Raw genomic sequence first — 142,634 nt, 5'->3', positions numbered from 1 at the left:
TTAAAATAAGACATGGGACTGGGGTTTGGCTTTCGACTGAGGGAAGGGGGGTGTAATGCTGTACATAGTTTAATTTCTTGTTTGTTGTTTAAGGATGTTTACTTGTTTTGTATGAGAGAGGGGAATAGTTGGGAGTTTGGTTTTTGGGTTGGTTGATGGGGAATGGTAGTGTACCCTCTGGTATGGGATACAGCGGGTAGGAGGTTAGTGAATTTTGGGGTTATGGCGGTTTTCTGGGGTGCAGTTTTTTTGCACTGGTTAAGGTTGTTTGTCTTTTGGTTTTAGAGACTGGGCATGATGGAGGGGATTGTGAGGAGGGGGGGGCCTGGGCAAGGGCCTCCACACTAGCAAGTTTAGGTTGGCTAGTGAATGGGAGTGTGGTGGGGGGGAGGGGCCGCGGTCATTGGAACCTGGTTGAACAAGTTTCGATTGGCCTGGGAGGTGTGAAAGGTGGGGGGATGGGATCGATACTGGGAGAGGTGTTTTCAAGCGGAGGTGTGTGGGGGATTTTGGGAGGGGGGAGGGTTCGGTGGCAACAAAGAGCTAGGGCAGGTCAGGCCCAGTGGGCAGGGCCCGAGGTTATGATGGTGGTGGACAGGAGTGGGGGGAAGGTGAGTGACCCCCGGTCAGAAGAGTAATGTGGAACATGAAGGGATTGGGGGACCGGTGAAGAGATTGAGGGTGCTTGCGCATTTAAGGAGCCTAAAGGCCAATGTGGTGATGCTGCAGGAGACCCACCTGATGGTGAAGGATCAAGTGAGTCTCAGGATTGGATTGGATTGGATTTGTTTATTGTCACGTGTACCGAGGTACAGTGAGAAGTATTTTTCTGCGAGCAGCTCAACAGATCATTAAGTACATGAGAAGAAAAGGGAATAAAAGAAAATACATAATCGGGCAACACAACATATACAATGTAATTACATAAGCACTGGCATCGGATGAAGCATACAGGGTGTAGTGTTAATGAAATCAGTCCATAAGAGGGTCATTTAGGAGTCTGGTTGGGGAAGAAGCTGTTTTTGAGTCTGTTCGTGCATATTCTCAGACTTCTGTATCTCCTGCCCGATGGAAGAAGTTGGAAGAGTGAGTAAGCCGGGTGGGAGGGATCTTTGATTATACTGCCCGCTTTCCCCAGGCAGCGGGAGGTGTAGATGGAGTCAATGGATGGGAGGCAGGTTCGTGTGATGGACTGGGCGGTGTTCACGACTCTCTGAAGTTTCTTGCAGTCCTGGGCCGAGCAGTTGCCATACCAGGCTGTGATGCAGCCTGATAGGATGCTTTCTATGGTGCATCTGTAAAAGTTGGTAAGAGTCAATGTGGACATGCCGAATTTCCTTAGTTTCCTGAGGAAGTATAGGCGCTGTTGTGCATTCTTGGTGGTAGCGTCGACGTGGGTGGACCAGGACAGATTTTTGGAGATGTGCACCCCAAGGAATTTGAAACTGCTAACCATCTCCACCTCGGCCCCGTTGATGCTGACAGGGGTGTGTACAGTACTTTGCTTCCTGAAGTCAATTACCAGCTCTTTAGTTTTGCTGGCATTGAGGGAGAGATTGTTGTCGCTACACCACTCCACTAAGTTCTCTATCTCCCTCCTGTATTCGGACTCATCGTTATTCGAGATCCGGCCCACTATGGTCGTATCGTCAGCAAACTTGTAGATGGAGTTGGAACCAAGTTTTGCCACGCAGTCGTGTGTGTACAGGGAGTAGAGTAGGGGGCTAAGTACGCAGCCTTGCGGGGCGCTGGTGTTGAGGACGATTGTGGAGGAGGTGTTGATTTCATTCTTACTGATTGTGGTCTGTTGGTCAGAAAATCGAGGATCGACTTCCGGGTGCGGCGATGACCAGCTGAGTCGCACGTTTCGGCAGCTCCCTGTGAAACGGACTTTTGGGCTCTTGATAGGAGCCCCAACGGCAATTTTAACGGCTGAAAACACCGTGCGGGAAACCAGAAGGGTGTTCCCCCTGGACACGGATGGAAAAAGGAGAGGAAAGTGGCCGGATTGCAGCGGATCCTTTGGAACAACGGCAAGGAAGGCAAGCAGAAACCAAGATGGCGTCGGAAGGTGGCAGTTTCATATGGGGCCCTGAACAACAAGAGTTTTTGAAACGCTGCGTGGAGGAGATAAAAAAGGAAATGAAGAAAGAGTTGTTGGCCCCGATATTACAGGCGATTGAAGGGCTGAAAGAGGAACAAAAGACCCAGGAGCAGGAGCTTCGGGTCGTGAAGGCGAAAGCAGCAGAGAATGAAAACGATATACAGGGCCTGGTGGTGAAGTCGGAGATACAGGAGGCACACCAGAAACGATCTGTGGAGAGGTTGGAGACACTGGAAAATAACGCAAGGAGGAACAACTTGAGGATTCTTGGCCTTCCTGAAGGTGTGGAGGGGGTGGACGTCGGGGCATATGTGAGCACGATGTTGCACTCGTTAATGGGAGTGGAGGCCCCGACCGGTCCGTTGGAGGTGGAGGGAGCATACCGAGTTATGGTGCGAGGATCGAGAGCAGGAGAAGCTCCCAGAGCCATAGTGGTGAGATTTCTCCGTTTTAAGGATAGAGAAATGGTCCTTAGATGGGCGAAGAAAACTCGGTGTAGTAAATGGGAGAACGCGGTGATCCGCGTCTATCAAGATTGGAGTGCGGAGGTGGCGAGAAGGAGGGCGAGCTTTAATCGGGCCAAAGCGGTACTTCACAAAAAAAAGATAAAGTTTGGAATGCTGCAACCGGCAAGACTGTGGGTCACATATCAAGGGAGGCACCACTACTTTGAGACGGCGGATGAAGCGTGGACTTTTATTGTAGAAGAAAAATTGGAATGATTGGACTACGAAAATGAACGTTTGGACAAAGTGGTGGGACGAGTGGGGGGGGGGCGAAGAGGGATTGTATGATTAATCCTGCGGTATGGTAACTTTTCTTTCTCCCACAGGTGGTGATGGGGGGAGGTGGGGAGGGAGAGGAGATGGGGCGTTGGCCATGGGAGGCGGGGCCGAGGGAGAGGCGCGGGCTTGGTTCCCGCGCTATGATAATTATGGCGGGAATAGAGAAGCAGGAAGGAGGGGGCACCGCACGGGGCGAGCCGTGATCACGGGGGGAAGCCGAGGTCAGCCAGAGTTTGCTGACTTCTGGGAGCAACATGGGGGGAGTAATTACGCTAGCGGGGGGTCTAGCGGGGGGGGGGGGGAGGGGGGAATTACTCGGTTGCTGCTGCTGGGGAAAGGGGGGAGTGGGTACGGGAAAGGATGGGCGGGGGGGCACCGTCTGGGAGAAATACAGCTGCGTGGGAACTGGGCGAGAAGCTGGAAAAAGATGATGGCTAACCGGCAAGGGGGGGGGGTGGGAAGCCCCCCAACTCGGCTGATCACGTGGAACGTGAGGGGGCTTAACGGGCCAATAAAGAGGGCACGAGTACTCGCACACCTTAAGAAACTTAAAGCAGATGTGGTCATGTTACAGGAAACGCACCTGAAACTGATAGATCAGGTTAGGTTGCGCAAAGGATGGGTAGGGCAGGTGTTCCATTCGGGGCTGGATGCGAAAAACAGGGGGGTGGCTATATTAGTGGGGAAGCGGGTAATGTTCGAGGCAAAGACTATAGTGGCGGATAACGGGGGCAGATACGTGATGGTGAGTGGCAAATTACAGGGAGAGATGGTGGTGTTGGTAAACGTGTATGCCCCGAATTGGGACGATGCCAATTTTATGAGGCGAATGCTAGGACGCATCCCAGACCTAGAGACCGGAAAGCTGATAATGGGGGGAGACTTTAACACGGTGTTGGAACCAAGGCTGGATAGGTCGAAGTCCAGGACTGGTAGGAGGCCGGCAGCAGCCAAGGTGCTTAAGGATTTTATGGAGCAGATGGGAGGGGTGGACCCGTGGAGATTCAGTAGACCTAGGAGTAAGGAGTTCTCGTTTTTCTCCTATGTCCATAAAGTCTATTCACGCATAGACTTTTTTGTGTTGGGTAGGGCATTGATCCCGAGGGTGAGGGGAACGGAATATACGGCTATAGCCATTTTGGATCATGCCCCACACTGGGTAGACTTGGAGATAGGGGAGGAAACAAGAGGGCGTCAACCCTGGAGAATGGACATGGGACTAATGGCGGATGAGGGGGTGTGCTTAAGGGTGAGGGGATGCATTGAAAAGTACTTGGAACTCAATGACAATGGGGAGGTTCAGGTGGGAGTGGTCTGGGAGGCGTTGAAGGCGGTGGTTAGGGGGGAGCTGATATCAATAAGGACACATAAAGGGAAGCAGGAGAGTAAGGAACGGGAGCGGTTGTTGCAAGAACTTTTGAGGGTGGACAGACAGTATGCGGAAGCACCGGAGGAGGGACTGTATAGGGAAAGGCAAAGGCTGCATGTGGAATTTGACTTGCTGACCACAGGCACTGCAGAGGCACAATGGAGGAAGGCGCAGGGTGTACAGTATGAATATGGAGAGAAGGCGAGCAGATTGTTGGCACACCAATTGAGGAAAAGGGGAGCAGCGAGGGAAATAGGGGGGGTGAGAGACGAAGATGGAGAGACGGAGCGGGGAGCGGAGAGAGTGAATGAAGTGTTTAAGACATTTTATAAAAAATTGTATGAAGCTCAACCCCCGGATGGGAGGGAGAGAATGATGGAGTTTTTGGATCGGCTGGAAATTCCCAAGGTGGAAGAGCAGGAAAGGATGGGATTGGGAGCACAGATCACGGTAGAAGAAGTGGTGAAAGGAATTAGGAACATGCAGACGGGAAAGGCCCCGGGACCGGACGGGTTCCCAGTTGAATTTTACAGAAAATATTTGGACTTGCTCGCCCCGCTACTGACGAGGACCTTTAACGAGGCAAAGGAAAGGGGACAACTGCCCCCGACTATGTCAGAAGCAACGATATCGCTTCTTTTAAAGAAGGAAAAGGATCCGCTACAATGCGGGTCCTACAGACCAATCTCCCTCCTCAATGTAGATGCCAAGGTCTTGGCCAAGGTAATGGCAATGAGAATAGAGGAATGTGTCCCGGGGGTGGTTCATGAGGACCAAACTGGGTTTGTGAAGGGGAGACAGCTGAACACGAACATACGGAGGTTGTTAGGGGTAATGATGATGGCCCCACCAGAGGGTGAAACGGAGATAGTAGTGGCAATGGATGCCGAGAAAGCATTTGATAGAGTGGAGTGGGATTATCTGTGGGAGGTGTTGAGGAGATTTGGGTTCGGAGAGGGGTATGTTAGATGGGTGCAGCTGTTGTATAGGGCCCCAGTGGCGAGTGTGGTCACGAATGGACGGGGATCGGCATATTTTCGGCTCCATAGAGGGACAAGGCAGGGATGTCCTCTGTCCCCATTACTGTTTGCACTGGCGATTGAGCCCCTGGCGATAGCGCTGAGAGGTTCCAAGGGATGGAGGGGAATACTTAGGGGAGGAGAAGAACACCGGGTATCTTTATATGCGGATGATCTGCTACTATATGTGGCGGATCCAGCGGAGGGGATGCCAGAAATAATGCGGATACTTGGGGAGTTTGGGGATTTTTCAGGGTATAAATTGAACATGGGGAAGAGTGAGCTGTTTGTGGTGCATCCAGGGGAGCAGAGTAGAGAAATAGAAGACCTACCGTTGAGGAAGGTAACAAGAGACTTTCGTTACCTGGGGATCCAGATAGCTAAGAATTGGGGCACATTGCACAGGCTAAATTTGACGCGGTTGGTGGAACAGATGGAGGAAGATTTCAAGAGATGGGATATGGTAGCATTGTCAATGGCAGGGAGGGTACAGGCGGTTAAGATGGTGGTCCTCCCGAGATTCCTCTTTGTGTTTCAGTGTCTCCCGGTGGTGATCACGAAGGCTTTTTTCAAAAGGATAGAAAAGAGTATCATGGGTTTTGTTTGGGCCGGGAAGACTCCGAGAGTGAGGAAGGGATTCTTACAGCGTAGTAGAGATAGGGGGGGGCTGGCACTACCGAGCCTAAGTGAGTATTATTGGGCCGCTAATATTTCAATGGTGAGTAAGTGGATGGGAGAGGAGGAAGGAGCGGCGTGGAAGAGATTAGAGAGGGCGTCCTGTAGGGGGACCAGCCTGCAGGCTATGGTGACAGCCCCATTGCCGTTCTCACCAAGGAACTATACCACGAGTCCGGTGGTGGTAGCTACACTGAAGATTTGGGGACAGTGGAGACGACATAGGGGAAAGACCGGAGCACTGGGGGGGTCCCCGATAAGAAACAACCATAGGTTTGCCCCGGGGGGAATGGATGGGGGATATGGAATGTGGCAAAGAGCAGGAATAACGCAACTGAAAGATCTATTTGTGGATGGGAAGTTCGCGAGTCTGGGAGCGCTGACCGAGAAATATGGGTTGCCCCAAGGGAATGCATTCAGGTACATGCAATTGAGGGCTTTTGCGAGGCAACAGGTGAGGGAGTTCCCGCAGCTCCCGACACAAGAGGTGCAGGACAGAGTCATCTCAAAGAAATGGGTGGGGGACGGTAAGGTGTCGGATATATATAGGGAAATGAGAGACGAAGGGGAGACTATGATGGACGAACTAAAAGGGAAATGGGAAGAGGAGCTAGGGGAGGAGATTGAGGAGGGGATGTGGGCAGATGCCCTAAACAGGGTAAACTCGTCGTCCTCGTGCGCCAGGCTAAGCCTGATTCAGTTTAAGGTATTACACAGGGCACATATGACTGGAACACGGCTCAGTAAATTTTTTGGGGTGGAGGATAGGTGTGCGAGGTGCTCGAGAAGCCCAGCGAATCATACCCATATGTTTTGGTCATGCCCGGCACTACAGGGGTTTTGGATGGGGGTGACAAAGGTGCTTTCGAAAGTAGTAGGAGTCCGGGTCGAACCAAGCTGGGGGTTGGCTATATTTGGGGTTGCACAAGAGCCGGGAGTGCAGGAGGCGAAAGAGGCCGATGTTTTGGCCTTTGCGTCCCTAGTAGCCCGGCGCAGAATATTGCTAATGTGGAAAGAAGCCAAGCCCCCGGGGGTGGAGACCTGGATAAATGATATGGCGGGGTTCATAAAGTTAGAGTGGATTAAGTTCGTCCTAAGGGGGTCGGCTCAAGGGTTCACTAGGCGGTGGCAACCGTTCGTCGAATATCTTGCGGAAAGATAGATAGGGGAGAAAAAAGAAGGCAGCAGCAGCGGCCCAGGACTTGGGGGGGGGGGGGGGGGGATGGGGGGGTGTGTGGCCTGAGACAAGGCAGTTGCCAATTAGGGCTAGTTTTTATTTTTTGTTATTTAATATTTATTTATTTGTTGTTGTTTTTGTTTAAATTTAAAAAGGTCATTATTATCTGTATTGTTACAATGTTGTGTAAAGGATGCACAATGTACTGTGTTGGTTGACCAAAAATTTTCAATAAAATATTATTTAAAAAAAAAGAAAATCGAGGATCCAGTTGCAGAGTGGGGAGCCAAGTCCTAGGTTTTGGAGCTTTGATATGAGCTTGGCTTGGATTATGGTGTTGAAGGCGGAGCTGTAGTCAATAAATAGGAGTCCTTGTTTTCGAGATGCTCTAGGGATGAGTGTAGGGCCAGGGAAATGGTGTCTGATGTGGACCGGTTGCAGCGGTATGCGAATTGCAGTGGATCAAGGCGTTCTGGGAGTATGGAGGTGATGCGCTTCATGATCAACCTCTCGAAGCACTTCATTACGACTGGACGGTAGTCGTTGAGGCACGTTGCCTGGTTCTTCTTTGGTACCGGTATGATGGTGGTCTTCTTGAAGCAGGTGGGGACCTCGGAGTGGAGTAGGGACAGGTTAAAGATGTCCGTGAATACCTCTGCCAGCTGGTCCGCGCAGGCTCTGAGTGCACGACCAGGGATCCCGTCTGGGCCCGTCGCCTTCCGAGGGTTCACTTTCAGGAAGGCCAATCTGACTTCGGAAGCTGTGATGGTGGGTATGGGTGAGTTATGGGCTGCTGGGGCACTCGCCAGTGGATTGTTGGTTACCTGCTCGAACCGAGCATAGAATGCATTGAGTTCATCGGGGAGGGGTGCGCTGCTGCCAGAGATACTGTTCGACTTCGCTTTGTAGCCCGTTATGTTGTTTCGTCCTTGCCACAACCGCCGAGAATCTGACTGTGACTCTAGCTTGGTTTGATATTCTCTCTTGGCATTCCGGATGGCTTTGCGGAGGTAGTACCTGGATTTCTTGTATAGGTCAGGGTCGTCTGCCTTGAACGCCTCAGATCTGTCCTTCAGTAGGGAGTCAATCTCGCGATTGAGCCATGGTTTCCGGTTGGGGAACGCACATACTGCTTTCTTTGGCACGCAGTCGTCCTCACATTTGCTGATGAAGCCTGTGACGGTGGTGGCATACTCATTTAAGTTGGTCGCTGAGTTCTTAAATATGGACCAGTCCACTGTCTCTAAGCAGTCACGTAAGAGCTCTTCTGTCTCCTCGGACCAGCACTGCACAACCTTCTTAGCTGGATTCTCCCGCTTGAGTTTCTGCTTGTATGCCGGGAGAAGGAGCCTTATGGTCTGATTTCCCAAAGTGCGGTCGGGGAATGGAACGGTAGGCACCCTTGATTTTTGAGTAGCAGTGATCAAGAGTGTTGTCGCCCCTGGTGGGACAGGAGATGTGCTGGTGGAATTTTGGCAGTACACTCTTGAGGTTGGCCTTGTTGAAGTCTCTGGCCACGATGAACAAGGCCTCCGGGTGTTTTGTTTCGTAGTTGTACTGGTTAGAAGGACTGGTTCCATTCTTGGTTCAATAGTAGGGCTTGAAGGGTAGCGGTGTTGGTGGGCAAGAGGGTGGAGAAGATGGTGGTGGACCACGGGGGCAGGTATGTGATTGTGACGGGGGCGTTGGAGGTGAGGTCGGTGGCACTTGGGAGTGTATATGCCCCAAATGGGAGAATGTAGGGTTTACAATTAGGGTGTTGGATGCCATCCCACACCTGGACACTCATGAGTTAACAGTAGGGGGCGACTGGAATATGGTGCAAGAGCTGAGGATAGACAGGTTGCAGCTGCGCTCGCTGGCCCAGATGGGAGGGAGGGGGGTTGGGGGGGAGGGGGCGAAGGCGCTGACTGGGCTCATGAGAGAAATGGGAGGAGTGCACTCATGGAGGTTCCTGCACCCGAGGGAGCGGGGGAGTACTCGTTTTTCTCCCTGGTACATAAAGTGTACTCAAAGGTAAACTTTTTTGTGTTGGGGAAGGGGTTATTGGCTGGAGTCAAGAGGTCGGAGTATTCGGCAATAGTGATTTTGGACCATGCTCCGCATTGGTTGGCTGTGGTTTTGGAGAAGTGATGGACCAGAGGCCGGGGTGGAGAATGGATGTGGGGTTGTTGGGGGACCGGAGTTTTAGTGATAAGATTGGGAAAGTGTTTGAGGAATATGTGGGATTTATTTGTACAGGGAAAGCTTTGCAGGTGGTGGTTTGGGAGGCTCTGAAGGCAGTAGTGAGGGGGGTGGTGATTACATTTAAGGCTAAGGTGGAGAAAGATGAGCACCAAAGTTGATAGAGGAGATGCTGGAGGTGGACAGGAGGTAAGCGGGGGTCCCGGGTCCGGCCCTCTTAGACAGGAGGAAGGAGCCTCAGGTAAAGTTTGATTGGTTGTCCACAGGGAAAGCGGTGCGCCAGTTGAGGGGGGTGAGGGGGGCAGTCTACGAACACGGGGAGAAGGCAGGGCAGAGGTGCTGGCGGCAGGGTTGGAGGGGTGCCTCCTGAAGGTGACAGGAGAGGATCAGACAGGATTTGTGAAGAAGGCAGCTGTTCTCAAAAACTAGAAGGTTGTTAAATATGATCATGTCACCAACGGATGGGAAGTAGATGGAGGCGATGGTGGCACTGGATGTGGAGAAAGCATTTGATCGGGTAGAGTGGGGTTATTTGATGGTGGTCTTGGAAAGATTTGGTATCGGGCCGAGGTGTATGGTGTGGTTATGGCTGCTGTACCGATGGCGAGTGTTCACGCGAATAATATGAGTTTGGGGTATTTTGTTCTGCACCGGGGTACTAGGCAGGGGTGTCCTTTGTCCCCCCGGCTGTTTGCATTGACTATAGAACCGCTGGCCATCGCTCTAAAGAGCTCAGGGTTGTGGAGGGTGATAGTGAGGGGGGGGGGGGGGGTGGTGGAACAGAGGGTATCCTTGTATGCTGACAATTTGTTACTGTACATCTTGGAGCTGAGTACGTTGGTGGGGAATATAATGGGGCTGTTCCAAAGATTCGGGTCATTCTTGGGGTATAAGTTGAACCTAGGTAAGAGCGAGCATTTTACGGTGTCTCAACCGGGGGTGGGCTGCCATTTTGTAGGGCGGCAACCCCACTTCAAGTATTTAGGGGTGCAGGTGGCACGAGATTGGGATGGGCCTGAAGGTATAATGGCGATGGAAAAGGGTTTGTGATGTGAGGTGCTCCAAAGGGTGAATGCCTCAACCTCATGCGCGAGGCTGGGGCTGATACAATTGAAGGTTGTGTATAGGGAGCATCTCACAAAAGCAAGGATGGGCACTGAGGATTTGGGGGCAGTGGAGGAGGCATAGGCAGGAGGAGGGGGCCTCAGTGTGGACCCCAATACGGAATAAGCACAGATTTGCTCCGGGTAGGATAGATGGGGGGTTCCAAGGCTGGTATAGGGCAGGCATTCGGAGAATGGGGGACCTGTTTATAGATGGGACTTTCCCCAGCGTGCAGGCACTGGCGGAGAAGTTTGGCCTGCCCCCGGGGAATGCGTTTAGGTACCTCCAGATTCGGGACTTTCTTAAAAAGCAGGTGGGGACATTTCCGCTGCTGCCTCCACGTAGGATACAGGACAGGGTTGTGTCTGGCATCTGGGTAGGGGAGGGGAAGGTGTCAGACATTTATCAGGAGCTGCAGGAGGCGGAGGAAGCCTCAGTGGAGGAGTTGAAGGGTAAGTGGGAGAAGGAGCTGGGCGAGGAGCTGGATGAGGGCCTGTGGGCGGATGCCCTGGGCAGGGTAAATTCCTCCTCATCATGTGCCAGGCTCGGCTTAATTCAGTTTAAGGCAGTGCATCGGGCTTACATGATGAAGGCGAGAATGAATAAGTTCTTTGGGGTGGAGGACAGGTGCGCGAGATGTTCAGGGAGTCCGGAGAACCATGCCCATATGTTTTGGGCATGCCCGGCGCTTAAAGAATTCTGGCATGGCTTTGCGAGGGTGATGTCTAGGATTTTGGACACTCGGGTGAAGGCGAGTCCACCAATAGCGATATTTGGGGTGTCGGAGCATCCAGGGGTGCAGGAAGCGAAAGAGGCTGAGGTATTGGCCTTTGCCTCCCTGGTAGCCCGGAGACGGATCTTGTTAATGTGGAGAGACTCGAAACCCCCGAGGTCTCAGGTGGGGGGGGAATTGTGGATATAATGTGAATTTTGTTTTGTATAAAGACAGCACCCACCTTGTTTTGTTCAATAATTCTTGTTTATTTTTGTTATGTAAAAACGTTGGTTGGAAAAAGCTTTAATAAAAACATTTTTAAACAAAACAAAAGCAATGATGAGCTGGCTCTTTGAGGGGGTGGAGGATGTCTGTGAGTGATGTGGGAGGGGCCTCGCAACTATGCGCATATGTTTTGGTCCTGCCCGAAGCTGGAAACGTATTGGAGGGAGGTATTTAACATCATCATGGGGGAGCTGCATATGGATTTGGAGCCGGGACCCTAGGGGCCATTTTTGGTGTGTCGCACCGGCCTGAGTTGCAGACCGGTGCGGGGGCAGGCGTTTTAGCCTTCGCCTCGCTGATTGCTCATAGGCGGGTCCTGTTGGGGTGGAAGTCAGCTTCTCCGCCCTGTGCCTCAATGTGGTGGGGGCCGGGGGGGGGGACCTGCTGGAGTTTTTGTCTCTGGCGAAGGTGAGATTTGAGTTAAGGGAGGCAAGGAAGGGTTCTACAATTCATGGGGTTTGTTTATCATGCACTTTCTGGAGTTAGTTGCCGTTGAACATTATAGGGAGTTTGTTTGTTGTTTGCTTTTTGGTTTTCACTTGCGAATCAATGTTTTAGTTGCATATTTGTGGAGTTGTATTGCTTTTTTTCTGTTTGTATGGTGAAAATGATGAAAATATGGTGAATAAAAAGATTTTTAAAAAAGTGTATATTAGTCTTTTGTCGTGTATTTTTTCTTTTACTTGAATAAATATTTTTATTAATTGTTTGCACATTAACTGGACTGGTTCCTCACTGGGTTGTGCATGCTTCCTCACAGTATTCCAAACAAAAATACGCCACTAAGAACCGGTGTTTCAAGTTATCCTTTGGGGTTTTGAGACATTCTCGAAGGTAACATCAACAGGGTTCTTAACTGAAACTATATTTGCATTCATTTCCATCTCATGGATGCTCATTAAAAAGCCAACTCACCTGACATGCATCTGGTGAGCTTCACCTCATCATTGCCTTTGAGGCATGTAGTCGCTTCTTTACCTCTACCGTTAACAGCATTGCTGCGAGATTCGGGGTGCTTGTTTCCCAAGCTGTGCCATGACTGGGCTCGGATGGAAAGACCAATTGGGAAGGGAGGATTGGATTGGATTTGTTTATTGTCACGTGTAACGAGGTACAGTGAAAAGTATTTTTCTGCGAGCAGCTCAAACAGATCATTTAGTACATGAAAAGAAAACAAAAAGAAAATACATAATAGGGCAACACAAGGTACACCGTGTAAATACATAGACACCAGTGTTGAGTGTAGTATTAATCAGGTCAGTCCACAAGCGGGTCCTTTAGGACAGTGTTTTTCAAACTTTTTTTCTGGCGATCAATTTTTGCAAAATAACAGCCTCTCACGGCCCATGCCACGTTGTGGATTCAATAGGCAATAGATTCTCCACAGTTACTTTTTAAAACATCACTTTCGTTGTTGGCACTTCTGCATTATTAAATGTAAAAAATTGTAAACAAAAATATATTTTCTATTTTTGTTGTAATAAAAATCTCTGCACAGATCAGTGAGCAAGACTTTTGATCGCAGACTCCTGAGGTGTTTGAAGGGGGAATGAGGACATTGTTGGAAACACACCTGGATTTGGGCTGATGGTGAAGGAAGGAAACTCACCATTGATTGCATAGTCAGTCTCACTGAGAGAGTGACTAATCTCGGAAAGTGAGCGGAGAGTGACTCTCCATTTTAAATATACATCACAATGCACACACAGCACAACTTGAAACGTAGATCTGATTGACAAGGTTAAGAGTAATAGAAACTCAACAGATATCAACAAGGTTCCCTGTCGCAGAAATTGAACCAACACTGACAACATTAATGGTAACAGAAATTTAAGATTAATTGACAATGGTAACAGTGGCAGACATTAATCATGCATCTGATTCAGAACGTTAACCCTGAAGTCGGCCTCTTTGTGTGATCATTGACTCTGTGCTTCCTATGATCTGCACATGACCAGATGTATTTCCACCCTGATGAGATGGTTGGAGTTCCCAAACCCACACCCATCGCCCCAGAGCGGGTTCAGAATAGGATAAATATAAATCAGCTTTCTGAAAATGGACCAATTGAAAGGTGGGGAGAACCCCACAGGAGACACAGGAATTTTCTGCTAAAGCTAGATCCTGTATAAGAGAGTACTCTGGCTATGAGTTACTGACTGGTGTACTTGTGCATAGATATTCCAGTCGGCAATCAGTTGTTTTTGGGTGGGGCTGCAGGCCTGGAAGAAAAAGTGCGAAGCACTGCTGGAAACTAACGTTGTGCAGAAGGAGTATCTGCAGGAAAACAAATTAAAGATAATTGATATTTTTCTTTTAAACTCTTCAGTTGTATGTGCAGGTGCTGACTAACCCGGCTGATCAGCTGCTGCAGAAACGGGAATGGCTACTGGAGGCTGTATCGGTGGCAGTGGCTATAAGAGTGACCCAGGGAGGCAGAAAGTCAACGTCACCGGCCTCTAACTCAGCCTAATGTGGCCACACACTTCACCCAGGGAGAATATGGGAAAAAAGGTCCGGCGATCCCCGGAGATCATTTTTGGAGACCTTTTGGTGACCCATTTTACATCATCCCTCGACCCACCCGCGGGTCGTGAACCCCACTTTGAAAAACACTGCTTTAGGAACCTGGTAACAGCGGGGAAGAAGCTGTTTTTCAATCTGTTCATGCATGTTCTCAGATTTTTGTATCTCCTGCCTGATGGAAGAAGTTGGAAGAGTGAGTAAGCTGGGTGGGAGTTTTTTAAAATTATGCTGCCTGCTTTCCCCAGACAGTGGAGGTGTAGATAGAGTCAGTGGATGGGAGGCAGGTTTGTGTGATGGACTGAGCTGTGTTCACGACTCTGAAGTTTCTTGTGGTCTTGGGCTGAGCAGTTGCCATACCAGGCAGCCAGATAGGATGCTTTCTATTGTTATGGGCCAGGGTTTAGAGAACCTCAAAGTGTATCATGGAGTTCACCTGACCCACAACTTTTAATAGATTGTGGTCTGGGGAGCACACGGCCGACTCTACAGGTATGCACAGCAGAAATGGAAAAATAGTTTTAAAAACAAAACAATGTTTATTCTATGAACTCAAGTTAACCTTTTTAAAACATACAGTGAACATCTTAGCAACCATTAATTCAAATACAACCCCCAACGAATACAACACTAAGTAATGCTTAAAAACTTCCCAAACAACATCCAGAAGACAGAAGAAACACCTTTCAACAGAAGCACATTAGGTTAAAGTCACTACTCAGAACATTTATAATTCTGAATTCACCAAATGATCAAGAGACAGTCTTTAGATTACAGAGAGAAACTCATACACCTTCTGGCTGTGATAGCAGCTATCCAGCTCTGAGAACGAAACTAAAACACACCCTGCAGCCTGCTCAAAAACGAAAGTAAAAAGCTGATAGGACAGCCCAGCTCCACCCACTCTCTGGCATCACTGCAGTAACATGGGGCGGAATTCTCCCCCCCCATGCCGGGTGGGAGAATCGCCGGGACACCGCGCGAGTCCTGCCACGCGGCCCCGGCACCCGCACGTGATTCTCCCACCCCCCCCCAATCCGGCGCAGCGAGAATCCCGACTGGCCGCTCGCTGTTTGTAACGGGCGAGCGGCGATTCTCCGGCCCGGATGGGCCGAGCAGCCTGCCTAACACAACAGGTTCCCACCGGTGCCGTCCACACCTGGTCGCTGCCGGCGGGAACAGCGCGGGAACGCTGGGGGGGGGGTTCCTGCACCGAGGGGGGGGGGGGGACTCAAAAGTGGTCTGGCCCGCGATTGGTGCCCACCGATCGGCAGGCCGGCCTCTCTGAAGGAGGATCTCCTTTCAACCGCCGCCCCACAAGATCCATCCGACATCTTCTTGCGGGGCGGCCGCGGGGAGGATGGCAACTGCGCATGCGCGGGTTGGCGCCGGTCAACCTGCGCATGCGCGGATGACATTATTTACGCGGCGGCGGCCGTGTCATTTACGCGGCGGCGCTTTTACGTGGCGCCAAGGCCCGGCGCGTGTAAATGACGCGGTGCCGCTCCTAGCCCCCCTGGGGCGGGAGAATAGGGGGCTGGGAATGGCCTCCAACGCCGGAGTGAAACACTCCGGTTTTCACTCCGATGGGAGAATTGCGCCCATCAGCAGCCAAACATTTCTTAAAGCGACATTCTCATGACACATAGGCTCAGAACATAAAAGCAGATAGTAAAAGCTTCTACAAATATATAAGACAAAAAAGAGTGGCTAAGGTAAATATTGGTCCTTTGGAAGATGAGAAGGGAGATTTGATAATAGGAGACGGTGAAATGGCTGAGGAGCTGAACAGGTTTTTTGGGTCAGTCTTCACAGTGGAAGACACAAATAACATGCCAGTGACTGATGGAAATAAAGATATGATAGGTGAGGACCTTGAGATGATTGTAATCACTAAGGAGGCAGTATTGGGCAAGCTAATGGGGCTAAAGGTAGACAAGTCTCCTGGCCCTGATGTGATGCACCCCAGAGTGTTAAAAGAGATGGCTAGGGAAATTGTAAATGCACTAGTGATAATTTATCAAAATTCACGAGACTCTTGGGTGGTCCCAGAGGATTGGAAAGTAGCAAACGTGACACCACTGTTTAAAAAAGGAGGTTGGCAGAAAGCGGGTAATAATAGGCCGGTAAGCTTAACTTCGGTTGTAGGGAAAATGCTGGAATCTATCATTAAGGAGGAAATAGCAGGGCACCTGGAGGGAAATTGTCCCATTGGGCAGACGCAGCATGGGTTCACAAAGGGTAGGTCGTGTCTGACTAATTTGGTAGAATTTTTTGAGGACGTTACCAGTGCAGTAGATAACGGGGAGCCAATGGATGTGGATTACCAGAAAGCTTTTGACAAGGTGCCACACAAAAGGTTGCTGCATAAACTAAAGATGCATGGCATTGAGGGTAAAGTGGTAGCATGGGTAGAGGATTGGTTAACTAACAGAAAGCAGAGAGTGGGGATAAATGGGTGTTTCTCTGGTTGGCAACCTGTAACTAGTGGGGTCCCTCAAGGATCAGTGTTGGGCCCGCAGTTGTTCACAATTTACGTAGATGATTTGGAGTTGGGGACCAAGTGCAATGTGTCAAAGTTTGCAGAAAATGAGTGGTAAAGCAAAAAGTGCAGAGGATACCGGAAGTCTGCAGAAGGATTTGGATAGGTTAGGTGAATGGGCTAGGGTCTGGCAGATGAAATTCAATGTTGCCAAGTGTGAGGCTGTCCATTTTGGGAGGAATAACAGCAGAATGGATTATTATTTAAACGGTAAGATGTTAAAACATGCTGCTGTGCAGAGGGACCTGGGTGTGCTGGTGTATGAGTCACAAAAAGTTGGTGTGCAGGTGCAACAGGTGATTAAGAATGCTAATCGAGTTTTGTCTTTCATTGCTAGAGGGATGGAGTTCAAGACTAGTGAGGTTATGCTGCAATTGTATAGGGTGTTGGTGAGGCCACATCTGGAGTATTGTGTTCAGTTTTGGTCTCCTTACCTGAGAAAGGACATATTGACACTGGAGGGAGTGCAGAGGAGATTCACTAAATTGGTTCCAGAGTTGAGGGGATTAGATTATGACGAGAGGTTGAGTAGACTGGGACTGTACTCATTGGAGTTTAGAAGGATGCGGGGGGATCTTATTGAAACATATAAAATTATGAAGGGAATAGATAGGATAGATGTGGGCAGGTTGTTTCCACTGGTCGGGGAAAGCAGAACTAGGGGGCATAGCCTCAAAATAAGGGGAAGTAGATTTAAGACCGAGTTTAGGAGGAACTTCTTCACCCAAAGGGTTGTGAATCTCTGGAATTCCTTGCCCAGTGAAGCATTTGAGGCTCCTTCTTTAAACGTTTTTAAGAAAAAGATAGATACCTTTCTAAAGATTAAAGGGATTCGGGGATATGGTGTACGGGCCGGAGAGTGGAGCTGAGTCCACAAAGATCAGCCATGATCTCATTAAATGGCGGAGCAGGCTCGAGGGGCCAGATGTTCCTAGTTCCTAGTTCTTATGTTCTTATGTTCTTATCTGTAAAAGTTGATAAGAGGCAGAGTTGGTAAGAAGATGAAGGCAGGAAGGGGATGGGTCAAGGAGCACAGTGGAGTAGTGAAAGACTGTCCTGGGGCAAGAGTTATAATACTGGGTGGTATAATGGCACAGCGGTTAGCACTGCTGTCTCACAGCGCCAGGGACCAGGTTCAGTTCTGGCCTTGGGTGGCTTTGTGGATTTTGCACGTTCTCTCCGTGTCTGCATGGGTTTCCTACCAGTGCTCCGGTTTCATCCACAGTCCAAAGATGTCCAGGTTATGTGGATTGGCTGAGCTAAATGCACCTTAGTGTCCAAGGATGTGCAGGTTAGGGGGTGGGGTGGACTGGAGCCTGGACCTAGGTAGAGTGCTCTTCCAGAGGGTTGGTGCAGACTCGATGGGCTGAATGGTTTCCTTATGCCTGCAGGGATTCTACAATCTTATGATACTTCTTTGATCTACTGTCCAAGGCAGAGTCAGAAATTGTACTGCAGCTGAGGCCACACTGAGGCATATTGGAGAAACTGTTCTGGGGTTGAGTTCACGCTATCGGGGGGCATATTGAACAGTCTGTCCTGGGGCTTTGTGAGCCATGTTAGAGAATTCTGATTGGCCAGAATGACTTGGTACTGGTCTTGGGCAGGGAACCATTTCTCTGGGCAATGACGCTTCTACACAATATGTGTGCTATGCAGGCCATGGTCAGTCATCTGAGGAATTTAGAAGTTAGAGGCATTGCAAAGTCATGGTTAGGGGAGGGACCTGCATCCTGTCAGTCGGGAGTGGCAAAGTCTTGGGGATTATTGGATGGTCTCATAGGGGACCGGGGGGAGGTCTTGGAACGTCAGGGTGCACCTGCCTTTAAGAAGGGGAGGGTGTGGTGGTATGTATTAGGGGTAATACGGTACACCATGAATGCCGAGGAGCTATTGGAGGACAGATGCTGGGTCCTGATTGGATCTGCTGCCTACTGGGCTCCACCCAGATAGGCGGGGTATAAGAACCCGGTTTGCTCCCAGCAGCTGCATTCTGTGACTGAGCTGCTGGGGAACAAGTCTGCTCAATAAAGCCTCGATTGAAGTTCTCTACGTCTCGCCTCGTGTGTGATCGATGGTGCTACAATTTATTGAGCAGACTTAAAAAGGAATATGGAGCTCCGGATCGCCCCGGAGTGCCTGCGAATTGGCCCCCAAGCAGCTAACGCAACATCGGCGTTTAAGCACTGGCTGGCGTGCTTTGAGGGATACCTCCGAACGGCCTCTGGCAGACCAACAGAAGACCAGAAGATGCAGGTCCTGCATTTCAGGGTGAGTCCCGAAATCTACTCACTCATCGAGGACACGGAAGAATTCCCAGCGGAAATTCCCAGCCCGGCCCACTAATCCAGTCCACTACTTTTCCCCTGTCGACAGAGGCCCGCCAGGCCTTCAGCCGCATCAAAGCGGATATCGCAAAGGCCCGATGCGCGTCATCGACGAGTCCCTCCCCTTCCAAGTCGAGCATCCGACGTAGCTCTGGCGGCTACTCTCAACCAAGCGGGCAGATCCGTGGTCTTTTTTTCCCAGACGGGATCCTCCACGCTTCAGAAATCCGCCAGTCCTCAGTAGAAAAGGAGGCCGAAGCCATAGTGGAAGCTGTGCGACATTGGAGGCATTACCTGGCCGGTAGGAGATTCACTCTCCTCACTGACCAACGGTCAGTAGCCTTCATGTTCGATAATGCACAGCGGGGCAAGATAAATAAGGACAAGATCCTGCGGTGGAGGATCAAACTCTCCACCTACAACTATGAGATCTTGTACCGTCCCGGAAAGCTGAACGAGCCGTCCGATGCCCTATCTCGCGGCACATGTGCCAACGCACAAGTGGACCGTCACCAAGCCATCCACGAGGACCTCTGCCTCTGCCACCCGGGGGTCAGTCGTTTCTACCACTTCCTTAAGGCCCGCAACCTCCCGTACTCCTTGGAGGAGGTCCGAACAGTCACCAGGAACTGCCAGATCTGCGCAGAATGCAAACCGCATTTTTTCAGGCCAGATAGAGCGCACCTGATAAAGGCTTCCCGTCCCTTTGAACGCCTCAGTTTGGATTTCAAAGGCCGCCTCCCATCCACCGATCGCAACACGTACTTTCTTAGCGTCGTTGACGAATACTCCCGTTTCCCCTTCGCCATCCCCTGCCCCGACATGACCGCGGCCACGGTCATTAAAGCCCTCTGCACCATCTTTACCCTGTTTGGTTTCCCCGCCTATATCCATAGCGATAGGGGGTCCTCCTTCATGAGTGACGAGCTGCGTCAATTCCTGCTCAGCAAGGGCATAGCCTCGAGCAGGACGACCAGCTACAACCCCCGGGGGAACGGGCAGGTAGAGAGGGAGAACGGAACGGTCTGAAAGACCGTCCTACTGGCCCTACGGTCTAGGAGTCTCCTAACTTCCCGCTGGCAGGAAGTCCTTCCGGATGCCCTTCATTCTATTCGGTCCCTGCTGTGTACCACCACGAACCAAATGCCCCACGAGCGCCTCCTTGTCTTCCCTAGGAAGTCCGCTTCTGGAACGTCACTTCTGACCTGGCTGGCAGCCCCAGGACCCATCCTGCTCCGGAAACATGTGCGGGCGCACAAATCAGACCCACTGGTGGAAAAGGTACATCTACTCCACGCAAACCCGCAGTACGCCTACGTGGCGTACCCAGACGGCCGACAGGACACGTTCTCTCTGCGGGACCTGCCGCCCGCCGGAGCTCCCCACACCCCCCGAACACCAATCACCACCCCCTCACTCCCGCCGGTGCACCCCACAGCCACCCCCTTCCCGGGGGGATCGATTCTCCTCCCAGGCCCGCCCAGGAGTAAGGAAACAGAGAGGGACAGCGCGATGCTCCCAGAGTCGACTGGACCCGAGCCAGCACCACCACCACCACCACCCGGGCTGAGACGATCGGAAAGGGCGACCAGAGCACCATCTCGACTCATCGAATCGACTTAAGATGCATATAATTCAGTAGCCCAGTAAAGCGGCATTGTTGTAAATAGTTAACGCTGCTAATCGGGTAAAATGTGAATAATTCAGTGGCCCAGTAAAAGCGGCATGATTGTATATAGTTCAATGGTTAAGGTACCGACCCTGTAAACCCCGACCACCATACCATCCACCACCCCGCCGGGTTCTTTTTTAACAAGGGGAGAATGTGGTGGTATGTATTAGGGGTAATACGGTACACCATGAATGCCGAGGAGCTATTGGAGGACAGATGCTGGGTCCTGATTGGATCTGCCGCCTACTGGGCTCCACCCAGATAGGCGGGGTATAAGAACCCGGTTTGCTCCCAGCAGCTGCATTCTGTGACTGAGCTGCTGGGGAACAAGTCTGCTCAATAAAGCCTCGATTGAAGTTCTCTACGTCTCGCCTCATGTGTGATCGATGGTGCTACAGAGGGTTCAGGTCATCAAAGGACATGGAGACGTCAACATTAGAGGGGTCAAGGCGAGGTGAGATAGGAATATCCACATGGATAGTGATGGGTTCAAGGGTAATGGTGAGCCTGAATAGTGATGGGAGAATTTGGAGGCAGTGAATATGGAGGAAGTGGGGTAATTTGGTGGGTGATGGGGGAGGTTTGAAGTTGGTCTCCCACATAAATGTGATCAGCACAATTTTCTATTTTACCTTCCATTGACACAGTTTGCAAATGAAGCGAGAAGAAGATCGGTTAGGGAGGGGTTTCTGGGGGCTTGGGAGGGGTTCAGCACAGAAATCTTGGTCGATTAAAGAGGCAGTCTATAATTTCTACTCAAACCATGGACAGCACAGCTCAGCTGAGTGCTGGACTTGAGAGTCTAATGGACTGATAATGAGCTTGGTTACTTTTCTAATGGTGCATATTCAGGTGAGAATCCATTAGGTTTAGGTGCTGCTGGGCGAGCCTGGGAGGAGAATGATCTTAATTAGCATCTGACCCTCACAGAGGAATGCCAGAATAGATAGAAACTCCAAGAATCAATGGCCATGTCTGCTGCGCAGAAGCAACATGAGCCCGACAAGCCTCCACCTTCCCACTGCTGGTATTCAAGTCAATACACCAGCAGTCAGGACTGATGTGCAAGGACTGGGCATCCAGAAGGCTGACTGTGGCTCCTAGGACATGGGTCTTTTGTCCCTAATGAACACCTTTGTTGTGAATGCACATTCTGGGGCAGCACGGTGGCGCAGTGGTTAGCACTGCTGCCTCACGGCGGCAAGGTCCCAGGTTCGATCCCGGCTCTGGGTCACTGTCTGTGCGGAGTTTGCACATCCTCCCTGTGTCTGCATGGGTTTCGCCCCCATAACCCAAAGATGTGCAGGCTAGGTGGATCGGCCATGCTAAATTGCCTTTTAATTGGAAAAAATGAATTGGGTACTCTAAATTTTTTTAAAAAGTGAATGCACATTCATGTCTGAGGGGAAAGGTAAGTCAGCTTTCATCCTCCAGGATGAAAAGATTGTCCTTGGCATGCGCAGTGCAAGCTAAGGGAAAGTAAAGGGCGAGAGAATGCATGGCTGCCTTCTATGTACAGGAACACAAATCAATGGGAACTATCATTAATTGCTCAATTGTATCAGGTCACAGATACAAGGAATTGAGAATGCGGGTTAGAGGAACACCATCTTCTTGATAGCTTTGATATGAATGAGGAGAAGAGGGGCCCGCCGCCAGTTGGCACAACTCTGGGAAGATCATCACCCTGAGGATCAAGAACGAGAGAGCCCCAGGAAGACCCAGATGCTAACAAGGAAGGACCAAATCCTCAAAGATGTTTGGCACAACTAAGGGTCTACAGAAGACACTGGTCATTCAGGGAAATGAGTGAAAAATGAGTCACAAACACCTCCACTTGTCTGGGATTGGTAGCTCACATTTGTCACATTCTCCATGAGGAACTCATTCCATGCGGACTGGGAGGGCATCCAATGCCGGATGCACATAAGGTTACCGCAGCACTCAACATTTTTGCTTGCAGATCCATTGAGAGGTCCACTGGGGATCATTGTGGAATCTCACAATTGGTCTCACATAAATCTGTAACTGAGGTGACAGATGCCCTTTTCACCATTACATGCAGTTCAGCTTGGTTGAAGTAAAACATGCTGCCAGAGCTATGGGATTCACTGCAATCTCAGGCATCTTGCAAGTTCAGGGTACCATCGACAGCACATATGTGGCCTTAATGCAGCAGACTGTCGGATTCATTAATAGGAAAGGATTTCACACTCACAATGTCCAGCTTATCTGTGACCACAAAAAGCCAATCATGCATGTTTGTGATTGGTACCCATGGAGCTCTCACGACTCATACACCTTCAGTCACTCACAGGTGCTACAGATCCTTGAGGGCTCTCGGTGCAAAGAGACTTGGCTCCTACACGGTATAAGGGATACTTCCTAAAGATGTGGCTAATGACACCTGTTCGTTGTCCACAAAGTGCATCTGAGGAGAGGTACAATGCTCCACATTCAACCACAAGGTCTTTAATAGTGAAGACTATTTGCCTCTTAAAAACGTGTTTCCAGCGTTTGGACTTTTCAGCTAGGGACCTCCAATACTCACCATGGAGAGTGCTCCACATCATCATTGTTTGCTGTGTCCTGCACAATCTAGTGCTACAAAGGTGGAATGCGTTGCCACAGGGAGACATGGAGGAGAAGGTGATGCATTTCCAAAAGATGAGGATGAGCCACATGAAGATGCCATTGCCTGTGCACAATGTGGGGGACATGCCCGTGAAAACCTAATCATGATAAAATTCAGGAGCAATAAGGTGAAGACAAATCGATGTGAGTGCAGTTCTCCTCATGCTTTGATGAAGGGGAGACAATAAGACCTTCATTTTCATCTTCAACATCTTAAGGAAGGACATCAGTCTGAAAATTATAACAGGAAGTATAAGCCACTTGGAACACTAATAGCGGGAACATCCTTGGAAGACACAGTAGCCTAGGAACCTAGGGAGCATGTGGCCACTGGGTAATGGGATAAGCACTCCACTAACACACATTGTTAAGCAAATACACAGTGCAAGGGTGGCACGGTGACACAGTGGTTAGCCCTGCTGCCTCACGGCGTTGAGGACCCATATTTGAACCCTGGCCCCGGGTCACTGTCCGTGCGGAGTTTGCACATTCTCCCCGTGTCTGCGTGGGTGTCACCCCCCACAAGCCAAAAAAATGTTCAGGGTAGATGAACTGCCCATGGCTAAATTGCCCCTTAATTGGAAAAAAAGAATTGGATACTCTAAATTTATAATTTAAAAAAATAAAAAATGTTAAAAACCTACACAATGCAATGCTTTCAATCATGATGTGCAAAAGCCAATGGCCATGGCAATCTTCAAGAGGCAAAAACACTATTTCACACATCGATGCACTCAAGCAAGTGTAACAGGAGCTTAACAAAGCAGCTCTAATAGGAAAAGCATCATTACTAGTTATTGCCTGACCATCTGAAGTTAAGAGATACATCCGGACAGTACCATCTTTCCAAATTCCAGATTTCATGCATGAATAATGCAGAGATCTCACCCTGATACTGAGCACCAATGTGGCATCCGACATCAGGATGCAATGATCTGTAACACAACAGCATAGATGCAAACCTGCAATTTATGTTAGCATTATACTTACAGAGTGGTTCAGCGTGACTATCATGTGATTATTGTCAATCACTTATGGACTTGCATTCATCGGAAGCCTGGCAAATTTACGTCCTGCTTTGACTTAGCATCTGGGAGAGATGTGTGCCCCAGTCAGGTTTGGCACATCAATCAATGATAACTTCCTCCATTCATAGATACTGCTGAGGATGCAGATGTGCCAGAGCATCACTTTCAATTCATTTATGGGATGTGAGCGTCGCTGGTTAGGCCAGCATTTATTGCCCATCCCTAGTTGCCCTTCAGAAGGTAGTGGTGAGTTGCCTTCTTGAACTACCGCAGTCTTTCAGGTGTAGGTATACCCATGATGCTGTTAGGGAGAGAGTTCCAGGATTTTGTCCCAGTGACAGCAAAGGAGCGGTGATATATTTCCAAATCAGGGCAGTGAATGACTTGGAGGGGAACCTCCTGGTCGTGGGGTTCCCAGGTATCTGCTGCTTTTGTCCTTCCAGATGGTAGTGGTCATGGGTTTGGAAGGTGCTGTCTAAGGAACCTTGGTGTGTTACTGCAGTGCATCTTATAGATGGTACACAAGGCTGCCACTGTTCGTCGGTGGTGGAGCATTTGAATGTTTGTGGAAGGAGGAACAATCAAGCGGGCTGCTTTGTCCTGGATGGTGTCGAGCTCCTTCAATGTTGTTGGAGCTGCAATCATCCAGGCAAGTGGAGAGTATTTCATTATACTCCTGAGTTGTGCCTTGTAGATGGTTGACAGGCTCTGGGGGGTCAGGAGGTGAGTTACTCGCCATCGGATTCCTAACCTTTGACCTACCCTGGTAGCCACAGTATTAATGTGGCTAGTCCAGTTCAGTTTCTGATCAATGGTAACCTCCAGGACGTTGATTGTGAGGGATTCAGCAATGGTAGTGCCATTGAATGTCAAGGGGCGATGGTTAGATCCTCTCTTGTAGGAGATGGTCATTGTCTGACACTTATGTAGCGCAAATGTAACTTGTCACTTGTCAGCCAAAGCCTGGATATTGTCCAGGTCTTGCTGCATTTGGACATGGACTGCTTCATTATCTGCGGCATCACAAATAGTGCTGAACATTGTGCAGTCATCAGCAAACATCCCCACTTCTGACATTATGATGTAAAGCAGCTGAACATGGTTGGGCCTAGGACACTACAATGAGGAACCCTTGCAGTGATGTCCTAGAATTGAGATGATTGACCTCCAACCACCACAACCATCTTCCTTTCTGTCAGGTATGACTCCAACCAGCGGAGAGTTTCCCCCTGATTCCCATTGACTCCAGTTTGGCTAATAATAACAATCTTCATATTGTCACAAGTAGGCTTACATTAACACTGCAATGAAGTTACTGTGAAAATCCCCTAGTTGCCACACTCCGGCGCCTGTTCGGGTATACTGAAGGAGAATTCAGAATGTCCAATTCACCTCACAAGCACGTCCTTCGGGACTTGTGGGAGGAAACCGGAGCACCTGGAGGAAACCCACGCAGACACGGGGAGAACGTGCAAACGCCACAGACAGTGACCCAAGTGGGAATCAAACCCGGGACCCTGGTGCTGTGAAGCAACAGTGCTAACCACTGTGCCACCATGTCGCTTCCTTGATGCCATACTCGGGTAAATGCTGCTTTGATGTCAAGGGGAGTCACTCTCACCTCACCTATGGCATTCACGCTTTTATCCATGTTTGAACCAAGGCTGTAATGAGGTCAGGAGCTGAGTGACCCTGGATCCTGCATCGACCCTGCCTAGTTCAGAGTTTTATAGGTTTCTATGAGATCCCCCCTAATTCTTCTGAACTCCAGCAAATACAATCCTAACCGACTCAATCTCTCCTCTTACGTCAGCCCCACCATCCCAGGAATCAGTCTGCTAAACTTTCTCTGCACTCTCTCGAGAGCAAGAATCCATTCTCAAATAAGGAGACCAAAACTTTATACAATATTCCAGGTATGGCCTCACCAAGGCCCTACATAATTGCAGCAAGACATCCCTGCTTCTGTACTCGAATTATCTCGTTTTGAGGGCCAACATACCATTTTCCTTCTTTACCACCTGCTGCACCTGCATGGTTATCTTCAGTGACCGGTGTTCGAGGACACCCAGGTTGCGTTGCACATTCCTCTCTCTTAATTTATAGCCATTCAGATAATTATCTACCTTCCTGTTTTTGCTACCGAAGTTGATAACCTCACATTTAACCATATTGTACTGCATATGCCATGCATTTGCCCAATCACTCAGCTTGTTCTAATCACATTGAAGCACCTCCGCATCCTCCTCACAGATCACACCCCCATCCAGCTTTGTGCCATCTGCAAATTTGAAGATATTACGTTTAGTTCCCTCATATCAATCATTAATATATATTGTGAACAGGGTCCTCGCACCAATCCCTTCGGTACCCCACTTGTCACTGCTTGCCATTCGGAAAAAGACCCGTTTATTCCTGTTCTTTGTTTCCTGTCTGCCAACCAGTTTTCTATCCATCTCAATACAATACACCCAATCCTATGCGCTTTAACTTTACATGCTAATCTCTTATGTGGGACTTCTGAAATTCCAAATAAATCAAATCCCCTTGCTTCTCTCCATCAACTCTACTACGTACATTTTCTTTTTTTTTTGGTATAAATTTAGAGTAACCAATTCATTTTTTCCCCCATTAAGGGGCAATTTAGCATGGCCAATCCACCTAGCCTGCACATCTATGGGTTGTGAGGGCGAAACCCACGCAAACACTGAGAGAATGTGCAAACTTCACACGCACAGTGACCCAGAGCAGGGATTGAACCTGGGACCTCGGCGCCATGAGGTAGCAGGGCTAACCCACTGTGCCACCGTGCTGCCCTACTAGGTACATTTTCAAAGAATTCCAGTAGATTGCCGAGCATGATTTTCTTTTGTGAATCCATGTTGACTGTCCGATTCTACTGCTGTTTTTCAAGTGCTCGGCTATAAAATCTTTGATCATGGACTCCAGAATTTTCCCCACTACTGATTTCAGGCTTATTGGTCTATAATTCCCTGTGTTCTCTTTACCTCCCTTTTTAAAGAATGGGGTTACATTAACAACCCCCCAATCTGCAGCAACTGTTCCAGAGTCCATAGAAAGTTGGAAGATGACCACCATTTGCATCTTATGAATGCTCTTTAAAACAGCTGCTCGCTGAAATCTCATCAGGCCTTCCAATCTTGCATCCATCAGTGGAAAATCACATTGATGTCAAAACCATCTCAAAAAGATTAACGTACACAAGTCGGAGCTCAGTTCGATCATGACTTTGAGGTGAGTGCAACATACATAGCCTACCTGTCACTCCTGTTGCACTGAACGGCACTCTGCTGGGACAGACCAGTTTGTGCCCTCCAGCTCCGTGCCGTGCTGCAGGACTTATGGACCCTCCACTCCAATGGACGGAAGATCAACTGGGTGCGAGATGAGGGGGAGGGAGGGCGGGAATGGTGCTGACAAAAACAAGGGAGGAAATGTGGAAGGAGAGCTGTGAAAGGGTGGGATGGGGGGGATTAAGGAAGGGGGTGCATGTTCACAGGAACAGGTGCAAGAAGGTGGATAAGCATGTTGACTAATTCTCCAGCCCTCCATTATTCGCCATGATTCTGGGCCAGGAATCACATGGGCGGGAATCTCAAAAGGTCTCAGCAAACGTGAGCCTGACATGATGGCCCTCGCATGAGTCAAGGGGGTAATTCCATAGGGGAGTTGCCTCAAATTCCATCCGAAGGCCACCCTTCCCCCGCCCCCACATAATACACGACCTGCCCATCCCTCCTCTAAGAGAACCCCCCTCCCACAGGTCCCTATTGGGAGACTCTCTAGTTAGGGGGGGTCCCTGTAGGGGGTCTCCCTATTAAGAGGGTCCCTGTGGGGGTCTCACTATTGAGGGATCCCTGTAGGGGTCTCCCTATTAAGGGGGTCCATGTAGGGGATCTCCCTAGTTTGGGAATCCTGGGAGGGGGGGGGGGGAGGGTCACCCCCATACTTCGGGGAAAGTACAATCCAAAAATCCGGGTTTGGGGGCTGATTTGTGGTGGGGTGGGGTGGGGTGGGGGTCACTGGCTGGCCATGGGGCTTCGCTATCGGGCCGCCCGCTCAAAATGGCAGCCGGATAACAGCATTCCCGCACGAACCCCACCTACACGTTGCCATGCATTAATTTGCATGGTGAGGAATAGTGAATTGCTTCCTGATTTGCACTCAGAAGTAAATCGGTAGCAATTCTCCTCCAACGGGAGAACATAGCGCTGGATTCTCCATTTAAGCAGCTAGGTGCCGGCTCGAGCGGAGAATTCGCGGTATGTTTACGACCAAAAAATCGGCGGCAATCCCTCATCAAATCCGGGACCAGTGAGGGGCTAGCAGCGGTGCTGGGTGAAACCCCTGGCTTCTGCGCTGAAAACGGGCGGAAAACAATGACCTGCAGCGGCCCTGCCGTACAACGTTGCGCCGGCCATGCGTGGACCCGACCCACCATCCGCGACACCACATGCCACTCCCCACCATGCCCGCGGCCCTCGCAAAAGCCCCCCCCCCCCCCCCCCCCCGGCCAGCAGCACACATCCCGGCTGAGTGTGGCGGCGCTGGACGTAATCCACAGCCTCCATGCCAAGTTCCCGACTGCTGAGACCACATGTGTCCCGCGCCATTGAGACCTCAGCCCATTGGGGGTGGAGCATCGCGGGAGGGCCTGCTGATGCAACAATGTGTTGCAACGATCCGAGGGGGCAAAGCATGGCTGACTGGCATCAAACTGGCGCCGGCCCCGATTTGGGCGTCACAGTCGATTCTCCCCCCGATCGCCAATTACGTTGGCGTAATATGGGCAGCACGGAAGCACAAGTGGATAGCACTGTGGCGTCACAGCGCCAGGGTCCCAGGTTCGATTCCCCGCTGGGTCACTGTCTGTGCAAATTCTGCACGTTCTCCCCGTGTCTGCGTGGGTTTCCTCCAGGTGTTCCGGTTTCCTGCCACAGTCCAAAGACATGCAGGTTAGGTGGATTGGCCATGATAAATTGTCCTCGGTGAGCAAAAAAAAATGTTAGGAGGGGATATTGGGTTACGGGGATAGGGTGGAAGTGAGGGCTTAAGTGGGTCGATGCAGACTCGATGGGCCGAATGGCCTCCTTCTGCACTGTAAGTTCTATGTACGTTATCGGCGTCGGGCAACGGAGAATCTCGCCCTAGTCTCCCAAATGGAAAATCTTGCCCAATGTTTGAGTTTGAGATGACCTGTAAAATAAGCTGGTGAGAAGTCATCACAACCAGAAGCAATAACTCCACAGTTTCACTCCACAGATGCTGCCTGACCTGCTGAGCATTTCCAACATTTTATGTTTTCATGTCAATTGGCTGGGCAAGTCAGGGGGTTTCATGCTTACCTGCTGCCCACTCACCCAGAGTTAAAATCGGGGACTTTGTTTATTAAATTGTGTAGCAGTGGTAAAGGTTTATCAAAGAGTTAATAGTTATCCAAGGATTTGTGTGGGTGGTTTATTTGCACAGCAGCCTGTTCTACCAGTTCTGTACAAATAGTAGGAGTGCATGGACACTTTTTAACTACACTGTCAATCTTCAAGGGAAATCAGTGACCAATGTTTGCGGGAAAAGAAGTGCTGGGAAAAGCTCGGAATCACTCAATCCCAATGATATTATGCACCAATAAAATTAGGATGATTTCATAACATCAAAGATGTCATCATATTGTGCATTTGGTAAACAGAAAGAAGAAATGGAATTGCCTGCCACCCCACCACTGAAACTCTGCAATTTTTGATACTTAGAAATCCTCAATGTCATTTCTAGATAAAACAATCTGCTATATGTCTAAAATTTTATTGATTCACAGAAACTTAAAGCACAAATGGAGGCCCTTCAGTCCACTACATCTGTGCCACCAGTCTCCAACCTAACCCTACTTCACAACTCTTGATCCGTTGCCATGTAGGCGACTTGAGTGGCACGTGCAAGTAGTTTTTCAATACAATAAGAGCATCTACCCCTGCTACCCTTCCGGGCAGTACCCTACCGTCCTCTGCCATGACCTTCGCTTGACAAATCCAAGATGAATCTCCTTGATGAATCTGTGCTTTTCTCATAATGATTAACACTGTCCCGCACAATATCTTCCAATAATATGCCCACCAGAGAGGTTAAGCCATCCGTCCTGCAACAACTTAGTCCACGGGTGGGATTTTCAGGGATGTTCTGGTCCCGCCGAAAGTGACCCCACACGGCAGGTTCCCTGGCGGCGGGATGGACGAGCCATGGAAAATGGTGCAGAAATTTGCAGGATCGGAAAGATCCCTCCGGCGTCCAAAGCAAGCCGCCTGTGCTGCAGACAACACACTGTGATGGGTGAAATACCGCCTCCTCTCCTTCTCTCTTAAAGAAAGATACATTAGCAGTTCTCCAGTCCTCTAGCACAACACTTGTAGCCAGAGGGGATGAGAAAATGATAGTCAGAGCTTCTGTATTTCCTCCTCTTCACAACCTGCAATATATGTCTTCAGGGCCGAGCAATTTATCTACTTTCAAGGCTGCTAAATCCTTTAATGTTTCCCTTCTCACTATGATTATCCCATTCAATATTTCAAACTCCTTGTCATTTACAACAATGGGTGGAATTTAATGATCTTGCACATCCTCAGCAGCCCCCCCCCCCACCCCCGACTTCCCCATGGATGTGTGTTCAGATCCTGCTGCCTCCCTGCTGATTAAGTCTGTGGTGGGAAGTCCTTCCCCTCTGGACACTATTTGAGGGATAATTGCCCATTTAAGGGCCTCATTCTCCCCAGCAGTGAAAGGGGGGTTCACCATATGGGGAGACCTACAAGCAAACCTTGGGTTTGCTTTGGCCAATGAGGAACGGTTCTTCATTCAAAGATGGTCAATGCTGAGAGTCACCTCCTGGCCCTTTCCTCCGACCATCACACCTCCACCATATCAGCGACACCACCATCCTAGTCTCATTTACCTTTTTTCAGGATCCAACGGTGATCCCTGGTGAAGGCTCAAGACCCATTCCCAGTGGCTGCAAGGGGTAATGGAGAGCTGCTGACCTCTGATTCGCTGACATCTCTTGGGCATATATGCCCCACTGAGGGAATTCCTGGAATTAAATCTCTCCCGTGGAATTGGAATCCCTGGCAGTTGTTTTCCTGCTGCAAATGGGACTTAATTCCCAAGGGGCTCCCAGATGTTGTCACCAGTTTTGGTGCTGAATGTCGCACCCCCAGCCACCACCTCCCTCAACAGATTCTGCCCAATGTCTGCACCTTTGTGAAGAAATATGCAAAGTATTCATTACGAACCATGCCCATATCTTCCACCTCATAGGAACATAGGAATTAGCAGCAGAAGTTGGCAATTCAGCCCTTAGGGCCTGTTCCGCCATTCAATCAGATCATGGTTGATCTCTTCCGAGTCTCAAATCCACCTCCCTGCCTGTTCTCCATATCCCTTTAACCCGTTTTTTAATGATTCAGATTCCAACCCACTATGGGACAGAGAGTTCCACAAATTCACTCCCCTCTGTGAGAAGTAGTTCCTCCTCATCTCAGTTTTAAATCTACCGCCTCTCAACCTATATCTTGTTCTAGATTGGCCCACAAGGGGGACATTTGGTCCACGTTTACTTTATCAATCCCTCTTAGTACTTTATATACCTCGATCAGATCTCCTCTCATTCTTCTAAACCCCAGTGAGTAGAAGCCAAAAGTGTTCAATCTTTCCTCTAAGTCAATCCATTCATCCCCGGAATCAATCTGGCGAACCTCCTCTGAACTCTCAGATAGATTACATTTTTGGTCTTTAATTTATGCCTTGGCATTGCAAGTGGGCATCTAAATACTTCTTAAATGTAATGAAGGTTTCTGCCTCCACCACCCCTTCAGGCAGTGAGTTCCAAATTCCCACCACCTTACACAAGGGGTTAATGTAAATACGCTACAACTAAGTAAACACTAGAGGGAGCACCAGAGACGTCATGACATGCAGACATACAGCTAATGAACACATAGAATAGGACACGACCAATGGGCAGTCAAGACACCCAGAGGTGATACTACCACAAGGGGGCATTACACAACCCATATATAAAGACAGGGCACACATGTTCTGTCTCTTTCCACAGGCGACACTTAGAGAGTAGGATGGGGCAGATCAGAAGCATCACACCCACCACGTGGCTTAGAGCAGACTGGTTAGTTAGACTGAGTTACTATAGCAAGATTAGCAGGAGAGTTAAACTCATAGAGAACTGTGCTAATGGTTCAATAAATCACATTGAACTTACTTCCAAGTCTAGAGTATCTTTTGGTCAAAGCTGCATCGAGTTGCAGCCTGTGTTATCTCAGAGTACATAACACAACATGGTACCAGTAGTGCCTGTTGAATCTATATAGTTCAACTCAGCAAGAGTGACTACCAGCAACAGCACCCAGGCAAGATGATCGAGATTCCGGTTCCTCAGCAGCTCAGGTACCACGGCAATCTCAGTGCCAACTGGTGTGCATTCAAGCAGAGATTTGAGATTTACATGGTAGCATCCAACCTAGATGGTGTGGCCGATGCAGAGAAGATAGATCTTCTACTCACCATTGCGGGTGAAAGTGCAACAGAAATCATCAACTCCTTCAAATACTCCAAAGGGCAAGACAAGGGAGACTTCCAGACAGTCCTGGACAAGTTTGAAAACTACTGCGAGGTGAACACAACAGAAATCGGTAAAACTGGCGCCTATACTCACCATGAGGCAAAGGTAGGCTTGCAACAGAAGCAAACGACAATTTTGATTGGCAGCCATCTTGTGCAAGAAGCCGCACATGCCCAGTTCCCGAGAAGACGCGAACTGGCAAAATGGTGTTTTGCGCATGCACGAGAAGCCACGCATGCGCAGTTGCGAAAAGAGTGCACCATAAAGGAAAAGTGTTTTGCGCATGCGCAATCCATTCCTACGCTTTACGTCACAAGTGTCCACATCAGAGGCCCCCAGACCATGCCCACTTAAAGGGGAAATGTCCGAAAATAGTGAAAAAAAATCTTAAAGCCAGAAAACACAATTCTTTGACCTGGAACGACAGCACAATGCCTGAACTTCGACCAGTAGCTGAAAGTAACCCCCGTAGAACCCTGCAACAAGCAGTTAGTACCGCCCTAAGAGATTATTTAGTCCTTGAAGACTACGCGTCAGACGATGATTTCATCATTGGACATGGCGACCTCAGTACCAAATCCGAACCGCAACGAGATGTATTGTACATTGAAGCATCCGACACAGTCATGGACAAGTTCTTCGGATTTGAGGACCCTCAGCCCAGCATAGATGACATCCCGACCCATGAGTACAGGATTCTGCTGCGTCCTGATGCAAAGAAACAGAGAGCGGTACAAGCCCACAGAGAGCGGCCTGACGCCAAGAGAGTGGTCCATGCACCACGAAGAGTCCCCGACTCCACACAGAGAGTGGTCCACGCACTACGAAGAGTCCCCGATTCCGCACAGACAGCGATGACAACTCCACAGCGAGACCACTGCACGACTCTGTTGAGAGCGCACAGATCGACTCCACAGCGAGACCACTGCACGACTCTGTTGAGAGCGCACAGATCGACTCCACAGCGAGACCACTGCACGACTCCACACAGGGAACGATGCCAGACTCCAGAGAGAGAGTGACACAAGCCTCCACAGCGAGCTCGTTGACAGACTCCATGATGGAAGCAACGCAAGACTCCAGAGCGCAGTCCTTTCTTGAACAAGACCATGAAGGTCTAGCAACCTTATCTGAGCAACCAGCAGAAGACGACTATGGCAGTCTACCACGCTCACGTGAACAACAAAAAGACTATGACAGTCTATCCAGATTATTTGAGCCACCAGAAGAAGACTTTGACAGTCTACCCAGCTCATCTAACCGACAAGAAGACACTGACGGTCTACCCACTGTATGTGAGACAAGTGACGAAGGCATCACAATTCCCATACAAGATGTGCAACATCACAGCAACACTGACAGATCTCAGCTCGTATGCACAGAGGCACTCAACAATCCAAGCGAAACTACTCGTGAGTCCAGTGCGACCACGTTAATTCAAACCTCATCTACTCGAGCCTCTCCACCAGAACCTGAAATGACTCCAGGCGGAGAGCATCAAGAAACCAAAGATGATTCAGGTGAACCAGAAATGATCCCAGACGGGGAGCATCAACAAACCGAAGATGATTCCAGTGAACCAGACATGACTCCAGACGGGGAGCACCGAGGAATCGAAGAGGAAACGCTCAATGAAACAGCAGATGCCACAAGGGACACTGACACAAGTAACTTTGTGAAGGACTCAAATTCTCCACTCGGAATGGTCATTGAGTGCAACAAACACAACAACAAAACCTACAAAAACAACAACAAAGACAACAACAAGAAGCGTACCAAAGTCACCAACGTCAACAACAAGCACGACAAAACCAACAACACTGGAACAACGACTGGTACGACAAAGAACAAAGAACAAAGAAAAGTACAGCACAAGAACAGGCCCTTCGGTCCTCCAAGCCTGTGCCGACCATGCTGCCCGTCTAAACTAAAATCTTCTGCACTTCCGGGGTCCAACTCTGTAAATGCAGGAGACTGTGGCAGCGCAGCTAAGGACAATGGCAAGTGTGCAAACATACCATGGCATGATAACGCATCTTACAAATTCACATTTGCTACACTACAAGCAAGCAGACCAGTTTTCAAGGCAGCTGACATACGGCATCAATACTGCAAACACAGACACCAGTCCAGGGCAGACAGGAAAGGTGACATTGAGAATCGCTACCACAAGCATCGAAAAAAAAAAAGAGTCCAAATCAGACAATGAAGTGATTTGACCATTTGAACGCCTCCTGATGACTTCTTGGTTACGTAAATACCAGGACACTGACGGCGTTCACAAGCCCACCACCCCCCCCCCCCCACCCCCACTCAGCCTCCTTTCCTCCAAGGAAAACAATCTTAGTACATTCCAATCTCTCATCATAGCTAAAACTCTCCAGCCCAGGCAACATCCTGGTAAATCTCCTCTGCGCCCTTTCCAGTGCTATGACATTCCTCTTATAATGTGGATTCCAGAACTGCACACAATCTCTGAGCTGTGGCCTAACCAATGTTTTATACAGTTCCAGCATAACCTCCCTGCCTTTAACTCTCTGCCCCAGCTAATAAAGGCAAGGAGTCCATGTGCCTTCTTAACCACTCTATCCACCTGCTCTGCTATCTTAAGGGACGGATGTATAGGCATACCAAGGTCCTCTGCTCCCCCTGCTTCCCGGGGTCCTGCCGTTTATCATGTATTCCCTTGTCTTTTTTGTCCTGCCCACTTATCCGGAGTGATTCCCAATTTCCACTGATCAGCCCATCTGACTGGCCTGTCAATATCCTCCTGTAATCTAATGCTATTCTCCTCACTATTTACCATCCCACCAATTTTCGCATCATCTGCGAACTTCCTGGTTAACCTGCCTACATTCATACCTAAATCATTTATCTAAACCACAAACAGCAAGAGTGCCAACACTGCTCCCTGCGGGACCCCACTGGACACAGGCTTCCAGTTGGAAAAATACACCTCGACGATCACCTGCTTCCTGCCGCTCAGCCAATTTGCAAATTTCCTTCGATCCCATGGGCTCTTAGCTCCATTATCAGTCTCCCATGTGGGACCTTATCAAAAGCCTTGCTGAAGTCCAAGTTGACTACATCAAATGTGGGGCAGCACGGTAGCCTTGTGGATAGCACAATTGATTCACAGCGCCAGGGTCCCAGGTTCGATTCTGGCTTGGGTCACTGTCTGTGCGGAGTCTGCACATCCTCCCCGTGTGTGCGTGGGTTTCCTCTGGGTGCTCCGGTTTCCTCCCACAGTCCAAAGATGTGCAGGTTAGGTGGATTGGCCATGATAAATTGCCCTTAGTGTCCAAAATTGCCCTTAGTGTTGGGTGGGGTTACTGGGTTATGGGGATAGGGTGGCGGTGTTGACCTTGGGTAGGGTGCTCTTTCCAAGAGCCGGTGCAGACTCGATGGGCCGAATGGCCTCCTTCTGCACTGTAAATTCTATGTTCTATGTTCTAAATGTATTTCCCTCATCTACACACCTGGTCACCTTTTCAGAAAATTCAATCAAATTGGTCAAACATGGGCAGCACGGTGACATAGTGGTTAGCACTGCTGCCTCACGGCGCTGAGGCCCCAGGTTCGATCCCGGCTCTGGGTCACTGTCTGTGGGGAGTTTTCACATTCTCCCCGTGTTTGTGTGGGTTTCGCCCCCACAATCCAAATATATGCAGGGTAGGTGGATTGGCCTCGCTAAATTGCCCCTTAATTGGCATTCTAAATTTATAACCCAAAAAATTGATCAGACATGACCAACCCTTAACAAAACCATGGGCTGGATTCTTTGTTTCTGAGACTAAGTGCTGACGCCGCCATGGGAACAGTGGTGTTTTTACGACAGGACAAATGGCGCAACAGCTGCACCGATTCAGCAACTCTAAATGGGCTAGCACCATCGCCACGTGGAACGCAACCGGTTCCATGGAAAATGGAGCTGGATTTGACGGGTCTGTGATTAGCGCACATAAGGCTCACACGCCGCAGCCGCACTTAAACGATCCTTCCCCCTACACACACCGTCCCAGTCAACAAGATGGCTGGATGGAGAGTAGCGCCACGGTTCAGGGATGCTGAGCTGGAGATCCTCCTGGACGCCAAGGAGGAGAGGCGGATGACCCTGTACCCCGGCCCGGAAGGAAGGCCACCAGGCGCCACCTTTCACAGTGCCTGGGCGCACGTGGCATACGCGGTCAACACCGTTCACAACGTCATCCAGACTGGCATCCAGTGCAGGAAGAAACTGCATGATCTCCTCAGGGTGGCCAAGGTGCGTAGGCAGCGCTGTGCCCCTGGAACTAGCCTCGCCCCCCCACCTACCCGTACCTGCCCCCCCCAGGGCACGGCCGAATCCCCACCCTGCCCCACATGCATGCCGGCCGCAATGGTCGGGTGCCCTGGCCACTGATGCCATCATCTACCCAACCCCTGGACTGCATGCATCGGAATGTCTAACAGTGTCGTTGTTTGTGCTTGCCCCCCCCCCCCCAGGAGAAGGCCGCGCACAACCGCTGGAAGCGGGAGGAGACTGGAGGGGGCCCACACCATGCCCGAGCAGAGGGCACTGGACATGATTGGCAGCCCGGAGGAAAGGGAGGTCGCCGAAGTGGAGGTCGGCGGAAGGTGAGCAAGTGAGACCCCACTTAGTTGCGGATCCCCATGACACATGTGTGGACAACCCCCCCTCATTTCCCCCCCCCAAACCCCTCACCCCCCCTCACCCCACTCATCCCCCCTCAGCACATCATCCCCCTCAACCCCCTCACACCACTCAGCCCCTCATGCCCCTCACCCCTGCTCAATCCCTCACCCCCACTCAGATCCCTCACCCCACCCTCACCCCCTTCACCCTTATCCCCATCACGGATCCCGGGCTTCTGCAACATCCAGTCCCAGCCACAGTGCAGCTGCAGGCAGAGACCCAGGGACTACAAGAGGGGATGATGGCGGGCTCAAGTGGAGGAGTCCATTGCGTGCAGGAGCAAGGGGTGGTGCCGGTCATACGTGCCACCCAGGCCGACACCGCGCGGGTGGCATCCACGGTGGAGGCAATGGAGGCGATGGTGTCGGATATGGGTAAGAGTGTCCAGGGCCTGAGGCATTCTGTGCAGGTGGTGGCCGAGGCCCAGGACAGGTTTGCCCTCTCACAGGCAGCCAGAGCCACCTGGACATTGCAACGGCGCTCCTCAGTGTGGCCCAGTCACAGGAGGCCATGGCTGAGAACGTCGGTGGCATTGCCCAGGCGCTGGCGTGGCGCAGACACTGGGCGGGGTGTCCAAGTCCCAGAGGGAGATGTCCCAGTCACTGGCTGATGTGGCACAGACCCTCAGGATGGTGGCACAGTCGCAGTGTATTGTGGCGCAGTCCCAGATGGAGATGGCCCACTCCCTGTTCTCCATGGCCGCGAACGTGCAGACCCTGGTCGAGACCAGAGCGGGCCTCTAGGACTGGCAGTGCCAGGTGGTGGGGGGTCCTCAGGGGATGGCTCCACTCGCACCCCCATCCCATGATGTAGCCCGGGAGCTTTCGGGCATCCCGAGGGAGGAGGAGGTGCTGGGGCCCGTGCCAGTGACCCCCACACGGGAGGTGCTGGAACAGCGCAGCACCTCGGACTCCCCCCTTCCTGTCTCTGGTGGGCAGCGGGCAGAACAGGGCGGCACCACGCCACCCGGGCCACCCCAGGAGACATGCGCCAACAGCAGGCCGCCTCCACTCCTGCTGTACCGTCTGGGGAACAATCTAGGTGTACTGTTAGGGCCCGTAAGGCCAGAAAATTATACACCAGCTAATTTGGCACGGCTGCAGGGCACAATTGAGTTATAGGGGCTAGGGCACCGACTGTGTATATTTCTGCACAGTAAACACCTGTCAACACCATTGAAACCCACATGGGTGCTCTGTCTGATTGTTGCGGGGGTGTGCCGGTCAGTGCTGGCCGGAGGGAGTGGGGGACCAGGTTGGTCCCGTGGGTAAACTACCGTCCCCACCCTCCCTCCTGCCCCCTCCCTTTTCTCCATAAATCTTTCCTCTTGATTCCTATCCTGAAGGTATTGAATACTTTTGACACAGGGGCTTTATCACATCCAAATGGTCTAATTTGTGACATCTCGCAGTGACTTTCCCATGACCCTGTCCAGTTGGAGAGAATATCTTTGCTGAGCTTGCTCATCCTAGCCCATAACCATTATTTGTACTTTCAGCAGGAATTGTTGAATAGCAATTGGGAGCAGGAGCCCTGACTGATTTTCCCCAGGAACACTGCAGTCAGTTATAGTCCTGTGACTGCCACCCCAGCTGAAGTCAGCAAACTCTGCACAAAGCAGGGACTCTCCTGGTTTGCATACCTCAGGGGCAGCGAGACCACCTCATCAGGAGGGAGGGCTCTGATTAATTGTGTGTTATTGATTGTGACTAGTATGGAAATGCTTTTACACCAATCGTTCTTGTTGATGCATTAGTGCTGTTAATAGAGATTTCCGTACATCCTAAACTGACGGCATAATCACCGCTTCCAACTTTTAATGGGTCCCGAGAGCTGCTGTCACTCAAAATAAGGGCCTCTCTTTTTCAGCTCTCCGATGGGCAAGCAGTAATACATGCACAAGAAAATATGGTTATGATAGTTACTTCCGGTTGCGGCGATGCGGAGCTAAGCCGCACGATTCGGCAGCTCCCGCTATTACGGACTTTCGGGCTCTTTAGAGGAGCCCCAACGGGAATTTTTTGAAGAGAGAGGTCCCCCTTCACCTTTTATGGACCGGACCAGAAGCGAAACGGCCAAAAAAGCGGCATTGGAGCAGCAGGAGAAGCGAGGGAAGAGAAACAAAATGGTGGCGGCCAGGAATAAAGTGGAATGCGGGCCGGAGCTGCAAGAGTTCATCAAGCGCTGCTTCGAGGAGCTGCGGAAGGAGATGCTGGCGCCTATGCGGTCGGCGATTGAAGGACTAGGGATGACCCAGAAGGCCCACGAGGTAAAGATCCAGGAGGTGCAGAAAAAAGTCAATGAGAACGAGGACGAGATCTTGGGCCTGGCGATGAGAGTGGAGGAGCACGAGGCGCTGCACAAGAGGTGGGCGGGAAGATTCGAAGACCTGGAGAACAGGTCGAGGAGAAAGAATCTGCGGATCCTGGGTCTCCCTGAAGGAGTGGAGGGGGCCGATGCCGGGGCATATGCGAGCACGATGCTCGAGTCGATGATGGGCGCGGAGGCCTCTTCGAGGCCTTTGGTGTTGGATGGGGCACACCGGGTGCTGGCGAGGAGGCCCAAGGTGTCAGCTGACTTACGGGAGTGTTATTGGGGGAGCAAAAAAGCTAGACACAGGTCTAGTGGAGGGGGGGGGGGTTGCTGCTGCACTGGCTGAAGGGGTATGGGACACAGAAGAGGTGGTCAGGGCGGGGGTCTCCCGTCTGTGGGGGACTGGAGGGTGAGGGCGGTGCGGACACGGGACTGGCCTAGAAAAGGAGATGGCTAGTCGGCCGGGGGGTGGGGGGGCAATCCGGCTGATAACGTGGAATGTGAGGGGCCTGAATGGGCCGGTAAAGAGGGCCCGAGTGTTCGCGCACTTAAAGGGACTGAAGGCAGACGTGGTCATGCTCCAAGAGACACATTTGAGGTGGCGGATCAGGTCAGGTTAAGAAAGGGGTGGGTAGGACAGGTATTCCATTCGGGACTGGACGCGAAGAACAGAGGGTTGGCAATATTGGTGGGGAAGCGGGTGTCGTTTGAGGCCAAGAATATCGTAGTGGACAACGGAGGGCGATATGTGATGGTGAGCGGTAAGTTGCAGGGGACGTGGGTGGTATTGGTAAATGTATACGCCCCGAACTGGGATGATGCCGGATTCATGAAGCGCATGTTGGGGCGCATTCCGGACCTGGAGGTAGGAAGCCTGATAATGGGTGGGGATTTTAAAACGGTGTTGGACACAGCACTGGATCGCTCCAGATCGAGGACTGGAAAGAGGCCGGCGGCGGCCAAGGTGCTTCGGGGGTTTATGGATCAGATGGGGGGAGTGGACCCGTGGAGATTTGCCAGGCCGCAGGCCAGGGAATTTTCTTTTTTCTCCCACATGCACAAAGCCTACTCCCGGATAGATTTTTTTGTTCTGGGCAGGGCGCTGATCCCGAAAGTGGAGGGAACGGAGTATTCGGCCATAGCCATTTCAGATCACGCCCCGCACTGGGTGGAACTGGAGTTGGGAGAGGAGAGGGACCCGCTGTGGCGGTTGGATGTGGGACTGCTGGCAGATGAGGTGGTGTGTGGGAGGGTGAGGGGGTGCATCGAAAGGTACTTGGAGGTCAACGACAACGGGGAGGTGCGGTTGGGGGTGGTATGGGAGGCGCTGAAGGCGGTGATTAGGGGAGAGCTAATCTCCATCAGGGCTCATAGGGAGACGATAGAGGGCATGGAAAGGGAGAGGTTCGTGGGGGAGATTTTAAGAGTGGACAGGAGATACGCAGAGGCCCCTGAGGAGGGATTACTTGGGGAAAGGCGACGTCTCCAGACGGAGTTTGATCTGTTGACCACAGGGAAGGCAGAGGCACAGTGGAGGAAGGTGCAGGGGGCGACCTACGAGTATGGGGAGAAGGCGAGTTGGATGCTGGCACACCAGCTCCGTAAGAGGATGGCAGCGAGGGAAATAGGTGGAGTCAAGGATGGAAGGGGAGCTACGGTGCGGAGTGCGACGAAAATAAATGAGGCATTCAAGGCCTTCTATGAGGAGCTGTACAGATCCCAGCCCCCAGCGGGGGAAGAGGGGATGAGACGATTCCTAGACCAATTGAGATTCCCGAGGGTGGAGGAGCAAGAGGTGGCTGGTTTGGGGGCACCATTTGGGTTGGAGGAGCTGAGCAAGGGTTTGGGGAGTATGCAGGCAGGGAAGGCCCTGGGACCGGATGGGTTCCCGCTGGAGGTCTACAGGAAGTACGTAGACCTGTTGGCCCCGCTGCTAGTGAGGACCTTTAATGAGGCAAGGGTGGTAGGGACCCTGCCCCTGACAATGTCGGAGGCGACGATTTCTTTGATCCTAAAGCGGGACAAGGACCCACTGCAACGTGGATCTTACAGGCCGATCTCGCTCCTCAACGTGGATGCTAAGTTGCTGGCTACGAGGATCGAGGACTGTGTCCCAGGGGTGATTCACGAGGACCAGACAGGATTTGTAAAGGGCAGGCAGCTAAACATCAATGTGGGGTGGCTCCTAAACGTAATAATGATCACATCGTTGCAGGGAGAGGCGGAGATAGTGGCAGCTATGGACGCGGAGAAGGCCTTTGACCCAGTAGAGTGGGAGTACCTCTGGGAAGTGCTGCGTAGGTTTGGGTTCGGGGGAGGGTTTATTAGCTGGGTTAAGCTCCTTTACAGAGCCCCGGTGGCGAGTGTGGTTACGAATCGGCGGAGGCCAGAGTACTTTCGACTGTACCGAGGGATGAGGCAGGGGTGTCCCCTGTCCCCCCTGTTGTTCGCATTGGCGATCGAACCATTGGCCATGTCATTGAGGGAGTCTAATAAATGGAGGGGGGTGGTCCGAGGGGGAGAAGAGCATCGGGTGTCGCTTTATGCGGACGACCTGTTGCTGTATGTGGCGGATCCAGTGGAGGGGATGGTTGAGGTCATGCAGACTCTAAGGGAGTTTGGGGATTTTTCGGGCTATAAGCTCAATGTAGGGAAGAGTGAGCTTTTTGTATTACAGGCGGGGGACCAAGAAAGAGGGATAAGCGATCTACCGCTGAGGAGGGCGGAGGGGAGCTTTCGGTACCTGGGGATCCAGATAGCCAGGAGTTGGGGGGCCCTACATAAACTGAATCTGACGAGACTGGTGGAGCAGATGGAGGAGGCCTTCAAAAGATGGGACATGTTACCGCTCTCGCTAGCGGGTAGAGTGCAGTCGGTCAAAATGGTTGTCCTTCCGAGGTTTCTCTTTGTGTTTCAGTGCCTTCCCATCGTGATCACCAAGGCCTTTTTTAAGAGAGTAGGCAGGAGCATTATGGGGTTTGTGTGGGCGAATAAGACCCCGAGGGTAAGGAGAGGGTTTTTGGAGCGCAGTAGGGACCGAGGAGGGTTGGTGCCGAATCTAGGGATCTACTACTGGGCAGCAAATGTGGCGATGATCCGCAAGTGGGTTATGGAGGGAGAAGGGATGGCATGGAAGAGGATGGAGATGGCGTCCTGTAAAGGAACGAGCCTGGGGGCGTTGGTGACGGCACCGCTGCCGCTCTCACCGTCAAGGTACACCACGAGTTCGGTGGTGGCGGCAACGCTAAAGATCTGGGGTCAGTGGAGACGGCACCGGGGTGCAATGGGAGCATCGGTGTGGTCCCCGATCAGGGGTAACCACCGGTTTGTCCCGGGGAAGATGGATGGGGGGTTCCAGAGTTGACATCGGGCGGGGATTGGAAGAATGGGGGACCTGTTCATCGACGGGACGTTTGCGAGCCTAGGGGCACTGGAAGAGAAGTTCGAGTTACCCCCGGGAAATGCCTTTAGATATATGCAGGTGAGGGCTTTTGTGAGGCGACAGGTGAGGGAATTCCCGTTGCTCCCGGCACAAGAAGTCCAAGATAGGGTGATCTCGGGTGTATGGGTCGGGGAGGGCAAGGTGTCGGAAATACACCAGGAGTTGAAAGAAGAGGGGGAAGCGCTGGTAGAAGAGTTGAAGGGTAAATAGGAGGAGGAGCTGGGGGAGGAGATCGAGGAAGGTCTGTGAGCTGATGCCCTAGGTAGGGTTAATTCCTCCTCCTCGTGTGCCAGGCTCAGCCTGATACAATTTAAGGTGGTCCACAGAGCGCACTTGACGGGGGTGAGGTTGAGTAGGTTCTTTGGGGTGGAGGACAGATGTGGAAGGTGCTCAGGGAGCCCGGCGAACCATGTCCATATGTTTTGGTCATGCCCGGCACTGGAGGGGTTCTGGAGAGGAGTGGCGGGAGCAATATCTCAGGTGGTGAAAGTCCGGGTCAAGCCAAGCTGGGGGCTAGCAATATTTGGAGTAGTGGACGAACCGGGAGTGCAGGAGGCGAAAGAGGCCGGCATTCTGGCCTTTGCGTCCCTAGTAGCCCGGCGAAGGATCTTGCTAATGTGGAAGGAGGCGAAGCCCCCCAGCCTGGAGGCCTGGATAAATGATATGGCTGGGTTCATAAAGTTGGAGAGGATTAAGTTCGCCTTGAGAGGGTCTGTGCAGGGGTTCTACAGGCGGTGGCAACCGTTCCTAGACTATCTCGCGGAGCGTTAGAGGAAGGTCGGTCAGCAGCAGCAGCAACCTGGGGGGGGGGGGGGGGGGGGGGCGGTATACAAAGCTGTGTAAATATATCATTTTGCCATGTATATATCTTGCTCTGCACGATTTCTCGTTTTTTTGTTACGAGGTGGGGGGGGTTATTGTTTGTAAGGGACAAAAATTGTGTTAAAAAACTTTAATAAATATATATATTTTTTAAAACTGCCCTACCTGTCAGAGGTTTCAACCAGCTCAACCCAAGGAAACGCTGCAACAGCACGAGATTGTGACCTCTCCGTGGTCCAAAGTAGGTGTAGACCTTTTCCATGCCAAGGGATGTGGCTACGTACTCTTGGTCGACTACTTCTCCAGTTACCCAGAAGTGGTGACACTGTCCGACCTCACGTCGAAGGCGGTAATCAAAGCCTGCAAAGAAACGTTCACCAGGCATGGGATTCTGCTCACGGTAATGAGCGACAACGGTCCTTGCTTTTACAGCCAGGAATGGTCTGATTTGGCACAGTCCTACAACTTCCGGCAAGTAACCTCCAGTCCCCACTACCCGCAGTCAGCGGGAAGGCCGAGAAAGGGGTCCATATTGTAAAGCGGTTGCTGTGCAAAGCTGCAGACTCAGGCTCTGACTTCAACCTGGCGATGCTGGCATACAGGGCAACCCCACTGTCCACTGGGTTGTCTCCAGTGCAGATGCTCATGAATCGCACTCTGAGGACCACAGTTCCAGCCATCCATGTTCCAGACCTTGACCATCTCACGGTCTTACAGAAAATGCAGCTGTCACGGGCCCAAAAGAAGGACACATACGATGCTCATGCCACAGAACTACCCGAGCTGGCCCCAACTGATCATGTTCGTGTCCAGTTGCCTGAGGGCGGCTGGTCAGCCACAGCTGGGGGCCACTTGTTTGCTCACAACAGCCCACTACCTGACCGAAGTGCCCCGCCGCCTACGATGCTTCCTCCGGACGTACCCTTTCACGAGGCCACCGATCTACCAGCAATCCTGCCGGCCCATGTGACCACCGCGATGGCAGCGATCCCGCCTATGCACGTGCAGGCGGCTCCTGATCCACCTCTGCGGCGATCGACAAGAATTTGTCGCCCACCACAAAGACTGAATCTGTAGACTGAGCGTTTGTACATTTTGTGACTTCATCGATTTAACCTCTGTAAGTATTGTTTCGTTTGCCATGTATCTGCACTATCGACACCTTCCTATGTATATATGTTCATTTGGACACTTTTTGTATATAGTCAGGCACATATATATATATATATATGCACGCACGCCTTAGTATTTATTTATCTATAAAAAAAGGGGGGGAGATGTCATAATGTCCACTCATGTATATAATGAGATGCAATCCACATTGAACCTACCTGCTTAACACATCAGACGGTAGATGGGAATGGAGGAATAAGACCCCGCTAAGGCTGATAATATGGAACATGCGAGGGCTCAATGGACCCGTCAAAAGATCTCGGGTCTTTGCGCACCTTTGGAGCTTGAAAGCGGAGTTGTTTGTTCTGCAGGAAACTCACCTCCGTGTGAAGGACCAAGTTCAGCTAAGGAAGGGGTGGGTGGGTCAGGTTTTCCACTCAGAGTTTGATTCAAATGCGCAGGGAGTGGCAATTTTGATGAGTAAGAAACCGGGATTTGTGAATGCGAAGGAAGTGAGGGACCGGGTGGGAGATATGTGATCGTAAGTGGGGTATTAGAAGGGACGCCGGAGGTGTTGGTGAATGTATATGCATCGAATTGGGATGATGTGGGTTTTATGAGGGGGTTACTGGCAGCGATCCTGGACATGGCCACGCACCAGTTAATTACGTGAGGAGATTTTAATTGTGCCCTAGAGCCAAGGATAGATAGATCGAGCCCGAGGTCATTAGGTAGGATACGAATAGCAAAGGAGCTGTGTGGGTTTATGGAAAAGACGGGTATGGTGGACCCGTGGCAATTCAAGATCCCAGGGGATAGGGAGAATTCCTTTTTTTCTCATGTGTACAGGGTATATTCCAGAATTGACTTTTTTGTGGTGAGCCGGGAGATTTTGGTCGGGTTGGAGGGGGCAGATTATGTGAGGATAGTAATCTCGGTGTATGTGAGGATAGTAATCCATGCGCCCCATTGGCTGGAGATTCGACTTAGATCGGGACAGGAGACTCGCCTACGGGAGCGGGACGGTTGCACCACAAACTGTTTGCCGCCTGCTGCAGTTCTCATTTCTGGCCTCGCCCGCTATTTCGCTCGAGCAAGGGCGCAACGAGTTCGGGGAATCGCTCCCTTAGTCTCCCAAACAGAGAATTTTGCCCAATGTTCACTGTATGAGCTAGAAGCCTTTTCACAGAACCACCTAGTTCTGTCCTAACGTAAATTGTAAGCATGACCCCTGGTTCTCCAGCACCTTTTCAGTTGAAATAATTGGTCCACATAAACACAGTCTGGTCCCTTATTATTTTGTAAACCTTGATCAAATGAAAAAAAAATGAAATTAAATAAAAATCACTTATTGTCACAAGTAGGCTTCAAATGAAGTTACTGTGAAAAGCCCCTAGTCGCCACATTCCAGCGCCTGTTCGGGGAGGCTGGTACGGGAATTGAACCGTGCTGCTGGTCTGCATGGTCTGCTTTCAAAGCCAGCGATTTAGCCCTGTGCAAAACCAGCCCCTAAGTCTGTGTTTCTCCAAAGTCCAAAAATCCAGCTCATTGAGTCCACATGGGTAAAAGAAAAAGGTTCTAAATTGGGAATTGATCTTTTCACCTGCCTCTGCCCCTTTTCCAAAACCTCAATATCATACCTTTCGAGGAGATCAAAACTGGGCACTGTACTCAAGCTGAGGTCTTATAGAAGGAAAATATAGTATGTTTGGATTTATAGTGAATTGCCCTGTGAATGCACCATAGAATTCTTTTCGCTTTAACTACATAGCGGAAATATATATTTAAAATAACAAAACACAACTGTTAAGTCCAGCTGTGTTTATTGACAGGTGCACTAACTGTTCTAATTTTGAGTACATTTGAAATTGTTTCCTCATAGATCCAAGACAGGAACAATTAACTGACATAAATCAAATACATTTATCTTCAATTTTCTTAGTATCAAGAACTCATAAATTGAGTAATTATAATATGTGGGATTATACACCAGTTTTCATTAGATGATAGACCATAAGGCACTTTTGTGAACTTTGATCGGGGAATCAGCATTCAATACAAAGCGATAGTGATCAAAGGAGTACCTTCCGGGGATCACGTAGTGTGAGTGCAGGAACGGCTGCGTTTTACCAAGCTCCGGCTCTGCTCATCCTTCAATCTTTGGGCTGGATTCTCCGTTTCAGGAAGCGCAATTCGCAATCGGGGGAGAACCGTACGTAATATGAAAATCAAGGTTGGTGCCTGGTGCCAATTCCGACGCCATGCTCCAATCCCTCTCCGCTGGTGAAATTGACGTTTGTGCCCTGCGCAGGCGGGCCCATGCAAAACTGTCATTCACAAGGATTTAAATCTCATTAGCGGGTTGGACACAGTATGCACCGCCCTTCCATGATGCCATGCCCCACTCAGGCGGACATTCCACGGACGCGAATTGGTGCAAGTATTTACAAACGGGGCCTGGGCACCATGGTTGCTGAGGGGGAGTGAGAAGATAATAAAACTTTTACAAACTCTCCAAAATTGTTGTGATTTCAGGTGGGTGGTTGCCTAGGTTGTGGGGAGTAGCGAGGAGAGACTTGCTGACAGGTCTGTGGATTCAAGGTGTCCCCCTCAGCCGCCATTGTGGCAATATGTGTTTTCAATGCACCTCTTTGATGTTATTTACTGGCCCCTGGCTGCTCACTCTGCTTACTGCTCACTGTATCCTATAAATGTTCACAGAGCCTCTGGTCATTTGGGAGCCCACCCAGGCCGCCCCTCTGGAAACCCTCAGACACCAGATGACCCATCAACGGGTTGAGCGTGGCCAAGCTCAATCATTAACACACCAGGTGTTGGCACTCCTCTGCGCACTCATCAGAAGCACAGCCCCACTTCAGGGGAAGCAGGGGAATAGCAGAGCTCTCCCCAAACAAAGGACACATGCACACATGAGAATGAATCTCGAGTACAGCCAGCAATGCTGTTTCAGTACAGCTAGAACACTGGCATCTACCCGGCAATGTAGAAAATTGCCCAGTTATATCCTGTCCATAAAAAGCAGGCCAGCTGGGCCCATTTGCATCCAATTACCAGGCCGGGCACCATATTCTCCGGGCCCGCGTGATCAGTCCTTTGGGCCGGGAATCACATGAGCGAGAATTGGTGCTGGTCCTGACAAGCATGTATTTGAAGCGGTGAACCTCGTGTTGGACCAAGGGGGTAACTCTTTAAGGGTTGCCCCTAAAGCCCATTGGAGGGCTCCCTCACCCCACACAATGCAACACCTGCCTTCCCCACCCCCACCAGACCACCTCGCCCCCCACCGCACCCTCACCAGAGAATCATTAAATAAAGGGACTATCCACAGAGAACCACTAAATAAAGGCACCTCCCCACAAAGACCCCATAAATAAAGAGACCAACCCCCCACAGATCCCTCACAGAAAACTGACCCCTGTCAGGAAGCCCCCCAGAAAAGAGACCCCTGTCTGGAAGCTAGAGAGCAGTCCAGACAGAGGCAGTGAAAAAACATTGTTGCTTGCTCACCAGGGCAATACAGCTTATGGCTCAGGCAGAGGAAGAACCACCTGTCAATTCCTGGAAAGAGAAAAACAGTCAGTTGGGTTTAAATCCCCTCAGACCTTTGATGAACAAGCCATTCGTTCATTTCTCTTTGGTACTGATGTTACTAGGCTGTGATTGGCAGCTACCATACACCCCACCTGTCAGTATTGTTCCATTCATCTCTCTTCATGGTTGAGTACCTTTGAAGTGATCAACTGTGAAACATCAAGCTTTGATTGACAGCTCCTGGACCACTTCAAATAGAGTTATGTGCTTTTAATTTCACAGCTGACCACTTCAATGTCACTCAACCGTGAAGAGAGATGACTGGAAAGCACATTGGGCAGCCTGCCATGCCAGCCCAGACTCCATGTCCAGTTCTTCCTGGCCATCCTCCTCGCCTGATGATGCCTGCCGTTCTTCCTCCTCTTCCAACATGTCCACTCTCTGCTGCGCAATGTTATACAGCACACAGAAGGCCGGCATGATGTTAGAGACCCTCCTGGGGCTATATTGGAGTGCCCTTCCAGAGCGATCCAGGCTTTGGAAGCGCAATTTGAGGATGCCTTGCACTGCTCAATGATGCTCCTGGTTGCTGCGTGGGCATCATTATAGCGGTTCTCCATGTCCATCTGCTGCCTCTAGACAGGCATCATTCATCAAGACCTCAGCGGATAACCCTTGTCACCCAAGAGCCCTCACCCGAGGGAACACCTTGAAGGTGCCCAAGGATGTATGCGCCCTGCACGCTGCCTGGGTATAGGGTGCAGATGTCCATGATGTACAGCTGGTAGTCACACACCAACTGCACATTTAGGGAGTGGAAGCCCTTCCAATTGATGAAGGGCATCCCCAGATGAGCGCTGCTTGCAAGGGTGTGCCATCGACCAGCTCCTTGACCTGGGGCTTGCCAGTGATGGTGACAAATCCTGCTGCCTGGGCATCCTGTTGTGCCTGGTCCAGAAGGACGTTTATGTAGTCTGCTGTCCGGGCTCATAGGGCATTCATCACAGATCAGATGCACCAGTGTACTGATGTCTGAGAGGTCCCAAACAGGTCCCTGCTCGGCCCCTGGAAAGATTCAGAGGCTTAAAGGTTCAGGGTGACCATCACCTTGACAACCACCGGAGGGTTCTCCTCCAAACCCCTGTGGTGCCAGGTGCGCCAACATCTAGCACAGGTGGTGCACGATCTCCCTGGTTAGCCATAGTCTTTGGCAGCACAGGCAGTCCAGCATCTCCTCAAAGGACAGGTACTGACGGTATACGCGTGCCCTGATGTGGCGTCTCCTTCGCACCTCCTCCTCAGCCTGTTGGACGGCCGGCACTCAAGCCTCACCAACTGGTCCCTGCTTTCTGGATCCTGCACAAGAGGGGCTGGCCCTTTGCCTTCGGCCTCTGTACATCCATAACGGCTGCGACAGCCAGGTAGATAGCAAGCATTCCTGGCTGTACTCCGACGGCATGTTAGCAAGATGAGTATTCCCTTGCCCATCCAGATCTAGCAGGCTACATGGTGACCCTGAGTTGCATTTCAGCTTCACCCGCCACCTGATCCCCCCTCAAACCCACCCCACCCCTCAGCCGTTCCCCCCAATATGTTGTCTGCCACACTGCACCCCTGTCCCCAATAATGAGTGGCATCGAGGAGCCACTATCCTCACCACCCGTCCCAGTCAACGGGAGTACTGGTGGCTGCTGTATAGCGATAGGCTCTGCGACCCCTGTCCCATCTCCCCAGTAATTTCTACTGTGGGAGTCCTCATTGGGTGGGCCATGTGTTACCCCGCCAGCAGGGTGCCATCTGGTTTTGTGGTGGAGATGGTCACGGTGTGCCACCAATCGCTTCCATGCTTAGAGGCTTATGTGTTGGCACGTCCTACATATATGGGTGAGGCAGGAAAGTATGCATCTTCTGGTAGCTTAGCTGCCGAATGATTTGGATCCTGAGTGTGACACATAAGATGTGACAACCTGACCAGGGGCAGGATGGATGGGAGAATGAGGTGTGGTGGACAAGCAGGACTTGGAGACAGCTGGTGGCCCTGCAGAGTAGGATAGCTGACCGTGTCACTGGTGAAGCCTCTGCCCTGAGAGGGGCAGTGTGCCAGCGAGGGTCCATGTGTCCTTTGTTTGGATTGAGCTCTGCTATTGTTTGGGGTGAACTCCCAAATGACCAGAGGCTCTGTGAACATTTACAGGACACAGTGAGCAGACAGCAGAGTGAACAGCCAGGGGGCTTAGAATTGTACCAAATGGGTGTATTTAAAACAAATACTTTAACAATGATGGCCTGAGCCAGGCCACCCGGATCCCGAAGGGGCACCCCAAATCCATGGAACTGTCAGCAAGACGCTCCCCCTGGCATTGCAGTGATCTCCCAGCAAGAGACACAATTTTGAATACTTTTGAAACTTTGCTTACCTTCTCTCTCCCCCTCAGCAGCCATGGTGCCCAGTTCCCGCTTGTAAATACCTGTAGTAATTCATGTTGACTCCACCTGAGAGGGGCGGAGCATCGCGGAGACCCGAAGCATAATGGGTCAAATGCGCTAATGACATTTAAGTTAATGCAAATGCCGGTTTTGCATGCCGCTGCCGGTGTGGGTTGCAAACTTCGTTATCGCTGCCAGCGAGGGACCGGAGCCTGGCGCGCGATTCGGCGTTAGGCGCGGCCCTCGATTTCGATCGGACGTCCAATTTTCCGCCACAGCGCGGTTCACGTTTGCGACGTGGAGAATTTCACCCATTGTCTTTGGTTCCTGCCATAAGCTCTGTTCCTCATCAATCTACTCATCCCTCTTTCAAGCAACTAGCTTGCGGTTGAAATAGACTGTTTGCCTCGTGCCATATTTGGCTTGAATATTCCACACACTCCTGGCCGATCTCCCACATTCTACCCTTAGTAAACTGAGGTCATCCAAAACACTGCTGCCCAGCCCCTTCCAGCACTAAGTCCTGTTCACCCATAACTCTTGTATTCCAGTGCCAAGGAGAGACATCATGGGCTCTGGCGCTTCCCTTTTCCAGGCCCCTTATTCCCGCTGCCCTCTAGTTCCTCTCTCTCACACACACACACACATACACACCATTCATGCATGATGTTTTCTCCCTTTCAAGATTCACCAATCACCGAAAGGTCCAAGTAAAATGATAACGCCCACTGTTGGCACCAGGTTACAAATATCATCTGATATACATGCAGCAATATGTCATTTAATATTAAGAGCCGCAACAATATAACATAGTTTTAGTTTGTGTACCCTATTAAATAAACCACTTTAACAGCATCATGCAATATTGTTAATTTGACAGGAAAATATTCCATTAGTTATTTCTAACACCGTGTAATAATAAGAATCTTTATTATTGTCACAAGAAGGCTTAGATAAACACTGCAATGAAGTTACTGTGAAAAGTCCCTAGTCGCCTGTTTGGGTACACTGAGGAAGAATTCAGAATGTCCAAATTGCCTAACAGCTCATCATTCAGGACTTGTGGGAGGAAACCGGAGCACCCGGAGGAAACCAACATAGACATGGGGAGAAGGTACAGACTCCACACAGTCACACAAGCCAGGAATTGAACCCGGGCCCCTGGCATGTGAAACAACAGGGCTAACCACTGTGCTTCTGATTTCAGTGACTGTCTCAGATCTCATTAACATGTTCTGCAAGTTGTATCTTATGAATACGGTGACAATAAAGTCATATTTCGGGAGAAATTCGGTACATAGTGGAATGAATGAACAACTTAAGTCTTCACTGTTATTGAGAATCTTTTGTGTTGTCAGCTGCCTCGGTGTGACACAACTTTTAAGAAAACGGAGACAAAGACTGAATGGTGCTCAATTTTATCTGTATTTCGTAGTCAGCAAATCTGAAGACTACCGATTGCTGCTTCTCACTATGTAGGGCGGGATTCTCCAATCCCGCGGCAGAATGTCCACGTCGCGTTTTACGACGGCGTGAACGGGCCGTTCCCACGACTAATTCTGGCCCCTCCAGGGGGCCAGCACGGCGCTGGAGCGGTTCGCGCCGCTCCAGCTGCAGATCCCAGCGCGAACTGTGCGCCACGGGATCCGCGCATGTGCAATTGTGCCGGCGCCAATGAAGACATGCGCAGTGGCACCGGCGCCAACGCGTGCATGCGCAGTGGCCTCCTTCAACACGCCGGCCCCGACACAACATGGCGCAGGACTACAGGGGCCTGCGCGTAGGAAAGGAGGCCCCCAGCCATAGAGGCTGGCCCACCGATTGGTGGGCCCCGATCGCGGGCCAGCCCACATTGGAGGCCCCCCGGGTCGAACCCCCTCCCCCCCCCCCACAGGCCGCCACCCGACTCTTACACACCGAGGTGCCGCCGGCCCAGAGCAGTTTAGAATGGCGCCGGCGGGACTCGGCTCTTTTCTTACGGCCACTGCGGAGAATCGCGTGCCGGCGGCGTGGCACGATTCGCGCTGCCCGCCGGCGATTCTCCTACCCGCCGCGGGGTAGGAGAATCCCACCCAATATATTTTCAATATCTATTCTGCAACACAATATTTCAATTCCTCATCAAAAACACCAAAATAGAATGGGAGAATAGTAAATAGACAAAAGAACGCGATTGAAGTCAATAGAAAAGATTCTTGAGATTCATGTGCAGTGTAAAACAGGTTACTGTTTCACTATGAGCCCATTATACACCCTGTCCTGGCAATATTACCCCATCACAAGGTAGCACTGTTGATTCACAGTGCCAGGGTCCCAGGTTCAATTCACACTTGGGTCACTATTTGTGCGGAGTCTGCATGTTCTCCCCATGTCTGCATGGGTTTCCCCTTGGTGCTCCGGTTTCCTCCCATGTCCTGAAAGACGTGCTTGTTAGGTGAATTGGACATTCTGAATTTTCCCTCAGGCGCCGTAGTGAGGTGACTAGGGGATTTTCACAGTAACTTCATTGCCATGTTAATGTAAGCCTACTTTTGACAGTAATAGTAAAGATTATTATAAAGCCTGTTTTTGTGAGGGCCACAAAGAATCCAGCACAAGTTTTAAGGATACAAAGAAATAAAATGTATTTACAATAATTTGTAACTCTGTAGCTAATACAACATTACCATTCTAACTTCTCTGGCACCAACCCACTGCATACAATTGTGTTGTACCCTGTGACCCACAGGTTCCATATGATGGTGCATTTCATTTGCACTATATAAACATGCAAATACATTATTTTTTAAATTCTAATTCTTGTTTGATATGTGAGAGAAGAAGGTAAATTAAATGTTATTAATAAATAAGAAACTCCAACAGCAAAAAGAAAGGTGGCAGCAAAGTCCTGGGAAAACAATCACTTCCAGAAGTATTTAAGTCAGAGGATGGGGTTTCTACAAAGATCCTTTATGATCAAAGCCCTTTATGCTGTTTCTCTGAGATTTCAATGGATTTTTTTTCCAGTGTTCCAATGGATGATCAGGAACCTCATCCCCAGAAAACATTAGTCCCAGAATGTGACCAATTTCAGCTATGTTTTAAACAGGAATATACAGGGGGGGGGGGGGGGGGGGGGGGTGATCTGAGGATAGAGTAGAGATTTGTAAAACTTTCCTTTAAACAATCTCTTATTGATAAATAAGAATTCAATTCCCAGGCTATGCCAGAGTAATTCCCAGAGTAATAAAATGGGCAATAGATGGTTTTTAGTTTGTTACATTTATATCGATGAGTTCCAAGATTCTCAAACTTCAACACAGCATGTCATCAGAATTGTGCCTATTTACTTCAGGGCATGATGAAAACTTAGACTGCTATTTATATGCTGGTTTAAATTCAAAACAGAATTAAAAAAATATATATTTTTATTCTCCTAATTTTTTCACATTTTCTCCCACAAAACAAAATTTTAAGAAGTGTACAGTATTTAATTTTTTGATACTGAACCTTAAAAGTGAGCCCCCACCCCCATCCTCAGCACCCCCCAACCTCCCCTGCAACACGCCTCCTCAACCCCCTACCAACTACCCCCACCCAGCTCCCCTTCAAACATCCAATCCCATTCCAACTTACCGCCTCCAACCTTACTCCCTCCAGCTAGCCCCCTTCTAACCTACCTACCCAACTCCCCCTCCAACCAATCCCTTAATCGCCCCTCCAACCTCCTCCGCAATCCCACTCCAACTCACCCCCCGAGCTCATTTCAACCCTAGCCCCAAACACCCAAATGTACCCCCCCCCCAACCAAACTGCAACCTAACCACAAAACCCCAACCTCCCTTCCAACCTCCCTGACAACACTCCTGAACCCTGCCCCAACAATACCAAATTCCTCCAAACCTCTGTATCAACACCTCCCTGTCCTCAACACCCCCCCCCCCCCCCACCCCGCTTCTCCTAACACACATCATCTAATTGGTTCTAAAATTGCAGGCCAAGGTGTTGCCCCTCACTATCTCTGAAATTTAATCTAATCCCATCCATCTGACGTATCTGCGCTCCTCTAATTCTGTCCTCTTGGGTTCCCAAATTTAATTGCTCCACCATTGGCGATCATGCTTTCAGCTGCCTAGGCTTTCAGCTTTGAAATTCCCCCCTCAATCTCGCTACCTCTGTTTTTTTCCTGGAAGACGTTCCTTAAAACCTATCTCTTTGACCAAGTTTTCATCACCTGTGATATTATTTCCTTGAGTGGCACAGGTCAACATTTACTTTATAGCACTCCTCTGAAGTCTTTTGGGATGTTTTATGTTAAAGGGACAAAATAGATACATGTTGCAGGGTAGGTGAATTGGCCACACTAAATTGCCCCTTAATTGGAAAAAAAGAGTTGGGTTCGCTAAATTTATTTAAAAATAATAAATACATGTTGTTGTCCACCAGCTCAGATACACACACCTCAGTTGGACCAAAGGTTAGGTAGTTGGGTTGTTACATGGTACCTGACACATCAGTTGCGATGCAGATCAGGACAGATAGTGGAGAGAACCCCTCAGAGGGCACAAGATTCTCCAAGCTCTACACAGCTGGACACAAATGCTGAGTTTGCAGTTGTTGACAAACAGGATAATTCTGCAGCAGAAGCAGAGAACATGTGAAGTCTGGTCAGCCTTTCCAACTGCACTGCGCACAATCAGAGAGAGATTGGAGGCACCTGCCTCTAATACGAGTGTCATGGTGCCTCAGGCCTTCATGCCAATGTCTTTATCCATGAAAAAAGCGGCCACTTGCTGGGAGCATGAGATGCAACAGTTACCGAGTGCGTGCTAGCCCTCGTCAATGACCTGCTCACTCAGAATGTCACTATAATCAGGATGGAAGAAAGCCTCACCGTGGCTATTCAGTGCCTCACTAAAGTGCAGCAAAATCTCTCCAACTCTTGGCGGTCAGGGAAATGTGGGTGGGCCAAAAGAGAGAAAATGGAACAAAAGAGGATATGGAAGTGAGGATGCTCTCAAAATGCTGCTACTTCTAACTCCTTGCCATTACTGAAACCCCACATGCTGCTTCAAACGTGGCAAGTTTTGATGGTCAAGTTTGCCTCTGCACAGATGCAGGTGGAGCAGTCTTCAGCAGGGCTCTCCTGTCCGCCAAAACCCAGAGAATGTCAGCCCATGGATACCTGAGCAAACAGGGCAGGGGAATATAAAGGCCACCTCTAGCTCTGTTGAAGCCACGTGAGTTGCACCAGGAATTGCAAAAGGTGTTACATTTAGGTGTTTAACACAGTTGCAACAGTGTTATATTCCTGTTTAATTTTTCTCAGATTCATAGTCATTTATCCCAAAGACGAAGGCCATTCCTCCCATCAGGTCTATGCTGGCTCTCCATGGAGCAGCCCAGTAGTCCCATTCCCCTGCCCTATTCCTGTAGCTCTGCCCCATTTCCTTATTCACCAACAATCCTACACTCTTTACTCTCTGTCCGATACTGAGTGTCACATTGTGGATATGTGTCTAGTCTATACCCAAGTAATCATCTTTTTGAAGGCTTCCCATGGTTCGTGTGTGTGGAAGGTGCTGAGATTATCATGTCGGTCATTATCTTCAGGAGAAATGAATTAAACTCCTGTGTCACCTTTTAAGAAATTGGTGAAGGTAGAAAACTGACCAAGTGCCATGTTTATAGTGAAATAATAACCGTGCCTGCACCCAGCACAGGTGCTGCAATTGACAAATGCGAAAAAGTCCCTCCTCTAGGTGGTTTGCCTACTTGCACTTGTTTAACTGCCACCTCTCATTTTTCATTGCACATTGTAAGTGTTGCTTATATACCTAGGCCTTCAAAGTGAGGAAGTGGAAGTGAGGACAAGTAGATAGGATTGGATAGCTTCCTTCTTGCCAAACGCCCTAGATCAGTCCATGACAGCAACTCTCTAAATTTCAACATCTTTTGGTGTTTCTGACCAGTTGCCCCTTCTTCTATCCTGGCAAGTGCTTCAAAATTCATATCAGAAGGTTTTTGGGCTTATCCCTATTCCCATAGTAATTTAGTTGCCAAGTATTTCAACTGCCTTTCAGAATGTACCAGAGAAGTCCACAGTTCACTTCTACAAACACTTCATTCTTGCAGTGTCAGAGTTGATTTGCATATGTTAAGCTGTTTTGTACCTCATTCACATTTCCTTCTAATTGCCTTCAATTAGCTGGACTGCCATCACACAAGAAATTAAGCTACTCCGTTGAATTACTTTGGTACTTAACCATAGAAACACCAGTGAGATGTCTACTGTGCCATTGTACTGTCAGAAGCTGATTAGTTGAGACTGAATGCAAGAGGAAGTCTGGACATCCCAGCGAAGATATTAAGGAGAATTTTAACTGGGAGTAAGATTTGACTTGCAGGAGGCATATGGCTGGCACCTGACGAATTAACCCTTTAAGTCCTGGTATTGACCTGGTATCGAATTTGCACTGTTACTGCCACCCTCCACACACACACACACACACACACTCACGTTGATATTTCTTTACTGAAGGTCGATGCCCAAAACTGAATGTGGTTCTCTGTAGGTGGGGCCTAATCAAGGTTCTATGAAGTGTTATTGTCATCTGAGGAGAATACTAATGGAGTTACATGAGTGATTTTGTAGAAGGGGGCTTGTGCTGACTATGAATACCATAATGGACTTGTTGAATGGAATGGTCCATTTCTTTTTTTAAATACATTTAGAGTAGCCAATTCAATTTTTTCCCAATTAAGGGGCAATTTAGCATGGCCAATCCATCTACCCTGCACATCTTTGGGTTGTGGGGGTGAACCCACGCAAACACGGGGAGAATGTGCAAACTCCACACGGACAGTGACCCGGAGCCCAGATCGAACCAGGGACCCCGGCGCCGTGAGGCAGCAATGCTAACCACTGCCACCGTGCTGCCTGGAATGGTCCATTTCTGTGCTGGTTATTCTACATAACTCTATGAATTTCAATCCTCTTGAGATAACAGTCAACATTTATTAGTCTTGTAAATTTTCTTTGTAACTTTGCACTAGCCGTTGGTGGTCGATGCACATGGACCTTTTACATCCAAAGCCCATGGACCCTCATCATCAAGAATATTTTCTTATTGTCTTTCTTTAACACACACTTCATCGTGGTGAACTCCAGCTGACGAGGTTTTGTATACTCATATATTCTGTCTACTTCCTTTCTAACTTCCTGCTCTCTATGCTCTTTTCAACCTTGGCTGTATAACTCTTTATTCTTATTACCATGTTATTTACATATGTGGTGAAAACCTGAAGTTACAGATCCAGGACAGAAGCTACCACAGCCAACCAATCAGAGAAAGCTCCCTTTATTGTACTCTGCCTCTTTCCTCCCAATCAATTACTAACCAATTCAATGTGCTCTGAGTTTTGATAATAATCTTTTTAGCAAGCAGACAACACCCACAGCTATTCCTCTATTCACCAAACTTGTGACCTCCTCAACATATTCAATTATATTAGTCAGATTTGACCTACCCTTCACAAATCCATACCAACTCTTATTGCTCAGCTGACTTATACAAGTGTCCAGTCATTATATCCATCACTGACATTTGATAACTTCCCTGTAGCTGATTTTAAACTGGCAGGCCAATATTAGCTGTTTTCTCCCTTCCTTGCTAAGTATTAAGAGTCACGTTTGTATTTCTTCAGTAATGATAGCTGGAAGTTAAAATGCTGCTAGCTTCATGCTAGAGACCCCTGGCTGCTTTCAGCCCTCACACAAGAGTTAAGATTGGAGCCTTGGCCCATTTAGTTCATCACACTACTCAAATGACAAGCTATATATTCTCTTTGTCATTAATGTCAAGAGGCAGTAAGCAGAAATTTAAAGAGGCAGTAAGCAGAAATTTAACAAAGGGCATGACAATATCTCTATTTTCTCTTGACTTCTCAATATTCCTGAATTGTTTTTTATGGATAAATTGGATCATTGACAATTTTGGCTTATCAATTGCTGGCGCTGTTGTTGCAGAGTTTTCACTTACCATGGTAGACCTCAATGGATTGGAGCCAGCTTTTCAGTGCACACAAATCAGCACAGAAAGTTGCCCCATTTCCAAACTTTGTACTGTGACCTTTCATTTCACACAGTTTGTGCATGCTGCATGTGTGTGCATGTACATTAATGGTTCTAAAGTCCTGCATCATCCCAGAATGGAAAGGAGCTGAGGTGCGAAGAGTTGGGGTGCTAACTGCTGCATCTTTGTGGATGGTATCTTCAGCGTCGCCTGCTGTCAGCATAAAATTAAAAGCTGACTCTGACCGACCTGTTTCTTGATGTGGAGGTTAGTTATTTTTAGGTCATTATTTGCTTGCAGCTGCAGCAATTCTCAATCTTCTGGCAGTAGGACTCATTGGCAGAAGCTTCTGAAAATTCAGCTTTCCAACCACCTTGGCCCAGGTGGTGTACTTGGCCTGGGTTAACTGAGGAGGAGAATATTTGCAAAAAAAAAAAAGGAGGGCTTGCTTACTTTAGATCTGAATGAACTTAGCGGTTTCAGTTTTGCCAAAGCAAGAAAGAAGTCTTACCCTGGCAAGATTGTAAGAGAGATTTGCGAGGGGTTGGGAGGGTAAATTGGTAAAGATGTGAAACCTGACTTTACCCTGCCATGAATGCATCTACTTCCGGTTTAAATGGAGTACGTTTAGCGTGATCCAGCTAGGCCTCTTGGGACAAGCTGGTCTGTAATTATAATATTTAAATGAAGCTCAAATTTTGGGAACCTTTTAAGTTTATGGGTCAGATTTCCCAGGGCTGAGGAAACCTGGTAATTAACCGGAGGTGGGAACTGCCAGTTCCAGTAGTTTAGAACATTTCCAATTCTCCCTGTGGGCCAAGAGGAGCACAGTTTTCCCATCCCCCCAAACAAATATTCTGCCATGATCGGCCGACCATCCCCGGATCTTCAGACCCATCCCTGCCATCTCTCCCTCACTGTGATCTCTCCCACACTTCTTGCTGCCGTGCTCTGACTCACCCCACCATTTCCTGCCATTGTCAGGAACGGTACCCTCTGATCTGCAGCTCTGGCCTACCATTGACCTCCACGCTCAGCAGTGGGTCAGCCTCCGGAAGTCTGTCGAAATTAATTGCAGTATCTGAGCATTGTTTTACTCTGTTTTCTGTACGCTGGCGATCAGGCCGGAGATGCCCCACCCGCGTGTTGGGGGGTTGCTGGGGGAGGGCCGGGGAAGGACCCTCCCATAGTGTGTTAGGCTTGGGAGGGATGAGGTCACGTCAAGGGCCTCAGAGATTGGGATGCCATTTAAATGTAGCATTCTGATCTCTTGCCGCACTGAGGAGTTCTGGCGAGCCACCTATTGGGTGGGAACAGGACTTCCATGTTCCCAGCTGCAAACGCATGCCCCTGTTCCCTCCCCATAAATAGCACGGTCCAAATTCTGGTGCATAGAACTCTACGCTTATACAATCTATGTTAGCTGTGACACAATCAGAGGTCACTTTTTGCTTACTTTTATTGTTATAAAAAATGTTTAATCGGCGAAGGTCAAATAACTTTGCAAACTTTCAATAATATGATTGAATCTTACATGAGCTTTTGAAATAAAAGCTTCCAAGAAGCATTGTATGAAATTGAGATTGATAAGACTGAGGTTCACATCTATTAATGTGGACAGAATGAAACCTAAAATTTACAGAGGGCACTTCTCAGCATTGTCATTCTTTTCATCTTCTGGACTGGAGTAGTCTTTGAACAATTACCACAAAGAAAACTAGCTCACTGTAAGCCTTCCTGATTAATAATGTACATTCAAATGTCACTCCCACACATCTGCACCATCACATTCAAGACAACAATTTCATTCAATGGAACAGCTAAAGCTGTGCCACAACCTGTGCTAGTCAGTGCAACTGAAAAGTGGTCTCATATTTAAAATATATGTTTAATGTAGATCCATTGAAAAGTAGTAGGAACATAGGAACAGAAATAGACCATTCAACTCTTTTTGTTAGACTATAGCTTCGAACTTTTTAACATATTGACATTGATTTTTCATCATCCTTTGAATCATAGAATAGAATAGAATCCCTACAGTGCAGAATGTGGCCATTCAACATTTTCTGTGCGCTGGCGATCAAGCCGGAGGTGCCCTGCTCGGGTGTTGGGAGGGTGCCGGGGGAGGGGCAGGGATCCTCCCATAGTGTGTTGGGCTTGGGAGGGACGGAATCACATCAAGGGCCTCGGAGATTGGGATGCCATTTAAATGTAGCATTCTGATCTCTTGCCGCACTGAGGAGTTCCAGCGAGCGGAGCTGCTCGATGCACAAAACGGGGTTATGTGCAGCCTCGTCCACACGTTTCCCGCTTAGGCCCCTTATGTAACACGGGTGACGTTTTATAGCCATGTGTTTCTCAGTGCTGTGAGCGCTGGGAAATATGCGGCTAAACGCGCTTGCTATGGGTCTTTGTTTCCTTTTAGTTGAATCGCGTCTTAGTTCAATTTTACGTGCCCAGTGACTGTCTATTAGTTTGAGTCAGCCACCCACCTGCGTTTGGAATAGTTAGCCCAAGCTCACCCACAGTCCACTAAGGCCTGTATGCCCAATTTTACAGTATTGGCTTATTTGAATGAATAGCACAAAGCAGCAGCATTATTTAACCTAGCACCAGCAGCAAGCCTAATGGGGATGCAGAACATCAAGTATTGTCAACTTAAGTAGTGCACCATGTGGCCATGAAAGCTGAGCTCACTGAAGTAAAGCTGAGCTCACTGGGAAAGTAGGTTAGAGGATAGATCGATAGAAAAGAAGCATCAGGTATTTAAGGGGATAGTTCAGAATACTCAGAATAAGTATATTCCTATGAAAAGAAAAATTCTAAGGGGAGGACCCTCCATCTGTTGTTAACTAGAGAAGCTAAGGATATACACTAGATCCTGAATGGTCTTGACAAGAAAAATGTGGAAAGGATGTTTAGTCTCTTTTTTTGAAAAGGTGCTTTATTCCAAACATGTGTAAAAACAGCAAAATATAAAATACACACTCCATAAAATCAGTCTGCAGTTTGTACAGTTTTTCCCCCATTATCCCCACCCCTCCCCCCTAATCCCCCGCGATGAACAATTCCTCAAAAAGCATCATGAGCAACCCCCACCGCACCCCAAAGCCCTCCGCTGATCCACTCGACTTGAACTTAAACTTCTCCAAATTGAGAAAGTTGTACAAGTCCCTCAGCCAAGCCGCCACTCCCGGCAGCGTATCCGATCTCCAATTTAGCAGGATCCTTCCCCAGGAAATTAGAGGGGCGAAGGCCACAACATTGGACCCCTTCCCCTCCAGAAGCTGGATGTTTCCTCTCTTGAGCGGCTCCAGAACTAGGGGCCACCGTTGTAAAATTAGGGGTTGCCTTTTTAGGACAGAGATGAGGAGAATTTTATTCTCTCACAGGGCTGTGCAAACTTGGAACACTCTGGGCGGGATTCTCCGACCCCCGCTGGGTCGGAGAATCGCCGGGGGTCGGCGTGAATCCTGCCCCCGCCGGCCTCCGGAATTCTCCCACCCCCCAAAATCCAGCATGGCGTGAGTCGCGCCGCTCGCCTAGGAGTATGGCGGGCTCCGGCACGATTCAATGGGCCCCGGGCCGCCCGAATTCTCCGGCACGCGATGGGCCGAAGTCCCGCCCGCCTGTAGCCGGTCCCGCCGGCGTAAATTGGAGTTGGTCCCTTGCCGGCGGGACCTGGCGGCGCGGGCGGCCTCCGGGGTTATAGGGAGGTCGCGGCGGGATCTGGACCCGGGATGTGCTCCCACGGTGGCCTGGCCCGCGGTCGGGGCCCACTGATCCGAGGGCGGGCCTGTGCCATGGGGGCACTCTATCCTTCCGCACCGGAGGCCGTGGTCATCCGCCATTCCCGGTGCGGAAGTGACTCCATGTGCGCATGCGCGGGGATGACGTCAGCAGGTGCTGACGCTCCCGCGCATGCGCGGACCTGCGCCGGCTGGCGGAGTCCCTTCGGCCCCGGCTGGCGCGGCGCCAAAGGCCTTCCACGCCGGCTGGCTGGAGGATTCCGCACCTTTGGGGCGGCCCGGCGCTGGAGTAGTTCCCGCCACCCCACTGCGCCGTTTCTGCCCACCCCGCTGATTCCCAGAGAATCCCGCCCTCCGCCTCAGAAGGCAGTGGATGCAGGATAATTGAATATTTTTAAGGCACTGTTGAATAGTGATATGGGGTGAAATTCTCCGTTATCGGCGGAAAGTCCGCCGAATGGCGCAAAAAACGGCGCAAATTCGACTTACGTCACGTCGGAAAAATGGGTCGATAGTCTCCGGCCCGAAATGGGCTAGCAGCGACGTAACGGGATCCGCGCTTGCACAGTGGTTCACACCGTGCAGCGTCATACGCGCTGCACGGCGTGACGGCTCATAAGGCCGCGCTGCTCCCCCCCACCTGACCGGAACACCCGACTGGATGGCTGGCCGTCGCTCAGCCCCGAGGTTCGAGTCACGCGATGTGGAGGCGCTCCTGGACGCGGTGGAGCAGAGGAGGGACGCCCTGTATCCCGGGCACGGCCGCAGAGTTGCCCCACGCCACAGCCGGCGTCTGTGGAGGGAAGTGGCAGAGCCCGCCACCGCTGTGGCCCTGACACCACGGACAGGCACCCAGTGCCACAAGAAGGTGAACGACCTCGTCAGAGCAGGCAGGGTGAGCCCCCCCCATATTCCCCCTCCCCATATCCCCCCTCCCCCATATCCCCCCCTCCCCATATCCCCCCTCATATCCCCCCTCCCCATATCCCCCCTCCCCCATATCACCCCCACCCCCATATCCCCCCACCCCATATCCCCCCTCCCCCCTATCCCCCCTTCCCCATATCCCCCCTCCCCCATATCGCCCCTCCCCCATATCCCCCCTTCCCTATATCCCCCCTCCCCCATCCCCCATATCCCCCTCCCCCATATCCTCCCTCCCCAATTCCCCCTCCCCCATATCCCCCCTCCCCCATATCCCCTCCTCCCCCATATCCCCCCTCCCCCATATCCCCCCCTCCCCCATAGCCCCCCTCCCCCATAGCCCCCCTCCCCCATATCCCCCCTCCCCCATATCCCCCCTCCCCATAGACCCCCTCCCACATATCCCCCCTCCCCCATATCCCCCCCTCCCCCATATCCCCCCTCCCCCATATCCCCCCTCCCTCCCCCATACCCCCCTCCCCCATACCCCCTTCCCCCATATCCCCCCTCCCCCATATCCCCCATATCCCCCCTCCCCATATCCCCCTCCCCCATATCCCCCCTCCCCCATATCCCCCCCTCCCCATATCCCCAAGTGAATCCAGCCCTAACCTTAACCTCTGCAATGCACGCGCAACCGATGGCGTGCATTCATATACGTGCCTAACACTGTTGCCTTTTACCCCTGCCACCACCCCCGCCCCCCCCCCCCCCCCACAGGAGAAGCGCGCACACAACAATAGGGAGCATGTGAGGACTGGAGGAGGGCCCGCTGATGAGAGGCCATTGACCGGACACGAGGAAAGGACCCTGGAACTGGCTGGCGGACCTGAGGACCGGGAGGTTGCTGATGCAGAGGTCGGGGGCCCACCAGCAAGTGAGTCACCGACAGCCCGTCCCCATATCCCCCCTCCCCTATATCCCCCTCCCCCGTATCACCTGATCACTGCCTGATGTCTAACCATGCATGCTTCATTGTGTATCGCAGGACCAAACGTCCAGGCACCCATCCCCGCAGATGCACACCGCCCGCAGGATGCCCCTCGGAGACCACAGGAGATGGAGAGACCCGCACGCTCCAGCATGCGACGCCCGCAGGATGCCCCTCGGAGACCACGGGAGACGGAGAGACCCGGACCCTCCAGCATGCGACGCCCGCAGGATGCCCCTCGGAGACCACAGGAGACGGAGAGATCCGGACCCTCCAGCATGCGACGCCCGCAGGATGCCCCTCGGAGACCACGAGAGACGGAGAGACCCGGACCCTCCAGCATGCGACGCCCACAGGATGCCCCTCGCACACCACGGGAGACGGAGGGACCTGGAGCAACAGGGAGACGACACCCCCGTCACGTGCGGGAGCGACCACCCAGCGATGAGGGGGGCAGCCACAGGTCCCCGTCACATCCGAGCCAGGACACCACTACCCAGGACACCACTACCCAGGACACCACTACCCAGGACACCCCTACCCGGGACAGCACTACCCGGGACAGCACTACCCAGGAAGACGAAATACCGGACAGTGACTCAGAGTGGATGGGTGGAGACGAACCCCCACCCCAAAGTGCCATGGACTCAGAGTGGGACGAAGAGCACGACACAACGCAACTGCTGTCACCAACACCCTCCACCATCGCAGAAACACTCACCACGGTTGGGCACTTTAGTGATGAGGCGTCTGGTACACTCACTGGTGCGCACAACACAGCCGTCCCGGTACAGCAGGTGGAGGTAGGAGCAGCAGAGGGACCGGGCGGTCGGAGGGCAGCCCAAGCCAAGCGAACATCTGCCGCCCAGATGGATCCCGGGTTCCTGCAGTTACCACACCCACACATAGATCCGATGCAACCACCGACCCGGAGACGAGCGAAGAGGGTGACGGGCGGCTTGCGGCGGCTGCGGTCGCAGGTGGAGGAGTCCACCCGCGTCCAGGAGCTGGGAGTGGTCCCGGTCATGCGTGCCACCCAGGCTGACACCGCACGGGTGGCGTCCGCGGTGGAGGCAATGGTTGCGACGGTGTCAGACATGGGGAACGGTTTGCGAGGCCTGGGGCCTTCCGTGCAGGCGGCGTCTGTGGCCCAGGAAATGGCTGCCCTCTCACAGGAGGCCATGAGCCAGTGCCAGCGCCAGATGGCAGAGGCGCTCAACGCCATAGCCCAGTCTCTGCAGGCCATGGCCCAGTCTCTGCAGGCCATGGCCCAGTCTCAGCAGGCCATCGCTGAGGGCATCGGCGCCAGTGGCCATGTGCGAGCCGGCGTCGCACTGTCACAGACAGGGTTTGCCAACACCCTGGGCTCCATGGCTGCAAACCTGCAGACCCCTGTCGATACCAGCACGGGCCTCCAGGACTGGCAGCGCCAGATGACGGGGGGGCGTCGGATGGCCAGTCCGTTCGCATCCCCCACCCATGTAGAGGCCTGGGGGCCATCGGGCACCCCGAGGGAGGAGGAGGTGGTGTGGTCCGTCCCGGCTCCCTCTGTAGGGGAGGTCCCGGTACACCGCGACACCTCGGACTCCCCCCCTTCCGTCCCAGGTGCATCGGGTGGGCAACGGGCAGGACAGGCTGGCAGCTCGCCATCCCAGTCGCCCGGGCCGCAGCCTGGCCCATCTAGGCCAGGACGCCCCAGGAAACGGCCGCCAAAGGGATCCAGTGTCAGAGGGCAGGAATCACAGGAGTCCACCTCCAGTTCTGCTGTACCGTCTGGGGAACCACGTAGACGTAGTCAAAGGGCCCGTAAGGCCAAACAATTAGACACTGAGTAAGTTGGCACGGGTGCAGGGCACAGATGTGTTTTAGGGGCTAGGGCACGTGCATGAACTCCTTTGGTTATTAAAGTCAATGTTACACCTACCGAAGCTGCCTTTGTGCTCTGTCCAAAGTGTGCGGGCGTGTCATGTACGTTGAGCGCAAGTGTGTGTGTGAGGGGTGGTCTTACCTCAGCCCCAGGTGAGTCTGCCCCCTTCCCCCTGGGCCGCCATCAACATCCCCCGGGCAGAGGACGGGACCGTGCGCTGCAGTGTCACAGCCGCATGCAGGGATGGTCCGGGTGGATGGTGGTACTGTGGCCATGGGTCAGACATAGTCCAACGATGTAGAGCCAGGAGCTCATCGCAGGGCGGGTTGTCATCATCCTCCATGGCCTGCGATAGACACGCGTCCACCCGCAACTGTGTGAGCCCGGCCCGTTGTGCCGCCGGTGGATCGGCAATGGGGGGGGTGGTGGCGTGCATGCGGGTGGGGTGGGTGGGGTTGGGGAGGGGGGTGTGGGTGCTGGGTGGGTGGATGGGTGGGGGGTGTGGTCGGTCGGCTGTTGCCATGGTGTGCGGTCTGTGGCCATACTACCCGATTCCCACGCCCATCTAGTCAGTGAAGCGGGCGTCTATCAGTCTGTCCCGTGCCCGCTGGGCCAGCCGGTAACGGTGGACAGCCAACCGCCTGTGTCTACCCCGTCTGCCCTGACCATTGCCCCCATCCCCCTCATCTGGGGAGGACTGTGCCTCTTCCTGCTGCTCCTCCACTCCGCCCTCCTCTGCCTGCGGCACATCGCCCCTCTGCTGGGCTATGTTGTGCAGGACGCAGCACACCACAATGATGCGGCCGACCCTATCTGACCGATACTGGAGGGCGCCCCCAGAGAGGTCCAGGCACCTGAAACGCATCTTCAGCACGCCAAAGCACCTCTCGATCACTCCCCTTGTCGCTACATGGGCATCATTGTAGCGGTTCTCCGCCTCATTGCGTGGCCTCCGTATAGGCGTCATCAGCCACGATCGCAATGGGTAGCCCCTGTCACCCAGCAACCAGCCCCTCAGCCGGGGATGTCGTCCCTCGTACATGCCGGGGATGGATGACCGCGACAACACGAATGAGTCGTGTACACTGCCTGGGTGACGGGCGCAGACGTGCAGGATCATCATGCGGTGGTCGCAGACCACCTGTACGTTCATCGAATAGGTCCCCTTCCTATGAGTGAACACGGCCCTGTTATCTGCAGGTGGCCGCACGGCGACGTGCATCCCATCGATCGCGCCCTGGACCATGGGGAACCCGGCCACGGCAGAGAAGTCCACGGCCTGGGCATCTTGGCTGGCCCGGTCCACGGGGAAGCGGATGTAGCGGTGCGCCATGGCATAAAGGGCATCTGTCACTGCCCAGATGCACCGGTGCACCGATGTCTGCGATCTGCATCCCCCTCCCCGGCACGGACCCCCCCCCCCCCCAACCTCCACCCCAGCACGGACCCCCTCCCCAACCTCCACCCCAGCACGGACCCCCCCAACCCCCAACCTCCACCCCGGCACGGACCCCCCCCCACCCCCAACCCCCAACCTCCACCCCGGCACGGACCCCCCCAACCCCCAACCCCCAACCTCCACCCCGGCACGGACCCCCCCCAACCCCCAACCTCCACCCCGGCACGGACCCCCTCCCCAACCTCCACCCCAGCACGGACCCCCTCCAACCCCCAACCTCCACCCCGGCACGGACCCCCCCCCCAACCCAACCCCCAACCTCCATCCCGGCACGGACCCCCCCCCCCAACCTCCACCCCGGCACGGACCCCCCCCCCCCAACCTCCACCCCGGCACGGACCCCCCCCCCCCCAACCTCCACCCCGGCACGGACCCCCTCCCCAACCTCCACCCCAGCACGGACCCCCTCCCCAACCTCCACCCCGGCACGGACCCCCTCCCCAACCTCCACCCCAGCACGGACCCCCTCCCCAACCCCCACCCCAGCACGGACCCCCCCAACACCAACCCCCAACCTCCACCCCGGCACGGACCCCCCCCAACCCCCAACCCCCAACCTCCACCCCGGCACGGACCCCCCCCCCAACCTCCACCCCGGACCACCCCACCCCACCCCCAACCTCCACCCCGGCACGGACCCCCCTCACCCCACCCCACCCCCAACCTCCACCCCGGCACGGACCCCCTCCCCAACCTCCACCCCAGCACGGACCCCCCCCAACCCCCAACCTCCACCCCGGCACGGACCCCCTCCCCAACCTCCACCCCAGCACGGACCCCCTCCAACCCCCAACCCCCAACCTCCACCCCGGCACGGACCCCCCCCCCCAACCCAACCCCCAACCTCCATCCCGGCACGGACCCCCCCCCCAACCTCCACCCCGGCACGGACCCCCCCCCCAACCTCCACCCCAGCACGGACCCCCTCCAACCCCCAACCCCCAACCTCCACCCCGGCACGGACCCCCCCCCAACCCAACCCCCAACCTCCATCCCGGCACGGACCCCCCCCCAACCTCCACCCCGGCACGGACCCCCCCCCCCAACCTCCACCCCGGCACAGACCCCCTCCCCAACCTCCACCCCAGCACGGACCCCCTCCCCAACCTCCACCCCGGCACGGACCCCCTCCCCAACCTCCACCCCAGCACGGACCCCCTCCCCAACCCCCACCCCAGCACGGACCCCCCCAACCCCAACCCCCAACCTCCACCCCGGCACGGACCCCCCCCCAACCCCCAACCTCCACCCCGGCACGGACCCCCCCCCCAACCTCCACCCCGGACCCCCCCACCCCACCCCACCCCCAACCTCCACCCCGGCACGGACCCCCCCCACCCCACCCCCAACCTCCACCCCGGCACGGACCCCCTCCCCAACCTCCACCCCAGCACGGACCCCCCCCAACCCCCAACCTCCACCCCGGCACGGATCCCCTCCCGGCACTCCCCCGGAGCCCAGCCTACTCTAACCACCACCCCCCCCGACGCACACACACACACACACAAGCCTAGACACACCTCTCCTCACGCAATCAGTCTGCGGCCACGCCATTTCCTGCCCAGAGCCAACCCCCCAGGCCGTCACTCACCTCCACGCTGGTCGGCGTGAGCCTGGAGCACCGGGTCACGCCGATGAAAATGAGGTTTGATTCACGTCGACGTGAACGGTCATCACGTCGACGGGACTTCGGCCCATCCGGAAGGGAGAATATCGGCAGGCCGAAAATCGGCTGCCTTGCGCAGGCCTGTGACATTCTCCGCGGCAGCGGCGCCATTAACGCCCCGCCGACTTTTCTCCCTTCGGAGACTTCGGCGGGGGCGGGATTCACGGCGGCCAACGGCCATTCTTGGGGTCGGAGAATGACGCCCATGATTCCAGTTGATGTTATAACTAGACGGGAAGATCCCAGAATGGAACACTGACTCAAAAGAAGTAATTTAAACTTTTTTTTACAAACATGGAGGAACAGGATCACAGGGCCGCTCATTAGTTCTAACAAGAGAAAAAAAATATTTATTAAATAAGAAAATATTGGATTAGGATACAAAACTCCTTTACGTCCTCCTTAGTTTAACAATTACTCACAGACTTTAAGATTAATATGGATTGCAAAGGGGCGGCATGGTGGCACAATGGTTAGCACTACGGCACTGAGGATCCGGGTTCGATCCCGGGTCACTGTCTATCTGGAGTTTGCACATTCTCCCCGTGTCTGCGTGGATCTCACCCTCACAACCCAAAGATGTGCAGGGTAGGTGGATTGGCCACACTAAATTGCCCCTTAATTGGAAAAAAAGAATTGCGCACCCTAAATTATTAAATAAAATATGGATTACAAACTACATCTTAAGCTACAGTGACCTCATTAATACACAAAGTCCCTTTTTAGCACACGAGGTCACTGTGGTAAGCCACACTCTTCGCTGAATCCAAATGAATGCCTGTGGATTTCACCTCAAAATCCCCTGCCCACCAGATGATTCTTATACCATGAGCCACCTTGTCTCACTGAACTCGTTTCCACACGCGTGATTTCAAATTCCGCTTACAATAGTCACACTTTCAAATCTTCTTTTAAATTCTGCACCTCTCTCTTCAAGTCTCATTTGTCTTAAAGTCTTTTACACAAACTTTTTTGAGGTCCAGCCACCAATTTTCACAATTATTTCAAATAACGCATCCCAAACTTGATTAATTTCTCAAAAACCTTATGACTACTGCAGATATTTTCCTGATGGGTTGGAGAGCAACCTCTCCACCCTGTGCCCTGGCGTGGCAGGGGGTCCTGTTGGAATTCTTGACTCTTGAGAAGGTTAAGTTTGAACTGAGGGGAAGGATGGAGGGGTTCTACAATTCATGGGCATTATTCATCATGCACTTTCAAGAACTGGATAACATTGAACATTAGTTGGGGGGGAGGGGTTGGGGGGAGGGGGGCGGTGTGTGTTAATGGTGGCTGAAGGTGATTCCTGGTTCCTTTTTGTGATTTGTTTATGTGAATATGTGGGCGAATGTTTGGGGTTTGGTGGGAGGATGGGATCGTTGTTATTGATATGGGGACTGACATATTTGTTACTGATTATTGTTTATTGTTGGTGGGTGTAAATTTGGGAGAAAATGTGAAAAAGGAGTAGAATAAAAAATATTTAAAAAAAAAACTTCTCCAGATATCTTTCTGTCCTCTCACATTCCAATGCCTTTTCAACTCTCTGTAACTTTACTGAACAGTAACCTGGGGCGAAATTCTCCGGAAACGGCGCGATGTCCGCCGACTGGCGCCCAAAACGGCACAAATCAGACGGGCATCGCGCCGCCCCAAAGGTGCGGAATGCTCCGCATCTTTGGGGGCCGAGCCCCAACATTGAGGGGCTAGGTCAGCGCCGGACGAATTTCCGCCCCGCCAACTGGCGGAAAAGGCCTTTGGTGCCCCGCCAGCTGGCGCGGAAATGACATCTCCGGGCGGCGCATGCGCAAGAGCGTCAGCGGCCGCTGATGGCATTCCCGCACATGCACAGTGGAGGGAGTCTCTTCCGACCCCGCCATGGTAGAGACCGTGGCGGAGGCGGAAGGGAAAGAGTGCCCCCACGGCACAGGCCCGCCCGCGGATCGGTGGGCCCCGATCGCGGGCCAAGCCACCGTGGGGGCACCCCCCTGGCCCAGGTCGCCCCGCGCCCCCCCCCCCAGGACCCCGGAGCCCGCCCGCGCCGCCTTGTCCCGCCGGTAAGGTAGGTGGTTTAATTTACGCCGGCGGACAGGCATTTTAGCGGAGGGACTTCGGCCCATCCGGGCCGGAGAATCGAGCGGGGGGGGGGCCCGCCAACCGGCGCGGCGCGATTCCCGCCCCCACCGAATATCCGGTGCTGGAGACTTCGGCAACCGGCGGGGGCGGAATTCACGCCAGCCCCCGGCGATTCTCCGACCCGGCGGGGGGTCGGAGAATCTCGCCCCTGTTCTGGTTCCCAGTTTCCTCTGTTCTCTTAATTCCTTAAATCCCTTAAAACCACCTTTGATCTCCGAACAATAGATTCTTGTTAGGGAAGAGAATCAAAGGTTATTGGGGTTAGATGGGGATGTGGAATTTGAAACACAAACAGATCAACCATGATCTTATTGAATGGTGGAGCAGGCCCGAAAAGCAGAATGGCCTACTTCTGCTTCTATTTTGTATGTTCGTATCTGGCCAGCAGTTCAAATTTAAAGGGGTGTGTGCATATGTCCTTATATGTGTGCATATGTCCAATTTGTCCTTCATCTATCACACTTAGTACAGTGCGGTGCCAAATGACATGGAGGTTGTCCTTGGTGTAGAGAGGACTTTGCCTCCACAAGCACTGTGTAGTGGTAAATGCTCCCATTGCTGTCATGGACAAATGTACCTGTGAGAGATAGATTAGTGAGGTCAAGGTCACGTACACTATTGCTTCATATTGGTTCTCTCACCATCGGCTGCATGTCTGTCCTGACTCCCCAAAGACTATTGGTGATCTACAAGGCACAATTTAGAGATAAGGTGGAATATTTTCCACTTACCTGGATGAGCATGTAGTGTAAAGTCACCACAGTCCCAGATGACCGTAGGCTGCTTTCCCCTGACTGGTGGTGATTGAACCTGACCCCATCCAGGACAAAGCAGCCCGCTTGACTGGCACCCGATCCAACATCTGAAACATTCACTTCCTCCATCACCAACGCATGGTGTCAGCAGCGATTATCATCTACAAGATACACTGCAGGAACTCACCAAAGTTCCTTCAAACATGCCTTGCAAACCTATGACCACTATCACTTAGAGTGACAAGGGGCATGAGAACATTACCACCTGTATTTTCTCCTGATCACACACCATCCTTACTTGGAATTATGAACGCGAATCAGCAGAATTAAAAACAAAGTCCATGTCGGGTGCGTTTAGCGAGGTGTTTCTCGGCGGTTGCCACGCTGAGAATCATCCTGCTATTCACCGGCACTTTGCCATTTATTTTGGCTTTGGGAGTTTCTCTCCACCGAGGCCAAACTTATAGTGATTTCCCACTGGCAAGTTGATCTTGCCAGCCCTGATCTGCCCCCACTTCAAGCCCCCTCAACCTTCTCCATATCCCTGGAACAGCCATCACCCCCCTATAAGTGGCAAGGTGCCCCCGCCCCCTCCCCTGGGCCGATCACTGCCAGTGCCATTCTGGCAGCTGAGCAACTTGACACTGCCAGCCTGGCAGTGCCATGTAGGTACTTCGTGTGCCAGGCAGGCAGTGCCAAGGTGTTCTGGTGTCATGGTACCAGCCTGCCCTGTCCCAACCAACTAGTGGTCTCCACTAGCCTGAGAGACCCCAAGGTGCCGTTACGCCTGGCCCATGTTTGTGTGGACCAGTACTAAATGGGGCCCTGGCAAGGTGCTACCGTTGATTACCGGGCACTGGATGAATTGAAATGAGACATTTGGCTCATTTAAATATGCAAATCTGGGCCAGCTTGGGCGAGAGCCAGATCGTGCCGGGCGGAGTATATCAGCTGATTTGAGGCTCTTGCGCAATTCACCCATTGCACGTAGCTCCATGCCGGGTGCAACTGGGTGGCTGAATCGTGGCTATTTAGTTTTTCTTTCACTGCCTTTGTTGAGTCAAAGTCCTGGAATTCCTCCCCGAACAGCACTGTGGGTGTACCTACACCGCATGGACTGCAGTGATTCAAGAAGGCATCTGGCACCATCTAATCTAAACATCCTCAGGACTAGAATATAAGAGGTAGAAGTCATGCCACAGCTATATGAAGCCCTGGGTAGACCACAGCTGTTGCAAATAGTGCAGATCCAGGAACCATACCCTAGGAAGAATATATTGGCATTAGAAGCAGTGCAACATAGGGCACGTGCCCCAAGCGGGAATTGCCGTGAGTTTTCTGGCACTCGGCCCAGCAACGTTGGACATGTCCCGCTATTCAGCTTTAATTAGTCCACTCAATGAGGCCTCATGGGCTTCTCGCCGCAAATGAAGGCTTGCCAGTTGATTCACTGGGACTGCTAGCAAGGCTCAGCCAACACGGGCCAGCTCACAACAATGGTGCTGAGACCAGCCTCAAGATTCAGGGAAGCTGACCTGGGGAGGCGCTAGATGTAATGGAGGCCAGTAGGGACGTCCTGTTCCCCGAGGGTCCCGGATAGCTAGCCATAGGGCAGCCAGTGCTGCCTGGGTTGAGGTGGCGGTGAGCGCCGAGAGTGTGACCAGGAGGACTGGTCTCAGTTAAGAAAGGTCAATGACCTAAACCGGGCTGCAGGAGTGACACCATAGCCCCCCACCTTGTCCCCCCTCCCATCGAGACATCACACCGCAACCCCCATGGGAACGTCTACACCCCCTTCAACTGTCCCAACCCTTTCTCCCCCCCCCTCCTCCCACCACTGTGAATCACGTGTGTGGCTAATGATGCCGTGTGTCTCTTCAGGAGAAGCTCTCCCACAAAGGTCAGGAGAGGGCTCAGGCTTGCATTGGCGTGCCGGGCATAAGAATCCTCAGCACCTTCGAGGACATGCCCTGGAGGCGTGGCCGAGGCGCTGCTGAGCTTGTCCCAGTCATAAGTGGGCACTGCTGAGCATGTGCCACGCACTGAGGAGCATAGCCAAGGGCGATAACACAATGGTGCGGACCATGGGGAGACGCCAGGGCTGGCAGAGCCAGATAATGCAGGGGCAGCCAGGGCTCGAATCAGCTGCACCACCGTCCGAAAGTGAACCCCAGGGTTGAATGGGCACCGAGCGGGAGGAGGGGATGCTAGGTGCCAACCCGGACCCAGCTCCTCAGTGAATGGGACATGCTCAGCAATGCCCTTATGACTGGGACAAGCTCTGCAGCACCTCGGCCACGCCCATCTGAGAGCAGGACATATCCTGCTGAACCTCATCAATGTCAGACCCATCCCATGGAGTGGCAACAGTGGCCACCAGTTGCTCCAAGTTCCACCTGTCTGATGAGTCCGCATCCCCCAGCCAGCACACGGGACAGGGTGGCATGGCTGTGCATGTGCCCTAACCAAGACTAGGTGCCCTGCCGCAGATCCCCCAGAGGACGCCCGCCAGGGGCATCGAAGGCCATGGGACGAGGTGGCTGCCACATCAGATGTGCATCCTGGGGATATATCTAGATGTTGTGTTAGAGCGAGGGAGGCAAAGCAGATTAAGGTCAGTGAGGGCACTGGGGGTGGGGGGGGGGGGGGCAGCACCATTGGGAGGGTGGGAATTGTCAAACAACTTTGTCAATAAGCACCTTTGTAGCACACCAGTATGATGCCTCTGTCACTTTCTTTTGCAATGCGGGCTGACCTCTGAACCCAGCTCTCCAGGCATCTCCCCCTGGCACCCATGTACCCGCCGACCGTAGACATGTCTCCAGATCGGTGTCCCATCCACTGGGTGTTCGGATGTTGACTGCTGTGTGCGCGGTGTTACCCCTCAGTGTTCAAGCAGTGTCCAGGCATCAAGGTACTAGCAATGACTCGCACATGCTACATGGCCCTCCCACCTACAGGAACCATTTGGGTTGTGTGCAGTGCTCACTTAACGATTGCCAATTCCCTATTAGCGATAGCCTACAGCCATGCGGCCAGAGGCTTTGGCAGTCGATAGGGGTTATGGGTGGTCAGCTGGGCAGGGACAAGGGTTGCCCCCAGAACTGATAAGCTGATCCAGGGGTTGGCATATTGGTGCCGTGAGGAGTTGTCCCCCGAGCGCATCCCCCCACCCTTCCATGGCTGCCTGCCCCTGCGCAGGGTCCCCCACCCCCCACTGAGCATTGGGGTGGCAAGCCGAGCACCCCCGGGCTCTACCTGTGAGCAAAGATGGCCACTCCCCTCCTTGGCTCCCCAATGAAGCCCTTCCCCAGGTTCACCTTTTTCAAAAGGAGTACTAATCGGTGCCAGCGTGACCACTTACTGGGGACGCCGCTGAATGATGGGAGGCCGTTGGGATATGGGGTGGCTCTTGTTATTGTATGGAAATGGGGCTTAAGTGGCAATTATTGGTTTCTCACCACGTTACGGCAGGATCCAGATTTCGCCATGGGAGAGGGTGGGTTGCATCGGTAACGGTTTGGCACCTGGCAGGATTCTCATTTTTGGCCTCTTCCAGCTATTCACCGGCCTCGTTTCGCTTGAGCGAGAGCATGATGAGGCTGGAGAATCTCTCTCATAGCTTTACCAGAGTATCTGGACTCTGAAGGGTTAAAATGGAAGGAGATTACAGAAACATGAATTTAGAAGATTAATGGGGTATTTGATCAACATTTTCAAGATATTAAGGGGAACAGATGGGGTAGATAGATCAAAATTACTGTTGCTGGTTGGGGAATCTAATACTATTGGCATAGTTAAAAAGTTGGAGTCAGATGTTTTAAAAACAAAATTAGGAAGCATTTTCACACACACGGGGTGGCAAAGGATTTGAATTCTCTTCTACAAACAGCAACTCAAACTAGAGTAACTAATTTCAAATCGGAGATGGATAGATGTTTGTTAACCAAAGGTATTAAGGAAGAGCAGCAAAGGCAGTTAGGTCATAGATCAGCCATGATTGCAATGAATGTCAGACAGGTTTAGAGCTAAATGTTCTACCGAAACTCCCAGGTCAAATTCTTTTGATTATTTAATAGGCAAACTGGGAATGAATTAAGTTTAGAATGGTTATTTCACAAACATTAGTAACACTCATTATTCTGATATGGCACATAAACACAAACAATTACTGTAAAATATTACAAACCTTTATTGGTGGACAAGAAATAACTTTATTTAGATTTGTAGCATTATAACAAAATTTAATGAAGTACATCCATCATGCGGTAAAGTAATATAAAATATAGAAGTTCTGAACCAATATTTAAAACCGGCTCAAGAGCAGACTGGCGATCATGTTTTACCAAAGGACCAGCAGTACCTTTTGGGCATGGATGGTGACTATTCTCTAAAAGGAACTCCATGTACAAAGCACCAGGTTTTAACCACAAGCTACACACTATAATTGGGATTTTTGCGTAAAATGACAAACCCCTCCAGGATTGGGGTTAGAGGCGCGTACTCTTCGGTTGCCAACTCGGCTCTTTCGCCATGTGCTAATAGCACAGGTGTAGTGTGTGTCTGGAATCCTGTGATGGTCTTGGGCTTGCCCGCTTGGCCTACAACATCCACAGCCTGAAACAAAACCAGAAGAGTTATTAGATCTTTTCTAACTATTCAAACCCACTTTAGGTTACAAACCATATAGATTCCCTAGTTAAGAAATCAGGGAAGTCGCCAGCAAAAATGCTACACCAATGTTAGTGGCACTGGGTGATGTGGGAGAATAGTATCAGCTAAGCCCGCATAAGATTTTCCAAGTTTCCTCCTCACCCCAAGGAGGAGCAGGGAAAGGAAAAAAATAATCCATCTTCAAATTCATTTTTAAAATTGGAATGTTTAATTGTGTGGAGTCTTATTTTTTTCAGTGTATGCTGCCATCTGTCCTTTCCTGTTGTAGTTAGTACATTGTTTAATATATGTAGCTTACTAGCCGAGCTTTCAAAAAGCATATTGCCATGTCAATTTATTGTTTCTGCAAACTTGCGTATGCTCCTAATTATTTTGACTATGAAACTAGGAGTTGGATATTTATGATGTTCAACATTTTCACTGGTGTTCATACAGTTTTGTGGTTGGGGAGGATGGTTTCTTCACGGAGGAAAAATATTCATGTAGAGTCCTATTTGTGATTTTAAAAAGTGTAAGAATTTATGGGCGGCACCGTGGTTAGCACAGTCGCTTCGCAGCTCCAGGGTCCCGGGTTTGATTCCCGGCTTGGGTCGCTGTCTGTGTGGAGTCTGCACATTTTCCCCGTTTCCGTGTGGGTTTCCTCCCACAGTCCGGGGATGTGCAGGTTGGGTGGATTGGCCATGATAAATTGCTCTTCATGTCCAAAAGGTTAGGTGGGGTTACTGGGTTGCGGGGATAGGATGGAGGTGTGGAATTAGGTAGGGTGCACTTTTCAAGGACCAGTGCAGACTCGATGAGCCGAATGGCCTCCTTCTGCCCAGTAAAATATGATTCAATGCAATGTTTCCCACTGACATTAGCCAAGGCTTTAAGTTTGTTTTGCGAGGGATTGTGGAAGCAAAACTTGGATCTTAGTACAATATGGCACAGCCAAAAATAGATCCATACAAAAAGATATTAAACAAAATAATGGGGAAAGAAAAGTAGTTTGAATTACATTAATATTTAATATAATAATTTATAAATGCTTTGATTGTGCCTAAATCTACAGCATAAGCAACTCTATCGAGTTTATAACTCAAAACTCCATATGTACTGTCTTGTTACAAAACACCATCTACAACGTAGGTGCATTTAAGTTCTGTTTTTCTAAACTTCCCAATGTTTGAACAAGCTTAATTGGTAGAGATTGGTAACATTCGATTCCACAAGTTCTGCAGTATTAAATATGCAAGACTCAGAATTCTGAAATTGCCAATTGTTGAATTTTTTCATCTTCCCTGGAGGGATTTCAGTCGATAACTTGCTGTCTAATTTTCGAAGATGGATATAGATGGTAGTCAGGAAGTGAGAATTGTGCATCTAAAATCACAACCTTACTGCTCCAATACAATTCTATAAACTAAATGGTGGGACTAAGGGATAAAATGTGATAAGATGTGGTATAAGAGTAGAGACAGGGTAAGAGGAAGGTATTAATATGGGAAATGATAATCAGACAGTGTCAGGAAAGGACAGGGTACAGGGATTATAAACCTAGAGCAAATGAACAGATAAGACTAGAAGTAAAAAAACAAAAACAGGAAAAATAATAAAAGGACAAAAGTTAATGCACATAGCATTCAAAACAAAACAGATGAACTGACAGTGCAAATAGGAGACAAAGGAGCACAATCTAGCAGCCATTACAGAGACATGGCAAATTGGGACCTGAATCACAGAATCGCTACAGGGTAGGAGGAGGCCATTTGGCCCATTGAGTCTGCACCAGCCCTCTAAAAGAGCACCCTACCTAGACCCAAGCCCCCAATCTAACCCTATAACCCAGTAACCGTTGGGATACTAAGGGGCAATTTAGTATGGCCAATCCACCTAACCTGCACAACTTTGAACTGTGGGATGAAACCAGAGCACCCGCAGGAAACCCAGGCAGACACCTGGAGAAAGTGCAAGTCACCCATGGCTGGAATTGAACCTGGGGCCTTGGTGCTGTGAGGCAGCAGTGCTAACCACTGTGTCAGCGTGCCACCCTAAATCTTGAAGAGTATGATGGGCAAAGGTATTTTAGATGTTGAATTCGTAGAATGTTTTAGCGACAATTTATTAGATCAGTATGTTTGGGTCAGCCAGCAAGCAGATTATATTGGGCTTAGTATTGTGCAACAAGATGAGATTTTATGACCTCACTGCGAAGGCACCTATAGGTAGCAGTGATCATAATACGATGCAGTTTTACATTCAATTTGAGAGAGACAATAATGTGTCTAAGACTAGTATTTTAAAGTCAAGGGCAATTATGAGAGCATGAAAACAGCTTACAAAAGTGAACAGGCTATTTAGGTTAAGGGACAAATCAATACAGATGCAATGGCAGACATTTAGGGGGATATTTCAGAATACACAATGGATACATTCCCACGAAGATGAACTCCAAGGGGAGGGAGGATTCACCACCTGTGATTAACTAAAAAAAAGTTAAGATAATATTGAACTTAAAGAAAAAGCATATAATTGTGCAAAGACAAGTGGCAGGTCAGAAGATTGAACACAATATGAAGAACAGCATATAGAGTACAAGAGGAAGCCAGCTAGAAATTTAAAGACAGGTTAAGAGTTTCCACAGTTTTTTAAAAATAAGAGTTAACAAAGTGACCATTGATCCTTAGAAAGCGAGTCTGGGAAATTAATAATGGCAATTAAGGAGATGGCAGTTGAATTGCATCGGTATTTTGCACAAGTCTTCATCATAGAGGATACAAGTACCATCCCAGAAATAGCTGTAAACCAATTTGGGAGGGAGGAACTCTGGAAATTTACAATCACCAGGGAAGTGGTATGCAAATTGTTGGAACGCAGGTTGACAAGTTCCTGGGTCCTGATGGATTTCATCCTAGGGTCTAAGTAGCTAGTGAGATGGTTGGTGTGTTGGTTTTAATTCACAAAATTCACTTGATTTGTGGGTGGTCCCATTAGACTGGAAAATAGCTAATATAATAAGTTTATTCAAAAAAGGGAGGGTGACAGAAAGCAGGAAACATCTTAAGATACTTAGAATAATTCAAGGTAATCAGTCAGGGTCAATATAGCTCTGTGAAAAGGAAATTACATTTAACCAATTTATTGGGAGTTCTTTGAAGAAGTAACAAGCTGTGGATAAAAGGGAACCAGGGGATGTACTGGACTGAAATTTAAGGAGACATTTGATAAGGTGCCACATCAAAGGTTATTGCTGAAAATAAAAACTCTTGGAATAGGGGATAACAAATTGGTACGGATAGAAGATTGACTAGTCAACAGGAAACAGAGCAGGCATAAACAGGACATTTTTGGTTGGCAGGACGTGACAGGTGATGTGCCACTGGGATCAGTGCTATGGTTTCAACTCAAATTATATAAATGCCTTGGATGAAGAGACCAATGGTATGGTTGCTAAATTTGCTAATGGCACAAAGGAAAGCCAAGTTGTGAAGAGGGCAGAAAGAGGTTACAAAAAGATATAGATAGGTTAGGTGAGCGGGCAATGGTCTGGTAAATGGAGTATAATATGGGAATATTTGTGGGTTGTCCATTTTGGCACAACAAAAAAAAAAAAAAGCATATAATCTAAATGGTGAGAGATTGCAGAGCTTTGAGATGCAGAGGAATCCAATTAGCTAAGAAAGCTACCAGAATGTTATTGTTTTTTAGCGAGGGGAATAGATTACAAAAATAGGAAAGTTTTCTTTTATAAATTTAGAGTACCCAATTATTTATTTTTTCCAATTAAGGGGCAATTTAACGTGGCCAATCCACCTAACCTGCACATGTTTGGGTTGTGGGGGCCAAACCCACGCAAACATAGGGAGAATGCGCAAACTCCACACAGACAGCGCCACAGTCCCAGTGCTAACCAGTGCGCCACATGCCATCCTCAAAAATAGTTATGATTCAGTTAAACAAGGCATTAGTGAGACCACATCTGAAGCATTGTGCATAATATTGAAGGAAAAATGTAAATGTGTTGGAAGCAGTTCAGAGAAGGCTTTCTAGATTAATATCTGGAAAAGCCGGGTTGTCATGAGGAAAGGCTAGATTTGCATCTGATGGAACTTAGAAAAGCAAAAGGAGACTTGATTGGAGTACATAAGATCCTGAGGGGTTCTTGATATGATGAGTGTAGAGAGGATATGTTTCCTTTTTTGGGAGAATCTAGAATTGGGGTCACCGAAAGGGTTTCCCATTTAGGGCAGAGATGAGGGTTGCGAGACTTTGGAATTCTCTTCCTCAAAAGGTGTCTGAGGTTTAATCTTTGAATACCTTTTAGGCAGAGGTAGATATGTTTTTAATAAGCTAGGGATGAAAGGTTGTCGAGGATAGGCAGGAATGGGGAGTTGAGGTTAAAATGAGGTCAACCATGATCTTACTGAAGTTCTTATGACACATGGTGCTGGACCAATACATTGCGAATGTAACCTACTCATTACTGCTTTATTGTAGCATTTACGTTTTGCATAGACTAACACACATCCTTCATAAGAAAACGAAACATTTTGGCAGCAAGGATGCTGAAGTTGCATTTTTAAAGATGATTATGAAATAAAAAAGTTCACTGCTTCAATTAGTTCACCGCACTCTCATGCAATTTCATACCTGGCCAACACGCACGGACACTGGCAATGGTTGGAGCTCTTCATCAAACGTAACTAGCATTCGAGGTTGCATTGCAGCAACTAGCCCATAAAGAATATAATGGGACTTTCCAAGAATTACTGTAAATAAAATGGTTTATTTCAGAAAACATTGCACATTAATCATTAATTTCATGAGTATATTTATTTTAATTTGTTACATTTTCCAACTTCGGAAAATCACATCTGTACAATCTTTCCACTATCACAAAATACTCGAGTTAGTAAAGCCCACTTAAATGAACAAATAAAACTTCCATAAATATATATATATTTTTTTCCAATTGTGACTGCCCTGTTAAATAAATAATCTATAACAACAGAAAATACTATAAGTAGTCAGCAGGTCAGGCAGCATCTGACGAATCGATGAAATTGCTGATGCAAGGTCATCAAATTGCAACAGCATTAATAAACAAAACAGATTTAACATTCAAGCTGTGGTGGTTAAAATTTACCCATGGTAGATGGGACTACTAAACATACCCATGCTTGATGTGACTACTGCTTTGAAGGATTCCTTTAAAAGAATGATTGTGCTGTATTGCAATAGCATGTTGAAATAAAAATTGATTACACATGAAAATCATGGAGCTATTGATACAGCACTGAAATTTCAACCTCAGCCTGTTCACTTTGTGCCATACTTGGTACAAATTATTAAAAGACAGGAGAACTTAACAGAAGACAAAATATTGCAGAAGAAATCAAATAAAAAAAGGAAATACTCTGTGTCAGACAGCAACTATGGGGGGGGGGGGGGGGGGGAAGAGAGAGAGAGAGAGAGAGAGAGAAGCAATACTCTTTCATCGGAAACCTGAACAGTCAAATAAAACCCCCAAAATGAAGTTAATTCTTTGTCCATAGCAATGAAATTTGCTGTGAGAATACTACTGAGAACTGGAGGGTGCTCACACAAATTTGCATTAGGTGATTATGATGTGTCAATAAAATATTTTTTTCCTCCTAAAAAGTGCATCCCTACTTAATAAAGATATTAATCATGTCAAACATTGTATATCAGGCTCATCATGGACCAAAATAATACTCAGTGGCATCACACTATTAGGCTTAATCTCCTGCACTGATATTGTTTTCTGATTTAAACCAGGCTCCAAAAGGGAAGAGAGAAGATTTTTTTAAATGCCAGGAAGTGTTAACAGATCACCCTAATTTCAAAGCTCCAGAGTTTCATTTTGTAAACATGTGCTAAAAATATATTGTTCAACACATGACAGCCATTAACATGTTAGTACTGATAAAATCAACCATGCATTACAAAGCTAAGTAAATTAAATTGAACAAAACTTACTGTTCTTTACATCAAGAAAAGAGACCAGTACAGTGAGAAGACCAGCCACTGCTACTTGGCTCATTAGTTGTCTGTCGCTGTGGTACGGACACAATGTGAGTGTTCCTTTTCCAAGGTGAGTCAATCCCTAGTTACGGGAACACAAATTAAATTTAAGTTTGAAGTACATGATTTTGTTTCTGATTTCCAATGAGATAGTATAATATTGGCAATTTACACAATTTCATGTTTAGTCAAACCAGAAATATCCTGGTCTGATTATTTTTTTTTTAAAAAATAGCCACTAATGCAGTTCTACAAACAGCTGCCAAGTGCTGCGTTGGCTTGCCATAAGGCAAGATAGCCACTGGCACTTTGCCTTCCAGTGAATCAAGTTACTCCACCTAGTGTTTCAAATAAGAATGGAAGAAACCATTATGATCGCAAATAAACATGCCTACAATGCCCGAACTCAAACAAATAATGCACCATATTGTGAGGGAGCCACACATTTAGCAATTATGGCACTATCATTGGAGAAATAATTTTGTAATTAATTGTGATCCATAGAATCCTTACAGTGCAGGAGGCCACCATCTGGCCCACTGAGTCTGCACCGACCCTCTGAAACAGCACCCCACCTAGGCTCACTCACCCATCCTATCCCTGTAACCCCACCCAAACTGCATATCTTTGGACTGAACTACAAGAGGAAACTGGAGCACCTGGCGGAAACTCATGCAGACAGAGGGTGAACGTGCAAACGCCGCAGTCACCCAAGGTTGGAATTGAACGGTTTGATGTCATTTTATCAATTTAAATCTTCATATATCATCTTAAATAATCCATCAGTAATTTATAATTATGATGTCCACCCACCTGTGCTATTCTAACCATGAAAAGATTATTTGGATCCTTGGCATGGTACTGTGCTAATTGTCGTAGCATGGCTGCCAATCTGGCATTGTTAGTTCCTGTAAATAGAAGGATTCATTAACTTAAGAATTAAGAGCTTGTAGTGATACAGCATTGTACAGCACCTTCACAGCAGCTAATGAGTAATTAACCGGATAACTGACTTGGATTTATTGAGCACCTTTCACCCATTGGATATCTCAAACTGCTTTACAGCCAACAAAGAACGTTTGAAGTGTAGCCCCTATTGCAATGTAGGAAATGCAGGAAAGAATTTGCACACAGCACACGCCCACAAACAGAAATGTGATAATGACAGATAACCTTTTTATTGCGATGATGACTGAGGGATAAATATTGACCAGGACACTAGTCCGTCCCCGCTATTCTTCAAAATAGAGTCGTAGGATTTTTTACATGCACCGAAAGGTCAGACAGGGCCTCATTTCAGTGTCTTATCTGAGTGCGGCCCTCCCTCTGCACTGAGAATGTCAGTAGAGTGTCAGCCTAGATTGATGTGCTCAAGTCCTGGAGTGAAATTACTGAGGGGTAATAGATATAGGACAGAGGTCAGAGGTAGGTTCTTTACGCAAAGAGTAGTGAGGCCGTGGAATGCCCTACCTGCTACAGTGGTGAACTCGCCAACATTGAGGGCATTTAAAAGTTTATTGGATAAACATATGGATGATAATGGCATAGTGTAGGTTGGATGGCTTTTGTTTCGGTGCAACATCGTGGGCCGAAGGGCCTGTACTGCGCTGTATTGTTCTATGTTCTATGAAACTTAAACCCGCAAACTTGTGACTCAGATCGAATGTTTACTAACTTAACTATGGTTCAGTGGAGGATTCGATTCCAGTGTTTAAGTTGGAGGAGGAATGTAGGCAAGGATACTGCTCCCGAATAGTGCCTTGAGATATTTTATATTTAGTTATATTAAACAGTTGGAGGCTAATTTTAAAACCTGACATGAAAATTGCACTTTGATAATTCAGTCCTGCAATAAAGTGCCACCTAGACTGCATGTCCAAGTCCACAATTAGAACTGGGCAAACAACCATCTGATTCAGATGCAAGAATTCAACAGAGCCAGGCTGAAAATTTAATTCAATTTCACTTCAGTGTCCATGTGGATATTAATTTTGGGTACATTGCCTGCTTGTTAAAAAAAATATGCATTTCCGAGATCTAACATTAATTCAAATATGTATTAGAAACTATTCCAGTGCATTAAAGCATGTGACCAATTTTACTCCCTCCAGCATGTGATTTGCCTGTTTGATTAATTTTTCACTTTTGTGTTTTGCAATAAGTCACTATTAACAGATGCCCTGCTTTTATTCAAGAGAGCCAATTTCAATGAATTCCATAATGGGTGGCTGTTCCCTTGGCATACAAAGGAACTAAAAAAGAAGAATTGTGTACAAGTATTAACTACAAAGTCACATTTATTCTAGTCAGAAACGTTCCCAATGCCACGTTAGGTTTGTTTATGTCATCAATAGAAAAACAATTTTCTGACTTACTGCTCAATGTAACTCTTAAATTGCGAACACCAAAATAATTTTACCTTGGTTTGTGTTTAATTAACTGATCTCAGATAGTGGATTTTGACACACTACAATTAGCATCAATGCGTTTGGACTAGGGAAATTAAATAAAATGACTTGCAAACACAACTTCAAGCTCTATTGAAGACAGGATCAGGCTACCAGCAATAAGCTTTACCATATGAAGAGGGGTTACTTAAATAAAGTTGACAGAATTATTTTTATTTATTTATAAAATTTTAGAGTACCCAATTGATTTTTCCCAATTAAGGGGCAAATTAGCTTGTCTCTCTAGTGCAAGGTTTAGTGCTTGTACCATTTGATTTTTGTAGAAACGTGTTGTTAACCTTTAATAATCAGAGTATCCACCCTCCCTTCCTGTACCGGAACTGAGGGGAGGGTACCCTGTTTCTCCATACAAAATTATTGTTTGTACCGTTTGGCCTTGTATATATTTTTTACTGTTTTAATAAAAAGATATGGCCAATCCACCTATCCTGCACATCTTGGGAGTTGTGGGGGCAAAACCCACGCAAACACCGGGAGAATGTGCAAACTCCACACGAATAGTGACCCAGAGCCGGGATCAAACCTGGAACCTCGGAGCCATAAGGCAGCAGTGCTAACCACTGCGCCACCGTGCTTAGTTGAAAAAATTATTGACAATGATGGAATAGTGCTTCAGGGAAGCAAATATTCATCCTCGGGATTGCTTTCATTGCTTCCTTTTGACCTGCACATTATACTTATTTTTGCGACTGGACACAATAGGATTTGTGTGCTAGTGACCTCAAGTAGGACAAGTAGCTTGTTGTTGTTTGATAAAAGCAAATTATTGGCTTCCCTGATATCTTCATTGCTTCAGAGACTATCTTAATTTTAAGCAAACTGAGCCAAGTGTAGTAATCCATACATTTACCACAGAAAGATATGCCACATTAAATCACTTGTCCAAACCATAAAGAAACCCAGGAACAAGAGCTTAAAGTTCAGGCTTATGAAGCAGAATTCAGAAACCATCTAGATACCGAGGAATAAAGAAATGAAACATTCCCCTTTAAGAACATCTAAAGAAATGAAATTTAATACAATAAACACTCTTCCGGTTGCAGCTATGCGGAGCTAAGTCGCACATTCGGTGGCTCCCGTAAAAACGGACTTTTGGGCTCTTTTCAGGGCCTCCCCAAGGGCACTTTTTCGACGTTTCCCGGTGTGGGAAGGAGTTAATAGTAGCTCCCCGTCAGTATATGGCTTTAACTAGGAGCGGGGCAACAAAAAAGGTGGTGGTGGACCAGAAGAATGGAGGGAAGGACAAAATGGCGGCGGGCGGAGACCAGGCAGCGTGGAGGCAGTGGGCGGAGGAGCAACAGGAGGGTATCCAGCGCTGCCTCAGAGAGATTCAAACGGACCTGCAAGAGCCGATGAAGGCTTCTATTGATAAGCTGCTGGAGACACAGGGGGTGGCGATCCGAGAGGCTCGACAAAAGATCTCTGACAATGAGGACGAGATCTTAGGCCTGGCGGTAAAGGTGGAGGCGCACCACAAGAAATGGCAGGAGCGGTTCGAGGAGATGGAGAATCGGTCGAGGCGGAAGAATCTGCGGATTCTGGGCCTCCCGGAGGGGCCAGACTTGGGGGCCTATGTGGTCACCATGTTGAACTCGCTGATGGGAGCAGGGTCCTTCCAGGGGCCCCTGGAGCTGGAAGGGGCCCATAGAGTGCTGGCGAGGAGGCCAAGGCTAACGAGCCTCCGCGGGCGGTGCTGGTGCAGTTCCATCGGTTCGTCGATCGGGAGCGTGTGCTCAGGTGGGCCAAGAAGGAGAGGAGCAGCAGGTGGGAGAACGCGGAGATTCGGATATACCAGGACTGGAGTGCGGAGGTGGCGAAGAGGCGGGCCGGGTACAATCGAGCGAAGGTGGTGCTGCACAGGAAGGGGGTGAAGTTTGGCATGTTGCAGTCAGCGCGACTGTGGGTTACCTACAAGGACCGGCACCATTATTTTGAGTCTTCGGAAGAGGCGTGGGCCTTTGTTCAGGCTGAGAAGCTGGACACAGACTGAGGGTCAGGATGGGCGATTGGGGACTGCGGTGGATATGTTATGCCTATTTTTGGTTCGGGGCGGCCTTTGCATTGTTTTGGGTTTCTTTTTCTCTTTCGGATTGGGGAGGGTGGATGGGGCGGGTTGGGCACGGTTTTGGTTGGTGGCGGGGCCTGGTAGGTGGAGAGCGCGGGCTTTTTCCCCGCGCCGAAGACTGGGGGGGGGGGAGGCCGGGGAAGCGAGGATTGTTTCCCGCGCTTAGAACGGAGGGGGGAGGGGGAGAGCCTGTGGATGGGGAGCGGGAGAGGAGGGTGTGCCACACAATGGGAGGAGTCGAAGGGGAGGCGGGAGTTGCCGGGGTCAGCAGGAGTCAGCTGACTTGCGGAAGTGCAATGGGGGGAGTAAACCAGCTAGGATGGGCCCTAGCCCGGGGGGGGGGGGGGGAGATAGAGTTGCTGCTGCTGCTAAGGTCAAGGTTGAGCTGGAGCGAGTGGGGGGGGGGGGGGGGGTCGAGACGGGGGTATGCCGCTGTGGGGCATAGAGGAGGCCCAAGGCTAACGAGCCGGGTGTGGGGTGCGGGCGCGTGGCTGGCCGAGGGAGGGTCATGGCTAGTCGGCGGGGGAGGGGGGCGTGTAACCCCCTGATCCGGCTGATAACCTGGAATGTAAGGGGACTGAATGGATCGGTTAAGCGGGCCCGCGTGTTTGTGCACCTGAAGGGGCTCAAGGCGGATGTGGCTATGCTCCAGGAGACACACCTGAAGGTGGCAGACCAGGTAAGACTGAGGAAAGGGTGGGTAGGTCAGGTGTTTCATTTGGGGCTAGATGTCAAAAATCGAGGTGTGGCGATCTTGGTGGGAAAGGTGTCATTTGAGGCGTCGAGCATTGTGGCAGATAATGGCGGTAGGTACATAATGGTAAGTGTCAAGTTGCAGGGAGAGAGGGTGGTACTGGTCAATGTGTATGCTCCGAACTGGGACGATGCGGGTTTTATGCGGCGTATGTTGGGTCGGATCCCAGACTTGGAAGTGGGGGGCCTGATAATGGGGGGGAGACTTTAACACGGTGTTGGATCCGGCACTGGATCGCTCCAGGTCTAGGACGGGTAGGAAGCCGGCGGCGGCTAGAGTGTTGAGGGGATTTATAGACCAAATGGGAGGAGTGGACCCTTGGAGATTTGCAAAGCCAGGGGCTAGGGAATTTTCATTCTTCTCATGTCCATAAGGCTTATTCTCGAATCGGCTTTTTCATTTCGAGTAGGGTGCTGATAGCGAGAGTAGAGGATACCGAGTATTCAGCAATAGCCATTTCGGACCACGCCCCGCATTGGGTGGACTTGGAGATGGGGAGGAGAGGGACCAGCACCCGCTGTGGCACTTGGAGGTGGAGCTGTTGGCGGACGAGGTGGTGAGCGAGCGGGTCCGAGGAAGTATAGAGAGGTACTTGGAGACCAACGACAACAGGGAGGTCCGAGTGGGGATGGTATGGGAGGCACTGAAGGCGGTGGTGAGGGGAGAGCTGATCTCCAGTAGGGCCCACAAGGAGCGGAGGGAGAGGGAGAGGCTGGTGGGGGAGAGGATGAGGGTAGACAGGAGGTATGCAGAAGAGCCTGAGGGAGGATTGTTGAGGAAGAGGCGCAGCCTCCAGGCCGTATTCGATATGGTGACCATCAGGAAGGCGGAGGTGCAGTGGAGGAAGGCCCAGGGGACGGTCTACGAGTATGGGGAAAAGGCAAGCCGGATGCTGACTCATCAGCTTCGGAAGCGGGACGCAGCTAGGGAGATCGGGGGAGTTAAGGACAGGGGAGGAAGCGTGGTGCGGAGTGGGGTTGGCATCAATGGGGTCTTCAGGGACTTCTACGAGGAATTGTACCGATCCGAGCCCCCACGGGAGGAGGGAGGGATGGGCCGTTTCCTGGACCAATTGAGGTTTTCAAAGGTGGAAGAGGGACTGGTGGCGGGACTGGGGGCCCCGATTGGGCTGGAGGAGCTGATCAAAGGGATAGGAAGCATGCAGGCGGGGAAGGCACCGGGGGCCAGACGGTTTCCCGGTCGAGTTCTATAAAAAATATATGGACCTGTTGGGCCCGCTGTTAGTTAGGACCTTTACTGAGGCAAGGGAGGGTGGGGGCTTTACCCCCGACGATGTCCCGGGCACTGACCTCCTTGATCCTGAAGCGGGACAAGGATCCCCTGCAATGTGGGTCTTACAGACCGATTTCCTTGCTAAATGTAGATGCCAAGGTGCTGGCAAAGGTCTTAGCCACGAGGATTGAGGATTGTGTGCCACAGATAATCCATGAAGACCAGACGGGGTTTGTGAAGGGGAGACAGTTGAACGCGAATGTTCGGAGGCTTTTGAACGCTATCATGATGCCGGCAAGGGAGGGGGAGGCGGAGGTAGTGGTGGCGATGGACGCTGAGAAAGCCTTTGATAGGGTAGAGTGGGGGTACCTGTGGGAGGTGCTGAAGAGGTTCGGGTTTGGGAGGGGTTTGTCAGGTGGGTTAGGCTGCTGTATGAGGTCCCGATGGGGAATGTGGCCACAAATAGGAGGCGGTCCGAGTACTTTCGGTTGCACCTAGGGACGAGACAGGTGTCCCCTGTCCCCCCTGCTCTTCGCACTGGCGATTGAACCCCTGGCTATGGCACTGAGAGAGTCGAGGAACTGGAGGGGGTTGGTGCGGGGTGGGGAGGAGCATAGGGTGACGCTTTATGCGGACGACCTGCTGCTGTATGTGGCGGACCCGGTGGGAGGAATGCCAGAGGTAATGAGGATCCTTAGGGAATTCGGGGACTTTTCGGGGTACAACCTCAATATGGGGAAGAGCGAGCTGTTCGTAGTTCAGCTAGGGGACCAGGAGAGGGGGATTGGCGAGCTCCCACTGAAAAGGGCGGAGAGTTGCTTCAGATATTTGGGGGTCCAGGTGGACAGGAGCTGGGGGGCCCTGCATAGGCTTAACTTTACAAGGCTGATGGAGCAAATGGAGAAGGAGTTCAAGAGGTGGGACGCGTTGCCGCTGTCCTTGGCGGGTAGGGTGCAATCAATCAAAATGACGGTGCTCCCAAGGTTTTTGTTCCTATTCCAGTGCCTCCCCGTGTTTATCCCGAAGGCTTTTTTCAGTCGGGTTAACAGGAGTATAATGGGTTGTGTGGGGGCGCGAAGGACTCCGAAGGTGAGAAGGGTGTTCCTGGAGCGGAGTAGGGATAGGGGGGGGGGGGCTGGCGCTGCCCAACCTCTGTGGGTACTACTGGGCCGCCAATGCGATGATGGTGCGCAAGTGGGTGATGGAGAGGGAGGGGGCTGCATGGAAGAGGCTGGAGACGGCGTCCTGTGTGGGTACGAGTCTGGGGGTGCTGGCAACGGCGCCGCTGCCTCCAAGGAGGTATACCACGAGCCCGGTGGTGGTGGCGGCCCTCAAAGTTTGGGGGCAGTGGAGGCGGCATTGGGGGGGGAGGGGGGGAGAGAAGTTGGGGCCTCGGCGTGGACCCCAATACGGGGGAAATCACCGGTTCGCCCCAGGAAGAACAGGTGGAGGGTTTTCGGGATGGCACAGGGCAGGGATATGAAAGTTGGGGGACCTGTTTGTGGACGGGAAGTTAGCGAGCTTGGGTGAGCTGGAGGAGAAGTACGGGCTCCCCCGGGGAACACCTTCAGGTACTTACAGGTAAGGACGTTTGCCAGACGGCAGGTGGTGGAATTCCCGCGGCTACTGCCACACACAGTACAGGACAGGGTGCTTTCAGGGGGGTGGGTGGGAATGGGGAAGATCTCGGAAACTTACCAGGTGATGCAGGAGGAGGAGGAGGCCTCGGTGGTGGAGTTGAAAGGTAAGTGGGAGGAGGAGTTGGGAGAGGAGATCGAAGAGGGGACGTGGGCAGATGCCCTAGGGAGGGTGAATTCTTCCTCTTCGTGCGCGAGGCTCAGCCTCGTACAGTTTAAGGTGCTGCACAGGGCACACATGACCGGGACAAGGATGAGCCGGTTCTTTGGGGGTGAGGACAGGTGTGTTAGGTGCTCAGGGAGCCCAGCAAATCACACCCATATGTTCTGGGCATGCCCACGCTGGAGGAATTTTGGAAGGGCGTAGCAAGGACGGTGTCGAGGGTGGTAGGATCCAGGGTCAGATCGGGCTGGGGGCTCGCAATATTTGGGGTGGCAGAGGAGCCGGGAGTGCAGGAGGTGAAAGAGGCCGGAATTCTGGCCTTTGCGTCCCTGGTAGCCCAGCGAAGGATTCTCCTTCAGTGGAAAGATGCGAGGCCCCCAAGCGTGGAATCCTGGATCAGCGATACGGCAGAGTTCATTAAATTGGAGAGGGTGAAATTCGCCTTGAGAGGGTCGGTACAAGGGTTCTTTAGGCAGTGGCAACCGTTCTTAGACTTTCTGCCAGAACGATAGACATTGGTCAATGGCAGCAGCAGCTCGGGGGGGGGGGGGGGGGGGGTTATTTTATTTTTGTTTTTGTTATTTATACTGGAGAGTCTGAGGGGGTGTATACATGTGTTAATGTGAATTTATTCGGGGTGTTAATGTGAATTTATTATTTATGTACAGGGAGGGGAGGGGTTTGGAGGGTTGCTTTTTTAGATTGTGTTTTGTACTTAACCCTGTTGGGTTCTTTTTTCTTTCTCATTTTGTTATTGATATTTTATGAAAACCTTTAATAAAAATTATTTAAAAAAAATTAAAATACAATAAACACTACAAGGTTATAATCTGAAATGTTAATAGGGAAAAGACCAATGTCCAAGAAAAACAGCTTATATGTTTTACACGATAGAGTCATGTCACGAGTACTGTACTCAAGTGTATTAACAACGTTGTTGTTTCTTGGCATCCTATTGGCAAACTGAATTGTCTCCTAGTATGCACTGGATGTGAATTCAAAGTATACAGAACCATGTGTTGCAAATATTAGATTTTAAATAAGTATCTATAAATAATTTTAAGAACATTGATAGCAGTGGGATAGAACCACAATTCTGCTTAAGCAATTACTTAATTTAACTCAACAAATATAAATATGCAGAGGCTTATTTAAAACATAATTTTGTCATTATTGAAAAATGACATGGTAAGCTCCCATTAAATTTTATCAGAGAATTAAATATTTCCTTATCCAACATTAATGTTACTCACCACTTCCTTTTAGAGAGATTGAAAGAATAATTACCTCGCTCATATGGGGAGGGAGGGTGGCTAGAGTTAGAAAGGTGCTGCCACAGAGGGAAAGGCAGTCAGCAGGGTTGGGTCTTCCGAACCTGATGTATTATTACTGGGCGGCGAACGTGGAGAAGGTGCGGAGCTGGGTCAGAGGGGTGGATTCCCAGTGGGTCAGAATAGAGGAGAGTTTGTACAGAGGGTTGGGACTGAAAACGCTAGCAACTGTGCCACTCCCGATGGCCCTGGGGAAATACTGAGGGAGTCCGGTAGTAATAGCATCATTGAGAATTTGGAGGTTTCGCCAGCACTACAGATTGGGGGCAGAGTCAAGGGAGATGCCGATTTGGGGGAAACCACAGATTTCAGCCAGGGAAGTGGGAGGAGAAGGGAGTTAGGGCACTAAAAGAATTGTTTCTAGGGGATCGGTTTGCAGGATTGAAGGAGCTGGGAATGAAGTATGGGCTGGAGCTGGGGGAAATGTTTAGATACATGCGGGTTCGAGACTTTGCCAAGGAGGTGATACAGAGCTTCCCAGTGGAGCCGGCCTCCACATTGCTGGCAGTGCTGACGACATGGGAACTGGAGAAGGGGGCAGTCGGCGATTTACGGGGCTATTTTGAAAGAGGAGAAGGCACCGGTGGAAGGGATCAAAGCAAAGTGTGAGGTAGTATGGAGGGGGTGCTCCGGAGCGTGAATGCCTCCACCTTGTGCACGAGGTTGGGGCTGCTACAGCTGAAGGTGGTACATAGAGCACACCTCACAAGGGAGATGATGAGCTGGCTCTTTGAGGGGATAGAAGATGTGTGAAGGTGGGGGGTGGGCACAAACCACGTTCAGATGTTTTGGTCTGGTCCAAAGCCGGAGGATTACTGGAAGGAGATTTTTCGGGTAATCTCTACGGTGGTGCACGTGAAACTTGAACCGGGTCCTCTGGAGGCCATATTCGGCGGTCGGATTAGCTAGGGTTGGAAGCGGGTGCGGAGGCAGATGTTGTAGCCTTCGCCTCGTTGATCGGCCAAAGGTGGATCCTGTTGGGGTGGAGGTCAACCTCCCCACCCTGTGCCTTGGCGTGGCGGGGGACCTGCTGGAATTCTTGACGCTTGCGAAGGTGAAGTTTGAACTGAGGGGTAAGATGGAGGGGTTCTACAATTCATGGGCGTTATTCATTATGCACTTTCATCGAACATTTGGAGGGGGGGGGGGGGGGGGGGGGGGGGGGGAGGGAGGAGGAGGAGGAGACTGTGTATGTTGATGGTGACCATGGGTGATTCCAGATTCCTTTTTGATTTGACGTTTGTGTTGACATGTAAGCTGTTTGCGGGTTGGTGGGAGGATGGTTGTTGCTGATAAGGGGTTGACATTGGATTTGTTACCGTTTGTTGCTGGGTGTAAATTTTGAAGAAAATGTGAAAAAGGAGAATAAAAATATTTTTAAAAAACGTTACTCACCACTTCCAACCATGCCCATTGCAAAAATAGAGTTATGAGACACCTCCGGGTCAGCATCATGAGAGAACTTGCTCAAAGTGTCCAGTATACTCAACCGTGGATTAGAGACTGAAATCAATGCCAGTGCCAGTGGTACAGCACGCCTTAAAGTCGGTTCACCATACCTTAACTGCCATAAAAAGAACTATGTAATTTTTGCATTAAAAAGCTTTATAATAAATTGCTGTACAAGGTGGTTTGAGCACTATCCTACATTTTACAATAATTCATCTGAATTATGGGCAGAATGCCTATCGACTAAGGGGGGTGGTTATCTATTAAGAAGACTGGATAATCCTTTATGTTTCTATGTAAAGGCAATCTTCAATGGCAGAATTTCTCATGGCTAGGTCTGAAGGATTTATAAACATATATTAACATATTCTTGCCTACAGATAATGGTTTCTCAGCAAACTGCAGAGGCTGATGGAACTTTTGGTGACTTACACTTCTTACATCTGAACACTAATTCCACACTAATTTCAATTAGTCAGAGGGCATGCGCTTGTATCAACCCGTTAATATTAAAATGAAGTGCAAAGGCACTTCACAAATGCAAATAGGAATGCTGTAAAAGCTTGATGAAAAGATTAATTTTGAGGACATTTTTGGTCATGAAGATACAGAGAAGGACAACGAGGATATATTTGGTCCACGGGTATTAAGCTTTCATGCCAGTGTGCCTGATTTGAACTTCAAGAAAGGCAGACAAGGGGATCAAATTATGGCCCATTTGAATTAGAGGAGCAGGGAAGTGAGGTCAGACATATGAAAGTATTTTTTCCTTCAGAGTGACTAACATATAGCTTTGTCTTCCAGAGGTGGCAGTGAGCCACCTTTGCAATCCTTCAAGAGTGTTATGTTCGTTTGTGCAAAACAACAGCATCATGGAAGGAAGAGGACAAGTTTTTGGGTAATAAATTTTCAGCCTCTTGGGCTTACCTGGTTACCTTTTAAGGGATCAAGCAGGATTTTAAATAGAGGTTCCTGAATTGGCGACAGGTCTCAATTCTTTCTTTTTGCCTCTCCTAGGAATTGGGATTTATGGGGATGAATCCAGAAAGAAAAGGAATGTTTGCATATGAGCCTTTGCTCCAAGAACATAACATTTTAAATTGAGCAGAGAAAAAGTGGTGTAGTGGAGTTTAGGGAGGGAATTCCAGGCAGTGGGACCAATGTAGCTGAAGAGATGAGATGCACAAGAGTTAAAACTCCAAGAAATACTGACCAGAGAATTAAGATTGAAGAGTTGCAAAGGGTGAACATGATCATGGAGGGTTTGGAATTAATTATTGCATGCCTCGATAGTTTTTAGAAGGCAAGTCCATACAACTTGAAACTGGTTAAACTATCAGTACAACACAAATGTACAGTTATGTTCAATACTTGAATAATGGGGACAATTAAAGCAATGCTAATAAAATTACCCTAATAAAAGTAATTTTCAAAAGCAGCATTTTAAAAACTTCTCATCGAGGAACTTACCAGATGTCCAAATGCGCGCAGAGCCATTTCTGCTCCAATCTCTTCTCCCATGGCAATTAAGGCAATACCAAGCACTGCTACTCCCTAAAAGTTTCAAATCATAACTAATTAGTTATTAACCATTACTGAACTATATGGTTGTAATGCCAAGTAAAAAGGTTACTTTCACATTCAATATTTTTCCATTTAAATAAATTATAAAGTTAGATAGCATTTTAAAATGAATACATGCAGTTAGAAACAAAATTTGCCACAATTTTTAAAAACATTTTGGCAAGAACCAAAACTTTCACTCAATTACATCAATGTGTGAGATAGTCTGACAGGTGATTAATAGAAAGGCAATGAATATAAAGGCAACAGGTCTTGTAAACATTTTCTTAAAAATTAACCATAAATAATTGAGATGTTCTTGGTATTTATTTCTGTAAATAACTAGGCCACGCAAGTCACTGAAATCATCAAGAAAAACATCCAATCACAGTCTTGCACCTCCCTTAAGTGGGTGTAACTTATCAGGTTGAAGCAAAAATTGCAGAACAGTAATTTGACTCATTGGGGTTCCCTGACTTAAATTTCTGAAACGTGAACTCATTCCATTTATACAAGGTTCCCAAATCGGTAGTTATAAACAAATTACTTGGCTACAAAATGTAACCAATTTTATATTTCCTAAATTCTGCAAATGTAAAAATCTGTAAAGAAAATATATGACAGCTTCCCATTTCAGCACCATGTCCAAATCCTGCAAAAGCAGTGGATGCGCATCATGCAAATTTAAAATATTAGCCACTGGATGAGTAATTTTTTCTGGTTTATATCGTACCTGGTGTGCTCCCATATCTGCTGCATTCTCTTTTTTGTCCTTATCTTTCTCTTTCTTTTTGTCTTTATCATCTTCTTTCTCTTTTGAATCAAAATGTTCACTGCAAATGTGGAGTAACTGCTGGACTTTCAGTACATTACCAGAACCTAGAGAATCATAAATATGATCATGGAGACATAGAAACATTGCTTACAAACCAATTAAAATTGTTAATTTCCAGTTCAGTTTATGAAAATACTTCAATTTTTCCTCTTGCAAAACTTTTCTTCAAAATAGATCCCTAATAATAATCTTTATCTTTGTTATTGTCACAAGTAGACTTTAAAAAACATTTAAAATGTTTTTTTTAAAAAAAGTGCTCAATTCATTTTTCCTAATTAATGGGCAATTTAGCATGGTCAATCCACCTACCCTGCAGATCTTTGGGTTGTGGGGGCAAAACCCACGCAAACTCGCGTAGAATATGCACACTCCACACGGACAGTGACCCAGAGCCGGGATCCAACCTGGGACCTCGTCACTGAGGCAGCAGTGCTAACCACTGCACACCATGCTGCCCTGACATGTAGGCTAACATTAACACTGCAATGAAGTTACTGCGAAAATCCCGTAGTCGCCACACTCTGGCCCCTGTTCGGGGACACAGAGAGAATTCAGAATGTCCAATTTATCTAACAAACACGTCTTTCGGGCATTGTGGGAGGAAACGGGAGCACCCAGAAGAAACAGACGCAGACACGGGGAGAACGTACAGACTCTGCACAGTGACACAAGCGGGAACTTGGTGCTGTGAAGCAACAGTGCAAACCACTGTGTTACCATGCTGCCCTGGAGTTATGTTCCATGGCCTCTGACTGACTAATCATGAGCAATTCTTAAGTAACTCAGTCTAATTATTTCTTGACATGAAAAGCACTATCAAAATTAGGAAATTGGTGTACACTTCATTATGGGGTACGAAACCAATTCATAGCATGTGTTAGTGTATCAATTCCTGTGAAGCAAAGGGATTGGATTTTCTTGTGCAACACTACCAAACGATCAAGAGGTATAGCAGAAAAGGTGGATGGGGTATGGGTCCCTATTGTTGGACTTGCCTTGCCAGTGCCACAAGTAATCTTCCTAACCTTGTCAGCCATGTTTGGTGGGTAGCACACTAATTTCTGAGTTAGAACATTAGAATAATGCTGTTTATTCAATGTCAAAAAATAAGAGCACTATATTTTATTGTCTGGTGTACAAAAATGCATTACCTAAGCTTAACCGATTTCAGCTTAAGATGGTACTTAAATTAGATTAGTTGGATTTATCCAACTGTACCAACCTGCATACGCACAGACATCTACCAAAGTATTGGCAAAACTACGAAATGGTTCAGACACAACTTCCAGGGCAGCCAAAATAGCCTCGATGGCCTCACCTTTTCCTGTGAACCAGAAATTAATTACATCAACTACTTTACATGTAATGTTAGCTTTTTTTGCAGCATGTCATACACACAGATTTGATATATCCACGAAAAGACTAAAATGGCTAGTTTGGAATTACAACAGAAGAAAAGCTACAAGTACAAGAAAATTTGAATGCTGGAATACACAGCTGGGGAATAATCAGTATTTAAAAAGGGAAAGGAAGCTTGTGTTAACTGAGAACCTTCATTAGAACTCAAAACGAGTGTTCAAAATGTAAAAATACACAGCAATTACAACACAATAAGGCTATTTGATTCAACCAGTCCATGTCACTGTTTATCATTCATGCAAATGAGTACTTTAAAAAAAAATTGTTTTTAAAATTGAGAGTGCCCAATTTATTTTTTCCAATTAAGGGGCAATTTAGCATGGCCAATCCACTTACTCTGCACATCTTTGGGTTGTGGGGGCGAAACTCACGCAAACATGAGGAGAATGTGCAAACTCCACACAGACAGTGACCCAGAGCCAGGATCGAACCTGGGACCCCGGTGCCATGAGGCAGCAGTGCTAACCACTGCACCACCGTGCTGCCCTCAAACAAGTACTAACGACATTTACTCACCCTATTTCCTATTTCATTCATTTATCCAATTTAATTTTTTTTGTTTATGGGTTTCGACTTGGACCTTAACACTGGAATAAATTATACAGCTTCACAACGTTCTCATTATTATAAATCTTATGTTTAATCTTGTATCCATGGGCCCTAATTCTATATCCTTGAAGTACCAGCAAGAGTCTGTTTCCATCTACCTTGCCCCATTCATTGATAATTGTAACATTCCCATTATATCATCCAATAATTTGTGCTCTAATGAAAAATGGACAGTGCTCTAATGGAAAAAGGACAAGCCTTTATTTTTATTTCTTTATACCCGGTATCACCCTATATTTCTTAATTTTTCTCTCTCAACTCCTACGCGGTGCTCTGTCAGTCTGAAGTCCACGTACACCACATGCATCATACTCAACCATCGATCATGGCTGTTAACTAGTCAAAGAATTCTATCAGGTTTATCAAACATGATTGCCCTTTTTGAAATCAAGGCTGGCTATTTATAACTATTTTATCTGTCTTGATACATACATCATTCTGAAATTACGAGAAAATCTTCCCTATCTCGGTTATCAGGTTTTGCACAAGTTTTAAAAAATGAGCTTGACACTGACCACTCACCAGTTCACTGGTGCAAACACACACAGGAATGGCCTGAAATAGAATTTCCAGGTTCTCTGCTATTTGTTTCTTTTCTCCCCTCCAGATCCTTCTATGGATACTCTCAGGTCTCAGTGCTATCATCCTTTATTTGGCTACCTTCTCTAAAATGTTCCTTTTATCTGCAATGATGGTGCTCATCTTGCTCTCAATCACTTCATGATTCACTTCTTCATTGATATCCTTCTATCTAGTAAAGACTCATGCGGATGCATTAATCGCGGTCATTTTATCATCAGCAAATTGACAATCCTCGCAACGTCCCAGCTCGTCTTAAAGAATTTCCCTTTTATAATATATACAAACAAAATGTCACTGTTCTTTTCATACTTCCTTCAAAGCTTTCTTTGTCTCATTTTTAAACTCTTATTTGCATTCTCCTTTAGTTCTTTTTTCATTTGTTCTTATTGACGTTCAATTATAATCGGCTTGAAACTTCTATTTAACATGGCATCCCAACTATTAGCACTTCTGTTCTTTATAAAATAGAATCTAACTATTTTGTAACTTTTCAAAATTTAATATTCCAAATTGCTCTAAATCCCTGCGCCAAATTCCCCTTTCACCGAACACAGAAACAAGAGCAAGCACAATAATTTCAGCAGAATAGTTAATTTAAATATAATTTTTTTTTCTCCCCTCAAGCTGAGTTCTTCAGCACCATGTTAAAATGGTTACTCCCCATATGCAGCACTACTTCCAATAAGCCTATCCACCGTCAGAGCCATCCTATTCTAAACCAGTATTATCACAAAGGGCAGCACGGTAGCATGGTGGTTAGCACAATTGCTTCACAGCTCCAGGGTCCCAGGTTCTATTCCCGCTTGGGTCACTGTCTGTGTGGAGTCTGCACGTTCTCCCCGTGTGTGCATGGGTTTCCTCCGGGTGCTCCGGTTTCCTCCCACAGTCCAAAGATGTGCAGGTTAGGTGGATTGGCCATGCTAAATTGCCCTTAAGTGTTCAAAATTGCCCTTGGTGTTAGGTGTGGTTGCTGGGATGGGCTTGGGTAGGGCGCTCTTTCAGGGGGCCGGTGCAGACTCGATGGGCCGAATGGCCTCCTTCTGCACTGTAAATTCTATGAACTCACCTAGTAAACTACTGGGAATAATGGAAACTGGGAACTGCAAACAGGACCAAAAAATGACTTTTCGCTCTTTAGCCTAGGGATATCAAAACAAACCTCTGCGCAAGCGGAGATAAAAGTAATTAGGCAGATCACTAATCTGAAACCTCATTGGTATGTATGTCTGTTACCTGTGATGTTAAGTGCAATTTAATTTAAAACGTAAAATGCAAAATAGTGACTAAGTATGTAGCATTTAACCCACGTGCTATGGGTTAAAGGACAGATCATCAGAAAATTTGCTGAAACTGCTCAATTTTTGAGAAGCCTTGAACAAAGTAGAAAATTAAAATTAAGAAAATAATTAAAAACAAGCCATTTCATAGAATTAGCACTTGTTTTGCTGCAATACTTATTCTTACCTAAATGGTTGAGACCTAGGCCTAAAGGTAGCCACCTGGCATAAGTATCCTTCAGCTCTTGCTCCGATTTCTCCATTATAGTTTCCAAGATGGTAGAGGTAACTTCTCCATTGCATGAGCCCACTGCAATCATACCACATGCCAGAGCAGTCACACCTATCACCTGCAGGTTAAATTTGACACCAGTTAGGCAACTACACAGAACATGCTAATATGTATAATGTAGTACATTTGGAAATGGAAATAAAGGATAACAGCCCAAGAAGCTACTTTCAATAATACAAGTAAGCATTTTACTTAAGTTTCAATGTAATATTATTAGGACACGTGTATCTCATTGCTAACAGGTGTTCATTTGCTGTTTCTTCCTTCACTGATATGAGAAAACCCATGTCACACCATCCACCTATCAATATTCTTCCTGCAACCAGATCAAACTCAAGTTTCAGTCAATAATCATGTTGGATCCGTAACTCAATCAACTCCACAAGTGTAGTTACTATGCAACAATTGCATGAATACCAAGTTATAAAAATTCCGAGCCTAAAAGACGAAAGAAATGGATGGTAAAGTTGACATGTTGAAACTGCATTGAGCATTCTTGATACGGGCAGCCCGGTGGGGCAGTGGTTAGCACTGCAGCCTCACCGTGCTGATGACTCGGGTTCAATTCCGGCCCCGGGTCACTGTCCATGTGGAGTTTGCACATTCTCCGTGTCTGCGTGGGTCCCAACCCCCACAAACCAAAAAGATGTGCTGGGTAGGTGAATTGGCCATGCTAAATTGTCCCTTAATTGGAAAAAATGAATTGGGTACTCTAAATTTAGAAAAAAGAGAATTCTTGGTACAACCGAGGGGAGGGGTGCTAAAACCAAGAGTCTTCAGACGGCATGTGGCGCAGTGGTTAGCACTGGGACACAGCGCTGAAGACCCGGGTTAGAATACCGGCCCTAGGTCACTGTCCGTGTGGAGTTTGCACATTCTCATGTCTGCATGGGTTTCACCCTCACAACCCCAAGATGTGCAGGTTAGGCCACGCTAAATTGCCCCTTAATTGGAAAAAAAAACCCAAGAATGGTCTGTTCAATAGCATTAATATTGCTCATCTTCAGGAGCTAAAATTTTAAACAAATATTACTTCTGATCAACTAATTTATTATTTTATGTTTCTAATTTCACCACCACATCGAATGCCAGAATCTTTAAAAAAATCACAAATGAGAACCCATGAATGATTTATTTAGCATGTTTGATTAATGGAGATCCAATTAATCGATTCAAGATAAATTGATTTACTGCATCTACAAATAGCAGTTGGTTGTATGTCTTCACATTTACAATTCTACCACAGTTTAAACGTTTTCCTACATCCGACTGTTTTGATGCAATAATTGGACAGGAAGATCCTAGAATGAACCCCTGGCTCAAAAGACCGGGGGTGGGATTCTCTGTCCCGCAGCACCATTTTTCTGGTTCGGCGCGCCCCCGCCAGCAGCGGGATTCTCCATCCCGCCAGTCGGCCAATGGGGTTTCCTATGATGGTCAGCCCCACACAGTCGGGAAATCTCCGGGCATGGGTGCATTACCGGCGCAACGGAGAATCCCACCAGCGGGGAATCCAGCCCCGCAACCTTTACATCTTTTAAAAATTAAAACGTGGAGCAACAATCACAGGACTGCTAACAGGCTTTAACAAGGTAAAACATTTATTGAACATCGAAAAATTAGATAATACTTCTTTATTCCCCCCGAGCTTAACATATGCACACAGATTTAAAGATTAACACGGATTACAAAGTACATCTTAAAACGACAATAATCTCATTGATACACAAATTCCCTTTTAAGCACACAAGGTGACTGTGGTAAGACACATTCTTCGCTGAACCCAAGTGAATGTCTGTGTATTTCGCCTCAAGACCCCCTCCCAGATGATTCTTATACCATGAGCCACCTTGTCTCACCAAACTCCAGCTTCCACACGAGTGATTTCAAATTCCACTTTCAACAGTCACACTTTCAATTCTTCTTTTAAATTCTGCTTTCCTTCTGCTGCTTCCATCAAACTTTTGCTTTCAGAATTTACACCTCTCCCTTCCAAGTTTCCTTTGTCTTAAAGGCTTTTACACAAACTTCAAGGTTCAGCCACTGATTTCCACAATTATTTTGAATAATGTTCCCAAACCAGTAATTTCTCACAAACCTTGGCACTCCTTAAGATATCTTTCTGGCCTCTTGTGGCCCAATGCCTTTTCAACTCTGACTTTACTGAACAGTAATCTGCTGTGGTTCTCAGTTTCCTCAGTTCCATTAATTCCAGATTTCTTGGAAAATATTTCTTGGAAATATAATTTCTCTAGTCTCCTTTGCAGGCTGGACATGCGATTTCCGGCATTGTTATGCTTAACATTGTATGGCTTTGCTTCTAGATGTTCTCTCTTTAGCCTTCTGAAACCAATTGCTTCTAGCAGAGCTGAGAGAGCTGCCTTCATCTCGCAACTATCCCCAACTATAATCAAATTAACTAAACTAAAACTTAAAAGCTTATCTATCTTGTGGAGCCCTAGTTGCCAAGCAATGCCCACTCACCTCTGCTGCCTATTTATTCTTCATGCCATAGTCCTCTCCAAGCACAATAGAAACAGTTGGAGTTGAAACCAATCCCACACATACAGCATGAATCTAACCATAGGTTTTACCCTTCCAGGCACAGAAACATTAAATTAAACCAACTTAAAACTATACCTTATTTCTAATGTTTACCAAAACAAATATAAATCCCCCAAACTACCATTTGTTTCCTAACACAACGCCAAATATTTCTGCACTACAGATGTCTAAAAGATTTCCACTTGTTGCACAAGACAACAATCTTGCTAATTGCTTAAACCTTTTCAGAAAAGTACAATTTAAAAATGATCTTTTCCCTATGCCTATTATTCCAATCCTTTGGAATTGTGACTCTAATTTACTTTAGTGTATGTCTTCGCAAATCTAATGATCTATAGGATATCTGCTCTTAGTTGTTCTGTGTTAGAAATTTGGGATTTACCTTATTTAAACAGTCAAGTTTGAAGCCCAAATACAAAGCAAAGCACCAGAGCTTAGTAAATCATCAGAGCTTAATGTAATAATAGCATAATAATTTCATTGTAAATTTTTAAAATAACAATAAAATACAGGCAAGGCTTTTCAAGTAATCTGGCTCATCATTTCATACAAACTCCGATGTGACATCACAGCCTTTAATTCATTTATGAATAACTAAATTATTTTCCTTCACTATCTTATCCAGAAAACTATTCCAGATGTAAAGAGTCTTTATGGTCATCCAGTATTCAACTTTTCATATCTCCATAAATCATTGAATCTTACAGTATGGATGGAAGCCATTCAGCCCATCTTGTTTATGCCAGATGTTTTAAAGACAATTAGTGCCATATTCATCTCCTCCCCATAGCAAATGCTTCCTTCAAATGAGAAAATAAGAGAAATATGGAACTGTGAATTTCACCGCCCGAATAGAAAAAGTCTTTTTTTCCCCTGGAGGTTACTTTGAGTAGCAATTGACCAATGTTCTGAAAAAAGATCTCAATCTGATTTAACCTCTTCTCTTCTATTCAGCTTTCAACTGATGTCCGGCAACATTCTCAGTTTTCATTCAGAGTTTCAACAGTGGCAGTTTTTGTTCATACCTCCATGCTGGATTTAGAGTCTCGTGTCACTGGAAGTAGGAGAGCAAGCACATCTTCCCGATTTGAGCCTGCATAAGCAAGACCAAGCCTGCCAACCAAAAAGTTAACAAAATTACATTAAGGCACTGTTTACAAAAACTGCATACAACAGAAACAGGGGAAAACTGCATGCATTAGATTTAAATTAATCTGTACATTCTAAGATTACAATCAAGTATTTCATACAGAAAGCAAGTTCCCCATTAATTTTTAATGAGCTGGACAAGAGAACCTCTGAAGAAGTCATGTGAACTTGAAACATTAACTCTTGTTTCTCTCTCCACAGATTCTGCCAGACCTGCTGAGTTTTTCCAGCAATTTCGGTTTTTATTTCAGATTTCCAGTATCTGCAGTAGACAACTGGTCAATCAGGATGCTAGCACTGTAAATCGGAAAACGAATCCTGCAGCAACACTTCATAGCGTAACATGCAAAATGATTGACCTTCATGTCTAGAATTCTAAAAATTAAACTGGCGAGAAAACTAGCCTATTTCTTCAATAAACATTTTGCAAGTTACACCTCATAAATGGAAGCAAGATGTAGGATTATGACCAGAGGAGTATTTCAAATGTAATAGAAATTAAAGACAAGACAAGGCACAGAACATAAATAAAATGATGAAAGAGAAAGGAAGAGGATGTTAACTTTTTAAATTAATGGCATTACATCATTATAATTTTTAAAAAAGGGATCTCAATTTAGGGAATGCAGAGCTGAAAAAATAAGATCTGAATATCCTTGGTTCAAGGAAATTCTAGTCTCCTATGCGAACTTGCAGTTGGTCAACATTTATATTTTTTCCTTCTGGTACTTTATTTCTACTACCACTCCCAAATAATTTGGTTGGGGATATCATACTGCACCAGTCAACAACTGATTCTGCTTTTGATACGTGTTTTTTTAATTAATTCACAAATTGGGAAAATGGCATTTAAGTGAATACAAAAAACCCAGCTCTTTCAAGAACTGATGGCATTTCATTTTGCCATATTTCAAAATAAAACGATCATAAATTTGTTCCAGAATGACATTAGTCAATCGTTTGGATTAGCACTGCATCAATAAAATACAATTGAGACCAATTAGATGGACAGTTTACAAATGTACAAATAAAGACTATGCTTACCCAAAGATGGCTCCAATTCTCATTGTATTACTGCTGTGTAGGACATAGTCGGAGAGAAGAGCAAGTGCTGGGTCACACTCATTTCGGACTCCAGAATTTACAATACCGCACGCAAGCAAGGCACCAGACTGGAATAGAGAGCTTTGATGGTTAGCAGTTTGAACAAACAGTACACACTATAAACCTGCCGAGAGCATTACTCAAGAGTTGTACTTTTTCCGAGCCCTGTGGTAAGGAAGGATGGCAGCATAGTGGTTAATGTAACCACTAGAAATGTTACTAGGCCAGTTTTTAAAATATCCATGGGATGTGGGCATCGCTGGCACGGCCAGCATCTGTTGCATATCCTTGATTGCCCTTGAACTGTGGGTAGCTAAGTGTTAATCACATTGGGTCACATGTAGGCCAGACCAGGCAAGTGTGACAGATTTTGTTCCCTAAAGGATATTAGTGAACCAGATAGGTTTTTGCAACAATTGATGGTGGTTTCATGATCACCATTAGGAAGACTGGCTTTATATTCCATATTTATCAACCAAATTCAAATTCCACTAGCTTCCGTGGTGGGATTTTAACTCATGTCTTTGGCACATTAGCCTGGTTATCTGGCGGGAAATGGTGGCATAGGGGTAATACCACTGGATTAGTAATCCAGAGGCCGAGCCTAATGCTCTGGAGACATGGGTTAAAATCTCTTCACACAACTGAGGAATTTAAATTCAATTAATGAATACATCTAGACTAGAATGCTGGTCTCATCAATAATGATGATACCATCAGATTGTCATTAAAACCCACCTGATTCAGGGGAGAAAACCTACCATCTTTACCCGATCAGGTCTACACGTGACTCCAGGCACTTCTTGTATCAAACTGCTATGAAAAAAACACTATGGGGTACCTATACCACATGGGCTACATTGGTTAACGGTAATGAATCACCACCACCTTCTCAAGAGCCATTAAGGATGGGCATAAATGCTGCCCTTGTCTATGATGCCCAAATCCCATGAAAGAATACTCTGAATAAATATAGCTAGGGATGCTACTTTGGAACTTACGTATTTGCATCTGTAGTAGCTATCTAATTATATTACATCTAAAATATGGAATTGATAACAGATACTACTATTGGACAAATCATGTTCAGAATGTGTTTTAAACCAAGAAATTAATTATTTCTGGTGCGTGCAATGTGCAAATTGACCTTAAACGAAGCTTGCTCCAGAATATCCAGAACAAAAAAGGAAATAGGTTGAACTTTGCACCTGCAGCTTTACTACTTATCAAAAAATGCACTGGGATTCAACTTCCTAAAAAGACTTTTTAACTGTCATGCCATTAAAATCCACATCATAGAGCTTCTGTTCATTGCATTTTTCATTAATTGCACGAAATAGACAATACACGACAAATAGGACTAATATTTTAGTGTCAAAATAGGGTCCATAAAGTCTTTATCCAAATGATAAGCTAAACAAAATACAGCAGATGCTATTGTTGGTAAAGTCGTTTATAAGGTGCAATGGAAGCAGAATTCTATTTTTTAAAGGAATGAAATCAAGATTATTTCAAACTTTTCTTTTAAAAAATTCTTTATTCAGTACATATTTCATGTTACATTTAAGTAATATGTTTCTAATCAAAAATTGAATTGGAAGAACACATAAGATAGACTGTAATGTTTATAACATATAACATCTTTAGAACATTATATGTACAGATACATGGTGTAGATATGTTAGTTATGTAAACTGTTCCACAGAACTGGGAGGAAACACAAAGGAGTTGTTCTCCCCAAATTAAAATGGTGGGACTGGATACTAGGAACATTAATGAATTTGAGAAATAAATAATTCAATCCGTTGTACGACTATCAATTGAATCAGCATTCATGGCAAATAAAATTATTGGTTGTTCAGTGTATCAGAGCCGTATTGGAGTAGAATCTTGCAATGATGACAAAGTTACAAACTTTGAAAAAAAACTATACACGGTTATAATAACAAGGTTATTTCCCAGTTTCATAAACTTGCCAAATAACTTTAAACAGATGACATATATTTGGAATAAAGGACTCACCTTAATATAGTCTTCTGAAGAGTACAAATACTTGTCAATTTGTGTCAAACCACCATCAACATCCCAAAGTAGTATCATACCTAATGAAGCTGCAGCACTTAGCATGCCTAATAACAAACAAAATAAAATGGATCAATTACCCAGCCAGTACATAATATTTGTCACTTAAATTTTTTTTTTAAAGAATATATGTTTGCCACTTTTAACAGCTTTCAGGAGATACTCACCATGGTCTTTGTTTTTGTATAACCATTTATTACCATCTTCTGTCAAGAGTTTATCTTGCCCAAATGCAGCATTTACAAAACCATTAACAAATGATGAAGCAAGGTTCATACGAGCAGAATCAATCTGGGAGCCAGTACTACCAAAACCTATAATTAAAAAGAAAATCAGTAAAATCAAATTTGTGCTTTCATTCCTAAGTAGCATACTTAAATTATACGAAAGGTAAAATTTATTCTATCTAACATTTCTTTTGAAGTTCACTGCAAGTCACTAATAATACATGATGCATTTTGTAAAAAGTCTTAATTATTCCAAAGTTTCATCTTTTTATTGCATCCCATTCATTTTTCTTCCAACTTAAAGGGCCAGCTGTTGATGTGCTACTGCTCCACACAATGATACCCTTCTGGTACCTTGCTCAAATAAATCATTTGTAAATCCACCAAGTGTTGGCAAGCTATTAAAGCAGGACAGCATCATAGTACTGTCTCCTCGCAATAGTCACACTTATATTTTTCAGGTTATTAGTGAGCTTGTCACTTGATGTTACTATTGTAGACTTATTTCATCATCCTGCTGATGATTGGGACGAAGCTGACAGAGCTACATTGGATTTTCCTGAATAAATGATTTTCACGCGGCATAGCTGCACTTGAACAGCATGGCAACAGGGCACATAGCAGGTGGCTGCGTTGTTGTCTGGGTCAATAGCTTTGGCTATGTGCTGACAACTGCCTGGTAAGAGGTATATGGCTAATTAAATGGGTCTGGAGCCATCTCAGATGACCACCTGCAAAGGACCGTGGGAATTATGGCCAGCCCAGGACTCACAGACCCAGAGCTTGTTTGTGCATTTGCAACCCAGATAGCTAGACACAATCGAAACCCCTGCTCGTTTGCATTCTAATGGCCCATTTCCCCAGAACAAAAGAACTGTACTCAGATAACCAATACGGATAGACTAATTGGCACCACTCCCTTTACTCAGGGAGCCCAAACAGCCAAGGTCAATGACCTCTAAGGACACGCCCAGCCATCAAGGCACCCGCCCTTTTATTGGCCAAAATCAAAGGCAGTGATCGAAGCCTGTCGAATTAAGGATCTGTTTTGGGGCCACTGCTGTTTGTCATTTTTATAAATGACCTGGAGGAGGGCATAGAAGGATGGGTGAGTAAATTTGCAGATGACACTTAAGTCGGTGGAGTTGTGGACAGTGCGGAAGGATGTTACAAGTTACAGAGGGACATAGATAAGCTGCAGCGCTGGGCTGAGAGGTGGCAAATGGAGTTTAATGCAGAAAAGTGTGAGGTGATTCATTTTGGAAGGAATAACAGGAAGACAGAGTACTGGGCTAATGGTAAGATTCTTGGCAGTGTGGATGAGCAGAGAGATCTCGGTGTCCATATACATAGATCCCTGAAAGTTGCCACCCAGGTTGAGAGGGTTGTTAAGAAGGCGTACGGTGTGTTAGCTTTTATTGGTAGAGAGATTGAGTTTCGGAGCCATGAGGTCATGTTGCAGCTGTACAAAACTCTGGTGCGGCCGCATTTGGAGTATTGTGTGTAATTCTGGTCGCCGCATTATAGGAAGGATGCGGAAGCATTGGAAAGGGTGCAGAGGAGATTTACCAGAATGTTGCCTGGTATGGAGGTAAGATCTTATGAGGAAAGGCTGAGGGACTTGAGGCTGTTTTCGTTAGAGAGAAGAAGGTTAAGAGGTGACTTAATTGAGGCATACAAGATGATCAGAGGATTGGATAGGGTGGACAGAGAGAGCCTTTTTCCTCGGATGGTGATGTCAGCACGAGGGGACATAGCTTTAAATTGAGGGGAGATAGATATGACAGATGTCAGAGGTAGGTTCTTTACTCAGAGTAGTAAGGGCGTGGAGTGCCCTGCCTGCAACAGTAGTGGACTCGCCAACACGAAGGGCATTCAAATGGTCATTGGATAGACATATGGACGATAAGGGCATAGTGTAGATGGGCTTTAGAGTGGTTTCACAGGTCGGCGCAACATCGAGGACCGAAGGGCCTGTACTGCGCTGTAATGTCCTATGTTCTCATTATTGGGTCCAAGTTAAGGACCACCCCAAAGAGCGCAAAATCCCAGAGGGACACAAAGAGACACAGCCATGTGCTCGGTCTCTCTTGGATCCGGCCTGTGCCAACCCAAGGGCAGCATAACGACCAGACAGACAAGTTCAAGACCAACGATCGCTACCAGGCGGATGAGCCAAACAGAAATAAAGCCACTTTTGCCATCCAGCCACGCAAGGTCCGGAGAAAGGCTTTGTCCATCTGCATAGAGCCGGTTGCCCTGAAGCTAAGTATAGGTTATTGTAGTTGTTAGGTGTAGTTTAACTTGTAGTGTTTTGCGTTGCATGTCGAAGTAATCCTTGTGTGTTAATAAACCACCTTTGAACTTGAACTGACTAACTGGTTGTGTGGTCCTTTGATCGATATCCGGTAAAGCCTTGTGGTGGTATCATTTGATACCTGGCGACTCTAAAGAGCATCATTATTAATTGGCAACATTATTGGTGACTCTGATGGCGATTGGCAACAGGTCAGGCACCAGTAATGTGATGGATCATTACGAATATCACCCATTTGGCATTTTCAGTCTAAGGTTTGAAAACAGGGCAACTTCACTTGTTTGCATTTTGGCTTCTCATAAATAAGAATGGATATGTTCATAGAATTTACAGAGCAGATGTTCATGGAGCTTTCTCTTCAAAACAAGTATAACCACTTATTTGAAATGGTTTAAAGGAATATTAATGAACAAATAGCATGCATGTACCATTCAAAATCACGTCAACATAGCTTTTTATTAAGGCAACACAATTTCAACAAATAGAAAAGCTGCAACGTGTAAGTTAATTTCAATTAACAATATTTTTCCAAAGTTCGTAATTAAGTGTCTGAAATGACACGATACTATGGCTGAGTGCAAGAAAACAGGAAATGCAAAGAAGGGTTCCAAAAAACATTAATTAAAAAAACGTCTGCAAGGGTGATAAGGAGAGATGAACCAGGAAAGAGTGTTACACCATCTACATTTACAAAGTGATGAAGCAGGACCACTCCAACACCAGCATCTCCTCAAAGGCCATGAGCAGCGAGTATATCACGGGTGAGGTTTCCCTTCTGGCCCATTACAAGTGGCACACCATCAGCTTCTGGGAGATCCAGATTGCAGTGCACCTGTTGCTGCTTGGGGAACTAGCCAAGCACGCTGTGTCGGAGGGGATAAGAGCGGTGACCGAGCACACCAGCGCCAAATAAAACCGAGAAAAACATATGTGAATTTCATATATAGACGTCTTAATTTTTTTAATGTTCAGGCTGAACCTCTGGGCGGAGTCTGATATGTCGATAAAATGGTATGTTTTAATGATATGAAGGTCAAGAAATCTTACGGAGATAACATAATAGGAAAAACACCATTAATAAATTAATTTCTTGCTGTCAGTTACCATAAATCAGTTTTATATAAACCTACTGTTCACTGCTTGCAGTTTATTAGTTAAATGTTTCTACTCTATCAAGTTCCACAATTATGTCCTGCTGGATATGACTGAGTTTGCAACGCTGAAGTAACAAAACTAATGTTAAACGATGAATGGTTTTAGGAAAACTATGAGTAATTGCGTAATGGTTGCAAAGGAGTTACGTAATGCAATACAACTTCAATTGCTGCATTCTGGGGAAAAGGTTGATGAATCATAATGGCTGAGAAAGAACAAACAAGTTTTTGTTCCATAATCTCTCTTTGACAGATGGGTTTTTATACCTTACATCCAATTTCCATTCCAGAGCTCCAATGAAAGCTACTACGGTAAATTGTTCCTTGGCTTTGAGCCTTGTCCCACTCTTTCAAATCTACATCACCAAAAAATAAATCCTTGACCCGGTCCTCCTAATTACCATCCCACCTTCAACTTCCTTAATCCAGCCAAGGACCATGAAACGGTCACTGCCTCGACCAATGCTAGTTTTCATCAAAGTCTCGGAATACATTGAATCAATTACCAACCCTCGCATTAGAGCAAAACTGTAATCAAAGTCATAAACAACAATGTGACTGTGACCAGAGTAAATTCTTTTGTTATGAACCCTCTGTAGCTTTCTAAACGAAGGAGGGTGATTCAGCTGATCCAACACCTTGCATCTGTGTTCCAACTGTGGGGCTAGCCTAACTTGGTTCCATTCTCATTTGTTAAATTATAGCCAGAGCACCTCGAACAATGTAATTTCCTCTACATCACAAAGACTGCCTACATTCACTCTTACCGTAGCCACTCAACTGTGTTTGGCTCTTTTACCTCTAGACCACATTATGACTTTCCTGACAACATTCCATTCTTCATCAGCTTCAGCTCATCCAAAATTCTGTTGTCCATATTCCAGCTTGCCCAATTCCACTTGCTCAAAGTCACACTGTTTCTGTGTAAGAGCTCAACACGTCTGTGATGATTTACTTAATACACATCTCATTCCACTTCGCTCTTCTCATCCTGTCCCAATATCTTTTTCTTCCTCACGTAAACATCAAGGCTCCTCTTAAATTCATAAATCCTATCTGTTTTAACCAATCTTATGTGATATAAGTTCCACACTGTGTTAATACATTTCTCCTAAATTCTTTATTTGATCATTAAATATCTATATTTGTGAATCCTGATTCTGGACTGAAGCAAAGTGGAAATAGTTTCTCTACATAGACGCTTTGTAATTTAAATTTTTCCTGATCATGGCATTCTTTTAATTGCGGTAAAATCCTTGTAATCCAATGCTTCAATGTTCTTTTTGCAGTAAGGAAGCCAGAACTGCAAGTAGCATTCTGGCTAAGGTTAAAGTTGATATAAACTTAGTATCACTTCCTTGATTGTGCATTCCATTATCTATAAATGAATCCCAGCACTTTGTTTGCATTCTATAGCCACTTCGACTTGTGTTGCTCCTTTTAGTGAATTAAGCAAGGGTATTCCCAACTCTTTGCTGCTCTATCGCACTCACATTCTAAAGAATAAATGACCTTAATTATTCCTCTAGCCAAAATGGACCAAATCTCACACATATGAACTTATTTTACTATTCACCCACCTGCTTTACAAACTTGTTCATATCTAATAATAATCGCTTATCATAAGTAGGCTTCAATGAAGTTACTGTGAAAAGCCCCCAGTCGCCACATTCCGGGGCGGCTGGTACGGGAATTGAACCCGCGCTGCTGCCTTGTTCTGCATTACAAGCCAGCTGTTTAGTCCACTGTGCTAAACCAGCCCCCGGTTATTTTCCAAATCTGGGCTTTGGTGCAGTCATCATTATAATTAGCCATACCCATCAATCTGATAACATGTGTAAATTTTGACATCATACTTCCACTGTGTCCAATTCATTGATGTATATGCAAAATAATGGTCCCAGCATGGATACCTGAGGGACACACTTGACATTTTCTAAAAGTCTGAAACCTCCCTGTATGCTGCACCCAATGTCTATGTATTTACATTGTATTTATCGTTTGTTCTATGTTTTCATGCATGAAGCTGTCTGCCTGGACTGTACAGACGAATACTTTTCACTGTACCTTGGTACATGTGACAATATATCTAAATCTAATCTGTTGCATTATTCCTTTCTCCACACACATCTCTCACACACACATCCACCCACGTAATACGTTACATGGAAATATCTGGGGATCAGACATTCATAAAATTACTTCAGGTTCACTCTTATACCTCAAGACGCCACCTGCCCTCCTTCTGCACTGTAAATTCTATGACACCACCGGAACTCAAATGAATTACCTTATAAACATGCTAAACACCAACAGAAAAAAAAAACATTGGAGAAATGGTCCCACTACTAAACCATTGCAAACTTACGGTTATTTTCCAAATGTGTTTTGTAAATATCCTCTGGTACTTTAGGCTCCATAATATCCAGCTGGGGAGAAAACAGATATTTCTTAGATCGTCTTGCATAATTGAAAATGTGAATAGATTGTAGCTTCTCTGTATTAATAGGTAAATTTAGAGTACCGCCCCAGTACCATTTCCTTTGTTCTTTGAATAGGTTTAACCTTGCCTTTCCCGATCTTTAACCTCTACAAATTCTTTAACCCCCAAAATATGTTTGGTCTCTGGTGCATCCTTTCTCTTTTTATTCCAGTTGGCAGCCTTGCCTTCAGTACATAGGGTTTATGCTCAGATTTTCTTTCAATCTCTACCGAATACCCTTTAGGCCTCTACAAAATCCACCTCTCTTACCCAACTTATCATCTTTGGTTCAGGGGCGATTTTTCCTGATGCTCTTGTGAAATGCATTGCAGCACTTATGTAAAAATAAGACTTATTGTTGACATGCCTAACAATAGAACAAGGGGATAGCATAGCATTGCCAATCAATTGGGCCTCAGGCCTAACACTTTTCTTGATTGGAAATGTCCACCAAGCAGCTTCTGATTCAAGAATAGTGTGTGCCAGAGATAGACAAAAATGTAGAGCATAAAGCAGCAGTGTAGTGACATTAATATAAATACTGGATTCCAATGTAGAAATACAAATTCTCAGATTCCAAGCAGACCAAAGTTACATTGTAGGAGCAAGTGAGGACATCACTGGACATAATTTCCAAAAATCCTGCATAAAGGTAGTCAATTGATGAATCCAAACATCTAAATGTAACTGACTACAATGACAACTCAAAAACTTAAATTTTTTTTTTTTTATTTTTTTTAAAAAGAGTACCCAATTATTTCTTTTTCCCAATTAAGGGGCAATTTAGCGTGGCCAATCCACCTACCCTGCACATCTTTGGGTTGTGGGGGTGAAACCCACGCAGACACGGGGAAAATGTGTAAACTCCACATGGACAGTGACCCAGGGCCGGGATTCGAACCCGGGTCTTCAGCGGCGCAGTCCCTGTGCTAACCATTGTGCCACGTGCCACCCCTTCAGAACTCAAACTTAACTATGTTCTAAACTGGAAGAAGTTAGAAATATAACAAGTACAGATGCAGGGAAAGAAGGGAGAAAAGAACAAAAAGGGTCGGTGTGCGAGACCCGCTAAGTAATGCCAGCATTTTCTGTTTTTATTCCACATTATCAGCATTTGCAGCTTTTTCCTTTCTATGATCTAGCGGGAGTGTAAATGGGAATAGCAGGAATCATAATCAACAGCTGCTGTCCAAAATAACAGGGGCAGAGGTTGTGATCTGAAATTGTTGAGGCATTAAATCAGGAGTTCCATAAAATGCCTAACTGAACGATGAAGTGATGTTCCTCAAGCTTATGTTGAGCCTCATCTAAACAGCATAGGGATCCAAAACAGAGTGGGAGTGGGGCAAGGAATTTAAATAACAGGTGAAATGAATGAAATGAAATCACTTGTCACAAGTAGGCTTCAAATAAAGTTAGTGAAAAGCCCCTAGTCACCACATTCTGGCGCCTGTTCGGGGAGGCTGGTACGGGAATTGAACCGTGCTGCAGGCCTGCCTTGGTCTGCTTTAAAAGCCAGCTCTTTAGCCATGTGCTAAACCAGCCCCAGTTTAGTGACCAGAGGATTGGGGTCACACCTGCAGACCTAATGGAGTTGCTCTGGCAAGTGGTCAGGCAATATGCTTGGTCTCAAGTGTAAACAAAATCACATTAGGAATGGGCAATAAACGTTGACTTAACCAGTGACACTCATCCTGCAAATGAATAAAACATAATGAGCAGCAAATACAGTATACAATAGGATGTGCTGCTTGAGGGAAGGGCTATTTGGGGTAATTTAGGAGTGGATCAGGGATTTGTGAGGGAAATGGCTTCTTTAGAATGCAATGGAAAAGGAGAGGAAGATATGTTTTTTTGAGTGGCAGAAATGACAGAGAATGATCCTTTGAATGTGAAAGCTCGTGGGGTGGAAGATATGGACAAGTGGAACCCCATCATGGCTCTGAAGGCAGCATGGCGTGAAAACAGAAATGCGGGAAATGGAATGAACCTGATTTAAGTGTTGTCAAACACTACGGAGATGAATCCTTGGTTGGGAGTCTTTCCACAAAACAGGGAGGAAGTGCAGTCAAAGCAACTTTGGTTTATAGTGGATACTGGTTGATAGCCTAGACGCAGAAATGAAGGCAGAGAAATCAAGGAAGAGCATAGAGTTGAAACATTATATCCCTGTTTGTCTCTCTACAGATGCTGTCTGATCGGAGTATTTCCAATATTTTCTGTTATTATTTCAGATTTCCAGCACCCTCTGTGTTTTGTTTTTGTATTAGGGACATATGGCAGCTGGTTTCATTCAGTGATGCTGAGCTCTATTACATTGAGACATCTGATGTCAAGTGGTTATTCCTTCAGCATAACTAGACTGATAATTCCTCGGAGGACCATTGCAACCTTCCATTTTTATACACAATCTCTGTTGACATTCTTTGATTCTCAAATGGTACTAGCAAATTCCTAAGTAAATGTTACCTGTATATCAGTCAGCGTTGGCATATCACAGCATTGACAGACGTCTTTGGCATACATGGTATTGATGATCATTAGTACAGATTTAGAAGTTTGATTTCTTTCCTCAGTAATAGCACTTAACTGCCTGCAAAGTTTCTAAAGTTTGGCCTTAAAAGACTTGCCAGTTTATTTGACCTCCAATTAAGGAACGCTCACATTTATCCTCTGGCATCACTGGCTACTATCACAGTTCTATAATGACCAGAATATCCTGCCAATCATTCCAGTACATTTTTTTGTCTCTTTCAAATATCTTCTCACTTTATCCAAATAACCCCTAGCTCAGCAGCTACCAGTAGCTCCTATTAATTTAATATGATTCAGTGTTGAGTACACACAACACTAAAATTGGTCTGACCTCAAAAACAAAACAGTAAATATAAAACATGCTTCTGAAAGTCTTTTTCTGCCAATCTGTAGAATCCATATTGAACAAATATTTTCCACAATCCAACCAAGTATTTCACATTTGTTTAAGTTCAACAAAACGCTAATTGGAGCCACTGCAGAAAACTCTACTTTTTACCTACAACTACTTTTAAGCAGATGCATTTGCTAAATTAAACTATGGCTTACCTCTCTTGCAAGGGCCAAGAAGTTGCTGTTCAATTGAACATTTGACATGATCTCCGTCAGATCTTCATAATCCTCCACATCCTCGTTTAGCTCCAAGAATACGCCATGGCGACCCAACATAAATGCTACCTGCTTCTGAATTACACTGTAAATTAAGTAATAATATTAAACAATGATTGCACCAAACAAGAATTTATAGGAGCTTGCCATTTGATGAGCATTAGTAAATGTGGGGTATGGTTCCGCAGGCTCATCTGCCCGACAGTACTTAAGTTCGAAAGTACACATGGTTGGTAGGCTAAGCCATCATATCACCCAATCAGCCCAAACCCATTTTCACTTTCCGTCTGCAGAGAAAGGAGTGACTAGTTTATCAAGAAGTGGTTGATCTCAATTTGGAGAGGTGGTGACGGAGTGAAAGTGTCACTGCACTACTGCGGCAGAGACCAAGGGTTCAAATCCCACCATAACAGTTGGTGGAAATTCCATTAAAATTCTGGAATTAAAAGTTTAATGATGACCGATTTTGATTGTCGATTTTTGTAAAAAAAAAAAAAATTCACTAATGTCCTTTAGGGGAGGAAATTATTTAAATGTCCTTTAGGGAAGGAAATTATTTAAATTATTTAATCTATAATCTTTATTAGTGTCACAAGTACAACGCACTTAAGTTACTGTGAAAATCCCCTAGTCGCCATCCCCAGTCGCCTGTTCAGATACGCCGAGGGAGAATTCAGAATGTCCACCTGGTATGGCCTACATGTCATTCCAGGCCCAAAACAATGTGGTGGACTCTAAAATGGCCGAGCAAGTCATTCTGCTATTAAAACTGCTATTAAAATAATCAATAAAGAAATGAAACCAAATGGGCCACCTGTCATTGACCTAGGCACTGGAAATGACAATGGCAAACCAGTTGATCCTGGAAAGTCGTCCTCTCAATCTTGGCACCTTGTGCCAAAATTGAGATGTCTCAAAGACTAGTCAAGCGCCCACCAATGCAGCACACACCATTGTGCTGAAACATCAGTCTTGAACCTCTAACTTAAGTGAGAGCACTACAATCTAAGTCAAGGTGTCGCCGTTGATTAATTACTGTGCTTTAACAAGGTACTCTTTTTGGCATTTTAAACAACTGAGTAGTGAATTGGGGGAAGAATGGTCGAGCAGTGAGAAACTTATTAAGCTGACTGCAAGCATAGTATGATCAAGTCTTGTTTCCAGTTTTCAGTTGCAGTGACAGTGCTATTTACTGCAATACATTTTGAGTCAACTCATAGGAGGATTGAATTCCACTGATAACCCTGCAAGTTAAACCAGTTAAACAGGGGGCAGCAACAAATTGATTAGTTATTGCAGATGTTAGCAATCACAAGCTTGGGGACATTTCTTGTGCCATTGAAGGATTCTTACTAAAGGAGTAAATATCATTCTATAATATAAACTGCAAAATAACATTCAATGTACAAATTGGATCTTTTTTTGTTGCAGACAAGATTCTATACCATTCTTAAACTTGCCAATTTTGGAGTAAAATATTTTCTTTGTCTCTCTGCTCTAAATGTTCTGAGTAAAAGGATGCTCTGAATGGCAAAAAGCAAGAGAGGTCAGAGCGCTGTAGGTCTGGTTCACAATCTATGTTGTCAGCCAATTTCAGTTGGGATAATAGTTCAATGGATTGCTGTATTCAATTATAGTCGAGGTGACAAAAGGCAGACAGTCACTGGGGCAAGGTACTTTAACGCAAAAACGCAAAGATATATAGCTCAGAAAAAAATCAGTACTTTAAAAAAGAAAAGGAGAATATAAATGAATTTGGTGGACTAACAATTAGTGCGTAAAAAGTGCAACTTCCTAGATTTTAGGACAATTCTTCCCACTAGAGACATTCCATGCCACATTTTAACGATTAATCAATGCATTGATTTAAAATCATTACATACACATCTTTACAGGAAGTAAAAATATCTTCGACTAGTTCCATGTCATTTAACATCAGTGCAAGACGCAGAGCCTCAGGGTAGCGATTGAATTTACGGAAAATACTAAGAGCACATCGAAGCAAAGCAGAATTTTCTGGTTCAGGAACATAACTGACACAGCTGAAAAGAAAATTGGAAAAAAAAAATTATTTGAAGCACAAGTTTGAAACCAATATGCAAAATCATAGAATCACTACAGTGCAGGAGGTGGTCATTTGGTCCATCGAGTCTACATCATCTTACCCCCACCCCCACCCTATCCCCGTAACCCAATAAGCCCACCGTACCTTTTTGGACACTAAGGGGCAATCTTGCACGGCCAATCTACCTACCCTGCACATCTTTGGACTGTGGAGGGAGACCAGAGCACCCGGAGGAAACCCACGTGCACATGGGGAGAATGTGCAAACTCCAGTCATCCAAGGCCGAATTTGAACCTGGGTCCCTGGCACTGTGAGGCAGCAGTGCTAATCACAGTGCCACCCTAAGAATGGTGGCAAAGAATGCACCTTTAAAACTTAAATAAATTGTTTGGTGTATAAAACAAATAATGATATGTAATACAATGAAATAGAACAAAAATTTTTTTTAAAATTTTTTTTATAAAATCGGTAGAATCTAATTATAATGTTCACAATCTTTCGGAGGTTGAACTAAGGTTTAGTAATGCAACTTTTACAGCATCAATTCCTCATACACCAAATTTCTACTCTGGAATAGAGCTGCTCATGGACATGAAGCAAAATTGTTGAACCATAAAGCAGATAAAACTCGATTTAGAATTTCATAGGCACATATACGATACAGAGCAAGTCAAGATGAGGTGCAAACTTCAAGGGAAATGAGTAAGCAGGTCGGGTATAATGAGACTAGAGTCTGTTATAGCAATGAATCCCCAAATCACATTTGATTTATACAGTTCTTTGATTGATACTAGAGTTAAGTAGCCAATCTTAAGGCAATTTTGGAAGCAGAGAAGTTAACGTGGTTGGGCACAGGAGTTTCTTGAAATACAGGCTGAGAAGCAGGAAGGTGCGCCTGGAATGGTGCGCCATTGATAGGTTGCAGCATTTCCACTGGTTGAATGGCATATTAGTGACAATTTAGACACAATTTCCATTATAAACCTGAACATAGAAATTTATAATGTAAAGATTGACAGGAAGGACAATAATTAATAGAGCATATTATGTGAAAATTTTATACAACATAAAATATTGGGAACAAAATTATTCAGTCAAGGAATTCTTCATCTTTCTAACAGATGCAATTGAGTCAAAAGTTGAAACCGTACTACGCATATTGAACAAACTCAGGGAATACCTAAAGCTATACAAAAGGTTAATTTTCAACTAATATAATAATTCATGTTACAACAGCTGGAGAAAGATGCTTCAACACACCTTGTTAAATATAAGCAGACTTTAGAATACGCGTTTTCATCAATATAATCTTCCAGCATATTGAGATGTTCAATCTCCATGAGGAGGTCACATGCCTCATGCTCAGCATTGTGAGCCATATTATAGGGAACTACCTCTTTTACCAGAGTGAGTAGTACTTCATGTTGAGCTTTATCATTCTCGTCTACCTCCTGCCATTCTTTCGCAACCTCACCTGCCAGATGCCTAGAAAAGCAAAATAATTTGAAGATACCAAAAACTCAAACAAACCACTTGATTGCAGTTAGTTAGAACGATTAAAAATCCATTTTTAAAAACAAAATTAGAACACTAAAAATTTTCACTGATGAAAAGACTACTACTCCCATCAAATCTGACAACTGAGCAGAGAACAAAAAAGGGAAATGCTAAATGGCATGCACAACCATTCATTGTACTTCACCTGGACAAGTTTATTATGTTACTTGCTACAAAATATAATCTTGAACACCACCATACACAAGCAAATCACCTGGCCCATTTAGTTTGTACCTGTATTTTTCACAAGTCACTTAGTTTACTTCTGCCAACTCGCCATATTGTTTAATATTCATCATTCTCAAGTAATTATGAAAACACCTTTCATAATAATTTATGCCTTCTGGCAAACAATTCCATACAATAACCTCAACATGAAAAATAACAAATATAAAATAACAAGTTATTTTGTTAAAACACACCTGACATATTCATGCCCCCATGAAGCCAGTTCTTCCTGAGATCCCTGAAGTCTATATTTCAGACATTCCCGGTCCCCACTCATTGTCATGGCTAAGACTGACACGATGTCAGCACAAAACCTCTGTAAGAAAAATATTACTTCTACTTTAATGAACATTCTCACTTTCTGTTTGTAATTCACACTTAAAACTGGTTCCTTGAATGATACAGATGATTTCTGTGTTAGGTTTTGTCAACTTTCAGAACAGGTGTAGATCTGCATTGAATAGTTACCATTTCAGTCTCTCTCCCCTAGCTCAGCTGGTGAAAAGTTATCAGTTAAAATATACTGTTCAGAAAGCCCTAGGATCAATATTGTTTCAGACAGCGAGTAGATTTCACCTGGTGCAAGAATGTGGGGAGAATAAAATAGTCAGGTTTAACAGCTCTGATCTAGCTATTCCATAAATGCATCAATATGATGAGGGTTTGACTCCTGTACCATGACACTGTGCACTGCCAATTAGACTACCAACATTGATTGGCCAGGTTTTGACTAAGTGGAATTCTACGCACCTGAAGACAAAAGTAGTATTTGTGAAACAATATCAGGCAGGGAGTGTACACCTTGGGAAAGGGGTAGTAGAGGAATGAGTGGGGTTTGACAGCAGAGGAACAAAAAGGAAGAAAAAATCTTCAGAATATTAAAAACTTTACCAGTGGACTCGGGATTTTGTACTATTTCTAATTTTCCATGAAAAAGGAAATTTGAATTAACCATAAAACTACAAGAAATGCTCTATGCAAGCTCTTTGATCACACTTCTGTAGTGCTTCCTAATATGAGATTTACACATAAATAGCAAAGCCACATCTAAAGGACTTTAAATCTAAAGATCAACAATGTTTCAGCACAGTAGTGAAGCTTGCTGGTCATTGTTCAGCAAGTACGATAGTGGTCCGTTTTATAACAAAACCAGAATGCAATGTATTATCCTTCAACTGTGTTTATTTAAGCTGCTTGACCTTTTGTTGCAAGTGAAGATACATTGAGAGAAGTACAGTATTTAATTGTCATTTAGTCAATTACTTTGAAGTTTGGAACAGTTTTAGACTGTTCAAAAGTCAAGATCAGAAACATCCAGCATTTTAAGATTGTTTTGTAAATGCAAAACATCCATTTTGAAGCACATTATATACTAATGACCCATTGGATGTTCATGGCAAATCTCAAATCTGCGTTACAAAATACATGTTTTTACAAGGCAAAGTCATAGATTCATAATTTACAGCACAACTGCCAATGCGCACAAGTATAAAGCCCAGAAGGTCATTATTTTGCTCAGCATGTTTGTGTTTGCTCTTTCCTGGAGCAATCCACATTCCTCCCATTACCCGGCTTCCTCCTCATAGCCTTGAAGCTTCCTCTGCTCAAATATTTATCCACTTTTACCTTGATAAATGCAACACTCCCGAACTTAGCCACTGCATCAGAGGCTTGCTTAATTCAACTAACTGTTCGTAATGCCAAGAATTTCTTGTAACCTCTTATTTTCTCCATGACCGCTTGAAGTTAATGACCCACCCCCAACCAGAAGGTATAGTCTTTTCAAATATCAAAGTTCTTTATAAAACTATTAAATCTCCTGCACTCAAGTGGAAATAATTATTGAGTTTCAAAGATCTGCCTCTAACAACTGCCTGACCTCAGCTTTGTACTTTCTCTCTGGCTTTCTATAATGGGACACCATTCTAACTGGCCTAACCAACATTTGGCATGGAGTAATCAGGGGAAAATCTGATTCGCTTCAACTTGTTTCACTTAAAAGCTGCACTTTTCAGAAATGCAACTACAATGTTAGATTACTGTACCTCAAATTCCCCATTTTGAAAATCAAATTTCTATTGGCCTTTTATTCCTTTTGCTACTTGCATTCCCACATTATGCAACTGATGAATTGCTGTTCATCCACACCCTCACATCTGCTGCTTGCCTGTTTATTTTACTCACCACTCAGTGCTGTTCCAAAGTGTTCACAGTTTGTGCTTACTGATCTTCTACCGTACCCGTACCCAAGTTTAATATCATTAAAAAAATTTTATTTTTTATTTTTTATTTTTATAAAAGAGTACCCAATTCATTTTCTTTCCAATTAAGGGGTAATTTAGCGTGGCCAATCCACCTAGCTTGCACATCGTTTGGGTTGGGGGGCAAAACTCAAGCAAACACAGGGAGAAAGTGCAAACTCCACATGGACAGTGACCCAAAGCTGGGATCGAAACTGGGACCTCGGCGCCGTGAGGCCGCAGTGCTAACCCACTGCGCCACCGTGCTGCCCGCTAGTTTATCATATATAATACCCAAGAGCACCAGCATTGGCTTCTGGAGTCCCAACTTCCAATCCTTCTCTCTTTCAAGGAACATCCCAACTGCTTCCAGTTCATCAACTAACTCACTATCCATGCTGCTGCAATTCCTCTTATGGCATGTGCCTGAATTCTCTAGAAGTCTTTTGTGAGACTGTGTCTGAAAGTCTATAAACGTTATACATATTGCATTCTATTCATCTATGCAATTAGCCAAACTTTTCAAAATACTTCTTTGCCTTTAACAAAGCAAATCATACTGACTTTCCTTGAATAACCCATCCATTTCTGGAAGCGTCTAAATTTTATCTCCAACTATACATTAAGATAAAAACAAAAAATGCTGGAAATGCAACAGTCTGGCAGCCTCTGTAGAAAGAGACAGTTAACATTTCAGGTCTGCCACCTTTCTCCTGAGACATTAACTATGGCTTCACACTCCACAGATGCTGCCAGTCCTGCTGAGTTTTCCCAGCAGTTTCGGTTTCTATTTCCGACATCTGCAATATTTTGCTTTTGTAGTTTTCTACACTTTTCGAAGAGCTTGTCATAATTTGCAGGCCTAGCTGTTCTACCGTCACCTTGTTTCCATAATACTCTCTCAAGAAACACTGATAGATTGACTATCAACAGTTCTAACAACTTACTGTGCAAGAAGCATGAAAAAGCATGGGCATAGCCTTTATTTTTTTTACAACTTCTCAACAGTCTAGGATGGGTGTCTGCCCCTTTAGAGCAATAATTTTGCTAATTTTGGCTGAGTTAGTAAAAGATCAGCTCATATTTCACAAGGCCAAACAAAAGTTAAACTATCAAGTGCGTGGCAGTTTGAGTTCCATCTGGCTGATTTTTAAAAGTTAACGGTAATGCTTGTCAGACATAAATGCAAAAAAAATGAACGGTTGAGAATTTACAGACATGGAATTTAAATTAGTTTCGAAAAATATGTAAACGTTAAAAAAAGTCTTTTATATCATCATAACGGTTCAGGAATAATTAAGCTAAATTAATGTGAAATATTGAAAACTGAGCCGACAAAATGTTACATCTGAAATATGAATCAATACAGTTGCTGACAGACCTGTTGTGTTTTGCAACAGTTTCAGGTTATGCTATTACACTTGAGGATTTATTCCTAGCTCTTGAAATAATAGGGAAAGCATTTCCAGGGTATAGGAGCAACAGGGAGGAATAAGAGGCCGTTACATGATATGACCCGTTAGCATCAGGAATAAAGATAGTATTTGGCACAAAAATCTTACAAAACCAGAAATTGCTGAACCAGCAAAATTATTTGTGGTGAAGTCTTTGGATGGGTTAACTGGCCCCAGAGTACAGGTTAGCTGAATTCACTTACTCTCATTTTAAAAATCAGGAAATCAGGGGTCACGTGATGCGAGCACAGGAATAGGGTGTTTCCATGGGCTCTGGTGCTACTCATTCTTTAATCCCCTAATTTATCACGTGCTCACAACCCATATTTATCTAATCCGAGGGTGAAAACTCAATGTCCCTGGAGGATTTCTGGCTAAACTTGGTAACAAAATGCCAAGAAATCTTAAGAGAATAGTTGACAAAAGAGAGTAATCAGAAGCAACTGGGGTGGAGCTGACTCAACATGGCAACTTACTCCTCGAATGGGCTCTTGATCCATCACTCCTGAAGACATTACAGCTGATAATTGCTAATGCTATTGGGGTCATTGGTGATAAATTTGGCTTGTTAGCACAGAATATCATTGCTCATGCTATAGAACTATAGAATACCGGCAAAAGGCTTGGTGAAGTGGAGGAGAATCTTTACTGTTGAAAATGTAACTTCCTCGGTTGAGCAATTCTTGGAAATGCAGCTACATGGTACGTCAGAACTCCTGAATGATCTGGAAAACCAAGGCTGGAGAAATAACATCTGGGTTGCCAGTTTACCAGGAGCTGGGGGTAAGCTCCCAGTTAAATTCTTAGCTGCCACGTTCTCTTAATCTGGATATGAAAGTTGGGTATATTAAGTTAGAATGGGCACATCACATCCTGTCTTTGAGGCCCAGTGATAATCAGCATCCCTGATCCATAATTATGCATTTTCATATCTTTGGAGTTCGCCAAAGAGTATTGGAAGCAGCGAGACATAATGGGGCCTTGCTCTATGATAAAGCAAAGGTCTCTTTTTACCAAGATTTCTTGGCAGGTATACAATGGAGGTGGAAGGCCTTTGATGGTTAGAAACTAGCTGAAGGCTATCGGAGTGTAATAAGCTCTGCTATATCCTGCTTCACTTGAGAGTTTTATCCGACAACTCTGCAAAGACATTTGACTATCCGGCTACAGCCATGGCCTTTGTGAACTCCATGGAAAACAATAATTTGGAGTAATAATCTGCAGTTCACTGTAAAATCTGGATTCTATATCCTGTCATTATAATTCCTTCCTGATTTGGTGTTGTTGATGGGGATGATTTAGTCACTGAGCATTACAACGAGTGTTTTATCCTTAAGAGTGGCAGGGTCTGTCATTTATCTTGAATGGAAAACACCCCTCAGCATGCTCTTTCTAGTTAAGAAATGCACTGAGCAGGTTGTATTGTACAAGAGCTCTCTGATAGATATCCACTCTCTTTTCTTCGTAATTGTGCGTTTATAATGGTCGTATGTGCTTTATGGTCTCCTTTGCTTTAATCACGATTAATGAGTGGCGCCACTGCTGGGTAGTGAGTGCCTAAGTCTTAGTGGGGGGGGGGGGGGGGGTTAGAAAGAGCATTTGGTACTCATCCTTATTGTGGTGCACCTTACCTCCTCTTTTTTGAGAGGAAAGATACCTTGATGTAATGATGGAAAGTCTGTAGGTATAATCCTACAGGTCCTCACATTTGGTGAGAAATACCCCCTTAACTCACGACTTCACGGACTTTATTTTATAACAATTATTTTGGGGTTAAAGAAACGTTAGCTGGTTCCTGCACAGGCAGGTCTCATATCCTATAAAAATAATTTATGCGTCAATGGCGCCTCTTGTACAATTGGTAATTGGGAGGGGTTGTGCTTTGGTGCACGCCCGAGCAAAGTGCAAAACTCTCTGGCTTGTAAGAATTTTTTCTCATTGTGTAAATATCTGCTACTGTCTTTGGCTGGATAAGCAATGGCACTAGCTACTTTGAAACTTTATTCCTCGAATGTGCGGTGAGTACATCATCTTATTAAAAGAAAAAAAATTGTCTTTCCTTAAAAAGGAAAAAGTTGGGGGTGACTTCCGGTGGCGATCGCGAACGGAGCGGCTGCAGCAAAGACGCTCCCGCACAGCCACAAAATCACGGCTTCTTTGGAGGGGTTTTCCCGGGGAATTAAAGAAACAAAAAAATTCCTTGGGCCCCGCGAATTCGGCCCTGCCCAGGCGCCAAAGCTCTGATCCACGGAGCTGGAGAGGGAGAGGGGAAATAAAAAGGAGAGACTGGTCCCAGTGAGCGGCAGGTGGAGGAGTGGGAATCGCTCAGAAACGGCCTGAAAGTCGGAGCACGGAGAGGATCACAAGGACAAAATAAGAATTTTTAAAATTCAACCCTCCTTGTTCCTCTCCTGCAAATTTTTTTTTTAAAAAAAAAAAAGAAAAACTTTCAAAAAAAAAAAAAAATCCTTTTTATAAAAAAAAAAATTGGTTTTAAAAGGAAGGTACAGACAGAAATATGCCTCCAAATAATAAATTATGGCGACTGCGAGATGCAAGAAGGAACAGCAGCGAAAGCGAAGGAAGAAAGCAGGAGCTGCGGCCACGCAGGCAGACGACCCCACGGGGTGAGGTGGAAGTTCAGGCGAATCAGTAAGCGGAAAAGCTGGCGGGCCGAGCAGCTGAGCAGGAAGCGGCGGCGGCGGCGGCGACCCCCCCCCCCCCCCCCCCCCCCACCGCACTGGGGGAGGAATGGAGAAGCGGCTGTAAATGGAAATAAATGCCATAAAGGAGGAGATAAAAACGGCGATAAACGTCATGAGGGAGGCACTCAGGACGGAGCTCCACACAATGATGAAGGAGACAACAGGAAAAAATGCAGCGAACCATCAACGGCCTGGAAAGGTAGGTAGAGGTGCAGGAGAAAACTATTCAGGAGTTGGAGGGGGCCGCCTCGGACCAGAGCGACAGGATGGTAACTCAGGAAACCGCGGTGAAAAGGCTGATAACGACCCAGGGGAGCCTAAGAGGGAAAGTGGAGGACCAGGAAAATAGGTCCAGACGGCATAATGTTAAAATAGTGGGTCAACCAGAGGGGATGGAGGGCAGAGATCCAACCGGCTACGTCACCCAAATGCTGGGCAAGCTAGTGGGAAGGGAGAAGTTTCCAAACCCCCCAGAAATCGACAGGGTGCACAGGTCGCTCCGACCCAGGCCCAAAGCCGGGGAGCAGCCCAGAGCGATTATCGTGAAGCTGCACAGGTTCCAATTCAGGGAAAAAATCCTAAAGTGGGCCCGGCAGACGAAAGCGAGCACGTGGGAAGGGAAGACCATAAGGGTGTACCAGGGCATTGGGGCGGACCTGGCCAAAAGAAGCGCTGAATTCAACTGGGCCAAATCAGCACTCTACAAAAGTAATGTGAAATTTGGGATGTTATTCCCGGCCAAACTCTGGGTAACATTTATGGGGAAGGAGCTGTTTCCCCAGCGGCAGCGGAGGAGTTCGTTAGAGCAAAAAAAAAAACTGGGGGAGGGTCAGCCACAACGGCCATCATGAAAGCGACAAGGATGGAAAAGAAAGGAAGAATTTGAACAAAGAGCAGCGGGCAGACCGCAAACAGACAATAAGATCACAAACTGTACACACGTGTTTGGTGCACTGTGCGGGACTGTGCCGACTCATTCCTGGGCTCGTTCCACCTCTCAATGCAATGGAGGGGGAGCGAAGCAAGGTGAATGAGGGTGAAAAAGGTAGACAGGAGGGCGAGACAAGGGCTAGTAAAAGGAAGGTAAAACAGGACCAGAACAGGGCAAGTGCTGGGAGGGGGGGGGGCCACCGTGCTAGAGAGGAGGGCTAACACGGGAGGGCAGGAAGAAAGGAGGGCCGCGGCGTGCTTCTCAGGGGAGAGGGAGCGCCTGGCACAAAGAGAAGGGGGGGGGGGGGGCAGTGCAGAAGGGGGGGGGGGGGGGGACGACGACGACGACAGAGGAATAGGGACTAAGGGGGGGGAGAAAAGAGGAGTAGGGGGGAGAGCGCAGAATAAGAGAGAAGTAAAGGGAAGGGTGAGGTAGATAAGCAGCACGAACACAGGCCTCGGCAGGCATGGAGCATGGATAGGAACCAAGACGGTGCCACAAACAGCAACTCGGGAGGGCTCCTTGGACAAAAGGAAACCCCAGAGCTCTGGGGCCCGACCTCATGGTGAGAGCGGTGACCGTGGCTATTTTGTACGGCCCCCGAACGAAGGGAAACCCCGGAGGGCAGGGGCGCATCCACCAGGTAAGTATGGGGGTGACTGGTCAAAAACCACCCACCAGGATTGTTACCTGGAACGTAAGGGGACTCAACGGCCCGGTCAAAAGATCCAGAGTCTTCACCCACCTAAGAAGCCTGAAAGCAGACATAATCTACCTACAAGAGACGCACCTGAGGGAGAAGGACCGACGGCTGGTCAGGAAGGGCTGGGTGGGACAGACATACCACTCATGCTATGGGACGAGGGCTAGGGGAGTAGCAATATTAATTAGTAAGAGGACGAGGTTTACGGAAACCAAGACAGTTACGGACCCAGGGGGACGGTACATCATGGTCAGCGGTGTCCTGGAAGGGGCACCGGTCGGACTGGCAAATGTGTATGCTCCCAACTGGGATGACGCAGAATTCATAAAGACCATGGCAGAAATACCCGACCTTGACACACACCGACTGATCATGGGGGGCGACTTCAACGGTGTACAGGACCCACTGACCAACCGATCAAACTCCAGAGCAGGGAAAAAAACTGGCATTGCTAGGGAACTAGGAGCATTTATGGAGCAGATGGGGGCGGCGGACCCATGGAGGTTCCTGCACCCGGGAGAAGGAATTTTCATACTTCTCACAAGTACACAAGGTATACACCCGTATAGACTTCTTTGCAGTGGGGATATCGGTGCTTCCAGGGATCACGGGAACGGAGTACTCCGCGATCGTTATCTCTGACCACGCTCCACACTATATGGATGTGAGGTTGGAGACAGGCCGTGCCCAGCGCCCCACATGGAGGCTGGACACGGACCTCCTGGCCGACAAGACCTTCTGTCAGAAAACATCGCGGGCCACAGGCGACTACGTGAGTAACAACCAAAACGGGGAGGTCTCACCCTCCACGCTCTGGGAGGCACTGAAGGCCATGATTAGAGGAGAGATCATAGCCTAGAAGGCAAGCAGAGATAGGGAAGAGAGGGTGGCCAGGCAACAACTGGTGGACTCCATCCTGGAAAGTCGACAGAAAATACTCCGAGGCCCCGATCGTAGGGCTGCTGGCGGAGAGGAAAAAGCTGCAAATGGACTTTAACCTGCTATCCACTAGCAGTGTACCAACTCCGTCAGACACGGGGGACCTTCTACGAACACGGAGACAAGGCTGGACGCCTATTGGCTCACCAGCTGAGAAAGCAGGCAGCCACAAGGGAAATAGCGCAGGTAAATGCTAGCAGAGGCAGACTGGTAACAGAATCAAAGGAGGTCAATCGGGCATTTAAGACCTTCTACCGGGGACTGTACACCTCCGAGCCCCCCAACCGGGACGCGGGGATGAAACTGTTCCTAGACGGACTGGGACTACCAGTTGTGGGGGAGACAGATGGGCGGAGCTGGAAGCACCAATAGACCTGGGAGAAATCATGGAGAGCATCAGCTCCATGCAGGCGGGGAAGGGACCAGGACCCGATGGGTTCCCGGCGGACTTCTACAAAGAATTTGCACCAGTCCTGGCCCCACACCTAAGGGACATGTTCGCAGACTCACTGGCAAGGGGCACCGTGCCTCCAACGTTAGCGCAGGTCTCAATTTCACTGATACCCAAAAAAGATAAAGACCTGATGGAATGCGGATCATACAGACCCATTTCACTGCTGAACGTGGATGCGAAAATACTCGCAAAGGTCCTGGCCAAAAGGCTGGAGGGCTGTGTACCAGAGGTGGTCGCAGAGGACCAAACCGGCTTTGTCAAGGGTAGGCCGCTCACAGCGAACATCAGACGGCTGCTGAACGTAATAATGAACCCCTTTGGGGAGAGAACGCCAGAGATGATCGTCTCCCTGGATGCAGAAAAGGCCTTCGACAGAGTCAAATGGAAATACCTCCTCGAGGTACTGGAACGGTTTGGGCTAGGAGCGGGGTTCACCGCCTGGGTGAGGCTCTTGTACAACGCTCCCAAAGCGAGCGTCCGAACTAACCCCACCAGCTCTAAATACTTCCAGCTGCAGAGAGGAACAAGACAGGGCTGCCCCGTCCCCACTCTTGTTCGCGCTGGCCATCGACCCCCTGGCGATAGCCCTGCGGGACGCGAAAAGCTGGAAGGGAATCCGGAGAGGAGACAGAGAGCAGAGTCTCACTCTATGCAGATGACCTACTCCTCTATGTCTCGAAGGCACAGGAGGGACTGAAGGCAATACTGCAAATGCTGAAAGAGTTTGGAACCGTCTCGGGCTACAAACTTAACCTGGGAAAAAGCGAGGCATTCCCAGTGAACCTAAACGGGGGAGGGAGAGAGCTGGAGAGGCTCCCGTTCAAAACAGCCCAAAACAGATTCCGCTACCTGGGGATCCAGATAGCCAGAGACTGGACACAGATCCACAAGTGGAACCTGACCAGCCTGGTGGAGGAAGTAAGGAGAGACCTTCAAAGGTGGGGCTCACTCCCCCTCTCCCTGGCGGGGGGAGTGCAGACGATCAAGATGAACATGCTGCCAAGGTTCCTCTTCCTGTTTAGATCCATTCCGATCTTCATCCCCAAGGCCTTTTTCCAAAACGTTGACAGTCTAATCATGGTGTTTGTGTGTGGGGGGAGGTAAGAACCCGAGAATCCCAAAACAGACACTGCAAAGAAGGAAAATCAAAGGGGGCTTGGCCTTACCGAACCTACAATACTCGGCAGAAAGAGTGAGGGGATGGGTACAAGAACCTGACACATATTGGGTACAAATGGAGGAGGCATCCTGTAAAGGAACGACCCTCCGGGCCCAGGCTACAGCAGCACTCCCATCCCCCTCAACAAGATACACAACGAGCCCAGTGGTAGCGGCCACGCTGAGAACATGGACCCAGCTCTGACAACACTCCGGGATAACTAAAATGTCCCTCATGGCCCCCAACTGCAGCAATCACAGATTCCCCCCAGCCATGCTAGATACCACCTTCAAAAGATGGATGCGGGACGGGGGCACATTGACAGTTGGGGACTTCTACGTAGGGCACAGACTGGCGACACTAGACGAACTGACGAGGACGTGGACGCTAGCAAAAGGACAGGAAATGAGACACCTGCAAATAAAACACTTCCTCTGCAAAGAGACAGTGGGGTACCCTTGGGCGCCAGAAAGCACACTACTAGAGGACCTGATAGGCACAAGCAACGAGAAGGGGGGGCTATGTGGGAAAATATACGGACAGCTACTGGACAGCCCGGACTCCACTGGACAAGATCAGACAAAAATGGGAGGACGAACTGGGGACAGAGGTAGGATGGGGATTCTGGAGCGAAGCACTGAGCAGGGTGAACTCCACCTCCCCTGCGCAAGGCTAAGCCTAATGCAGCTCAAAGTGGTGCACAGAGCGCACCTGACCAGAACCCGAATGAGCAGGTTCTTCCCGGAGGTGGAGGACAAATGTGAGCGGTGCCAGAGGGGCCCGGCCAACCACGCCCATATGTTTTGGGCTTGCCCCAAGCTTGCTGGGTTCTGAACAGCCTTCTCCGAGGCAATGTCCAAGGTTGTGGGGGTGAGGGTGAAGCCATGCCCAATAGTGGCAATCTTCAGGGTATTGGAGCAGCCAGAGTTACACGGTGAAGGGGGCCAACGCCCTTGCTTTCACTTCTGTAATCGCACGCCGGCGAATCCTGCTCGGCTGGCGATCACCCACACCTGCAGACTGGCTCGCTGACCTTTTGGAATTTCTCCACCTGGAGAAGATTAGGTACGCCATCAGAGGGTCAGAGGAAGGCTTCCTGGATATTTGGGGGCAGTTTGTCGGTCTGTTCCAAAACTTGTTCGAGGCCAACAACGAGGAGTAACCTAATAAGAATTGAGCGGAAGGAAGGCAGGGAAACCACGAGAGATGATTGCACTCTGTCTGGAAAATAAAAGAAAAGCACAGCCGAAGCCGCCCACCATGTTGTGCCCAACGTTTTTCCTAGATTAATCATAGATTATCATAGAATTTACAGTGTAGAAGAAGGCCATTCAGCCCATTGAGTCTGCACCAGCTCTTGGAAAGAGCACCCTACCCAAGGTCAACACCTCCACCCAACACGAAGGGCAATTTTGGACACTAAGGGCAATTTATCATGGCCAATCCACCTAACCTGCACATCTTTGGACAGTGGGAGGAAACCGGAGCACCTGGAGGAAACCCACGCCCACACGGGGTGGATGTGCAGACTCCGCACAGACAGTGACCCAAGCCGGAATCGAACCTGGGACCCTGGAGCTGTGAAGCAATTGTGCTATCCACAATGCTACCGTGCTGCCCTTAAGAACAAATTAATCTACACTATATCATTCTACCGTAATCCATGTACCTATCCAATAGCTGCTTGAAGGTCCCTAATGTTTCCGACTCAACTACTTCCACAGGCAGTGCATTCCATGCCCCCACAACTCTCTGGGTAAAGAACCTACCTCTGATATCCCTCCTATATCTTCCACCTTAAATTGATGTCCCCTTGTAATAGTTTGTTCCACCCGGGGAAAAGGTCTCTGACTGTCTACTCTATCTATTCCCCTGATCATCTTATAAACCTCTATCAAGTCGCCCCTCATCCTTCTCCATTCTAACGAGAAAAGGCCTAGCACCCTCAATCTTTCCTCGTAAGACCTACTCTCCATTCCAGGCAACATCCTGGTAAATCTCATTTGCACCTTTTCCAAAGCTTCCACATCTTTCCTAAAATGAGGCGACCAGAACTGTACACAGTGCTCCAAATGTGGCTTTACCAAAGTTTTGTACAGCTGCATCATCACCTCACGGCTCTTAAATTCTATCCCTCTGTTAATGAACGCTAGCACACCATAGGTCTTCTTCACAGCTCTATCCACTTGAGTGGCAACTTTCAAAGATCTATGAACATAGACCCCAATGATGTGTATATATACACACAACTGTTTATAAATATGAGAAATGCCAATAAAAATATTTTTTTTTAAAAAGGAAAAGGCTGATAGAGCTTTATTACAAGAAACTTATTTAGATAACCAGGAGCACCTAAAACTGAAGAGGGACCGAGTGGGACAGGTGTTTTTTGCCTCATTCTTGCAGTGTTAGTCAATAACAATGTACCTTTTAGAATGGAGGACTGTGTGAAGGATAAGGGAGGTAGGTATTTGATTACCAAGGGACTGTTGTATGGGAAAATATCTCGATGATGGATGTCTAAGATCGCCCAAATTATTCTCCTGATTTTGTTATTAAAGTCTATGGACTTTGCTAAATTAGCATCAACTAACTCATTTATTGGTGGGGACTTGACTGTCATCTTAACCCTTTGGTGGACCAAGTCCCTGTAACTAAGAATCCCTCCACCATGAAGGCAAAGGCCTTAGCATCGGTTTGCGAGGAGGTTGGATATTTAGATATATGGAGAATGCTACAACCCAGAGGTAAAGAGTTCACTTTCTTCTCTGCTCCCCACCAATGCCATACTAGGATTTACTATTTTTCACGCCAAAAATAATCCTATCCTCAGTGACCTCCTGGCTCTATGGGTAGTATTGCGATTTCTGACCACACCCCGGTCTTCCTGGAATTTTTATTCAAGGGGACTCATTCCCAGTCTAGATTTTGGAGATTTGATGTGTTTTTGCTCATAACTTTATCTCGTACTTTCAGGCTGAATTTTATCTCTTCTACTCAAAACAATTATCTCTAATGTAAACACTTCAATCCAGTGGGCACCTTGCAAGGTTTATGAGGGTTTTATCATTTTGCATACGGCCAACAAAAGGTGCAAAATGCTGCAGCAACAGCAACCATTGGAGGTAAAATTGGCTGAAGCAGAATGGGAACCTGGCAGTAATCCTAGCTATTTGTTGCTGAATACAATTAATGCAACTCCAACAGCACTTGAACTTAACATGCTGAGCATAAAGTTTTCTAGACAAGGCTTTTCTTACTAGGAAGGCAGCAGATTCTAGGGCTATTCCCTCTCTGTTAGACTCCAAGGTTACTTGATTCATTTAGACGCAAGAGGTTATGCCGAAGCTAAGAGGGTTCTGGCAGGTTTTCGCTAAGGCAATGTCCACGGTACTCAAAACACGGGTGGTGCGGAGTCCAGAGGTGGCGATCTTTGGAGTGTTGGAAGAGCCGGGATTTCAGGGGGCGAAAGAGGCAGTCGTCTTGGCATTTGGCTCCCTGGTAGCCCGGAGACGAATCTTATTACTGTGGAGGGACTCGAAGCCCCCGAGTGTAGAAACCTGGGTTAGTGACATGGCTGGGTTTCTCGGTCTTGAGAAAATAAAGTTTACCTTAAGAGGGTCAATGGTAGGGTTTAACCGGAGGTGGCAGCCGTTCGTCGACGTTCTCGGGGAAAATTAACCTGTCAGCAGAAGCAGTATTCCAAAGGGCGGGGGAGAAAAGAGGGCCGGATTGTTGTTTCATGGTTGGGGTGTGTGAAGATTGGGATGGGGGGTGGGGGTGGGGGGGAATGTTTATTGTACCATGTTCATGGCATTGTTATTGTTATTATAAAAATTTGCAAATATCCTAATAAAAATATATTTTTTTAAAAGACGCAAGATATTAACACAGCATTTAAATACTTTTGTGCCGACTTACGTAAAGCAGACCAGTCTGCAGGTGCAATGACACAGAGCATTTCTTCTCCTCCTTCAAACTCTCCATAATTTCTGATGACCAAAGATTGATCTTGAATGCTCCTATTTCTAGGGGAAAGGGGGCTCTTGCTTGGAGCACTTCAATCTGGTAATGTCCTTGTGCCCGATAGTTTTGGATGTGAACTTTATAAGGAATTTAAAGACTTGCTGACAGATCCTTTGATTGGTTATGTACAAGTACACCAGCGCCTATACTTCCTCAGGAAATTAAGAAAATTTGGCATGATCACAGCACTCTTACCAATTTCTATATATGTACCATCGAAAGCATCCTATCTGGCTGAATCACAGCTTGATATGTCAACTGCGCGGCCCAAGACCACAAGAAACTAGAGAGTCGTGAACACAGCCCAATCCATCACACAAGCCTGCTTCCCACTCGGTCTACACCTCCCGCTGCTTTTGGAATGCGGGCAGTATAATCAAAGACCCCATCCACCTGGGTTATTCTCTCTTTCAACCTCTTCCATCAGGCAGAAGATGCAGAAGTTTGAGAACACGCACCAATAGATTAAAGAACAGCTTCTTCCCCGCTGATACCAGACTCTTGAATGGCCCTCTTGGGGTCTGAACTGATCTTATGGACTGAACTCATGTTTCTATGCACCTTCTCTACAATTGTAGCACTATACACCACATACCTCACTCACTGTTTGTTTATGTATCCTCGTGTATTTATCATATGTTCTATGTTTTTATGTATTGAGCGATCTGCCTGGGCTGTACACAGAACAATACTTTTCACTCGGTACATGTGACAATAAATCTAAACACTCATTTGAAGGTTTGCTGCTGCAGTCACTTTGAGAAGTGAATTATTTCCTTAATTTTGAAGGCAGGTAGAAATCCTGAAAAGTACACATCATAAAGGCCAATCTTGCTTCTGAATGTGAATTTGAAATTGTCTAATTTGAAATTGTTCTCCAAGATGTTCGAGCATCGCCGAGAGGGAACCTTCCTATGATCACCCTGGGCGATCAAACGGGATTCATACAGCGCCAGATTTTGTGTGACTCGGGAGATTATTAAACATAATCAGGCCCTTCAAAACCAGGCATTAGATGTTCTGGCAATCTCTTTAGATGCAGAGAAAGGTTTTGACCAGGTGAAATTTAATTATTTATGTTATACACTGCAGAAGTTCAGGTTGGGAGTGGAGTTTTTTTTTAAAAAGTGGATACAAGTGCGTTATAAAAGTTCACTAGTGGTAGTTCTTACGAGCAGTTACAGATCTGACAATTTTAGTCTCCAGTGAGGCACTAGGTAGGGTTGCTCATTTTTCCCGCTATTGTCCGCAATAGCTATTGAACCCCTAACTAAGGCAATTAGACATGATCCTTAAGTAACTGGGCTACTCAGTGGAGAAAAGCAACATAAAATTATGCTATATGAGCATGACATGTTGCTATTTGTATCTAAACTGGATGTTTCTGTCCCCGCTATTATTGATGTGGTGGCAAATTTAGCCTTTTCTTGGGTTACAAAAATCAATATAACAAAGTCCGAGGTTATGCCTCAGGGAAGGCTGAAAGGAAGAGCTCCTCCTTTTGCTAATTTCCAATTTAGATGGTCCCCTTCAGAGTTTACTTATTTGGGTATTTTTGTTACCCCTTTTTCAAACATTTGTTTGGGGCAACCTCCATCTCCATCCTTCCCAGTACTTGCATCCACCAAGCGAATCCTGCAATTTTGGTCCCCCTTACCGACATCATGGTTGGGTAGAATAACACTGATTAAGATGATATAATTAGTTTATTATATCCTTTACAGTTGCTGCCAATCCTGCTTTCTGCGATGGTGTTCAGTTCTTTTATATGGAAAAAAAAAGATACTTTGCTTGCAACTAGCCAAACTGCAGTTTCCCAGTTCAGTCTATGCACTCCTTACAGGGATTTCAAGGCTGTGCCGGTCAAATGTGAAAATCCTATAATCATAGTCCATGAGCTGGAAGGGAGATTTAAATTTACTTCCGCTCTGTCCCCTATTCATGGCAATCCAGATTTTCCACAAGGTCTTGTGGACCATGAATTTGATATCTGGAGGGATCGAGGTTACTGTAGCCTGTGTGATATGTTTAGTGGCGCATACTTGTTATCTTTCAAGCAACTATGTCAACAACCTGATATCCCAACTCAGATACTTTATCTTTAATAAGGCATCTTTGCATTTTGATGTTAATGCCTCCCCGGTGTAAATATCCTGATATCCACAAAACCTAAGCAATTACCGGCAGGTTTTATGACACTTTGTGTACTGGCTCTTGTGTGAATATACTAGAGACTCTGTGACCGTAGGAAAAAAACTTGCAGTGATAATAGATGAGAAGGGCTGGGATAATATATGGGAAAATACGAACAAAATCTCAAGCCTGTAATAGAACGAAGGTGGCTCAGTTCAAATATTACACCATCTGCCTATCATGCCAAGCTTAAGACACAGGTTTGACCCTACCATATATTCATTGTGCTGAAAGTGCAAAGTAGTCAAAGGAGACTACACACATTGGTTTGGTCCGCCTACTTAAAGAATTTGGGAAAATATTGGATACGGCCTTAGAATTTAATCCTTTTTTCTTAATTCCGGGGCTCCCAGATAGAAAGTTAATTGACACTAATGAAAAAAGGTTGTGTAATATCCTAACATTTGTAGCACGGAAGAATGCCCTCTGCTCCTGGATCAGTGATAAATCTATTTCAGTTCAGAATTGGCATAACATCATAGAATTTACAGTTCAGGATGCCATTCAGCCCATCAAGTCTGCACCGGCCCTTGGAAAGAGCATCCTACTTAAGCCCACGCCTCCACCCTATCCCTGTAAATCAGTAACCCCACCTGACCGTTGGACACGAAGGGGCAATTTAGCATGGCCAATCCATCAAACTCGAATAAAATATATTTTTAAAAATCAGGAAATCACTGACACATTAATAATTTCATAGGTGATTATTAATACAAGACATTTCTTCAATCATTTAAGGCAGTTTTGAAAACCAGACCTCGACTAAAAATGTCTAGCAATGCTACCATAGTTCTAAAAAGATTAAGTTGTATTTGAAAAAATACTGAATATTTTATTCTAAAATTTCAATGATTAAATCATGACAGGATAATATCAACACATACAAACTTGTGACATTTAAGTGCAACATTCAAGTCATGGAAATATCCTACTAAATTATTGAATCAAAAGATGAGACGGGATATTCATTATTGCACAAAAAGTTACCTTATTTTCCCCTGACGGCATCTTTTCATAGATTTCTTTAAGTTTGTCATAATGTGGTCGAAGGAACTTAAGTGGCTTAGGGACAGAGGTCATGGAGGTGGTGGATGAACGAATCTGCCTCCTGAGTTCTTCCAGAGCAGCCCGATAAAGTTGTGTGTCTGATTCCTAGATTTAAATTATCCAGATTTAGAAGCATGAGGGATGTAACAAACGCTCTTTTTGAACTATTATTTACAGTTCCACTCAAGTGAATTTTAATTTCAAGTTGCAATGTTTACCGAATGATAAAGCATCAGAGACAATATATCAAAACCTTTATAGTAGCCAGGGTACCTAGAAACATTTAAGATAATGACATAGGAATGCATTTAAGAGGGCTACTTCGTGAATTTTATTTTGAAACTTTAATCAAAAACACAGGAATACTACAGGTCTTTGCATACTTGTCTGAAATATTATTCAAAACCTTACCATCTGGGATACAAATAGGGAAAACGGACACACAATTCACTGTTAGAGAACAAATCTCACAAAGGAAGCCAAGGAGGCAAACGCAAAAGGGACTTACACTCAGCCGTTCCACGAGCATCTCTAGCTCTTCCTGTAACTGCTTATCTTCATCAGACTGAAAAGAAATGAAATCAAAGATGAATAGTTGGTTAGCAAATGCGTTCATGGGTGCAAGGCAACAGGTTACCTATTAATTACGATGCGTTAGATTAAGAAGCAACATATTAGTTTATAGATTACACAGGAAGAATTAATTTCATATTGAATCTTCCTATTGTTTACAGCGTATCTATTCTGATAAGAGACACGTTCTAAATGGTATCAAATTAAAATGAGATAGTGACATTTTATTCTATTTCACAAGAGCTGGTATTTAAAATAAATGTTACAATGTGGTGCAAGCTCTTACTTGGTTCTAAGCTGATTAGTAATATTGTATTTACACTGTACAACTGAAATCCAATCATGAACTGTCAAATTGCAATATTTTAAACAAGGTTAGAGTTATTCCTTGTTTACGAAGACTTTTCCACTCCCACACCTTTCTCCCTAAGTTTAAACTCATCTTAAAAATATATTGTTTCAAAGTTCTCAAGGCTGTCCTCTTTGATGTTACTTCAACCCCTGTCCTTCTGCGTTTTCACTCTGCTTGATGGTCACCCAGACTTCAGACTTTCTTTAGTGCATCTTATGCAAAGTAATATTACTTGTCAGATGTCGTACAGGAGGTGGGAATGAAGGTTCTGGTCTGTTCTCTCGTATGGCCTCAACCATGGATTGCATATCAGTGACCTGCATTTTGGACCAGCCCAGAGGGCCTTTGCAAAACACCAGTGGTCTGCAGAAGACTGCTGCACTATCAGAACCTTTAATAATTTTGAAAGCCACTCAATTATACAACATCTTATATTCTTTCCTCTACCGAGGGGCATGGTTGTGGTGCTGGTCATCAACACAGTGGCCATCAGTTCAAATCCATAGCAAGATACGAAACTGAGTTCAATAAATATAAGATGCTGTAAATACTCAATTGATTCACCCTCACCAGGTCTTCGTGGAAAATAGGTTAATAGAATCCCAACAGTGCAGGTTATTTGGCTCATCGGGTCTGCACCAACCCTCCGAAAGAGCACCCTACCCAAGCCCACTCTCCCGCCAAACATCCTCAATCCCACCCAATGTGTGTCTCTGGACTCTAAAGGGCAATTTTGTTTTAGCATGGCCAATCCACCTAACCTGCATATCTATGCACTATGGGAGGAAACCGGAACACCTGGAGGAAATCCAGTCACCCAAGTCCAGAACTGAACCTGGGTCTCTGGCGGTGAGGCAGCAGTGCTAACTAAAGTGCTTGGGTTCCGCACTGCTTTAAAGAACATTGTTAAAGTGATGGCAAAGTAAGATTATATTAGCACATTGATACCAATACACAAAACCCACATGTCAACAAATGTGATTTGTCCCAGCCAACAGTTATTCATCTTATTTAAACAAAGATGCTCCATGTCAACTCTGCATAAGGCACTTTAATGAAATATTCTAGTGAAATAGATTTAATACTCAGTGGAAACAAAACACTTGTATAAATATATAACTATTAGAGTAGAAGGAAAAAGCCCTCATGAAATACCTATTCAAATATTCATATCCTATCACACTTTATCGTCGCCTTGATCGGGCTGCAGATTGCACATTCATTAGAGTTGGATAAGTATACACTACATTTAAGATACACCAGAAATATGGCACGGCAATTTGAAAGCCGGCCGGTTTTACACCTGGGAAGATCAGTGGGGCAACAAGAGGTAAAGCCGATGAAACGCTCCCACACGTTATCCATCCATCACCCTCAGCAATTCTGCTTGTCGGGAGACAAGTTGCGAGACATTTAAACTCTTTGGAGAAACGTTACGGCCGGTGCGGGACGTTAGCGCTGCATCAACTGGGACCCATTCCGGGTGCAAACCGCTAACTCGGGTGATCTGGGACCAAGTTCGTCCAAGAAACACTTAAGGAAGCCCGGTGTGCGTGGGGAGGCCAAGGTCGGCCCCTCAGCCGCCCAGGAGGTTGCTGGAGTGGATAGGGGGTGTGAAAGGAGGTTGGCTGGGGGCTGGCGGTGGCAGGGAGGGAGAAGGCCTGGGCCTGACTTGAGTGACTCTGCAGGAACCGGCTTGTGCGCTGGCGGTGACACCGCTGAACCCGGGCCGCCGGGAAGCGACATTACCAACTCCTGCTCCTTGTCCTCGTTCTCCTTCTTGTCCTTGTCCTTCTCCTTCCCCCCCGCCGCCGTTTTCTCGTCGCCTTTCCGCGTCGGCGGCGGCTGCTGTCCTTTCTTCGAGTCCTCCATGACCGCGCGCAGTTCCCACACCCGCGGAATGCCGGGAAGGGAAGCCACGCCCCCCTCGGTGACGTCACCGCGCTACGGCGGCCCCGCCGGCGATGGACCGTGTTTTCAAAGCAGTTAACTTTCAGCACCCCCCCCCCCCCCCCGTCTAACTGCAATAACAACAACAACATAGGGAGGGTGAGGACCCAGAGTGACATCAGTAAGATGGAAGACTACGGCCCAACATTTGCAAAAGAACAAATTGTGAGGGAGTGAGGATGAAATTAAAGGTTATAGAATAGTTTTAGTTCAGGAGGCCATTTGACCTGTCAAGTCTGTGCTAGCTCTCTGCGAGATCAATTCAGCTGGCCGCCCTTTCCCTGTATTCCTGTGCAATTTTTTTTAGATCTTCAGATGTTTATCAAATTCCCTTCTGAGCGCCCCCCGAATGAATCTGCCTCCACCACACTCTCAGTCAGTGCATTTCGATCCTAATCACCTGCTGCATTAAAAAACGCTTGTCATCTTTGATTCTTCTGTCAATCAACTTAAATTGGCATCTGTGATTCTCCCCTTCAACAATGGAAATTGTTTCTCTCTGCATTACGTTATTCATTAGTGTAGCGTGAAAGTCACTGGCTACACCAGCATTTAATGCCCATCCTTAATTTCTCTTGAGAAGGTGATGGTGAGTGCCGTCTTGAACTTCTGTAGCCCATCTGGTGTAGGTACATACTTAGTGCAGTTAGGAAGTCTTCCCACAATTTTGACCCAGCAGCAATGAAGGAACAGCAGGTATAGTCCCACGCTGTCTAGATGCCTTATGATTTTTAATAACTCTCTCAAATCTCTCTCTAGAACCTCAGCT

The 142,634-nt window shown here is 47.5% G+C and overlaps 1 protein-coding gene across 1 annotated transcript; it reads right to left on the bottom strand.

Moving 5' to 3' along the window:
- Positions 1 to 76,864: 76,864 nt before the first annotated feature.
- On the bottom strand, positions 76,865 to 141,837 carry psmd2 (proteasome 26S subunit ubiquitin receptor, non-ATPase 2). Its single transcript, XM_072474237.1, has 21 exons — positions 141,665 to 141,837; positions 139,499 to 139,555; positions 138,931 to 139,095; positions 121,334 to 121,455; positions 120,615 to 120,839; positions 119,173 to 119,331; positions 117,230 to 117,374; positions 114,032 to 114,092; positions 108,133 to 108,279; positions 107,906 to 108,012; positions 105,824 to 105,951; positions 104,656 to 104,743; positions 100,961 to 101,123; positions 98,109 to 98,210; positions 96,785 to 96,930; positions 95,959 to 96,042; positions 94,435 to 94,603; positions 84,202 to 84,296; positions 83,344 to 83,470; positions 81,994 to 82,112; positions 76,865 to 77,307 (listed from the first exon to the last, which is right to left on the bottom strand). Exons 1-21 carry the CDS (start codon positions 141,785 to 141,787, stop codon positions 77,125 to 77,127), a joined length of 2,715 nt encoding a protein of 904 aa, XP_072330338.1. The 5' UTR covers positions 141,788 to 141,837; the 3' UTR covers positions 76,865 to 77,124.
- Between the last annotated feature and the right edge of the window lie 797 nt (positions 141,838 to 142,634).

Source organism: Scyliorhinus torazame, chromosome 14 (assembly GCF_047496885.1).
Source record: "Scyliorhinus torazame isolate Kashiwa2021f chromosome 14, sScyTor2.1, whole genome shotgun sequence".
Taxonomy (NCBI): domain Eukaryota; kingdom Metazoa; phylum Chordata; class Chondrichthyes; order Carcharhiniformes; family Scyliorhinidae; genus Scyliorhinus; species Scyliorhinus torazame.
Note: the sequence above shows the minus strand (reverse complement) of the source record. Positions and strands in the feature narration are given on the sequence as shown.

Coding starts and splice junctions, on each gene's coding strand:
- psmd2 (XM_072474237.1), bottom strand. CDS start 141,787: ATGGAGGACTCGAAGAAAGGACAGCAGCCGCCGCCGACGCGGAAAGGC. Junction 120,840..121,333: donor TGGGGGCATGAATATGTCAG/GTGTGTTTTAAC, acceptor TTGCTTTTCTAG/GCATCTGGCAGGTGAGGTTG. Junction 108,280..114,031: donor AACACATTTGGAAAATAACC/GTAAGTTTGCAA, acceptor TTTTAATTATAG/GTTTTGGTAGTACTGGCTCC.